This window comes from Argopecten irradians, chromosome 9 (assembly GCF_041381155.1).
Source record: "Argopecten irradians isolate NY chromosome 9, Ai_NY, whole genome shotgun sequence".
In the NCBI taxonomy this organism is placed as follows: Eukaryota; Metazoa; Mollusca; class Bivalvia; order Pectinida; family Pectinidae; genus Argopecten; species Argopecten irradians.
In genome coordinates this window covers 14,663,670-14,780,809 of record NC_091142.1, presented here as the reverse complement: position 1 = coordinate 14,780,809, position 117,140 = coordinate 14,663,670, and the positions used below count along the sequence as shown (strand labels likewise).

At 33.3% G+C, this 117,140-nt stretch overlaps 5 protein-coding genes across 5 annotated transcripts; 4 read left to right on the top strand and 1 right to left on the bottom strand.

The window, feature by feature from the left end:
• Nucleotides 1–14,712: 14,712 nt before the first annotated feature.
• Nucleotides 14,713–32,757, top strand: LOC138331583 (uncharacterized). The gene is made up of 9 exons (XM_069279285.1): nt 14,713–14,936; nt 21,640–25,383; nt 25,774–25,965; nt 26,352–26,588; nt 29,166–29,303; nt 29,561–29,931; nt 30,449–30,539; nt 30,953–31,038; nt 31,354–32,757. The coding sequence occupies exons 1-9, from the start codon at nt 14,855–14,857 to the stop codon at nt 31,417–31,419; spliced, it is 5,007 nt and encodes a 1,668-aa protein (XP_069135386.1). The 5' UTR covers nt 14,713–14,854; the 3' UTR covers nt 31,420–32,757.
• A 2,956-nt stretch (nt 32,758–35,713) lies between these two features.
• On the top strand, nt 35,714–49,959 carry LOC138330842 (shell matrix protein-like). The gene is made up of 9 exons (XM_069278347.1): nt 35,714–35,864; nt 41,718–41,876; nt 42,317–42,466; nt 44,718–44,843; nt 45,328–45,474; nt 45,989–46,347; nt 47,446–47,536; nt 48,169–48,245; nt 48,473–49,959. Exons 2-9 carry the CDS (start codon nt 41,723–41,725, stop codon nt 48,551–48,553), a joined length of 1,185 nt encoding a protein of 394 aa, XP_069134448.1. The 5' UTR covers nt 35,714–35,864; nt 41,718–41,722; the 3' UTR covers nt 48,554–49,959.
• Nucleotides 49,960–54,279: 4,320 nt separating this feature from the next.
• Nucleotides 54,280–59,819, top strand: LOC138330841 (shell matrix protein-like). Its single transcript, XM_069278346.1, has 6 exons — nt 54,280–54,454; nt 54,968–55,123; nt 57,028–57,401; nt 57,719–57,812; nt 58,597–58,673; nt 59,409–59,819. Exons 2-6 carry the CDS (start codon nt 55,003–55,005, stop codon nt 59,451–59,453), a joined length of 711 nt encoding a protein of 236 aa, XP_069134447.1. The 5' UTR covers nt 54,280–54,454; nt 54,968–55,002; the 3' UTR covers nt 59,454–59,819.
• A 355-nt stretch (nt 59,820–60,174) lies between these two features.
• On the bottom strand, nt 60,175–84,938 carry LOC138330550 (uncharacterized). Its single transcript, XM_069278112.1, has 24 exons — nt 84,857–84,938; nt 84,354–84,488; nt 82,859–83,281; nt 80,784–80,825; nt 79,988–80,290; nt 78,783–79,013; nt 78,353–78,430; nt 76,846–77,406; nt 75,886–76,227; nt 74,736–74,786; nt 73,493–74,032; nt 72,481–73,023; nt 69,764–69,919; nt 67,566–68,060; nt 66,932–66,961; nt 66,010–66,234; nt 65,565–65,618; nt 64,816–65,052; nt 64,387–64,557; nt 63,159–63,314; nt 61,722–62,026; nt 61,091–61,169; nt 60,668–60,750; nt 60,175–60,311 (listed from the first exon to the last, which is right to left on the bottom strand). Exons 1-24 carry the CDS (start codon nt 84,936–84,938, stop codon nt 60,261–60,263), a joined length of 5,373 nt encoding a protein of 1,790 aa, XP_069134213.1. The 3' UTR covers nt 60,175–60,260.
• Nucleotides 84,939–96,149: 11,211 nt separating this feature from the next.
• Nucleotides 96,150–114,780, top strand: LOC138331582 (uncharacterized). Its single transcript, XM_069279283.1, has 3 exons — nt 96,150–96,815; nt 101,229–101,374; nt 112,256–114,780. The coding sequence occupies exon 3, from the start codon at nt 112,258–112,260 to the stop codon at nt 113,413–113,415; it is 1,158 nt and encodes a 385-aa protein (XP_069135384.1). The 5' UTR covers nt 96,150–96,815; nt 101,229–101,374; nt 112,256–112,257; the 3' UTR covers nt 113,416–114,780.
• Nucleotides 114,781–117,140: the final 2,360 nt, after the last annotated feature.

Below are 117,140 nucleotides of genomic sequence, written 5' to 3'. Positions count from 1 at the left end.
AATGCAGAGTCCGAAGGAACAGCAAGAAAATCAACATGGTACGACAGACCTTTCTACTGTCCAATGCCCGATGTTGGACTCGAACCCTGGTCGTCTTGGTGAAATGTAAGAGTGTGTCGTCTATCACAGAAATGGGCAAAACTTATCAACTATATAATGGTATTTTTTCAATTGTATTAACTTCTCTATTTTGAAAGACTCGAACCACGGTCGCTTTGATGAAAGGTAAGTGTAAAAACACTGCCATCTATCATATGAAGAGATATAGTCATTTACAACGGTGATATTTGCAATGCTAGTAATTTCTCTAAATTGAACTACTTGACAAATGCATTAATTCACACTCTAAGTTGATCGAATTAAAGCTTTATATCGTCATAATATTTATTTAACCAAAGACAAATATTAAAGTACGTGCAAAAACCTACATGAAAGATAAAGGCACATAAAAGGATGATATATGTGGGCGGGTTCGATCCTTTATCACAGTTCAATAACTCAAAATTCTGAAGAGCAAGAATGATATCAATGTTTGATTAAACTATGTATGTCAATATGTACCTGGTCCCGATCTAAATGCCAAGTGTAATCTTATTTTACATGATCGCCATCGTGTATGTCCTATATGTATAATTAGGTGAAAGATCAAATGTTTTTGTTATGATCTAGGATTCAACCTGGCCGATGGTTAATGTAGTACATTTGTTCCTATTATAAAGTCATCAATATGAGAATCGAGCTCCGCAATATAGCGAGGATAAGCTTCATTTCGAATAATTTAAATGTAACTTATAAACTTGAAGTGAAACTGTGCCTTTCGAACTAGCAGACATTTTCTGGTACCTTTTCAGTGGTATTTAAAAACTATTTATTCCGTTCAATATTCTAGTACACGACATTCATTTATATTCATCGTATATGTTTATGTGTCTGATCAAATCGTAAAAAGGTATCTAAAACTCGTTTGAATCTTCTAATCTCTATCTAAAAGAAAATTTATATAAGGGTCAAATTATCGATCAATCTTGAACATCAATAAAAGTTAATCCCTAAACTATGCAGGTCAAACAACTTTCAGATAAATTTAGGGAAAAGTTTTACAGGTAAATGTATTTGTATAAGGTATTTCCACCACACCTGTATTTAGTGTATACCTGATATGTTCCATTTCATTTATAATCCCATTCAGATATTTCCATAAACTCTGTACTTCAACGTATAAAACCTAAATAGGCAGAAATAACCAAAAGTCGTTAGGGCAATACTTTAAACCAACTTATTTTCGGGGAGAATTATTTTTGTGGTTTTAGACCTAACGGACTTTTCACACGAATTTGGTCCGTGACTTACAGTTTAAAAAGCTCTTTTTTATTTGCACCTGGCACTTTTTTCGCGGCAATTCATTTTCGCGAATTCCAATTGCTGTAAAATACGCGAAAATGAATCGCACGCGTAAATTTATTGGTTATAAGTATTTCATGTTGCATGAAATAGCACCATAGAATTGTACCATAGAATATTAAAGAGGTAATTGTTAAAGAATAGATAATGCTCAATGCCACCTTTTAACCTGTTGAAAGAATGTGCATTATCACAGTATTATAGGTTTGCAGGGAGATGAAACAAGGAGTTATCTAAACAAAATTATGACATTTAGAGCAACCTTGCATCCCTACCCTTTCTCCTTCACTTGAATGTAATCTCCCAGGTATTGCTTTTATCCGAATTTATCTGTAAAACGCTGACTAAATATGATAACTATACTATAGAGTAGCATTTTAGCATTGTTTTGGCTTCTTTACAATTTCTATCTGTCGATACAACTTTATCCCTAATGGATGATATGATCCTCTTTGTAGGATGATGATTTTGGTTGCCACAAAGGCAAAGACACCAACGACATTTAATCCAATACAATGTAGTTAAAATTCAATATTGACAATGTTTCTATTAAAAAATTACTCCAAAGATGCATAGTGATAGATATTTTCAGACATTCCCAAAAATCTCCCATTAAAACTAATTAGTTTTATCTACAACTCGAAGACAGTTTAACAGTGCAACATTTTATTGTAATATATTTCTTTTTTTTTTAATAATCTTATAAAAGAGACATATACATGTTTCCGCTAAATAATATATATCTAAAATTTATTCTACGAAAATGTACTGTATTTATGTAAATCAAACCACCAGTAATATTTTAATCTAATCATTCGTAAGAAAAAAGTTTACATTATTGAAATTCTGCTTATCTATGAATGTGTTTATCTCCGAATTTATATATTTCTATTTATTTGGTTATTTATTTTCATTAATTTATCCTTTGTATCTTTTTGTCTTGGCCTGACTTGTTATTAGAGCACCAATGACCAGATTTATGGTACAATCTGTATTTGGATTATCCCCCTTTGGCATTCACAGTAGATAATCACGACTTATCTCCCTTACTTCACGTTAATATTAGAAAACCATATATAGTTCATAAAATAGCTGGTTTTTCAATTACATTTGCAGTTCTTCCGGCATCATTAATCTTTTTAATTGGATCATCAATTATTTGTCATTTTAATTATGTCGTTTGTAATTCGTCTTCTAAATTCATTTTTAGATGTACACGTGCACACGTCATAAAATTGAGGTGTATATAATCGTGTTACTATGTTAAGCTATTTGGCTCCTGTCCAGCCCTAGCCGTTAAAGATCTACATTTCGATGTTGTTTACGTAGATTCAAACATTTTATAAACCAAATTTCTTTCATACTCCAATGAAGATAAAAACTAGTGACATCAATGCTTAAATAAGGTTATGAAAATATAATAACAGCAACTATATATCATTAGTTAAAGCGTCATAAATCACAACTTATGTACAAGATACGTATTTTGATAATAAAAAATAACGAACATATTTTCATTTAGATTAAAATCGTTGACTTTTAGTACAGTAAAACAACGTAATTCAAACATTGGAACATTCTCTCAATGCAGATAGTGTAGCGTATTCCAATAGTCCAAATTGTTATTTTAACACAAACTGTATGTAAAACTTTACCTGTTGTATGTTAAGCTAACAAAAATGTGAAAGCTAAAAATAATCTTTAACAATGTAATAAGTTAAGTTCTATGACCTCGTTTTATGAAAGGACAGACACGTGGTATGATACCGGCATGTTTTAAAGCTATATTGGCTGTACATCTTATGTATTACCGACATATCTATTCTTGGGAGGTCACTCTTTTGCATCGGAATATATCAATACCGTTTCTTTCTCTCAAAGTAGATGCAGACTTCTCCAAATCGCTTGCCATCATGTTCACTGATTGCGCAATCCTGTTATAATTATATAAATAATTACTACTACATATTTTCTTTAAAACAAAGGAAAAAACCCAACAAGAATTTAAAAAAAAACTCAATGGATTGTGCAATCCTATTATATTTAAATAAATAGTAGATAATTACTACTCAATATATTCCTTTAAAACAAAAGAAAAACACAACAAAAATTTAAATAAAATTAGAAAAAAAAATGTCATAAAAAGTCATCTTGATACAAGAATGATACGTTTCATTTGCATTATGTTTAAAGTACATACATTGGTATATGTGATATCATATTTTCTGTTATCATTCATAAGAATATTCATTACATGATAATGCTATATAGATCCATACACAAGTGGAATACGTCTTACAATGAATACACATTATTTCCTCGTTAGTTCCACTCATCACACGCTTTCGTCCGTTTCATCGATCTCGTCTTCTAGCTATGTATATGAATACGCCAAATATTTACCATCCTCTCAGAAGTTTTAGGCATAGTTTCTTTTCATACTTTCACATGAGCGCACATATTTAGAAAGATTTGCCTTTCTCCCAACCAAGACATCCTAATAAATATTTGGTGTTCCCTTCCGGACTTCTAAACACATTACTGTTTTTTCTGACCCTAATTACACATTACATTTGTCAGTGTCATCATCAAGTGACGTAAGAATTTTGTATTTTGTAATTTTACTGACACAGTGGAACAGGTTATTTAACGAAAATGTTTACCTAGACAATGTTACCCTGTACAATCACAAGGAAAATACCAGATTTATTTCTCTGAATCTTACTATTAGAACTATTTTCTCATTAGTTATTCCTCCTTATCTTAAATTATCCATATGAAAACCATCACAGGAGTTAAGGAATGCATACGTGTTAACAAACTTAAGAGACTCCTCATAACTAAAGCAATTATTTCCTCTATAAGTTTAAGGATTTTACTAAATAAAGCTAGGGAATGCTCGTGAAACGTATTAGCACGTGGCACCTTATATATCTATCCACTGAGCAGCTAATTTAGGTAAACCAGAGTTGCCGTTCCTGACTTTTTTCAGACTGTCAAACAATAGCCAAAGTGCAGATTGAAATTCAACAGATGTGACAAAGATTCAAACATGCGAATACCAACAGCGTTAAAGTAGCAGAAAACAAATAATGTAATTTTACACGCATTATCAACTTATCTTGTCGATCTTGTCAGTTGACACCGAAAACGAATCTTATAACCCCGGAAGTTTTTGAGAAATACTAGTCTGAGACAAATTTTCCGGTTGTTATGCGTTAACTGATCTAGACATGCTAAAGTTAGTGCAATTATTTGAACTTACTTGAAATAACTGTATGCATTATTTAAAACCTGATTATATTTTGATGGTGTAATCTTGAACGAAGGCGCAACAAACCGCCATTTTGTCTATGATGAAAACATCTGTTTGATTAATCTACTTTCTCTGCTATAAAAATCATATGTACAGTCGTAATAAATATTTATTTAGCACCCAGAACTTGCTTTAAACTTAAAATGGTTTTCATATATCACGGTATAAACAATTTGAATAAAATAAAAAAAAAATATTGTAAAGAAAGAAAGTCAATATCGAGTGTAGACTATAGACTTAATATTTCAAGTATGCAGTATATCGCATGTTAAGATATAATATATGTATATATTATTATTATTTGTAATCAATTTATCTTTTAACTACACGTACCAACAAGAACATTGGTCACCAATGCAACTTACCTTAAAAAATCCCCGATGTATGCAAATGACATCTGCAAAACAATTAAAAGAAATCAAATATTTATTTTTATCCCGCATCGAATGTTTTTAACTTGCATTGTCAGTTTGAACAACTACAAAATGGTCATTTTATCAAGGATAACATTGTACTGATATGACTGCCAAATAGTGACCTAATTAAAAATAGGGATGCAATTAAAATTCAACAGAGATGATCGCGATCCCAGCATGGGGACACCAACAGCGTTAGCTCATCAGAAAACAAATACGATTATGTTACATTTATGATCAAAGGCATAATTAAATCCCTACTATCTGTCTTCTTAATTGACAAATAGGCGTTGATAATCCTATAAAAATAACCGAGTAAAGACACCTGTTGTTTCATGAAAAAGTACATCAAATGTCCCCTTGGTGCTCACTATGTGTCTCGTAGATATATATTAAACCGTTAATGAAAAGGTCATATCCGTTTGTGACGGTTACACTATTACGAGGAAATGTCCTTGTCATCAAACTAACATGGATTTTTTGTTTGATCATTGCTTTTTGTTTTACGTTATATTGTGTTTGTATGCTTTCTCTGTTAATTTTGTTTATTATTCTTAAATTTAATTTTTTTTGATTAATATTATATTTTGCTTATTTGTTATTATTTAATTTTTTGTTGATTTTACGCGAAGAATGGAAGTTGTATTTGAGCTTTATCGTGTCATCATTACATAAATGTCTAGCGCGTGTGAACTGCCTTAAATATATACCCTCTGTATAAGATAGACTGAGCTGTATTTTCCCAAACAACCATGTGAACGGGCTATCCCTGTATAATATGGGAACATTATATTCTTATAATCACGAACTATTCAGTGATGCTGTCGTATTTTCGTTGCTTTGTGACTCTTTGGCTACCATATACCTTCTTATCATTATTGTCATGTGAAATATATCTGACTGTTAAATTATAAAATAAAGCTCTATTCGGAGCCTAGCGTTCCGCTGCTACGGTAAATTAATTAATATATATGAATGAATAAAACGATTTACATAATGGATCCACAAATACATCATATCAATATAGATAGGTGTTTATTTATATTTTCTGAACACGAAAACCACAGTTCACAAATAAGCAATTGTTTCTATCTATAATAAAAAATGGGCGTTATCAAATATATCCATCACATATCGAAAATATAATAATCAATGACAAAAGCGAATTTGTTCGTTCATATTTCTTTTGATGAAAAATGTAAATAGTTATCGTAAGAACAAAAAGATATTGTAATTTTAAACGAGAATATAAGACGTTCAAAGCAGTTTTTAGAATAAATATATATAACATGAAGTTTCAATTATTATCTGTAATGATTAATGATATATCCATTGAAATTTTCCATTTCACATCAGGTGTCTATCTTAGTTTTTCTAAACTTTCATATTTTTCATAAAGTGATTAATTACATATTTTAGAAGGATGAAAAAACCGAGCTAGTCCATCATTCTCATGCAGTGCATTTAAAACTTCAAAGATTATATTAGTTTTATTGTCACGGAAATCGTCAAATTTTATTTTGGCTTTAGTTTTTTATTCATTAAAACGGTGATGTGTCAAATACCATCAAATCAGCATCATTTGTCAAATTAAATGTATTTGTTCAATTATCAATTTGACCTTACACGGATGATTGACTTTCCTCTTGATTGACATGGATGATTGACTTTCTTTTTGATCGGCATGGATGATTGACTTTCTTTTTGATCGACATGGTTGATTGAATTTCTCTTTGATCGACATCGAATCAGATTCCTGCCAATCACGTATAATCAATCTCCATGTATTTATCCAGTAACTGGCTAGATTAAATCTTCCGTTGCATGTCCCTTTTGAACATACGATATATACACGTGACGTATGTCTGATATTAGCAATGTTGCCTTTATGAATACCAAACCTGTGATGCATAGAAACTTACGAAAAATTCGTGAATGAACTACAGATAATTATTTCCATTTCTCAGTGACCCTGACGTCACAAAATAAGCTCCAAATATGACGTCACAATCACTGGAAAGAGGGACTCATCTACGGTAAATCGTACTTTATTAAGTATTGAATCATGCTTTGGTCGATATCATGGGGTGATGAATTGAGTTGTTCTTGAAACAAATTGAATGAAATCGACCAAAGCAGGATTCAATCCTTATATTTCAATTCAATCCTAATAGAGTTTTGTTAATGTTTTTTCGAGTTTTTGGGCTTGTGCAAGTCTACAACGAGAGACGTAAGAAAATAGTGCGTCATTAGAATAAAACTAATAAAAAATAAATAGCGCAAATATTACAATTTGATATATATTTATTTAGAAACAAGTTTATTATCAATATAATCCAAAACCTTTTCAATAGGTTGGAAGTGATTGCAAAAATGGTCCGCCGAACATGCGGAAGAATAATGTCTAGACTGTGTGATACGGTTGTCTCCCGCTTCGATTCAAAATGGAGTCACTGTAACGTGGTGGGAACGGAAAGGTTCTAGTGGTTTAGCCTTGATACAATTTAAACAACTGATTAAAGGTAAAATAACACTCAATGTCTTTTATATAGTTTTTTATCGCCATTTAGGCTTCATCATTTGTTTGTAACTGAGACGTTCTAACGTAGACTAGTTTCGACACACATCACACAGGGACATGGCACATTTTTTTTCTTCGGTAGGCAATGTTTCTTATTCGAACGATACAAAAGAGTCAGCAAAACGAGAGTTCACAAAAATGCTTTTAAAATGGTAGAAATCTGTGCATGATATTTGCACTTTTAAAAAAACATTGTTTAGATAAACGCTTGGCCTTATAGGAAACTAGGCCTACATGTACGCTTCTTAGGCAAACGTAGGTCTAGGTAAATCATTTTCTTGCACGAAAACCGATGTTAAGATACCCACGTTCATACCCAAGTTCATGAACAAATGAAACCGGAATATTTGAGTAGTTACATTGAGTACAACTTCAGTGAAAATTGCAATATTCCACATTGTTTTGGTATCTCAAAATCGACGTATTGGACAATCTGCACTTGTTCTCTAATGTTAAATCATTATTTTGTTAGTTTGAATAACTCGATATATCCCGACTACATTTCTTCGCTTCATATAGGGATTGGATTTCGTTTTTATGTTAACCATGCTTGTATGGAGCAATTCCTCTAAGAATATATTCTTTGGGGCGCCATATTGAATATATTCTTAGAGGAATTGCTCCATACAAGCATGGTTAACATAAAAACGAAATCCAATCCCTATATTTACACTCACACGACTTTTTATTTATATTTCATGCAATAAAATCGACATTTGAAAGTGACGTAATTATTCAATAAAAGTCGGTCAAAAGTGGGAGGAGCTTACTCAATTGAACAGCGAATGATGACGCTTCAGGTAAGGTAGAATTATTCATCCGCGACGAAAAAAAAGTTTTAGTGTACAATTTTACAATATTTTAGTGTAAAATAAACATGACAAACAAAGTAAATTTCAGAGATAATTTTATTTAATCAGATCAGAACTTTAAATATATATTCAATTTTGCTAAAAGTTAATATATAGCGTAATAACATAAAGAATTTGTACACGTCCACATGTGTGAACTCGGTGACCGTTATTGTGCAGCGAGGCGAAGCTGACGCACGCTTACACACTTGAGTTTGCCGAAGTTGTCAAAACACCGATTTTCAAGTAGCTCAATGTGTTTGAGATGTCGTCTGACTTGACGATATTACATCCTTGGGAGCCATGTGATTATATAATCTACGCTTAGATCCATATCGCCATCGATAGATGAAACAAATTCACTTGTGTTCGATGGATACAATGTATTTGTGGTGACGCGTAACTGTCAACACGTGGATTATTAGCGGTGCATGTTTTATAATACACATGATTAAATTCTCAAAGAACAAAGACAAGAGGATATGTTTATAACTGACCTCTATCAGAGGGTCTCACGCCCGTCCACCCCAAAGGCTCGATCGTAGGACGAACATAGGCACAGAGGTAATGTTTACATTTGACACCCATCATTTTTAACAAAAATGAAAGCACGTCGCCCCGGTCGGGATATTTTTCCGTTTCTTTATACAATTGTTAATTTAAAAATTGTTTGAATCATATATAAATATAAAACATGTATATATATTGTTTACATTTTTCCAAAATTCTATGAAAAACAACAATACACACGTAATGTTGCGTCAAAATGTAAACAAAGCCATGTGTTTCTTTTTAAAAAAAAGTAGTCCTTTTACGTTGCACAGAACATTTTCATACGCAAGTTCAAAGTTCAATGTTACCATGCAGTTATGGTAAACAAAATCGGCTAGTATTAGCGTATAGTGACCAAGCCTAGCAAGTGTAAATATATTCATGTAAGTTAAGATCAAAATCTCGGATAACTCCAATGTGTACGTTTACTTCTCGCCGACTTCGTGAAGTTTCAAACTTTAGTTCATTAAAACAATGTTACTTAAAATAAATTACAAAAGGGACCTTGTATCACCTCATACACATTGTATCTCACTTTCAAGATTAACAAATGTCAGATGAAAAAATATATTTGGCAACGAATATATATTGCTTTTACCTTGCAAACCTCCACAACTTTCGACTAAATAAGAATCATGCAAATCCTGTAAAATATTTATGTACTTCCGAAATTTACTTAAGGTCAAAATTATTGTCGGGGAAATGATATGATTTTAACTCAACCCTCGTTTAAAATTAACTTATAATGAAAAGATAATGTTAATTAAAAAAAAAAAAAATCACAATTTTACCATGTTGAACATTCGGCTCAACACACTGTGTAATAAATCCTGTTTGTGAATTTGGTGTGTCACATGCTCTATAGTTCAGTAGGATATTTATAAGACGCCAGAATTACATTAATCTGTGGCAACACCTTCCTTTTTGCTTAACAAGTATAATGATGTCTAGATACATGAGTAAGCCATTACCGATAGCATATATTAACTTCTATCACTTTCCAGACGACCTGCGTGAAAGGACACTGACCCAGTTTATACAACATTAGTACTTGTCAAAGTGTAAATTATATTATTGTTTATCAACACACGTATTTGTTAGCTTTAACCAAGAAAATATAATTATTAGGATGAAAGCTGTAAACCAACCTTTTTTCGCGGCTACTAAATTTCGCGATTTCCATATAAACAGTTTCGTGGATTTTAAAATGAATGGAGATATCTTTGAATTCAATGGTGCAAACATTATCTAAAATATCAATTTGCGGAGATAGAGTTTCGCGTATTTATATTAATCCCAAAATTAGCGAAAATAAACTGTCCGCAAAAGACGGGTTAACAGTAATCAAATGATAATTTCTTAGTCTCATTTTTCTCTGGTACCAAGAAGAAAATAAGTAAGATATGCTGTGATTCTTTGGCCCGTATTTCTGTTATTTAACTAGACAACTAGCTGTCAAAATGTACAAGGCTATCATGCGAACAGACAAGACGCTAGTTAACAATGCATGTGACAATTTTAAATAAAAAAATCGAAATTAATTTTATCTAGAAAGCACCTATGTCTACTACCTCTCGTTATTAACAAACAAAGTTGAACAAAGTTAACATTTTGACATAAAATGACTTCTTTTTAAGGGATAAACAATCTCGCCTTAGAATTAATGAACAATGTATTCATTCGTAACATATTACATTTATCATCCTTTTGTGTGAAGAATTAAATGGTTTACACTAGTTTTTTTAATCACTAATTGCTCATATAAGCTTATATTCCTACTTGTAATACAGAAATTATGCTTAACCGTTAATTACTTTCGAAATACGGTATAAGAAGGCCTAGTCGCAGTGCGCATGCTTTCAGTCGAAGGGAAATAATATGAAATACTGGATATACTTGTACAGTGTTTATATCCTAAATAACAAATTGATATACTTCTATCGAAGTGAAAATTTGCATCCAGATGCATTCATTTTTTACGAAACACAAATGAAATATAAATAATGACTTAATAAAAAAAACCATACCTTATATGTAATTTGAATTTGTTTCTCTTCTAAAATTCTATCATGATACTCATTAAAGCAATGTATTCAGAAAGCTGAGAATTTGTTACGACTTAAAGACATTATTACAGTATAAAAATACCTGGGACTAATTTAGAAAGACATTTGGAATGGTATCAAAACTACACAATTTGTCGTACGTAGCAATAACAATATCTTGGCTACGTCAAAACATTATATAATTATGAGAAATTCATGCAGAGGTGACACTATTATCACAGGTGTTGATGTGCTTATGAATGTTTTAATATACAAAGTTAACATTTTGGCAGTCGTGAGATTTCAACATAGCACTTCTAGACAGTTATGTGAGCAATATCATATAAATTACCCCCACACCCAACGCTGTCAAAAGAATATGAAATGCAATATTTGAAAAAAAAATCTCCTGATGTAGATATTTAGTCGACATTTAGAAAGAAAAAAAAGATGCAAAGAATATCGGATGTTAAAGTTGAATGTTTACAAATATCTAATGACACTTACATGTCAGATGTTACAAAATGTTTGTATGAATTGCCTAATGTCTATGTGTCAAAATATTTTAATTTGAGGTGCTTTAAGATACATCCTTACGAATAACGCGACATACATGTTAATACATAGTTTATAGAACATTTTTTTCAACGCGATATTACATATCGGGGTTTGTTTATAGTAAAACATGAAGAGTTTGAGAAATGTAAAATCATAATCTATATGTAAGGGGTTACTATCACTGTCGTTATATCCACCCCTAGACCATGTTATAGCAAAGCAAAACTAAAGGCATTTGAGGAGAAAAAACTTACCAATCAAAGGCCTACACAGACTTTCTTTGAAGATTACTGAGAACAACGCATAACTTCAAAGCCATACAATATACCGTTATGATTATTCGAGTATATCGATTGTATCATTATTAATAATATGTATCAAAGTACAATACTATCGTCGCATCTGTTGTTGTACACAATCCCTTCAGTGTTTCTATGACACATACATATGGTGGATATAATGGTAGTAACCCCGTGATATTAAAAAAACGAATGTATAAAAATGAATTATAACTAAAATGAAAGACTCAATGTAAGAAAATCCAGCAGTTACTAATTCTTCTAGTATGCAATAGTTCATAGCAAACAGAAGAAGACTATACTTTTAGAATGAACGTTGAATACCTGCGGACAGTGTGCCGTGACACTCAATAAATGTCATTAACAGCTTGACGAACTAACGGTAAGCCAAATAATGCTTTATCGCATGACGAAAAGAAAAATTCTGATCTAGAATAACCGTTGCGATACATTTTAGAATTATATTATCCTTTCTGCAAGTGCTAGTTTTTTTTGTAAAAGTTTGTTGGAATAAATCGTTCATATTGTCGATACTAATAAGACTTTTTCAAGCATCTAGGAACAGTTAAGCCACAGCAAACAATACAAATGTAATTACAATGTTTTACAATTACATGTAGTTTGACTAGAATATCATTACTTGTATTCTAGGCATATGGGTTGCTGACTATCCTGAACTCATCCAGTTTTATCGCGGTACTTCTCCGAGGAGTTTCTTGTGAGCTAATTACAAGACTAATACAGTTTTGTATCGGCTACATCTGATGTTACAATCACTTGTCATATGTAGTTCACAAATCAAAAAGCCGTAAATAGCACAGATAAAATTCAAATAGTGGCAAAAAATGTCCGATAACTTTTCAACTTATTGAATTAGCATATTGTTAAAATTGAAATTGAGAATAGTAGAATTCGATATAGAAACATTACTATAAAGATAGTTCCATCGTTAAGAAATCCGGATATCACTAAAAAAATAACATGATGTACAAAGAATGCTAGGAATGTTATGTTACAGGAATACATTTATCGTAAATAGACGTATAAACAGTTTGTGGTTTTGCTTTGACCGTTAACGTTGGATTTTGCTAATTTGTTTGTTTCCTATTAACAGCCGGGGTCATGCGAGTACAGCCTCTCATGTATGTGGTGTGTTGTGTGTATGGGGTGTCTTCTAATATCTTGTATAGTGAATATCTTGCCCTTTTACAGTAATATATCACTGAAGCATGTTGTCGAAGACACTAAGCAACACACCCAACCCGGTCACATTATACAGTAAACCGAGCGAACCAGTCGTCCCACTCCCGTGATAATGAAAATTCGTGTCAATATGAAAACAAATAATCATATAACTGATAAAGTGTTCGGTAGTATAGTATATATTTGTATATTTGACTGGGGTTTTAAATTTCCACAAACTACATCTTCTTTGTCTTGCGCAATGATAGCATTTATAGGTCAAAAATACTATAGATTGATAATCCATGACTAAAGGTCAGAAGCAAAACACAAAAAGTGTATTAATGACGATCAGAATATCAAAACATTTATGTCAAAAGCGTATGATAAAGTTACAACACCAAACAATTTGGAGATTGCCTGTGTAAATGTGTGTTAATAATGCAGATTCATTGGTGTTTTGCAGTGCGGCGTAGTGATAATCAGATACTGTGTGGTAATTAGGACGACGACCCGCGTTATTGGAATTAACCTTTATTACGATTTATTCAGTAAGGTACGAACATTGTGGTATTAACGGTAAGCTTGCAACTTTCAGAACTGCGCAAAATTAAAAAAAAAAAAATAGAAGTCGTTTCGGTTAATTAAGGTATGTGCCTTGAATGATCAATTTGATCAAAGTGATTTTTATACGTTAGTTCATAATAAATTATGGTCATACAGCGATACGTCTTACACTCAATAAAATGTATATTGATAAATCATGTTGATATCGTTATTCCTAGACTCTAAACAAGACAATTTTTTACTTATAATTAAGTAAATACATTCCAAATTACCACCTGCACCGATTGACTGTATGAAATTGTTTTACTTATAGGTGTTACCAAAACAAACTGCAATACAGTAAATAATAATTTATTTGTTTTTGATGAACAACAAAATAATTTGACTTTTACGTCACTGATAATAATTGTGAATCGTTTAATCATATGTGGTTTCTTTGAAAATCCATAAAATGTTTACTGTTTACAGGAAAATAATTTAAAACAAAATGAAACATACATCATGTAATGTACCACGTGTTTCCCCCGTACATGGCGGATCACCTCTCCATCTGTAAACACTTTGTTATCAACAAATAATAAATAGGTTTCTCATTAAGCGCGTGTCGTAATAATCAACACTCATTTAGTCATAATAACCTTTTTACGTTTTAATATGACGTTACCGTGTATGTTGTAACGATTCAACACACCCAATGATTAATGGAATCCAAGAATTATACGGTATTTCGGTTTTACGAAGGCTTTTCTAGATAGTTGAGGATGTCAGTAGTATGGACACATAATGACGCGGGAGACAAGTGATGCTACATTAACACGCTAGATCGTGACAGCGGGCTTGCATATTAATTAGACAGAAATTATATATTTAATATTAATGAGACTTACCTTAAGACAGGTATATATAATACCACCAATTCCTTTTGTGAAGCACGTGAACCAGACTCTCAAGCAATTCGGTCTTGTCAAAATATGGGAGCATTTATTCAACAAAGATGACTTGACAACGTTAGAAAAAAAATCATTTTCGGGAGATTTTATTTTTTCGTGAAGTATCCATGTGAGCTGATTATACTCAACAAAAACAATGGCAAAAATTAACTTATTATCAATTTTTATATCTGTTCTCACTGTTTGGATTATATTCACACCTTCATTATGCCAGGAAGGTAAGTAATCATAACACAATATTTATATCATATTGTAATATTACAATAATATCATTTATATCGTATTATGATATTATCATCTACCTGACAATTCACTTAATAAACCAACATTTAATACATGTATATATATAGGCATTACATCCTGTTCACTTCACCGAGTTCCTGGACTTCAGTTTGAATAATTCTGCTGCGGGACAAATACAAATTGATTCGATAATAGATAGGATAGATAATGATATTTTAGACATTATCAAGTTTTTGTCCCTGTTTATCAGAAACATTGGTTTTCTCCGACCACAAAACTCTTTTTACCACGATTTAACAGAAAAAGAAAAGTCAAATGGGATTAAGTTATGCATTTTACTTAAGCTACATAACTGAACGACTTTCTTTTGTTTCCATAAATCCGAGCCAGGTCACCAAATGCTTATAGTTGCATTAACAGCAGGAGAGCATAACGTTTTTTTCCTCGTGTTTAAAAATGTTTTCCCTATTGTATCATAATAGTTACGAATAAGTTAAAGACATCACCACCAACTTAAACTTAATATCAAATTTTTCATCCGTGGAATAACGCTTACTTTTGCCGAACGCATAGTCATACATATATTTACTGTCATCATTATGTGAAATAACACTATTATATATTAGCTGGGATGTATGATGTAGTGTAAAATTTTAAAAGAAAACTCTTTGGTATCAGTCTAGATTTCTTTATCATCATCAGCAGGAATACATATTAGTGTGGTGGGAATTACACTTATGGTCACGTGACCAAACACATGGATAAACTTGGCGCTTTGATGTTAATATTTCCTATTTTAGTATTTCAAAGTTTTCTCTTTAATGATTATGAATTCATGGAATTGTGAAATCAATTTATGCATGCGTGTAATAATGTTAATCATGTGGTTTCGCTAAGGAAATGTTTCCATTTTCACGTCCTTCGTTACATACATGGCTATGATTAATATAGTTTGCGTGTATTTCGAGAATAGTATACTTATCATTCCATGCTCGGACAAAATATAATTTATTTTGATATGGCTGTTATATATAAAAGATACGAAATACACTAATTGAGACAGACAAGGTAATAACGATACACACCAAGTATAGTATGCATATTCATATCTTTCAAGAAATCATAATCGCAAAATAAAAATATACGTCATGATAAAAGTCAACAAAAAGGCATCTATAGAGTAAAAAAAAGTATAAACATATAAACAATCAAACATCAACAAAAACAACAACATCAATATCAAATTTCGGGTGATTTTATGCTTGATTGGTTTCGTGATTATTTATCATAAAATTGCAAGCCACACACGTGGTAAACATGGTACTAAAGCTACCGGCCTATGATAGTAACAATAGAGGTTATATTTACACATCAATTGAAAATAAATCTAGACATTTGTTTGTTAATGTGAGAACTATCAATCTTCTGGATCATTTATTTTATTATGATCAAAAAGAAAAACTTAACAAGATTGCAAAATCTACACATAAATATAAGTATTTTGTCAAACGTTCAATATTCCGATTGACTTTATTTGCAACAGTACTTCTTGATAGATAAACTTATTTTGTATCACAATCAACAATTTCTATTTCTTCGTTTTTTTTTATCTTACACTCTGTTAGGTTTATCTGTAGTTATGATCAATGGGCTACGTATTGATATCATGATGTTGTAAACCAATGCACGAGCTCAAAATAAAAAAGTCACTAATTCAAAACTGACATTTTGAAATACGAAATGGTATTAATATTAATTTTTTTCTTTATATCAGTCTTTCATTAAAAGAAACATTCGATGAAATAGTCGATGGTGAAAATGACCCCTGCTTACACGAGTGCAATTATTTTTAATGATATTACGCAACACCAACTCTTCCATGAGCTGTCTGCATATAGCCTTGATAGATTTGCAGATGGTGTTCGATTTTGAACTTAATTGAACACGACATGTATGTTCACATTTCATGTCCTTAAATTAGCATAAATGATGCATTTGTTGAATTCTCTTTTAACCTATACACGGAATTTGCCGTCTTACCATCAAATATATTAAATATAAATGACAGATTAACGGAAGTGCAACATTAATTTTGTGAGATTTAAACACGTATTTGTCGTTACAATGATTCGTTTCCCTGACTTCATTGGTGATATAACGTAACATCTGTCATTATTATAACATTTATTTCTTTGCGAACATCTTGATTTATATTATCCAATTAATTAAGTTTTGAGGTTTATGCACCGATAATAACAAAGGTCAACCACGAAAATTTAATACACAGGTGATAGATCCTAATTTTTTCTGTCGTGAACTGAAATTTATAATTTCATTGAAACCGCAGACAAATCAATGCTATACAAGATAAGCACCGATACGTAAAACTTGAGCTTTTATCAAATAGATCAACACTTATATTATTTTCTTAATAAATAAATGTTTGTTTAGTTTAATGTCCTAATAAAAGGCAGGACCATTTAAAGGCCCACTATCTTTTCGGAGCCAAAACATAAAGGCTTCTTAAATAACATTTATAACATCAGAAAATATATACCGATGGCCTAAGATGAGGTAACATCACCAAACATATGTAGGATTTCCTGCGTAATATATAATAACAGTGGGGAGTCATATCGCTGTTTAGTCGTCTGGAGCAGTGATAGTCAACTACCAAGCGGTATTTAGGAAGACGACTGGAAATGTAAGACGACCCGCGTTATGAAAATTAACACTTTACGGTACGTTAATAACTTTTGCGACTCTACAAAGTTATCGATCTCGTTTTACATTCCCATTTAAACAAGCAGAATCCGTTTCGGAAAGGTAGTGGGCCTTGAAGGCTAGATCTAGGAGTTGACGTGAAGTACCCAGAAAAAACCCCCGACCAGTTGTCAGAACTGTACATATGGGATTCGAACTCGTGACCAGGAAGGTGGGAGGCTTGTAAAATTATGCAAGGATAAATGTTTGGTTTACCAATCAATTTCTTCAAATCGACACATAATGTAAACATCGATTATGTGAGTTAGTTGTGTGAAATGACAATGATTGTCTCCCTTTGCATGGCCAAGTGTTATCACAATAGTATAAAAAATGATGTATGAAAACATTTTCTGTTCACAATGAAATACGAGTATAGGTCGCAATACAGTAAATTTTAGACTGTAACTTTTACAGTTATTTAATACCATCGATACTCCCCATAAACATCTATATACCGTAAGCCTTTTTTATTTTTGCAAGATACCAGTTTTCTCGAAAAACACCAATTTCGAATTCGAATGTTCCGCGAGTAAATGTTTAAAATGTAGAAAGAATAATACTTAACAGTTCTTATCCTAAATCTATGTAATTGCGAATGTTGAATTATACGAAAGCGTGACAATAAAATGATTTACATTACTCAAAGTAATTCTTAAGTTAAAGTCATTGGCGATGCTGGTTTAAGAAAAATCTTGGACAGAGTTAGACTATTAATTCCATTTTCCTTAAGGGGAAACCACGATGTTGGCAATACAACGGACATAAACCTTAACGTCAAATATGATTATGCCAGAACTGTTCAGTGAATGTACATTTAAATTATTTTAGAACTTAATTCACCAGTTAAATATTTTATTATGAAGGGAAAAATATACCGTTAATTTTAGATGGTTCTATACACTCATTAAAAACCTGAACAATCTGTCATACGGTTAAAATTATGAACGAAAATATATCTTTATGTCAAAATTTATTTAATCCAATGTCAGATAATTATGTCTTTTTCTCATTATCTATTCGACATTTTGATATGTTTATGTTAATTGAGGATAGAACATAGCTGTGAGATACACTCTCCGTCTATATCCTTAGGGCCATACGCCATCGAGAATATATTACAAATGCAAAGTAGCCTAGTTAATATTTCTGATCATGTGCAAATCAGCTCCATTCACATTTATTTATTTATAAAAAAAACCATGAAATCGCACCTACTGACATATCCATCGATCAGATTGACTCCCACGACCATCCCACGTGAGCATGCCAGAATTATCAATTATAAATAATCTTATTCGAATTGCAAAACTAATGCACGCCCTGTAGTGAGCATTCAGGTGTTGTACCTCATGTTCTTCCAAAATTTTGAATATTTTTCTCATTTTCAGAATAATGGGATTGGGCTAGGTGTGTAAAAGTAGCTAGCACTATAAAATATACTACAGCCTCTCAAATTATACACGCAACACATTTGTATACAGGAAGGTCGTCTATAAATAACCCTAGCTTTTCATTTGACGTCGTTATATATTCTAAATTGTCTTTCCACTTGAAACACTTATTCGTAGACTTCAATAGTGTTTGGTGGATAGAGGATGTTTTGTATCGTATCTAAGTCATCGTAACTTAAAAAATATAAGATGGCAATATTTACTTCAGTATAGAATGATAACGCAATGTACTAGTTCTGATCACAGTTGATTTCCGAATGGTATTCCCTTACGACCTTTGTACGTTTTTATCCAGTCGACACTGATGACACACTATGAAAATTGACTGACTGCCGAAATAGGAGGACTGATATGCATTCTTATTGTCTTTAGCCGTTTGCAAAAAAATTCTTAGAGATCAATCTTATTTTGCTTTCTGTAATCAATGATTAAAATGATTCAAATCTGGTTGGATTTCATAAACATCTGCCTTGACACTCTAAATGCGTTATATAATGGACTCGGACTCGAGCAACGTTATAAGATAGAAAAAAACTTCCGCATACAAGTAAACTTCGCTAAGACAATAACAAAACGAGATATCCCATAATATACAAACTATAAATCATGGGGGAGTGGGCGATCACTTGTGCATTCGATGCCTCATTTTTCCCGCCCTGCTCCGTCTCGTGTGGCCAACTGATGTCTGCTTCCGGCATTCCGCGGTCAAGTTCATGTATTTATTTACGTTGACAAATGTTACTACTACAATATTACAACCAGGCACATCTATCTATGTCTGATTTTTAATGAATATGAACATGTTAGGAATTTATATACGGATATCTAGGGAATATATGGTTGTTGTTTTACAATACAATGTTTGTGTTGTTGCGAGAAAAGGAAGTCATGTGTTGACCATTAAATTATTCTTGTCTTGTAAGATGCTACGCACTCATTTTCTAACGTTATTGTATTTATTACAGTCATATGTATTAAATTTTCCAGAATATTGTATGGTATACCTTTCCAAAGAGCTAAGCATCTCTATAAGTAAAACGCCAAAAACAACTTATGCATATATCTATTTTTCACGATTCATGATTATTTTTTCTCGGCGATTTCATATAACTAATCTATATTAATCAATTAAGTTAATTCAAATGACTGTTGTGTAGATATATTTGACTAATTTTTTGTTCGGATATAAATTTTAGCGATTTATCTTATTCCACAAATATCCTTACATTGTATCGCATGCGAGAATTAGTTGGTTGAAAATACTGACTTCCACTGATTCTCTCTCAGATGACATAAAATACAAGAATACCAGTTTATCTTTTGAATTATAGTCACAGATTGATGTATGTAAAATGGTGTAGAATATAGAAGATAGTTGTATTACTGCAAACCTCTTCATTTACGCGAATAAAATATTTACTTACTGAAATATTCGCGGATAAATAAATTTGCGATAATAATATTCTTTATTACGTTTTTTCGAGATATATTTGAATTAGCATGCGACCTATCTAGCGAAATTACGCAAAAAATATGTATCTCGTGTATGTAAAGTAATTTACACTAAGTAAGGGTCCATCACATGTATGGTTTGCATATGATTATTGTTTCAGTGCTATATAACTTCCCATTGATCACCATTTGTATCGATCACACGGTTTATTATAGATGTGTCGTGTCACGATCAGATCCATCATTTTCATATCCTACACACAGCAAGGTGTGCCCCCGCGATCTATCAATACACACACCAAATATTCATTCTGCTCTTCCGATACAACTGTCATAATATAGGTCTTATATCGTTGGTAGTAGCTTATCACAGTATGTTGAAAAATGCTTCGTGATAATATATCAATCTACTGTTAAGTTTGAAAATTTAATGTATTTCGTAATAAACCGCGTTTATCTTTTTCATTTGTTGTTTCCCGTGAGTTCTGACTGAGCCAGGTTGATTAAAAAAGTGATTAACTTAATCACGTGATTAGTGAGGTTTCATTTCAATGATGCGAAACCCATTATTATATCTTCTCTAAAGTTGGAAAGTAGACTAGGAATGGAGTACTTCTGAAATTCAGGAAGTCTTGCCACGTAAGATATTAAAACATATTATTTGCAAATTGATGGTAAACCGTGATTCCCTTTCGAACAATTGGGTCCAAATTGTTCAATGATGATCAAAAACGCCTCAAATGATACAAAAATAATAAAACGCGTTTTATATTTTGCTATTTTATATGGAAATGTTCTTACATCATAAAAAATTGATTCTTCCATAGTATTGTAAGATTTGGGATAAAACACCATAAACAACTATTTTGTAGACCGACTGTTGATAAGGTTACGATCTGCTACAATTTAAAGTGTAACGGAGCGTAACGGCGATCAAGAGTGGGTCTACAAACCGTGGAAAAGAAAGATTTATCAACAAGTTAACATGCCCAATACTTTCATTTTTCAGAAGCTGGTGGGCCGGCCGATACAGGAATTGTTCCCGCTGTTGAATCTGAAAATAACATAACAAACTCAAACATTTCTGAAACATCAAATAGTAATTCATCTTCAACTATTTCTGAGTCATCAACTAACGTCACGGTCGGAGAGGAGAGCAGTGACATCAATTCCACTAGTCCCATTAACTCTACTGATACCTTTATGTCTAGTGATGTTACGTCAGAGAGCAGTAATTCTAATTCTTCAACCTATACCAACAGTACGAGTGTCACCATCACACGCTCAGATAGTGTTACAGACACAAACACAACAATTTCTGATAATTCTAACATAACGTTATCAGATGGTAACGCTACGTTTTCAGAAGACAACGCAACTATGGATGATAACAATACGCTTTCAAATGACAACGTAACAGTTTCTGGAAATATAACAATACTTGAGAGCAATACAACGGTTTTGGAGTTGAATGTTTCGGATTCAATGATCACAACAACATTAGAGAATATGACAATGACAAGCACAGATACTTCAGACAACACGACAACTGCAGATAATATGACGTCATCAGATAGAACACTAACGGCTGATAACGTAAGCATTTCGACGAATATGACAGAAGGCGTTGGTGATGATTCTTTCGCAGTGAATGTTACAACGAGCAATGAAACAGAAATAGTTATAGGAGATTCTACAAACACTACAGTTTCGAAAGTTTCAAAAACTATTTTCTCCTCTAATATTGAATCTAAAACGGCACATACCAGTACTATCACTACTCAAGAATTACCGGAACTCAGTCCTGAAGAAACAACCACTGAAGGACAATCGCCTTTCGACACTATGGGCGAAGGACCAGATCCTTTCGATGATCCATTCGGAAATCCGTTCGGCGATGGTCCTGAAGGTGGTGATCCCTTCGGGGAAGATGTATTTGGTCCTGAACCTCCAGCGATTGATTTGTGTACTGAGCCCCCTTGTGAACCTCCCGCTGAACCTGTGACTACCCAGAGACCCGTAACAGCCCCTCCACCGCCTCCCCCTCCACCACCACCTGCAGCGGCATCACATGTGTTCGACACGTTATTTAATGATCAAGAACAGTTTGAACTGAAGCGATTACCTCAGTTGTCTTTGCCTGCAGATAAGCCAAGCGTTCCTACACAAAGCGGACAAGCTGCTTATGAAAGGAATAGGAAACGAAAAATTGAAAGGCTGCAAAGTTTAATCAAAACATTTAATGCTGGTATACCAGCGTTTGGTGGAGTGAACTTTTTTAATCCAACAAAAGAATTTTCATCGATTACTGAAAATAACGCAAATCAGATAGGTGTTCCTCAGATTGACAATTCCAATCAAATACTTGACTTTAATCGACCGCCGCCTAGAGAACAAATGTTTATAAACAATGTACGATCAAACACTGTTAATCCGAACGTTAACATTGACAGTTTTGACGTTAATACAAACATAGTTAAAACCAATACGAGAACAACGTCCCAAAATCTAATTGAAAAACCTACAAGTCCTAGTGTTCGGTTCGATTCTCCTCCTTTGCCGAACCCAGACATTTCTCCGCCAGTTCGGGAAACGTTTGGCAGTGCACCACTGCCAGATGGAGTCGTTCCTCCTCCCCCGCCTCCTCCCCAACTTGACAAGTCTATTACGAAGGATTCTACATTCACAAAGTTTTTCGGAGATATAGAGAAAAAGGAACCAAAACGAGATGGTCAAGGATCTTCAAATACTGTTGAGAAAATCAGACGACCATCTGTTGTTAATAGTATTAACAGAGATAATAGTAAAACGACTAATTCCGGATCTGGGTCGTTTGCATGGCCATATCGAGTACCAAGTTCTTCTTCGGCAACATCCACCCAGACGTCATCTGCTCGGAGAGTTGTAAATAGTGTTGTGAATGACGCGGTGTCATCTAAATGGCTGGATACAACTCCGTTCTTGAGTGACTCTGCCGGAGGCCGAATTGTTGACACTTCTTTCATGTCTAGGTCAAGTTCGTCGTCAAATTCACTAGACAAACAACTGGACCAAGCGGCATCGCGCATAGGAATACCATTTGTTGGGTTGGGAGATATATCTGAAACCCTAATCCGTAAAGAGCCACCGAAAAATATCCGAACCAAAGTGCAGTTATCACCATCATTATCATCATCGGCAAGAGGTTCTGCAGCTTCAACTGTAAAAACTTCAGCACCGGGTGTACCGACATTCCCAGATAATTTCCAAGCACCACCAATGAACGTGAATACTAATCAATTTTCTGCTAGGCGTCCAGGTGTCCCCGCTTGGGATAACGCTGATCCAGCACTCAAAGAGTTTGGAGTACCAAGTCGAGTGTCGAGCTCATCCAGGCGTCGAAACATTGCTGACATATGGAACAGCGTTGCATTAAACCCCGAGCCAGTAAAAACTCGACCCTCCGGATCCACGACTCAGCAGAAACCGCCAACTAGAGTTCCTCCATTTATCTTTGCACCAAAGCCTTCATCCAACATTGGAAATAACTTCATCAACATCCCAACCCCGTCCCGTCAATCAACACCTAACATTGAACAACCTCCTCCTCCTTCTTTACCACCGAAACAAGAAGCTCCGTCATTCCAGGTACCGCAGTTTGAGCGGCCTGCCCCTCCGCAAAATCTACCATTCTCAGATTTCAACGCTGAGTCCGGAGGAATACCACCCCCTCCTCCTCCACCTGGTAGGATTGGCTTTGATGCGTCTGAAATATTTGCAAAAATCACCGCAGGGTCACTTGGAAGATCGGGAACAGGAGAAAGTGTTATAACCACAAAACGGTCACCTAGGTTCGTTGAGGATAAACTTTCGGCTATGAATAATGAACCTGTTTGGGAGAACACGTTCTTTAACCAACCTTCTTTTAATTCCAACCCAGCTACTGGATTTAACACTTTCTTGCAGCCATCTAATTCTAGAAATACATTCCATCAATCGGATATTAGCCAACCTTCTTTTAATTCCAACCCAGCTAATGGATTTAACACTTTCTCGCAGCCATCTAATTCTAGAAATACGTTCCCTAGATCGGATATTAGCCAACCTTCTTTTAATTCCAACCCAGCTACTGGATTTAACACTTTCTTGCAGCCATCTAATTCTAGAAATACGTTCCCTAGATCGGATATCAACCAACCCTCTTTTAATTCAAATCCATCCATTGGATTAAACGCTTTCACACCGCCATCTAATCCTATGAATATGTTCCCCAATTCGGATAACCATATACCATCATTCCAAGATCCCAATATTCCTTGGATTCCAGCTAAAGATACAAGGTCTGCTTCGAAGTTAAATAAGTTTGCTATGCCTATTGCCCCAGTCGCGCCTGTAGTCGAAGAGCTACCAGAAACAACAACAGTTATAGATGAAAAGACGACAACCACTTTTCCATTAACTGAGAGCACTATTGGTGATATCAGCAAAACTACTGATTCGATAGATTTATCAACTGATCAAACAACAACTGCTCCTGTAGAAAGTTCGACTGCATCTACTGTTGTTGATGGAAACACGCTATCCACAACTCAAACTGTCGAAGGACTGGAGACAACTACCATGAACGAGTTAGAAACAACAACAGCAGATGCTAGAACGACTATGTCAAATTTGATGATGAATGCTGATCCAACAAATGCCAAACCCGTTCACACTAACGAGGCGTTCCCTGCTGCCAGTCTGGCACAGCTTCGAGAGTTTCCAAATGCCGCAGGTAACATTTGTTATTAATACACCGGAGACGAATGGTTTTCATTATCATTTAAAGCATGAGCTTTTAAGCATTAACATATAGATAATTGCTGTGAAACGTATTGCATACCTACATATTTCAAAGATTGGCATCGACCAGAATTATCATTTTTATATAACTAAATTCTTTGATATACATATATTACTTTGTTATTTCAAAATCAGACATATATTGAAGAAACATAATTATAATATTGATATTGATAGAAAACAAAATGGTGTATCTTACAACCAAGATATAATCCGAAATCAAGAATGTTCTAGAGATATTTTAAGTAATGAACATTTCTATATTATTTTTTTTCGGAAATTTATTTTAGATATAACTTTCTTTCCTTTTTTACATTTGAAGAAATCTGCCGAAACTGTAACTTCATCAATGGCTATTGTCGGCTTGAATTACCTGGCAACTGTAACCGCTTTATAGAATGTTCTAAGCATGACACCAAGGTTCGAGCTTTCGAGAAGGAGTGTTCACATGGTCTGTTTTGGCATCAAGGCAACCTCACGTGCGAAAGGCCGCTTCGTGTTAAATGCGAATACGGTAGGTACATTTAAAATATTTAGACATTATGTTGACAGGATACTAAATTTGTACGTTGTGGAATGCATAAAGCAACAGAAAATAATGAAATATTCCCGTATCACCTTTAAATACAAAACGTAGGTTACTGTATTTTTAGACAGGTGTAATGCACGCTTTTGCCCCTTTAATATAGATTTGCAATAATGCAATCGGTCAAGTAAGCTGACGTTAAAATATCACAGGAAAAACAAAATTCCTATTGATATGTATATTTTAGCAACGCACAATCAAAAACTGAATATAAGAAAAAACTTAATATCACAAGAACAACGTTTTTCTATCATGAATAGAAATATTGTCTTTTTGTCTATGGAAATCATATGAAGAACTTTCGTTTTTTGTAGATCCATGCTTACAGCGTGGTGTATCAAATCACACCTATATCGGGAAATGTCGGGCTTACTGGAGCTGTAAAAGGAGCTACTCCAGCGCCCGGTGTTGTGCTAAGGGATATGGTTACGGACTTCATCAGGACGGCAGATATGGTTGTATAGCTATGCCAGACTGCAAGGATGATGGCCACTGCATGTCTAAGGAAGAGAAAGCCAACCTGACTCTTATCAACGCCAATAAACCGAAAGGTAATATTTTTACTGTCTCATTTTCAGTAACATATCTGTGTTGCGTATGACTGATGTATGTCAGTTAGATATCTGTTCAGAGACTGTTTTCTGGCAGTACAATGTAGGATTTTTAATGTCATGATATTCACGTCATGTACTGGACACAAACATGTAACACCATAACGTGAACACCCGAGTATAAAGTAACATGGAGTATAAAAGGATATGAGAAAATGTAGCGGTTCTCGAACCTGAGATCGCCCAACACTAGCCGGGTACTCCTCGGTGCCAACGATGATTGATCCAGTCAAATCCACTATGTATTTTCATAGCTATTGGAGCTATTGAGATACTGATTATAATTGGATTTATGCACAGCATAAAGTAATTTATATAAACTATTTTTTCATCTATTATTATGTTTCTCCGGTTCATCAGTATAAAATTATGTTCCGTATCTGGGATTTATATCCCTTACTTAGTAGTCACGTGACGTTGATTTATCACGTGACTCTCGATGAAGAAATTTTCACACACTTTGAAACGACCTGGGAAAGAAATTGGAAATACTACAGATATTTTACTACCAAAAGGCAATCCAGAATAGCCGTAACATCTGGTGAGATCCCAGGGGTGTGTTTAAAGGGAAATTTCCCTTATATTGCCGATGTAAGTAGCATTATTTCCAAATTTTTGGATTGTCGCTTCGAGGAGCGAGCTATATTTAGCACAGCCCTTTGTTTGTAAACAAACTGTTGAGTGAACACTTTTACAGAGCTCTGCTTAATCATGGTAGTGACGGCAATGTTGTTAGGACATTCTTTTATACGAAGGATCAATGATTTTGTTCAAAGTTCGACAGACATTCGAGTAAATAGGAATTTTAATTTGAGTCCAAGTGAAGTGACGGTTCAGTGTCTGGGCTACGGGGGGGGGGGGGGGGGGGGGGGGCTCGTATTGATAGTATTCGGAGGAGGACTCTGCCGTTAGTGGAATCTCGTCGACCGGATATAGTAATTCTACAAACGGCATCGAATGATTTATGTGATCAATCTAAGTCAGTCGAGGACATTTTCCGGCAAATGATTGATCTATTGTTAGTCCTTAGGTATAAATTCGCAGTGCGCCATGTTATAGTGATGCAGGTGTTACATCGCCTCCCCCCTTCCAGACCCATTCGATATGCTGTCGACACAGTGTCGTTTAACGCGAGAGCAGAAGAACTTAACCGTCGACTGGATAGTTATGTGAAAGGCATGGACGGGGTTAAGTTTTATAAACTGACAGGTTTTTGGTCAAAAGATAGTCAAATGAAAGTGTATGACTCGGATGGTGTCCACCTCAACTCAGAAGGGAATAAGAAGTATTACAATAATCTGAGAGGTGCCTTGGTATCAGCATTGAAACAGCTGTAGCCTAGTAGTAATTAAGGTGGGTTATGGTCGCATATATATATAAAGTTTTATACATTAGTATGTCACTCACTCACCGTAATTGACTTATATGGATATAATATGTCAGGTGGGTCAGTTTATATCTTGACCGGTACCCCATTATTATTTATGTGATACAAATGCATTACGTAATTAATTGCTTTTGTTACCAAACTGAAAATAGATGTTATTATAAGCCGCCATTTCAAGCCGGTGGCTGGGGGGGCACTTGATATTAAATACTCATTATTTAATTTCAAGTTTATGGCGTTTTTTATTTGTAAGCTACCCCCATCTTTTTTGGCATGTAAAACAAGTTTATCACTGGCATTTAATAAATGCTCAATTTCGACATATACACAGTCTTTGTTGTTTTGTGACCAAAAAACATAGCAGTGAATTTTGTGGGTAAAGTTATTCAGCTGGTAAAACAAAATACGATGATATAATTGGATTTATGCACAGCATAAAGTAATTTATATCAACTATTTTTTCATCTATTATTATGTTTCTCCGGTTCATCAGTATAAAATTATGTTCCGTATCTGGGATTTATCTCCCTTACTTAGTAGTCACGTGACGTTGATTTATCACGTGACTCTCGATGAAAAATTTTTCACACACTTTGAAACGACCTGGGAAAGAAATTGGAAATACCCACCTCCTCCCCTTCTGTAACGACCTGGGAAAGAAATTGGAAATACCCACCTCCTCCCCTTCTGTAATTTCCTCCAGACAAGTGTGATAGAAGATTTTATATAATTTGTTTGCATCAGAATTAAAATTTGATACTATTCTTTCTGTTGATATAATGAGGGGATGGCGTTTTTTATTTGTAAGCTACCCCCATCTTTTTTGGCATGTACAACAAGTTTTTATCACTGGCATTTAATAAATGCTCAATTTCGACATATACACAGTCTTTGTTGTTTTGTGACCAAAAAACATAGCAGTGAATTTTGTGGGTAAAGTTATCCAGCTGGTAAAACAAAATACGATGATATAACTGATAAAACTAGAGATAACAAGTAACATATTTGTATGAAAGCATCTTAAAATAAACAATAAGTTAAATTTAGATGAAGATTTCTGAAAAAAATGAATAAATGAAAAACAAAACCTAATAATAAATGAACCAATATTTATATTATTTTCTTCTCAGAATGTGACCTATTGGCAAATCCGTCCGATCTATTCAGCTACAAACGTGGTTCCTTAGTACTGCCGTGCGCTCCAGGGACACGTTTTGACCAAGAAGAATGTACTTGTATCACGAGTCAAGCTGCACCTATTTCCAGAGGTATTTTGTGTTTCTAAGTTTACCTTTCTGAATCGAGATATATATACAATCATTTCGTAGAAATATTTTTTCGCTGAAGTATATGACGTTTTTACAGAGAAATGCGTTAAAATAAGATACATCATATTTGTTCTGTCCTTGCATTATCAATTATGAGCATAGATTGTGTCACTTGTATAAACTATATTTAGTTACCAGCTTGTTTTTGTAACAGTGTTAATGGGAGTACTTAATGTGATATGAAATTTCATTTCTAGTTTGCAAAAAGGATATGTACCTGGATTTCGAAGGATATATGTCAGACGCCTTCCGGGACAAGTCAGGACATGGAAACCAGGTACAGGACAAGAACGTATGGACAGACAACCAGGGCATCGCAAAATTCAACAAGGACAGCTCAATCACACTGTGGAAGTATTCAAACCAGAACATTGGAGCCTCTATAGCTATCACTTTCCGCTTCCTCTCATATCGCTACACCTCCCGGATGCAGACCTTACTTTCTAATTGTGATCCGAAATCCGGAATAGCTGCTATCGATATAACGCTCGATACACAGAAAAGTGTTGTCGATTTTAAAATTGAAACTACACAAAGCCCTGGCAACAAAATTAGTCTTCCTTATAATGTAAGTAAAATTTAATACATAATTGAATGATGATCAATATCATTTGATTTCAGATTTATTTATGTAAATGAAAATATTTCAAATTTGTGTTTACTTTTACATTACGAACCATGAATAATAAGTAATATTATAACGAATTAACATATGTTGATATTTGTTAACATATTATACATTACAGTATGGCTTAACCGTTTGTTCACATTTTCATTATTTTCAACATATCCCCGATTTTTTTCACATTTTAATTTCGTTTTCAACATATTCCCGATTTTTCCCCCGAATACATGAATTCGCGATCAAAGGATCCTACTGTCAATCACACATCCATATATACTAAACAATAATAATTATTTGCGAAAACCTTAATTTGCGTTTGAGCTCTCTCGTGAATTTCAGCAGAGATATGTATATCGCAAGAATAAATCATTTACAGCTGTATTTTACCATGATGGCCGGAAACTGAATGTAACCTGGATAAATAGAAGAAACCTGACCATTCGTCTTTTCTGTTTTCTAGGCCCTTCAGTGGAACAATGTTACACTGATTTATGACGGGGGAAGTTTCGTGGCTGCTGTAGACGATGCGTATAAACTCTTGTTTATTCAAGGTATACCTAGCTTTATATGCTGATGGTGATTGATTTAACATAACATTGGAATTACTAATTGTTTCAATGCCTGAGATTAGAACTTAATCATTAAGAAATAAAATTTGAAAAAAAACCCACTTCGGCAAATAGTGTTACATCTAATTGTATTTGAATTAATATTGTCGCTTAGTCTATGAATTTCTTCTTAGGGCTAATACAATTTAATTTTATTGTTACCTTGGTTATCTATATATTCTTTGATATTTATTGTTGAATGCAAATTTGCTATCAACATTGTATATGCTACAGAGCGATGAAATCGAGATTAATTGAAAGCGAATACGAAAATAATTTTTTTCGCCAAAGTAAAGAAAATTTGACTTAAATAATAATTGTGGATTTGATATTTATTTCTATTTTGTATTTAACAGGTGAAATCCCAAGCAAACACCCACCCATCGTCATAGGGGGTTGCTCAGCAAAATCACGAGAGGGTCTGTTCGGGCTTGTCGATGACGTAAGTTATTATCTTCTGTGTAACTCTCATGTATCTTTGTTCAAGTGATCAAATTTGTTCGCATTTTATTTCAAACAATTATATCAACACGTAAATGCTTCAATTACATATATGATAAAACTATATGACACCAAATCGCAGGAAAATAGGTATGAACACGCGGAAATTGCCTTGGTATCCCTATCATATAAAGTATAATGTATTATTATAATGGCATTATTGTTTTAAAATCATCTCAGGAAAAAGGATAGCAACAATATGCAAAAAAGTATCTTCGTACCTTTTTTTCCTGTATTATTCATTTTTATCTTGCAGGTTGCTATATACAATGGATGTGTACCGGAAGATTTGAAAAATATGTATCTCTTCGCAAGGAAATAATCTTATAAATCAAAGACATGAACAGTTAAGCACACTGTGACTACATGTTGGTAAAGACATTTAACATTACCAATGCAGTAACTTGGTTCAACTGTAAAATAAGGTCATCATTTCCAACTGATGAATCAGTTGACTGTGGCCTAAAGACAAGCGAAACTATGAACGTAGCGATACATACCACGTGATGGCGTTTGACTATGAAACACAGTGGAACAACTATCAAAAACTACTTGCTTTATATGCACAATTATATATATTCCAATTTAACAATACAAATGAACAGGTGTGAAAATTAATCTGGTGTATATATCGTGTGAAAATGGCAAATTTTGAGTGTTCATGAAATGGCGTGTCTATATACAATAGACGGATTTAACGTGACTTTGGAAAACATTTTTATTCACTTTGACTAAAATATTACGCATATGTCAAACATTCATCCTACCTCGGACCAATATGAAAACGTCGATGTTACAATGACATTTAACGATACTGATGACAATTCAGATTGCATGCAAGCAGGCAATCATATGTATGTTTAAGATGTAAAAAAAAACAAATTGATGATTGCTAGTTGCATGCATATGTAATACACCTCGAGTAGTTCACATATTACTCTCATCCAATTCATATCGATAAAGGATCATGATTGTAACTGTAGATATTTGTAAATAGACTTAATAAAAATTCCAGTCGACACAAAACAGAAAACACGTTATAGCAATGAGACCCAAACAAAGTGGTCTCATTAAGCAGGTAGTCTCTATACATAGGAGATCGCTATGGTAGATTGTGCTCTCCCTCTACATATATATATATATGATATTGACACTTAACGTTGTTTATATTATTATTTAGAATAAAATAGATGAAAACCCACAATAATATGTCTTAGAAATATGGTTTATAGTTATTGTCAAATTTTATAGATATATTTATATGTGCTAGACCATCATTAATACAATCTATGGTATATGTATATATATATGTATCAAAAACATTATGAAGTTGTGTCTATAACCGGTGCAATAATTTTATGAAAGAAAAAAAAATGGAATATTGTTGATAGTCTGTCATTGTATTATGTAGACTTGAAACTAATCATACTATGATATTCAGTCATAAATTTATCTGCGACTTTCCAGATAACTTCTTATGACGTTGATCTTTCTCTGAATTATATGTGATATACAAGTACATTAAATTGAATAATTATTTATTTTGTCGGTAGAATAAGCTGTATATTTGTTTTCTAATCATTATTACATTCTATCATCGATATGATTTTATTTATTCACAATATTTACATTTTTTTCAAATTTTATTCCTTGAATTCAATACGTTGTGACTGTACGAATGAAATAAAATTGATATTGATTACATCTTTATGTTCCATGTGTTATATCTTCAGTAATACACCAAAAGACAAAAACAGTATGTGATAAATGTAATCGTGGTTAGCATTTGACCTTCAAATCATTTAAGTGTCGTATAAGAATTGGAAAACGTGAAATTGTTTGAGATAGCAGATGACACATTTTCTGATGTGTATGACTGGTTTAAATGAAAGGTCCGGCGTTTTCAAACATACTTGAGTCAAAATTATTAAGATATATAAAACTTATTGTCAACAATGCCTTACATTTAACCACCAATCTTATCTATACTGCAATGTACTTTGATAGTAGGAAAGTTTCCTTTATCCCTGCAATAACTGCATTAGGTTATTAATACCGCTAATGTAATTGAATATTTAAAGTTGCTTATAAATGTTGGGTACGTCTTTGATATATTTTGTCGGAAAAAACCCCATCTACACTCGACCAGCATGTTCCATCAATATTTTGGATAGGCATACAACGAGTTAATGTTAATATATCATCCTACATCAAAATATTTGAAGTAACGCGATTTTAAATTTGGTTTTACTGAGATATGTATCAGCCATATTTTGTGATACAAAGATTTCAATAAATATATACATAACCAGTATTTTGACTTCTAGCCCCCTATTAGTTATATATAAATTAGTTTCATACATGCAAATGATGGTACTGGCTTGACTTCACAAACTACCAGAACGGTCATCTGCATGCTTCAGGGAGATAGCACTATAAATAAAAAAAAGTTCCAAAATCACACCATTAATATACTTTAAACTTGCAAAACATACAGACGTTCAAGATATCGTTCTTGAATTAATACTACAGTTGATAGAACGTTAAACTTAATAAATTAAACTTTTAAATAAGCCTTTACCAACGGCATTAAGCTTAATTATTCTGGATCATAATAGACTGTAAAAATATACAAACGTATATTTAATTTATATCTTCTTCAAATTAGCATGACGAGCACTAACAGCTCCATTCGATTACCAGAAAAGAAGCCATTTTTGCAAAAGAAAAAAAAAATCAGTAAAGGATGATTAATATACACTAATAGTATGTACATTTTTAATTTGGATATACACATAATTTACCAACTGAACCATTTCATAGGTGTTTTTATTAACACCTCCAGTTTTAGACCAATACGAAACAAGATTGAATTATTAAATTGGTTTTCAGAAAAATCATTTTCGAAAACCGCCATAAAAACCTGGTAATTTATTGTTAGAATTGAAAATTATCAAAAACAAAACCTTACTCAAATATTGAAATATTTATCATTATCATCAGGAATTAAAATGAGTCAGTATTGTATGTCGGGATTCTCCATGATTCAAACATGCCATTTAAAATGGATTTTAAAAAAATCGAATTTCGCTTTATACGACCATCTATAAAAAAAAATTCTGACCCATATTCGATTAAAAAGTAGATTAAACCTAGCTATAAATAACTAATGATACATTGTCTTTCTATATATATGTATATCTATATAAATGAATGATTTGTATAGATGGGTAGAGCAAGTGCTAGGTGAATACGGTCGTAAATCCTGCCATTACGTATAAAGACAGTATGATGACAATATATGCTTATTAGTCAGGTCATATACCGATATGCCTAGAAATTGATCCTATATCAAAAGCATTGTCAACTGAACGGAGCAATTACGACTTGGGCCTCCACAAATTTTCATCTTCAATGTAAAAATATGCAATTTCATCCTTACAGTATCCGATGAGGTCAATCAACGGGTATCAAGGGCAATGGACCACGTACCTTTTTCTCTAATTGACGTAAAGCAATAAGATATAATATTGGGATATCATACGTATTTCAAATGCAATACATTTTTAATGTAACGTGTACGATATGAGAATGATCTCTCGTCCATACCTATTACCCTTGCTGAACATGAGAAGAATACTGAGGATATTTCTTTAGACGATAGAGGTGATTGATGGTAGGTATATGAAACAGGAAATTTCAAAATTAGCTTTCCTTTGATCGATACTTGCTGTTGCTTTTGCACTTTAAAATGGAATGTAAAAAAACTCTGTTTTGAGATTAATGGAGGTTGAACAATTAGCTCGGCGATATAATTTGTAATACATATTTGAGATTTGGAAAACTCAGAAAAACGCCACATTGTATAATAATGTATCAATACAATGTCTGCAAGGTTCCTTGGGAAATGTATATATTTTCCTTTTTAAGCTTCAATTTCCTGTTTGATAAAAATGTCACTATTGAAAAAACGAATGAAAGAAATAAATAAAACAATTTAATATATATGTTGTTTTGTGGTATTTGATACAAATATGTCAACTATATGCTAATTACGGTATTTATGCAAACAACAACTGTATTCAACAATGTCACTGTTGGTCTGATAAACGCATTTTTTATTAAATACATTTTCCTCAAAGATACCAGCAAAATCATCAAAACTTGTGTATATTTAGTATTTTTGATAATTTGAACAAATAATAAAACTTGTAAATATGTTACATGTGGATTGTCATATTTTCCTATTGAGAGAGTTGACGCTCTGTAATTTAAAGAATCAATCCTCAAAAAACATGTTATAGAAAAATATACACACTAACTTGTGAACCTGATGACATACAGAAAAACATGTGTAACTGTCCAGATACGGAATCAACGCAGGAAATAATATTACTCGGAACGACTTATGTATGCTATAAAAGTCACGCAATGCTGTTGTTGTTGGAATGGCGCTTTCTGTGTGTTTTATATCATTAGCCCAATGTGGCCGAGATATTATGTACCTGTCCCTATCTTTATTGCCCGTCATTTGTCACAGATTCTCGAGCAATACGCTCGACTGACCATTAGCCCTTGTCCACCTTCGGTTGGTCAATTGGTCAATATAACACCAAAAGAAGCCAGTAATCAGAAGTTCGAAGTTGACTTACGCCAGTGGAATGTGGAATAACGTTCATTAAGAAAAACATCATTTGTGTTAATCAATTCCTGGAATACTGAATTTACACCTTTTAGAAAAGAACAGAGAGGTTGAAATTTATACAGGTGAGTATATCCAACATAAATGTCTTTATTCAATTACTCATATCATTACTTAATAATTCATTACCCATACTATTTCTTATTAACCATTTTTGAACCCCAATGTATGTTGGTAAACAATTGTTTTCCCATCAAAAATCTTGATTTAACATTCATTTTTTTCTTATTTATTATTACTTACAACTGTTCTCATTTTGCTGACTAAATGCAACATCAGTTTTATTTAAGTCGTATTTTTTCCTTAAGATAAAATTTGGTCCTCGGCGATAAGCTTACCATGATTCAACTTAACACAGAGTCACGAACATTGAAATCTATAATCTAGCGGACGTAAAACACTTTATTTCGGTAAATTCATGGACAATTTAATGGATTTTTTTCTTTGTTTATGGCCTGTTATGTTACCGTTTATTATGTTACCGTTTATCAATAAATAATAATGTAGAGATGTGCTTAAATACTCAATTAAGCGCTACATTTGACCTTGGGTTTCTTAACGTTGTATAACTTTTCCTTAGACCTTTATCTATGAAATAATAACAAAGTTCAATTTTCTCTGATAGAACTATGGTATATGTTTTATTTGGTCAAAGGCTGTTCTACCACAACCTTTGACCAAATATATTTTTGCATTCTGTATTTCGCCAAGACAAATTGGCACTGCGTGCACGACCCATTTACATCTTGTTAACACCAAGCGGTTAACAACGACATAATGATCGCACCTTAATAAGGAGTATACACTTTATCTAGCGCTAGCACAGTATCTATCGCGCGTCAACTTGGATGACATGTATTTGCAAACATCTTTGCCTTGCCAAATAATACAATTCTATTTGAATGGCGGTATAATCTCACCCATTATTGTTTAAGGAAATAACTTTATAAGCTATATGTCATAGAGTATTTATTGCTAAAAGTTTCCATTTGGATACTGATGATCGCTTTTTAGTATTTCTGAATGATGAATGTGGCATCAATGTTAACTACATATGACAGCTCATAACTCGTTGTACATAGCATATCAGTAATATACAACATCTGAAGGTTACGCTTTTACATTTTGTGTGTTAACGTCTGACCAGAAAATTCTCTTAAAAGAGTTTTAATTCCATATTTCCGGTTATTTTCGCGGGGATAATACCTTCGCGATTTCTCGGGCAATTACCTTAGTGTCGAATTGTGATCAGTGAAATGCTAATAATAAGTTGAATAATGATGCAACTGATTTAGATAATCAGTTTAGTAACTATTTTGGTGACTAGTATATATTTGGGCAACTATCTTAAACCATGAAATTGCTTATTCAAAGATGCCCCGCCGCCGATACAGTATAAAGAATACACATCATTTGAACAATAACTGGTGTTAAATCATTACATATTTGTCTAATTAACGCAATTCAGATAGGGCACAGTGTCATGAAGTTTTTTTCGGGACGCAAATAATTATTTTTGATATTTTTGATATTTATAAAATAAGAAGCGAAAACTTTTCAATGTTGGTAATGGTGTAAAGTAAGGAACTTTTGTAAGGAAAGACAAATACTAATTTGTCAGCTCCTGTTTTGAAAAAAAAACCGTCAATTGGATTGCATCTACAAGTAACCTATTATGCGAGTTTTGTTTTCATTTTTTTTTTTTTTTTTTTTTGCATTTAGAAGCCAATGTCAGTTTCTCCCTCAATATCAGTAAGCAATAAATCGTCATATGTGACTCATTAGAGTAACATTAGAACGCATAGACAGGTGTTGGTGTCATTAATCAATGAATATGAATGAAGGAAATATAGGATTGGAATACGTTATGATTGAAGAGTGGAGAAGATCGTTTGATCAATTATAATATATTTATGATGACATATTTTACAGGAAATAGTTTAAAATAATTAAGATATAACTTGAAACGTGTAATACAACATGCATTTGATTTTAAAAGATACTAATGCATCTATGTTGAAAGTGAGAGATTCGGAAATAAACTTTCTATTATGACCGTGTACAGATTATATACCTATTATATATTAATTAACACGGCCGGAAAAGTCTGATTTTTTTTTTAAATTACTATTGTTGCCCAATGATTTAGTAGAAAAACATGTATAATCATATTACTCTATTGTTTTTGTTTGTGTTTTTTAGTTGTTTTTTAACGTCTTCAATCAATGTTATGACACTTAAAGTGAATAGTCGGGCAAAGAAAACCAGTCTAAATGCGTTCATTGGCCTTCCAAAAGTTCTCACATATTAATACGACGGCCAAGTTCTGCTTAATTTCCCAGTTCTGACCATTGAAATAAGGAAAAGTTGAAAGCATTGAAAGCGAGACTGCGTGGAATTGTAACCACGCACATAGTGAGCCGGGAGGACGTTTTAGAATTTCCATACTTTAAATTAATGTCTTCGTACGCAGACAGATTTTGACGAGAGATTTTATTTTTCCATTTCATAAGAAATTATACTGGATACATTCACACCATTTTTACCGACTTTAGCCATCCTTGCCCGACTGTTCAGTTTAACGTCATATACGTTTCCGAAATGAGCAGCCGTACGGAACAACCAAATCATTGTTGCATTCTTATGTGAATATTCAAATAATATTATTCTGAAATAGATTTAAAAAAAAGAAAAAGTCAAAATGGAAAATAAGCGGGATATGATAATATCTATTACCATAGGACGCATATTCCGTCTTTGAAAATTATAGTGTTAGCTCCCTTGCGGGTAGGTATCGATTGTTAAGTCATTATTTTGTGAGCTCGATTCACATCGTTTTCTCCGACACGTATGACTTTACGCTCGCAAACACATGACGTCACAATCAATACCTACCCGCAAGTGCAGATAACTCTGTAATATGCAAATTTGGAATATCGCTTTAGCATTCAATATTGATAGACCTCCATCAACACTCCAAAGTTTTTTTTTTTTCGCAAAAGCTGACCTCATTATGTATACGAGGCATGATTAGAAAATATTTTGTTAATAAGTTACAAACTATGATTAATGGCAATAAATGGTAACATTAAATTTATGTATCGTATTGAATTCACATTAAGATCAAATTAATGTTGACAATAATGTTTCTGTACATCGATGAATACAAGTCTTCGTGATATATACAGTTAAATTTATCAAACGCACTTTTCATGGAGATGGAATATAACAATGATTACAATGAAATGTAATGAGCCATATTTGAAATAGCCTGTATGGTAAATATAGGTAAAATATATAAAAAGTCATATCTATATCAGATGGAATATGCTGTAAAAGTGATTACAAGGAAATGGATTGAATCATTGCTGAATTAATCTGTATGATATTTATAATGATATAAAAAGTAATATCTAAATCAGATAGAATATAACAGTAACTATAAGGAAATACGATTAACCTTATTTGAATTAAACTGAATGTGAGAGATTATATGACTCTTTCATATGTACATATGTAGGATAGAACTATTCCACCCGAGGGTACAGAATTTTGGGTCAGAACCGAGGCTTGCCGAGGTTTCTGACCCAAAATTCTGTACCCGAGGGTGGAATAGTTCTATCCTACATAATTTACATATGAAAGAGTTATTTTCTCACATTGCTTGTCGAATTACTTGCACGAAAGGTGAGGCAGCCATTTTGTGACAAAATCTTAACTTCTTAAATAATCGATCGATTTTAAAAATAAGAACGCCATTCGAAAGAGCTCATCAAAGTTTGGTTTATATTGAAAATATAAACAAGAAATCTTAGGTAAAACGGTTTGAAATGCAAATTAAACAAATGAAATGGTAAATAAATCCGACAAATCAATCGAAATAGAAGAAAAATGACGTCAACTTTGGCTGACATGACGTCATCTCATTATTTTTTCAATTGTGACGTCACAGCTATGTAAGATAGATCTATCTTACATAGCTGTCTTTCATGGGACAACTCTATCTTACATGGCTATCCATGTGAGAAAAAGATATAACAAACTTATACCCATATATGATGAAATATAAATATGATGACATAGGAATGTTTTGAACCATATTCGAATTAGTTTGTATGTTAGAGATAAAGATATTATATACAAACCTATGCCTATATCAGATGGAATATATCTATATATGCATAACACCTTAGCACTACATTTACACGTCACCATTATATTAGACGACATCAAGTACTGACATCCACGCGGATGTTCACATCATCTGCCACATATAACTTACATACGCATACCTATTCATCCATTCAGTGAATACACCTAATTCTATTGAAGTCGCCTCGGTTATATCTCGTAGAGCACGTTTATGAAGATATGACAATTGTTCGGCCATAACTTGTCAGTCTCTGGATATGTCTAATACCATGTAATGTAACATGTAACATAAATATATAATAATAATGGTAATTACATGGTACTCGTCTCACAATATCCGTGTTATAAAACATATTTATGAATGCATATAGTTCATTACATTAACAGGGGGAATAACGGAACTGTCACCTTCAAAATTCTGCTCACGGTCAATTAGTATGTCTTATTTGAACGAAGCGGTTGTAGTGTGATATTTCAATTGTTAGTATCGAAACGTCAATTGAGTAATTTTCACACATTACCACAAAAAAAACAAATTGAAATAGTGTTGTATATCTCTTCTTGGTACTCCCATCTAAATGTCACTACAATATATGCGATTTGATTAAGTCTACCATTTAAAAATGTATACTACAGAGAGTGAGCTATATTTAGAATTGTATGATTTGATCGCAGTGATACAAACAACTCCGACGTTTTGGATTAACCAATAGGTTCCAATGATAACTGATATATACTTAAAATGAGAAGCTCCCCCTCCCTTTTTTTTTTTACTGTAGAATTAATTTGAAAACAAATACTTGATATAGCCTACAATGGGTTTTGGTAATTCGATATCAATTCGTCGGACTAAAGTTCTTTTTGATTAAAACTAGCCGTGTCATCAGTTTGCTGTCTGGCATATATTCATATGAGATATGCTATTGATATTTACATTCGTTTATGATTCCCACATTTGCTAATAAATACACACAACATGCGTAAATGATTGACACGTGACAGTGTTACATGTGTGCATCGTCGATGTTTGACACGTTTATTGCACACCATAGATAGAACCCGAATTACCTATACAAATAATATACAATTGCACATCATTTACAACCTGCGTTCATAGACAAATAATGTACACCTATTTGATTGCAATGAACTGATAACGCCTAATTTGGCAATTAAATCCTATGCCTTGATTGATGAATGCCACTTTAGAATATTCAGATGACTTGTTGGGATATTTTTTTATATTTGATTTTGATTCATTTCTAAGTTGTACTAACACTCGATTTCTTCCACCAATAAGTTCATTGTTTTAGAAGCCTTAATGAATAATCGCGTGAACTGTACTTACAATATAAGTTGTACATAGTGAAGGAGCTAATCAACAAGGGAATTAAAAAAGAAGAAATTTCAATCAAATGTCACTTTGATCGTCTATGAATTATCGGAGTTATGAATAAGAATTACTTAATGCCGAGCTTATTTTTTTATACTTTATTTTGAATGGACCATATCTATGTACGGTCAGCCTTTTAAATTGTTTTAAGAAGAACATTTTGCAAAAATGCACAAGTTAGTACTAAACCTGTTTAATCCGAATACCTGGCTATGCCGACCAAATGTGCTGGTCCGATGACATCCGTTTTAAACAAGTTACATTGTACCCAAGAACTTATTTTATTATATGCTTCTTTTATTCAGTTTCATTACATAAAATTGATGACGTTCCTTCAATGTATATATATTAACCTGAAAGATATTTTTCTTAGGTGATATGGCCATGGTATCATTTCTGACGCTTGCTACGTTCCTCGGAGTCGCCTTCACATCGGTCAGCTCACAACTAATATCGTCTGTTCCTAGAAGTGTAATATCTACAGCAAACATCAGAGGTCCACAAAATATCCAAGGAGCCGACAGAAAAAGACGTATGGCCTTACTGAATTGTAGTTAAATAGGAAATTCTATTGATATAGTACTCAAAATGAATATAGGCTATGATTCTTGTACCATATTTATATATTTCATATTTTATAGATAGGGACTCTTATAAATTGGACAACTTGTGCCCAATCCAACTACATATACAAATTATAATAAAATGTGATGGCATCAAAGTATTGAAATGCAGGACAAAAAAAATCGAAATAATATGGACGTTTCCTTTATAAATTCGTTTTTCAGCTTTAATTATATTTCGCGATTTGCCAAACTTTTGATTTCGTAAAAAACTTTCACATTTGAAAAAATCATTGAATTATTTGAAACGATATTATACTTGAGAACAAGTAAGTGTATGGTTGATAAAAGTATTCAGCATTTTCTACATTTCCACTTTCCTAATAGATGTGCTTTAATCTCTTTTCAGTTGGATGTGTGTTACAACCTGTACCGAACGCCATACATAAGTACCGAGTACACTTATTCTCACTTGGAACATCACTAGATTTCTACTGTGCACAAGGAACTATATTTTACCCAGACAAATGTGCCTGCGATTGGCCCAAAGATCGAAACAGTAAGAGAGATATGAATATTATATACAATATGGTTTTGCGGTTGTTGTAAGCCTCACGCCAGTGTGTCACACCTCTCTGTATACCGACCTGGAGAACCGTCCTGCGGTAATGTTGAGACGCGATTTATAGATAGATTATGCATTAAAAGTGAACGCCCATACCATAACACTACTGTACATACCTTGTTAATAACTTATTCAAATATGGACGATTTTTCATGTGACATAAATTTGCTGGCATGCTTTGTTGAGCTATTATCATAGATGTAAATTTTCTTTCATTAATGTATTCTCATGGCAGTGGTCTTTACTGTTTTTATAATCACTTTATTTTCTTACGACCAATGGTAATTGGACAGGCACAGGATAGCTATCTAATGTCTGTTCTTTTTTCCGATATCATCACAGTTATCGTATATTGACCTCATCTTCCTTTTGGATTACAATTTAGTCAATTATACCGATAACATAACAAAGGTTGAGTTTGAAACATGGAACATTACAGTCAGTGTCCTATTAAATATTAATAAGTAATCATCTGTGACATAATTAAGTAAGCGCTGCTGCATTTAAGTTTCCCAAATATCGGTCACGCATGTACGAAGATGTTTCTTAATTTCCTTTAATGAGAATCATATTGCTTTGAGTCTTGGTAATAATAACAATTAAAGTTATTTAAGATTAATTAGTACCAATACACAATTACTATCAAGAATAATTCAAATCCGGTTTAAACAACTGATTTCCCTAATCCCATACGTAGGAATCCACAGTCATCATTTTTGTGTGGAAATACTAAAGCATACATTGAGAAAACAGGGATTACTCTAAATACTGCAAAAAAAAAAAAAAAAAAAATGGTGCGTTTCCAATATCTATTTGATATGTTTTTATTGTAAGGTATAATTTTCCGCCATTTATCCGTCATAAAACTAGAATTACTTCTATGATATGTATGGATACAACTTTATTTTGTTTCATTGTTTGGTTATTTTTTAAAATGAAAACTTACATCCTTATGCCATGAACGAATGGCACGACAATATGTCACGTTTAATTTTGCATGACCTAAACTTTCAAAATACCTTTTATTATGGTGGAAATAAATGACATCAGAAATCGCTTCGTGTGTGGAGGTTCAGTATCAGCCCATTACGCCTCCCGCTTTCTCATATATGATTATCACCTGTATATAATGTGTGTATTTGCATCATACTTACCACTTGTCAGAGCAAACGAGTGTGAACGTCCACTCGCGTAATGCAAGCTGACATTTTTACGCCCAGATACGCGATGGTTTTATTAATATATCTCTACTCCGGTCAGTGGCGTCTCGCGTGACTGAACACAGACAAACACTACAAAACATGTCATTAGGGAAATACAAAGAGTTACCATGCAGAAAGACATGTGTGTCAATATATTATTCACTTACATACCTAATTATCTATGGAGATCACATGGAATGATAATGCATTTTATTTTTTTATTTACATGCAGACCGAAAAAATATTTCTTCATAGTTATGATTGTGTATAAGAACAAAACGCACACGCGTATGCCTATTCCGTCTTTGCACATTGCAGAGTTGCCTCCCCGTCGGGTAGATATTCATTGTGACGTCATTAATTTGTGAGCGCAACTCATGTCGTTTTCTCTAAAAAATATGACGCTGTGTTCTGAAACACATGACGTTACAATAAATACGGAGCTGCGATGGCAGATAACTCTTTAATATGCAAATACGGACTATACACATCAATGACCTTCTCTTTGAATAGTCACGAATGCAACAATCGTCCTGATGCTAAAATATCGGGGATAGCATTTGATACTTTTTATTCAAAATCAGACAAAATTGAAAAATATTTTTTTTCCATCTTCATTAGTAACCTTTCAGATATTTTACCGTCGTGTGTAAATTGTCATTTCTGGTTGTTTATAATTACGTTGACTATAATGATTATCCCAGTAGCAATCATTATATCAATAATGTCTGATATAACAATTTTACGTTACCAGTTAAACTTTTGTCAGCTTTCATAGCGTCTTTAGTGTACCAATTGTAGCCCCCTCTGAATATGTCCAAATCTAGGCTGTCATTTGTATTGCCACTTATGAAAATAAAGCGTTCACTCACTGTATTAAGACATGATATCAAATTGGAAAAGTGATTCAGAACCATATTGATAAACTTGTATGAAACTTTACATGGCAAGGGAGATAACTCTAGTTGATCTTATGCTTCCAGTGGTATTACCCGTCGTTCCCACGACCATCCGTCCCCAGACGAGACCTTTCCCAGACCGGACAGTACGTCCAGGCAGACGACCGGTCATTGACAATGTCCGTCCTCTGATGACTACCACACCTGAACGTAAGTCTACTGTCTCTTGTCTTTTGATCAGTTCAAGGAACATTCCTCGACACAAGCTGTCTCAAGCATCTTACATCAAGATTATTTCCTTAACTTCTCTAACACTTTCCTTTTTGAACATTTTAGGTTAAAAAATAATCTTTTAAATTTAGGATTGTTCGTGAAAGTGGGCCGTTTTTGTGTCTTTGTTTAACTTTGTTGTTAGAAAATTGTATTGTGTTTTATTCGATCTTTACCTGCTTATTTTCCCGTATTTTGTACACAATCTCGCTGATAATGACACATGTTTAGAAACGTATGTTCTTTTCAATACTTTGTTTCTTTCATATCTTAATCTTATTGCTTAATGTAATGCAATCTTATGATTCGTTATATAAAAGAAATTACATCAACCGAATTTGATAATAGAACTAGAGGAAAAATCGACACATTACATGTTGGAGAGATTTCAATAATGTGATAAATCATTTCAATACCATTTCAGCGTGCAGATTTCGGGCCGACCCTGACAGGAATTTCTACCAGGAGTTTGTGATCGGGTTCGGCTGGAGTAAGCGGCCCTGTCCTATCGGTACACTGTACAGGGAGGAGACATGCAAATGTGACGACATCGCTCCAGTGTCAAGTCTACGTAAGTAAATATCGTATAGCCGACTATATTATGTCTAAATATTGATATAGTGTCAAAAGTTTGATTCGCGAAAATATTGAAAAATGCATGAAATGTATATTATACTTAACACAAAGAAATAAACGGTTTAAAATTTAATCTACTCATTTTTTATTAAAAATCGCGTTAATGTGGACTTGATTTAACATGTATGTCGTCAAACATCCGCCTATTTGATAAAAAAAATGTCAAATTTTAAACTATTTTGAAAACTAAAGAATGAATTTCACCAAGTGGATACCAATTTAACTGTTCGAACAGAACTAATACATTTGAATAGTTATTATCATATATATTTCAGAGAAATTATATTTTTGTTTAAAGAGATAATCCTTTACTATTTCATTAAATGTACGCTTTGCATTCATCGAGTGATTTATTGATCATGATATTCGTTTCAAATAATACAGTATGTACTATATTTTCTCTTTAGATTGTTGTCAAGTCTTTAACATAATCTTAACCTGTTTTACAGGATGCCGAGCAGAGCTTTACGTTCCGTTTGATGTCATGCCAATAGCTGACGGTGCCGGAACGAGCATTCCTATTGGCAACAACGGAAACGTTGATTCTGTAGCAAATGCTGGTCGTTTTGATGGAAGTGGGCGACTTACAATTTGGATGTACTCAAACATGGATTTCGGTGAACAGCTTACGATAAATCTGCGATTCTACGACTTCCCTGGGGGTCAGGAAGAGCAGGTTTTAGTATCAAATTGCTTTGATAAGGAACTTGGGTCCATTGAGATCGCCACACGTCCTCGTAAGAAGGAAGTTGTTTTCAGAGGCAATACAGCACAATCTGGACCAGTAGAAATTACACTTCCATATCAGGTATGACTAAACATAGAGAGAGGGCGTGTAGAGGCATGTGGCCTGCTGCCCATCTTCGATACTTGGGGTTACTATCACAGACGTAATATCCACCCCTGGACTATTCTATAGTAAACTATAGTAACAGTTCAGGAGAAAAAAACTGACCAATCATGGTTAGGCCTGTAGAGACTTCCTTTGAAGATTATAAAGATAGGGGGACACCAAACTTCCTCGCATCACAATAACACAGTGTGCTGTTCCTGTGATGTGCATCAACAATCAAATCACATGTGTCTTCTGAACTACCTTCAGTTTTACTATGAGATAGTCCAGAGGTGGATATAAAGCCATTGATAATAACCCCTTGAGTATCAAGGATGGATGTTGCACAATTCCCATTGATCAACAATAATCTGAAACGAAAATGAAGTCTTAACGTAAAATAGGCCTAGACATATTTGGAATATAAGGTAGTGACTTTTAATAAAAGTTCTTAGAACAAATGGCGTAATATCACGTATTACTTACATCCGGGTTCAAAAATGCACTTGCAAATTATAGGAACTGTAATATTTCTAACACAGAATTAAAATTTGATTAATTTCTTTCATACATACAACAAACCAAATTGTACAAATTGCTTCAGACATAAGTTATTTGATATTTCATCAGCTTATACCCAGGGCGTCCACCTATATTAGTCAACAAATATTTATATAACTGTTAAAAGTATCAAGTGCGATTCATAAAGAATTTCTTCGAGTGTATTTATTGTAATTATAATGAACGTACGAAAACTCATTATGTAATGTAACCTGTGTTTTGAAGCAAAATAATCTTAATATTCCTTAGAATAATTGATGGTTTTGATAAACCACTTTTAAATATGATTATCTAATCTGAGATGAACTGTTCAAAGCTAGTCACATAAAATGACTCTGGATTTATCCTTTAGCATATAGTTCTAATAATTAAACATTACAATTGCCCACACTCAAGCAAATCGTTCTTTTAGAGATAATTATTTCATCGCATGACATCAAATAAAATCCTACTGACATTGTAAATGATATATTTGCAAGCTCAGGAAAATCACAATTTTATTCATGCCTTCAGGAGAAGATGTGGAAGAATGTCACCTATTCATACGATGGATCCACGTTAACCGGAAAGGTTAATGGTGAAGAGAAATCTATTCCACTGAGAGGTAAGTCAAAGAGAGAGGTCATGTCGTCCATGAGTTATAGGTGGTATGTAAATCAATCAATGCTGTCATGTATGCATTATTGAATTATATATATACACGCTGGATTATGTAAATCATTATGCGGTTTCAAACAATAGTGTTATTTTATGATAAACGTCAATATGATCCATGTAAATAATAAATTGTTCTTTTTTTCGGTTATATGACATTAACGTAAGTTTTAATTAAATAATTGTGAATTGCATACCTATGATTATAAATTTCTTTTAAGTATGTAAAATTCTTAACATGTTTTATTGTCTTCTTTTTTGAAGAAATTTTGATATTTTGAAATATGAATGTGCATTGAACGTTTGGTAAATGGCATTAACTTTCATTTTTATTTCAAGCTTTTGAACTGCACATATTTAATAAAAGATTTTTAGATTATGGAAAATTCTTAACATATTTTACTATTTTTTTAAAGACAATTTAATATACGCTTTGTTGGCTTTGAATTAAGAATGTATAATGAACTTTGTTTAATGACATAAACTTCACATTTAATTTCATACTTTTGAACTTCATACATATAATTATAGTTTTTGTTAATTATTTAAAAAAATTAAATAGTTTACTATTTTCTTTTCTAGGAAATCTTGATATCCGGTTTAGTGGATTTGAAATAGGAATGTGTAATGGACGTGGTTATGTTGGTTACGTCGATGAGGTAGGTGATATGAATACCTTTACACTATTACTGTTCTAGTCAAATACAAAACAGAGTCCTAAATATAATATAATTATCAATTAAAATTAATAAAACCTTTTTGTTAATTAATCAATAGTAATGTTATATTTTCAATAGAAATTGTGAAAAAAATACCTACCCTTTCTATCAATGATTTAATGTTTAGACATTTTGTCTGATTATTTACTTTTTTATTTTTTCTTCAGTTACGAGTATACCGATGCGTGAATCACTTTGGACTAACACGACCAAATAACAATTTTGGATTCACAAGACGAGTGAAATAGTGAACAAAACGATGGAACACTTTTAAAGTATTAAGTTGCTTATGGTGGAAAAAATAGATTTGGACAACAAGTGAAACTGCAGCTGAAACATAAGTCGATAAATGAAATGAGAGTTTACTTACGAAAGTTAATGTATAATCTCTATACTTTGTACTGTTTAACGTTTTTTACCACATGTCTGCTTTGTGATTTTGATTGGAAGTAACTGATTTGGTATAGTAAACAAACCATTCTTTTGATTTAAATTTAGAAATCGGTCCATAGCGATATTTACTTAATATTCATGCAGTGCTATCTAATATAGTTAAGTATACTTATCTTTTAAATATTACGATAACAAAATGCTTTTATTACAGTACAGTTTTTCTGGTTTTTCAAAACATAAGCTCTGACAGTTAAGATAAAAAGTGAAAACAGTGAATGTTTGAATAGTCCCATGTTCCAATCGTCTCATTTTATATTGTAGCTCATCAACTAGTAAGCGACTGTGCGTGGGTTTCAATAAATGTCAACTTGATGATTGATATAATATACAATATATCCTTGGTCGTATATTAAAAAGCAAAGAATTCCTAAAAGGAAGACTCATTTTCATAAATGATAAATAATCACTGTACTTATTAACGTTTTATTTTATCTGCGAAATGTCGAATGCAACATAATATATATGAGAAGTGACAGATTATCTCTACATAATAAAGGGTAAAATTAACTTCTTAAAGTGAATTAACAGTTGGATGCAAGTTGACGTTTTGATGTGATATTAAATATTGAAAATATCAAAAGTTTCATATTAATTGAGGACTCCTGAAACTTATAAAGGTGTATTTCAGCCTTATTACTTCCAACATTATATTAGATGTAAGAGTGTATCTTCGTTGATTATTGCATGCATGAGATCTTAATGTATATAGTTGTAGCAGTATATATAGGTATTATGTATATAGCATAGATGTTTAGTGTGTATATTGAATGTAAATATGACCCCAGCTAAAAGTGACAAAAAATGTTGAATACATACTTATATACGCAATGTATAGTGTTACAAAGTTTATGTGATGGTGTATTTCACCGTGGAAATAATCATCTAAATAACTAAATTATATCTTTAAATTTGAACATTTTCTCGACTTTAATAAACGTGTCGTGAGTCTATTCACAACTTATAAGATCTTTTTAAAAAAAAATTGGTTTCGGATTTTTTGTTGTCGAATGTCTTACAACATTATACATCTAAATCATGTGATTTATTTAGTAAGAATGTTTACCAAGGTTTATAACTACGCATATTTCTTTCGTATTGTAACAAATGAATGTGGTGTTGATATAAATAAAGAATGTTTATATCGAATATATCGTTGAAGTTTTTGAAGGATCAACCATCATAAAAATGATTTTATTTTATATTTCATTTTTTATTTATTTTTTGAACTTGTGTATTTTGGGGGAAAATTAAATATTGCAATTAGGTTCTAGATTATACGGTCCCATTGATCTATCACACTTATACGCATATATTGACGTTATTCAAATTTCACGAAAGTAACATTCCTGTTATTTGTGACACTATATAGTAGAAAGAAAGATATTTCGAAAGGAAAAGAAACGACGCTACATCACATCGGTACATAATTTCACTGGATATACAGTAAAACCTCGATGACTCGAAGTTGCATGAATCATCGTGAGAGGTTCGATTCACTTGGACTTCGACTTACGAACATTTCGTCGATTTAGTAACCTGCTGAGTCTAGATAGTGAACATAATTAATGTTTAGTTTATCTTGCCATATAAACGTTTTTTTCATTTGATTTGAACCAATTTCCAAGTGTGAACTTTAAACTTTACCCCGACGTGAATGTAAACTGCACATCGTCATCATCATCATACACATGACAACTTAATAAACATCATCAATCAGTTATCATCATCATCATCACAACCAAGGTGACAAACCTCATCATTCCATAAACATCATGATCAAATGACCTGCATTGTCATCAACACTTAATCCCGTGGTTATCGTAATTATCATCGCTCGAAAGACTTTATCATTCAGTAAACCGCAAATTTTATTTAAATATCATCATCACCATGGTCATCATCACTGTGTCAAAATTATCACTTCCTCACATTTTCACACGCTCACTTTCACTCACTCACACATACTCAGACTCTCACTCTCACTCAATCATATATGGCACATTAAGAAATTATTTAGGTGTTTAATTGATACTGCACAGATTAAAGTTTAATTTCATTTCATTTTATTTTCTTAAAATACATGGAAGGTTACTCTGAAAGACATCTCTATATGACATGAGCATGTTTAACAGGTAGATAGACCAATTATCTGAAAATATACTTCCAAATATGTTAAACATCCTACTTTATTTCGGAATAGAATGGAAAAGTAAATGCTTCCAAATATGTTAAACATCCTTTGGGGAAAGGGAATAGAATTTGCATAAATATTGGCTCTAACTTCTGAGCAGAAATAGTAGAGTCCAATAAGGGAAATAAAGTTGATTCTTTAAAATCTTTCAGAGAAGAATCAATGGTGATGTTTTCAGAATATTACTTGAAATTACAACCACCTGAGCGATAAGGCCCTATGGGCCTCTTGTTAGTCATCTGACCCGAAGGGCGGCATAATATTAACGCAGGACGACCTAAATATGTATGCGGTGTGTAGCGTGTGTGACGTGCACAGTGCATGATGTGGGAGACTGTTGTATATAAGTGTTGTGTATTTCTGTATAAACTACCGCTTTTATAGACTTTAATGTGTCTCGGCCGGGAACAGAACCCAGATTATTTCACAGGGGCAAACGCTCAACAGAAGACCAAATGTGAGGTGGTGTCGAAGGAGACGTTAGGAAGAACAAAGTTAGTTAGGAAGAGGAAAAAGAGGATAAAATCCTAAATTAAGTCGCCCTTTACGATCATGAAATAGGTCAAGAGGCATAACTGCTGGGCTACCTACTACTCATAAGGATAATGACTTATAAGATGACAGGATTAATAACATTCTATAAAATTGCGTTGGTGAGACGTAAAAGCCAAATTTTGAAATTATTTTAATAAAAACTTTCACTCCACAAACTGAGACATAACATTTCTTACATGAAAATATGTGTTAGAGCACGCCTAAATTAGTATATACAGGTTTCGTCTCTATAGATAAAATGTATAGATTATATTTGATGGACATTAAATGACAAAGGCTGACAAAACATCAACACTATTTAGCTTTAGGTCGTGACAGTTGTACAGAATATTAATCAGATTTAGAAACAATTATTAATATTTATGAGGTGTTTTATTTGGTATAGAACATCTTAACGAACTATGAGATCAACCGATAAAATATATTAACTCTTGTAATTCTAAATTAATTCTTTAACATTCAGAGAACATGGTGCCTTTTAAACAGCTGAAAAGTTAGTATTCTATTTGTGGTTGATAGTGTTCGTAATCCAAGGTGTCAAAAATGTATATCGACAATTCCAAATCAAGAGTACTCATATGGATCTTAATCACCAAGTTACGTAAGTACAATAAAATATCAATTCATATTAAATATAAATAGTCCTTGCTGTAAAAGGCCCACTACCTTTCCGAAACGACTTTAAGTTTTTAAAATGGGAAAACGAGATAATTTTGTAGTGTCGCATAAGTTTTCAACTTAATGTTGATACTACACATTAAGATTCTAATAAAACAAATGTTAATTTTTATAACGCGGGTCGTCTTATGTCTTATATCGTCCTAATTACCGCACGTTAGTTAAGTATCACTGCACTAGACGGCTAAATAGCGAAATGAATCCTCACTGTTAATTTATAGAATGAGCAGGAAATTTGGAGTTTTTTAGTGGTGTAACTTTTTATCGATATATTTTCCTTAAGTTATTTTCGTTAAAGAAACTTTAATTTTTGTTTCGGAAAGGAAGTGGGCCTTTAAGCAATCTAGAAATACTGGACAGTTCCGTTTTCACATTTTGCAGTTCATTGTTTAATTAAATTATTTTGTAATTAAATTTATGAAAATGTAAATCAACTTATTTTTGCGGCGATCTATGTTTCTTTTCTTGTCGACTTTTCTAGACTTAGACTTAATTTTGCTATGTAGACTATAAGGTTCTACTTAGCCCGTGTTAACCTCGGTGTACTATTTAAATGCGATAATAAATTAATAATATCTTACACAGGTCTGTCAAGTAGACATAGATATCTCAATCCGAGTGAATGATTTTGTCTGGTCAACTCCGTTCAACTCCGAGGCTACCCAAAGGTTGCCGGCCTAAAATCTTTCGTTAAAATGTGGAAATTGAACAAAAACGTTTTATGATAATGCTGATAATATGCATGCTAAACCACAGTGTTCAATTATATGTTTTCATCTAGAATAGGATTTGTAGAAATGTAACATTCCATTCAGATTAATCCTAGGAACGTTTCATAATTATATTCGCATTGCTACACAGACTGTTTCCAAATCAAATGGCAAAATTAAAAATAGACAACAGGTTTTTAGTAGGCCTAGTCGAGACGAAGTTTTTTTTTCTCTTAGATTGAGATCCAGTATACTGTAAGCCACGTGTATTTCGCGACCACTTATTCTCGCGTTATCTTACTTAGAGACTTCCCCAAGGTGATTTTGTTTGGGATCTAAATTCCATGGATCTATTTAATCTGTATTTGAAACCTGTGCGTTGTGGTTCATTTGCGTAAATTCTCAACTCCCACAATATATGCAAAAATAATTGTACGGGGAAACAAGTTTGTTTACAGTAATTACGAGAAAAAAATGCTGTTTACTAGACAAGCGTAACTGTTTTCATTACACATTGAGGTGTCTTAATTATGCAAATTAAGCATTGTTTTACCTTGTCTTAACAAACTACAAATGTCTCTCAAGAATATGAACTGCATTACAACGATGTTACAAAATGTCAATAAAATCTTCATTTGCATGCATCAAATTCGTTTTAGGTCGCATAAATGACTCGTTTTACGGTGTTGCCACAATGAAAGCGCCGACTTCCACATCAATGACAGAGTAACATCGTAAAGGAGCACTTAAATAATAAACAATGGAAGTAAAATATGATGTTAAAATGATCAATGGTGTATTAATATTCTATCGCCGCGTCAGTGCTGCCTCAACTTCTTGTGGTTTATTCAAAAGTTCACTTCGGTATTAGGCATTAGGTGTATGAATTATATTACTCAATAGGCCAATGGGTTAAACAGAATACTTTCGTGTCAACTCATTTTTACGATTTTTCTTAAAACAAACAAGGAGAAAAAGTGGCCACATTTCCTATAAGCATTTGACCATGATTTCTCTCTACATTCTATGTTTAAAAGTGTCTTAGCGTAATACTGAATCACAAGATCTTCGTGAGAATGTTGTTCTATGCAATGTCAGTTACATCCTGTTTAATTAATTGAATTGAATGAATGCAGTTTGTGTTTTGCTTTTCTTACATTGTTTTTGTCCACATCAATTCAGAAAAAACAAAGCACCTCCAAATTCGACTTGAAATGTGTTTTTAAGGTCTTTTAAACGAAATTTAAACAATTTGAACAATTTGTTTTTTTAAGAAATATGCATTGATTTCATTTGAATACGGGCGCAACCTGGGTTTAATATGGATTAATTCATCGCCCATGGTAGAGGTGACGCTTACACTGCCGGAAACTATGGTTTTATGTATTTGTGTATCCTTGTCAATTGAATTTAATGTATTATTTGGTTACAATATTAACATTTCTTGATTTGGTCCGTTTTCTGTTTCATTTCAAAAGTGGCTGTGTCAGCCGATTTTAGCTTTTTCGACAGACGAAGAACATTTAGAGATACTGGAAAAGCACGCGCTACTACAGTAAAACGTAAGTGTTTAATATCGATACCAAAGGTTTTGCTAAAGCAAGCAGTTTGATATAGGGATCATGTAGTCAGTGCAAAAATATTCAATTAGCAAGCAGGAAACTTGTATTTTATTAAAAAACCCATTTCTTTTCCGTAATATTGTCTTCAACAGAAGATTTCTATGAATTATTTTAATAAGCATATTAATATTGTTTGACTTTCCCAATGCTATATGAATAACGTCGCTTCTTTTTGCAAATATATGGAATCAGACACCTCGTAAAAAGTAATAAGTCAACAAGTCCCGGGATATGTTACGGCAAAATAACGAAATGAAACTTTAGAACATATATGTTTAATTGTGTTGTTGCTATAATTTAACGTGTATGTAATGCTTAACACAGCATTTCATCTACGTGTCCACTCCTGTAACAAACAACTATTTCCGATGTATGTTAACGGAGTTGGTTTGTTGTTGTAAGTATGTATATTTTTGTTGCTATATCTCATCCTAAATGTATTATGTGATGCAGCCTGTAATCTACGTGCCCACTCAAGTGACAAACGGATGTTTCTGATGTATGTCAATGGAGAATGGCGTGAGCGGCCCTGTGCTATGGGAACACTTTACAATCAGAAGACATGTGATTGCTCTATACATGATCCTAAGGCCGACCTTAATGGCCGTCGTAAGTTTTTTTCCCAAAATGATATGGAACGAATTGGTGTATCACTTAACTACACATCATTTCATAATGTATAATTGTTAATATTCACAGGAGTTTTAATTTCGCTAAATTCGTGTATTTATTCAAATTCGCGACAATCAACATCTCACGAAATTTATCAAACTCGTGGTTTTGAATATCAGAGCCTGCCACGTGAATAGCTATACTGTAAACATTATATGCGAAAATAAGTCCCCACGAAAAAGTTCCATACAGTAAATTGTGTAATGATACAAGAGATCCCAGAGGGATCCTGGCGCCCACCAAAGAATGACCTATGTTTGACAAAGAGGGATCTTTTTGCTGCTTTTCAAACTCTTTCAAACACTCTACATATAAAATTTGAGACAGATCGTTAAGTTCTTTCTCAGAAATAGTGGTAACCAACTTCACTAATGAAATCCAAGATGGCGGCCGGTTGACAATCTTGCTGACGATCAGTCACAAAAAGCATTATGCACAACTATGGTACAAGGGGAACCTACGTATGGAATTTGAGAGAGATCCCTTCAGTAATTTCTGAGAAATAGCGGTAACAAACTTTAACTATCAAAATGCAAGACGGCTGCCTGTCGGCCATCTTGTTAACCGATCGGTCCCAAAATGCAATATGCACAACTAGTGTATGTAATTTGAGAAAGATCTCTTCAGGTCTTTCTGAGAAATAGCGGTAACAAACTTTAACTATCAAAATCCAAAATGGCTTCCCGGAGGACATCTTGTTGACCAATCGGTACAAAAATGCAATTTGCACAACTAGGGTCCTAGGGGAACCTACATATGAAATATGAGAAAGATCCCTTCAGGACTTTCTGTGAAATACCGATCAGTCTCAAAATGCAATATGCATAACTAGGGCCCTAGGGGAACCTGCATATGAAATTTGAAAAAGATTCCTTTTGTAATTTCCGAGAAATAGTGGTAACAAGAATTGTTAACGGACGGACGGACCACGGACCACGGACGAAAAGCGATTTGAATATCCCACCATCTGATGATGGTGGGCTAAAAAGGTTACCTTTTCGAAGCGGCTTTTGATTTTGTTAAAATTGGAAAGTAAAACGAGATTAGTTTTAAGTTAAACTTATCATCACTGTCTCAACAATTTAGTTTAAACAAATTAATGTTGACTTTCATAACGCGGGTTATCTTTTGTCTCGCCGTAGTCCTAATTGCCGTCCGTCAGATATTTATCACTGCGCCATACGGCAACAAACAAAATGTTTCACTGTTAACATTGACAACGCATTTGTTTTGGTAGTGTAACCTCGTCTGAGGCCATCGTTATAGTTTTAGTTCTTATATTATTGTGGTTTTTCAGAAATTGGTATTTTTTGTTTCGGAACGAAATTGGACTTTTTAATATCTGGGTGATACGTTCGAAATATATATCATATAAATATCATTTTACTACACTCATAAAGCACTGGGAATTTCCCCCATAGGAGTGCCTAGAACTAAAGCTTTTTTCATCAACACAAAAACTGTTCGTGTTTTTTTCTTTTTCTCAATCATTTGTTTTATGTATCATATCATGTTGATGTCGCATATTCTTACATTAGATTTAGAGAGTAAATCACGTTTATAACAAAAATGATATCAATAAATCTATGGTTATAACGTAGCAATTTTCATTCCCATCATTGTTCTAACAAGATGTTTGTACAATGTGTACAACGAATAATGCTTTTAAGTGATTTGTTGGTCTTCAGAAATAAGTTATAACTTTGTTTTAATGTATATCATTACAAATGCTATTGATTGTGCTATATTAAGAATTACTTTTAATAGAAAAAAAGTTATTGTTAATTTGATTCCTACAAGAATTGTTGTAAATATTAATTCCCTCCTAACTTCAATTTTAGGATGTCGAGCCCCACTTTACATACCATTCCACTCTGAACCAATTAATGACCACGGCGGCACAAGTATCTCATTGGGAAACAACGGCAGGGTCAGAGTTCATCAAAGTGTCGGAGAATTCGATGGTAGTGCAGCACTGACTATCTGGATGTATGCTGACATTGACTTCGGGGAGTATCTTGGAATTACATTAAGCTTTCAACATACAGGGGGCGCGGCTAACTCAGAACAAGTGCTGGTTTCAAATTGTTTTTACAATGGTCGGGGGAGCATCGAAATAGTCATACAACCTTTGCGAAAACAGGTTATTTTCAGAGGAACAACTAGCCAAGACAATAGTCAGCTCACCACAGCGGAGGTTGAAATTCCGTATAAGGTAGAGATTCAGTCAGGATGTTGTGACCATAACTACCTAATTTGACCCAATAAGCGCCAAGGGCGCTTAAAATTAAAAGAATTACGGATGTGCTTAATAGAACTATGTTTGAAGAAATCAATTAAGAAACCTACACAGTTTTCATATTTTAGTCTACATTTAATTCAATGTAAAAGTGGAATTAATGAATAAAACGAGGACACGCTTGATTAGGGATGGTGACGCTTATTGGGTCAAATTCGGTAAATAATGTATATATAACATATCAGAATAGATGTATCATGATATTAAATACAATATATAATTGATTTGTTTAGTCCGGAGGAGCCTGGAATACTGTGACATATTCATATGACGGCACATCACTTACCGGAAATGTGAACGGCCAGACTAAATCAAAGCCTTTAACTGGTACGTACGATCTGTTACAAGTGATGGGTCATACTAGACCATTATCGAACGGTGTCGGAATGCTGACCGCCACCAGTCTTAAATAGCTACGCACTGTTATATGCCCATTTGTTACAAAATCCCAATTTGAAACAACATTATTCTATGTTATAAAACGGGTTTGCAAGTACTAAGGCTGATTGTTGTTAATTCAACAATTTATTCCAAATTAGCGCGTAACAAAGCTCTAGAATTGGAATCGTTTGCTTTCGAAGTATTCCAAAATCCTTAACATGTATGTCCGATAAACATAAAGTTAACTGGTTAGAGATATAAACGCGATGATATTTTTTATGTTACACACTTTTATAGAATTTGTCCCGGATCAAGCAAACGCGGTAAAATTGAAGAAATCTGATCCGGATTTGAACTACCTCCCAAGTATTATCAGAAAATCATGAAATATCAACACGGTGTTTTCTTTCTTCCTTGATGTATTTCTTAATAATTACATTTTACTCTATATGCTTACTTGTCCCGTTCGATATATTCCGAAATTTGAAATATGGCTCGCTCATCTGGGTTGAATGATGCATTTTTGTATCAACTACATCGTACAAGCAATGTTGCAGAATTATCTGCCCTTGTATGTAGGTATTGATTGTGGCGCAATCTGTTTGTGAGCAAAGACGCCAAACGTTTCAGGGATGTTTTCCCATAAAGTAATGACGTCACAGAGGATAACTGTAAGGGAGGTAATTCTATAACATGCAGAATAGGAATGTGTGACATTTATATTACTCAGGGAGACTGGCTGTGAGTCCAGGAAGTCTACGGATAGGAATGTGTAATAGTCGTGGATTTGTTGGACGTATGGATGACGTAAGTACAGTATATGTTTAGGATTTTAAAGATATTCAATATTACAACAGTGTCCACATAACATTAGACATATTTTAAATATCGTATATCCGGTTACCTTAAGGTAAAAATTGCCATAATTTGAACAAAAATGTGAAAAGTTAATTTTAGCGATTTAACATTTCGCGGTACATGTCTATGGTTCTATCATTTCTCAACAATTCGCGGATCAAGTTATGATCAATAATGTCCAGCGAAATTAAGAAATATGAAGCTGACAAAATGTAACCGGTCATAGAGAATGTTGTTCGTTCGGGCCATTGCAGACTAATTTTAGTTATTTCGCATGTAGTTAACAGGTGTACTATTGGTTTGATATATTGACATTTATGTACCAAGCAAATGTGTTTAGAAGCTAAATGACTTCATCCATAATGATTGGTTATACATTTTTAATTATGTTTCTATACTGTATAGCTGTTAAAATTCGCGAATGGAAAATTTCGCGATTTACTTGTAGGGATATATTGGCGTGGTTTTATTTTCGAGATTCTCCATTAAAAGCGACATTAAAGTGATATGTGGTATGATTCTTTAAAAAATTGCAAGAAATAACAAATCGAGCTTATGAATAAATTCGAGAATCTAAATTAAATGTTCGCCAATATTAACAACTATGCAGTATTTGATAAACTAGGAAAAAACACACAACGTAAAATATATGACCAAGGCTCATACATGATTCTCTTGTTTCAGGTTCGACTGTGTCAACCTATTTTGGCAACTATCAATCAGGGTTAAGCTTTACGGACAGCGAGCGATATTCATTTAAATTAATTGGTCAGTTTGGTAGGGTTTAAGACAAACAAAAATATGACATGTTTTTACATGCATGTTTTTACAATTAGGATTTTTATATACATTATTTATTTCATTAAGGGAGCATTTTGCTTTGAAGGTTGATACATAACTACAGACTATCTTAGTTGGAAAATTGACATATATTGTGAAATTGTACTGTGATAGTTAAACAATATTGTCTTAATGTTGTGTCGATGTGAATGTCCAATTGTACACTATTATAACAACGTAATGTACAGACGAACAAAAGCAGGACAATGTGTAAAGCAAAGTAAAATATCATGCTACTTAATGATATGCAAAAATATGTTTATTTGGATTCAAATAAGTATAGATAATATTATAAATTATTCACAAACAAATAAAATGTCATATTAGACCTACAGTATTTCTCGGACTTGGATTTCATTCCGCAATTCTCACTAGGGGCATTGCTGCCTTTTTCAAAGTGACCTTTCTATGATTATCTAGTATCAAGCAAACATTACCAAAGAATGAAAATAATAACAAATTATTATTTACAACACATATTTAGAACAAAACTAGTATAATATAAATCACAATATATAAAAAAACGTCGTTTTTGAAAATGTTCAAGGATACACGTTTTAACATCTCGCAGTATTACATTGCGAACCTGCAATATTATGTATGGCACATGTGACACTCAGAGCTAGCAAGTACTAGAAAGAACTTGGAAGACATGCATATAATAAATGTATAAGCAATTCAAACGACGATGATTGGTTAATTGAATATAGATATGTACTTGTCTGGGATGCAGTCATAGACTTGAATCTGAAAAAAATTGATAAATACATTTTCAAAAGGATTCATTATGTTCATGTATCAAATACCAATGGACAGTCAAACATGGCAGACAAAATAATTTGCGTATCATTAAAATAACACAGTCAAATGGTACATGTAACCTTAAGCTTCTGACGGGAAATAACGTTTTAGTAATCTTGAATTCGCGCACGTTGTTAGATTTATCATGTAAAAGACGGTTTGGTTTAAATCTATAACCGTTTGTTCCTTTCAGTCTTATCAAACTTGATCACTGTTACTCTCAAATAAGTTGAATAGAAGCTCAACATGGACAATCTCAATACAATATAATGTTACTACAAAGGGAGTTAATATGTGCTTACCTCGTCTATTTCCCCGAAGAATGAGTTATCGGACCCGAGAACAAAAGAATCCTGACAACCCTTAATTGGACCAGTGACTTGTGCTGCAAAAATGAATACAGTGAGTTATCGATATCACCATTACAACAGGCATATCTGAATACAGTTGTGCAGTGATCCCCCGATAATCCGAACACTTGCGTCCACAGTCCAAACCGTCCGGATCGAAATTCTCAGACTGTTGAATTCCATTTACTTAGTGAGTGCTTAAATCCTATCCTGGTATTTCCGTTTGGATGTTGACTTTTCCGGACTATCGGCGTCCGGACTAACGCAGGTCCATTGCATATAAAGTTGTGATATCAATTTTGTTGACAGAATTTAAAAACTGACATGAAGTTAAGAGATTGGCCGTTACTCTACAATTTGATTCAATGTATTTACCTTGATCTTTTTGGGAGCCTTGAGCTAGTACAAGCTTTTGTCCTTTGAGTCCAATTTTAACATGATTCCATTCGTCAAACTGTTGAATAAAATTGTAAAGTTAGAGATGTATTACGCTTAAATGACAACTTTTAGGGCTCTACGTGAGACATTGAATTATTAGTGTAATCTTAAATTCGCGCAACCACTACATGTCGTTATTTACATGAATACAGAGTGACATTTTTCGCAAATTAGAGCTCTGTAACCACAATAACATGATGCGAAAGGCGCTTAACCTATATTACCGTTAAATTGAGTACAGGCTCATTATATGAAGGCGGTCGATGCGATGCTAACATGACATCTTAGCATAATCTACAACTAAATATGATACCGAGTTTGGATTCCCAAATACAATATTTGCATTCTAACCTATGCCATCTGGTAATCAAAAAGTACTATCCAGGTTAAATAACAAAAATATATATACAAACTAAAGAAAATGGACAGGCATTATATTTCCTTGCAAATCAAGCAGTATTTCAATATATCCGTATTCAAATAAAGTAAGTTGATTGATTGATTGGGCTTAACGTTCTTGTCCGGTTATAACCGAACCTAGGCCACCATTAAGCAAGTGATACTGTACCTGTATTTTCACAGACAGAGTAAACACTCCGTTCGTCAGTTTCACAGTAGCAATGATTTTGTCATCTGCCAGACGAAGAGTAAAGGCCGAAGCGGCTGTGTCCGGACAACTTCTCAATATCACGGTATCTTGGTTCGACTTGGACACACTGATGTTCAGATGGACGAGGAAAGTATCTGTGAGGGGAGATGGCTGAGGCATCGACAGTAATCCAGGTCCGTAGAATGCCGCCACGCCATAACGCATATAGACGTTGTTAATTGTCATCGTCTGATCCATTGTCTTCGACAAAACGGGCTGACATGCTATTACAGATGAAACAATTTCATAAATGGGAAACGGATAGTTTTTAAAGATGATGCATAGGTAACATTCATTCCGTCAAAAGATGTCCCGATAAACACTTATAAAAATTATTTTCTTCAACAACACAGCTAGCATGCCAATACAGGAGATATATTCTTTTAATGGAAACATATGTCAGATGTTTTGAAACCACAACATGGACCTTTTTTCAGAATTCCTTCAATCTAAAGATGTGTAAATACACACTAAACAAAATTAGTTAAAAATTAAACCAAGCAGTAAACGGCAACGAAACAAAATTTAATTATTTTTAAATGATCGATTTGAATTCAATATTTCATTGATATTGATTGCTATTCCTCTTGAGTTGAGATATATTACATAACACATGCATATGTATTGATTGTTACGTACGTCCTGTTATTTATGAGGGTTACGTCATACATTCAAAGGGAATGATTTTTTTGCTTACAGAATGAAACATAAGGGACGATAACTCTTTGAATATAGACAAAAAGGAGTAACAGATTAACTCTTAAAATAATTTTGACATGTTTAAGTATGTATAATTATATACTTATATGAAACCGATGACAAGATGATATTATAAGACTCTTTAATATGTGGATATGAAGGATAGGGATATTCTACCCGAGGGTCACAAAATGTAGTAAAACCCGAGGGTTGCCGAGGGTTTTGCAACATTTTCTAATCCCGAGTCTAGAATATCCCTATCTTTCATATCCACTTGTGAAAGAGTATTTTTCTTTCATACCTCGATGTTTATTGCAATTTAACTATAATATCCCGCCATTTTGAAATAAATTCGAAAAAATCGACAACTTGAAGTCGATTTTCCATACATGAAAAATAACGTGATATTTTCCATACAAATTCCGTTGCTTGCATCTTTTAAAACCAGTCATTTTTTGTGAAAAAAAATGTTAAAATTTTACCGAGAAAATAGAGATTTTGTTGACGCCATGACGTCACGAGGCTTTATTGCGTGGGTAGCCATGCAATACGCCTCAGGCGACATGAGTGTATGACCCTAGACCAGCCAGTATTACACGTGCAGGTATGAAAGAAAAATGATTATTTACCCGAATATGAGGTATACTTATATCTTACCTCCAACGATGTAATCCCTGCTACAGGAACATGTGTGATGTTCATACTGTTTTCCGGAAGGACACGTCTTCAGTTCACCGTTGGCACCAATGGTGCGGTCAATGTACATGGTGGCGTCAGTCCATGGAAGGTTGTAGCATGGTTGTCTTGGTGTAACTGTTAACATAACATAAAAGAATGAAAAAAATAGGACATTAATTGAATTATGTTTGTACGATATTTTAATTTTGTCCACAAAAAAAGAAGTTATATTTGTACATTATGGTTGCAGCTACAATTCGATTATCTGACACAAAATTATCTAACCTCCTTTTGACTACCTTCATATCATCGAAGGCAAAGTGTAACTAAGTGTGCATAGAAGATCGGTTATAATCAGAATGAATTAGTCTAACTACGCTTGAAAAAACATTATCGAATAGTCTTTCTTTTGCATGCATACTGTGTACTACAAAGGTCGGTGAATAGAACATTAGCATTTTTGTGTTAAAAAATCAGTAAAAAATTAACAATTATTTTATCCTTAATTCGCGATCTAACAGTATGTAATTATACATGACTTGTCATATTAGGGAATGAAATCTTCGTAACCACGTCAATTCCTGGACAATTGTAAAATTATCATAATTTCCCAGTTATAATCTTCTAACCGGTATTTAATTTGATTGTAGAAATATGATATAAAAACCCGATGTTAATCGACTAATATTAATTGAACCATTTAACCTTCTTGTATAACAATAAACAACATAGTATTATTTACAGTAATTACATACTTAATTTTAAACATGTACTTTATTTCTCATCTTTAGTTAATTTCAACATTTACGCAAATACATATATTTTTCATCAATAGATATATTTACAGTTTTAGATATGACTAAATATATGTTATAAAATTATTCACAAAACATTTTAATTTACATCTAATGTTTCCTGAAAATCAATATCTCGCGAAATTTTTTTTTGCAATATGCCACTATATCTATGCATACTATCAGTTGATATTGGCTAGGTTGATATTACAAAGAGTGTTTAAAACTTATTTTTTCAACAAATTTAGATACCGATCAGCCGATTATCGTTGGTATACCATAGTTTCAAGATTTTGCATGACATTACCATGTTCGCAAAAATGTGATTTCCAAAAATATGATATATATATATATAATAAATGCAAAATAATATTGATATTTCCGCCCGGTATCGTATATATAGACTGAATCACCTATAGGGTCCGTGCACGTCCTGAGGGGGTCATCTACGCAGAGACCGTTAGCCTGAAGCTTCTTTCCTAGGGCACAATTTCCTAGGCGAGAAATTCCCCTATTACACGAGTAGAAATGTCGGCAGCTCTGCACGTTCCAAAAGGAAAACATACTCTTCATCTTGCACATGTCTGAAATATAAAATACATAATGACTTGATATGTAATGTGATATTTGAATAAAGCTACATTTAAGAAGTATAGCAAAAGAAAATTCGTAACACGTTCTTCTTAATAGCACGATTGCATATGATAGATTATTACAAACCAATAAATAAGTATATTTTTTAAAATAAAGTTGTGATATTTCTTTCTAAAGTCAAGTCATTAGAGCAATAGATAATGCATTTTAAAATCAAAACATATAAATAATCAATTTTTGAAATATACCTGCGGCACAGTTTGCAAGATGTGAAGGTGAACAGATTTTCGTTTGTGCGTCCCAGAACTGGCCTAAGGGACATTCCGCTTCCGCTGTGGTATATGTATACCCGGGGATAACGAAACCCTGTCGACGACAGACAATGAATTTAGAACAGTTGGTTGGATGATAGGTGTAACCGTAACTGTCAAGGAGTTCATCTGACGGGAAACAGTTGTTGATGCATTCCTCTGTGAAATTGACCACTGAAACACAAAATGCTGACAATCACGACCAGGATTTTTGGAATTAACAGGGTTATTTCCCCTTCATTTCAAAATAATGGAAAAATCTAGAAACAAAGAGCGGCTTTTGGGAGTTCAAATTATTAAATCGATACAATGATGTACAATGTTTAATATTTAAACATTTTAACGACATACTCACATATTAATATAATTTGTTAATTTTGTTAACATTTGTGAAGTATAAATACAAATAAATTATTGTCTGCATTGAGGATAATTGCTTTGTCGATCAATAAGTATCTAATACGTATATAAGTATATATATGTCAAAACAATTGGTGGATAAACAATGTCAGTTTGCGAAGCAAAGAAAAATTAAAGCCAGAACAATTGAGATAACAAGATTTTAAAAAAAATTATCATACTCGATATCAAAAGATATCTTCATCTAGCTACAATGAACTCAGAACTAAGCAAATACAATCTACTTTGATTTTATGACTTAGTCTAAAAAGAAAATAATTTGTTACCTTTAGGAACCGGCGGATCAATTATTTTCCCGACATCTAGAGCATATTCTTCAGCTGCAACGGATTGGTCGTTGAAAATATCAATGCATCTATATATATGTTATATATCTATTTTATGCTCTGAAACGACTGTTGCGTTACAAAATCTTAAACAGTTGTACAAGCAGTTTTAAATTAGATATATAACAACTACAAAGTGGAAAATGGTATTTTGTAATAATGCTAGCATGACATAAGCACCATACCATAACTAAAAACGCACTTTTGTATCCGAAGTTTCAGAAAAAGTGCTCTAAATAACAGTATAGCAGTCGCATGTTGATTTGTAGCCTTTGTAGTCGAATGCTCGCTGAATAAGGTATATTTTCTAGAAAAATAATGTCAGCATCAGCAACAAACTATTTAATTCTTTAAGAAAACTAAACCAAGGAAAAGCGCACTATACCTGTGACTTCCTTGCATACGACATCTGTGCTCATGTCACATTTCCGTGTGACTGTGTTGAACTTAGCGGTACTGGGGCACGGGATCACATTGGCTCTTACGGTCTTATCATTACGGTAACAGTTGATGAACTTTTTGCAATCGAAGGGATACCATACATTCTGGGTGTCAACTCCGAATCTGTCATCCGAAGGCAAATCAGCACAGATCCTGGTAATGTTGGTACCTAATTGAAATATCCCAATATTACATGACATTTGTATGTATACTGCGGCTGCTAAATTTCGCGGTTTCAACTTCAAAACAGGTAAGCGAAGATGAACATTAGCGGTTTAGAAAAGATGATTGGAAATTCCTATCAGTATCATCGAGTTCACACCGATAAACTATCGCGAATTCACTTGGATCGCAAAATTCGCAATATTAAGTGCACGCGAAAGAAGGTTGGTTTACAGTATGTAAATACCATGGATACCATTTTAAGTAGAATGCTTCATCTTAAAAACAGTACATATATGCCAAAAATACTAAAATAAAGACATGTTTAGACACCGTTGTATTTTCCTAAAATGCTTAGCAAAGACACGTGATTACTATATTTTACATTCTATTTTAAGAAAAATCTAGGTCACGATCACTAACGTGAAGTCACAACTTGGTCAATATTGCACTGTTGGACTCATATAATCACCCAACGTTCATTCCTTATGATGATACCATCAACATTTTAAAGCTTGTATCATAGCTAATATAATGCATTAAAGATACCCTTGACTCCCTCCATATGGTGTTATAGTGGATGATAAAATCTAAAATAATAGCATTAGGTTATGTCCTTGGTCAGTATTAAATTATACAATATTGATCTAAACAAAGATTTCTAATTGACAATCACAGGTATATACTCGTAATGCAATACTTACGAATGTCAAGCAGAGGTATTTTGGTTACAGCTGAAAATAGATATGAATATTAGTTTTTAAAATGTTCGCTGTAGACTTCATGCTTCACTCGAGAAATGTCTTAGAGGGCAACAATGTACCTCATCAGTGATGAAGAACAATATTTTTTTGGAATGAATGTTATTAATAAAAACATTATCGAGTTCAATCGTTACCATTACCATACATACGGATCGTTTCTTTTGCAGTTTACTTTAAAGGAAATGCATGCGCTTCAAACTGGCAATTGGAAAATTTCCACGGTGATTATGTCAACATATCAAATCGGCTATCAATTCACCATTGAAACGTCCTTTTTGGGGACGTGGATGTGGCGCGGTGGTAACAGGCGTAGGTATGTTTGGCTAGGCGATTGGATGGCGAAGATTGTGAGTTAGCAGAGCGAATAGGGCATGGGTCAGTAAATTGTCATCCTTTGTTAAATTGTTCATACAAGTCACTTGAAATATTACTTTTAAATGAGTTGCTACGTACATGTATAATAATCTCGTTTATAATTATCATCAGTTGTTAATCATTAAAGTTCGTACGTTTAGCAAAATATGATCCGATTATTCTGAATAACATGAGGTGTTTAGAACACATTTTGACTTACCGTCGCATACCGCTTTACCCAGGTATTGTATGCTCTGGTCATAGTTAAGAGAATTAATCCCATCGACCATGATCAAACTTCCTGGCTTGTTTCGTGTCAGCTTCATCATGTCAGCAACGGCTGCTGAACTAAACTGTCCAATTCCAAACACGACAAATTCAATATATGTACTGAGGCTGTTGAAAACATCAAACGATATCCCACCAGCTGCAGATTTGGCATCTGTCAAGATCAAAGCGATCAGGTTTGACCGCCCGGTATATAGATTGGTCAGTCTCGAATTGACCTCCACTACCACGCTCTGGAAAGCAGTCGGGTCAGTGTTTTTCAACTCGGTGGTGGCTTCAAAAAGTTGAGCATCGTAGAAAAACAGGAACTTGAACTTTACGTCGTCCCCGACAGACTGGGTAATGTTATCTTGGAATGCTTCGAACACATCACGAACCTGCAAGCTTGACGTCACTCCGATTCCGACTTGGGCATCTGCATTGCACACTGCGAATTACAAGGAAACTATATACATATAGGCGTATTTTCAATTAATTCTCAATTTAAAGTATGCAAATATCACTTCTTTTGTATCATATTTAAGTATAAAGTTTTTTCCCCATTTCTGTGAGCATAGCCAGTGTTTCGACAACGTGAAAAGAAAATAATTCGTATCGTTTAAAACGGTATATATTTAAGGGATAATTTGACAATACCTAAATGCTACCACTTTATGTATTCGGCTATAAATCTAAAGATATTAATATATCAACCTTTATAAATTAACAAATCTTTAATACTGATTCAATCCTTCGGTGTATATTATATGTAGGTAAAACATTTTGCTATTATGATAATAACTCATTTAGAATAAAATAATTTTATCTTTGATATAATCATAAAATATCCAGCATTATATATATCAAAAGAAAATCTAATTATCTGCAGTACCACAACCTGAAATGAAATAAAACCTTAAAAGAAGGCAATACATTGGTTAAACAAAATCATTTGTCTTCTTCGCTCAAGCGGGAATGTTTGTGTTATTGACAAATCAGTGGATGCATGTATGAATATTGCTTAAACAATTTTTAAATCAAACTTCTTCACTTCTAATATGTGTATGGAGAACCACTTTAAAGACGTATACCTTATTTTGCGTCGTCCTTATTTTCAACATTTATATTCGCGCTTTATGCAATTATTTGCGAAATATCTAAATTCGAGTTATCTCGCGACATTACGCGAAAAATATATCAAATGAAAATAATGCTGTATGCAGTACTTTATTTCTACCACATCATTTTTCAAAGTAAATTATTTTTTCGAAGTAAAATTACTAAGTGGATTTGCAACCCACATTTTCGGTCCATTTCTTACTGCAAATTGTACTGAATATTTTCTCATTATGCAGGATGAAAAATATTCAGCAAAAATAGGACAATCGGAACGCAAATTTGCTCAGCAATTTTACTTTGAAAGGAAGACTCACTGTATCTATATATTCTTAATATCTTATACCGTGTATTGCTTAAAATTAAGCTTTTCTAAACTCCCTGAGTTCCGGGCAAATCATCGATGATATCTTAGAAGCAAAGTGATGACAGAAACAATACAGATGATTGTATGTTTTGAAGTTGCATGCATTGAAAATAACTCTAATTCCCTCAGAACCTTTAGATATGTATAGCCGTTTATGCAAATGTGGCACGAATATTTTCTTTGGATTAAAAGATGACGACTTGATACACTTATCCATACATATATGCTTATATGAATTCGCAAGCAAACGAAAACTAAAGCTTATTCTAAAATACCTTGCAATAAGCATGTGTAAGCTTCGAAGCATTATCTGAAGCTCAGAGTAAGCACAAAAAACCCAGAAAATGACAATTGGATTGGCAACAGTGAGTATCAAGTGATAAATCGTTACCGAGATTTCAAACAAAATAACTAATGATAAAATACTAAATTCGATTTTTAAGCTGAACATAAATATTATCGACTGAGGAACATAATTTTCATTTACATTGCAAGGCAATACAGCAAAGCATTTTATCCCCTTTTATGATTTCCTACTAATTATATTCCAATAAGAGTAGTCTTGCTGTAGCAAAGCAGACACAAAAGTCAGTCAATTTGAGTAATATGTCAGCACGCGCTTGAAGAGAAAGTAAAATGCATAAAGCCTGAACAAAATATCGACTTACCATATGGGATTGGTGTTTGCGTACTTAAAGACGGTGATACTGATGTTGTACTTTCTGTTGTTACAGTTGTCAAAATTGTTGTTGTTGTTGTTGCTGTTGTTGTTGTAGTATCGACTGTTGTAGATGCTTTAGAGTTTGTAGTAGATGTTGTAGTAGCTATGAATGTTGTTTTAACAGCAAGAATATTTCATTTAATTTAGTAGATTTAAAATATTTAATTTGTTAAAACCTATAACGGTCTGAAATGTAAAGTACAGATTTCTATATTTTGTATTGCATATAGTGCTGCTCAAAAGAAACTTTTTAAACCATTTATCGTGTACTTGATCAAATATGATGTAATTTTCTCGAACCACACGTTTATTGTCTTGTGTATGTTACGGTTTAGTTATTTCCTCGAGTTGTCTTCATTTGTACATTCTGTGTTGTGTAATTTATTCAACAGTCCCACCTCAACCCTTTATAATTATGAACGATCATCTTATTACTTTGTCAATTATAAAAATACAAGAAATCGATCCAGATTAAGAAGTTTTTTACAATTCCAGACTGATTTTCGATGTAATAATAGTTATTTTATCTCTGGCGTAAAATATGCTAGCCATTATTTAAGGTTCATAGTTGACTGCAGAGATCATCAGCGTTTGGTTTATTGATTAATATTAATGAATCAAGTTTCTGATATGTATTTGTTTTAAAATATATGATCGACATCATTAATATGATGTAATTGTTGCTCTTAATGTGTATCTATTACTCGTCATGTGTAAGCATATTCAAATCACAAATTATTTCTTAGATTATTCCTAAACTAATATGTCTTAAAATTTTGCTTTGCAATCATTGCTGTTATAATGTTATTTAAATGTGGATTGAAAAGTATCCTGTTCTGTATATTTCGATGTCACATGAACAATAAAATAGTCTTAATCGAGTATTATCATGGGTTTTTCACCAGCTCTATTTTTACGAGCACTCCTTAACCTGCGGAACGTCCTCAACTTATAATTCACGAAAAGAAAACACCATTGCAAGTTCAGGAAATTTCCTGAAAATACGATTTATCTCGACTTCCTAATGCTTCCTTTTTGGAGAATTTGAAGTTTTAGGAGATTCATTAAATTAAGGAATGTTGTAAAACAGGTGACAGAATAATGTTTGATGTTGTATTTAAATAAACGTCCCTGAACAAATTTATATATTGTGCAATATATATCAATATACTTACAAATTGGAGAGGGGGTACTAGATGTTACTGATTGTGAACTTGCTGCAATAACAACGCCAACAAAAAGACTTCTAATAAAACATCTAAATGAACTAAAGGAAAATAGAAATACCGTCGCATAACCTTCACGTCATGTATATATGTCTGAACGAACCCTTGATTAGATATAGAATGTGCTTCTGTGTTAGAAGACTGATAAAACTGTACGTCAATACATAACCACATATTAGAGCTGTGATTCCCACTAGGATCCATGTACGTGAGTGTGTGATTTCTTTTCGCTTCAACGAAAAAGTTTTCTAGGAAACAATTTTAGAATCGTATTTTTGGTGTATGTGAAATCAGACGCAAATACATTGTACTGTAATACTCCGCAGAGGAACAAACGTACGCATAAACTTACATGTTTATCGCTACGGAAGCTTACAACCTCTTCAGGTAACCCTTAATCCATTGTCATATAGGATTAATTTCCATTTATAGTTATCGTTTTACTAATAAGTACACAAATTATATAGATTATACATACATGGCCCATGTGTGGTGGTTGTGGCAGGCTCAGCTGTTGTCGCTGGGAAACAAAACAAAAAGTTGAAAAACGACGAGGTAGTAATTTGTGTTGCTTCGTCGCTATTTTATGTGCACATATTACGATGTATATACGGACCTTATTTGAACCGACTGCTGATATTAAGCTCAAATGCATAAATATGCTAGTGAATTTTGTCAAGCAACCACCAGGAACACATGGAGTAATCACAGCGCTTAGACTTGACCTAAATTAATGTTTACACCTCTGAATGTTATGATATATAACAGTCTCTTCAATGGCAAATCAAGCAAATATTGTGTAATTGAAAATGTGATGTTTGTATTTGCAGATAAGACATTAAATGCCTATGTATATTCCGTCCTTGCGTATTACAGAGTTAGCTCCATTGCGGGTAGGTATCCATTGTCACGTCATTATTGTGTGGGCGCAATTCGCGTCGTTTTCTCCGAAAGATATGACGTTTCGCCTGCAAACGCATGACGTCACAATGAATACCTACCCACAAGGGCAGATAACTGTGTAATATGCAAATACAGGATAGCTGTTCTCAAATAGAAAGCCTGATAACTTATTTAATTTGGAAGTTTCCATTATAGTTATAAAGCGTTAACTTCATTGTGAATAGATTTTTAAATAGATAGCATACTTACAGGGGACGATGGGAGTCAGAGTCGTCACTGAAATATGATTTAGATATGTATTAAAATTCATTGCGGTTTAATATGAAGATTTTTAATATCTAGTTACTATCTGTTTTGAGATCACTTGTCATATTTTTCTTTATAAACATTGCATTGCAACTAATATTTTCTGTGCCATATGCATATATGATATAAACATGAAAAATATATGTATTGGTTGGATATGTTATGGTCACTTGTTTGAATTCAAAAGAAACTATTAATAAAATGGGGGAAAGTATTACCTAATACTTACACTTTGGTAACTTGTTGACTAACCATCCGACACACGTATCTGGCAGTGCTGAACCATTTGAAGCCATGCATAGATCGCCGTCTCCAAGGTTACTTATAGAGAGCAGACTTGAATTGTCTAGATTTTCTCCTACACTCACCACAAGGATATGATTGGCGTCTTCAGTTCTTGCTCTAGAAGACTTAATAGCAACCTGATCAGGAAATTTCGGATTTTCATTAGTGATTACAACGCTGACACCTTGCTTCTTTGTGAGAGCCTTTCTGTGTGTCAGAATCTCTGATGAATATTCTATAGCTGTTTCTGACCCTCTATCACTGACTTTCATCAAACGTCGAAGAATCATTATTATAAACCTCATGTCAATGTTGAAGTAATCAAACACGGCATTGTTTTCCATGGTGATGAGGCCAAAATCTGTGTTGAACGTGTAGTTGCTGGAGGCTTGTGCAAATTCCTCGAGCATACTTTCAAAAAAGTTGAATTTTTGTTCGAGTGAAATTATTTGTCCAACAGTGAAAACAATTTGATACTTTGAATATCCTAGGAAAAAAATGAAAACAAAATTACATAAAAAAAAAGATATTTTGAGTTGAAACACAATTTGTTAAATATGCCACACACTAAGTATTCAAGGATAATTAGGGACAACAAAACGTTCAAATAAATTTAAATCTAAATATAAAATAAAAGGAAAAGTAAATAATCCTTTAAACGTAGTATATAGTTCAAACCAATATTAAGAAAATATAAAAAATATAACTCTGTAATATTGCAAAAAAAATACCTTAGCATTTGTAGCCTTAGCGATGATAAGATAAGGTATTGTGTGTTTGCAAATTACAGAGTTATATATGCACTTATGGGAGAGTGTTAATTGTGACGTCATACGTGACTTCATAGTAATTTGCGTTCAAAAAATAATGACGTAACAATAGATATAGGCCTGCATGGGAGTTAACTCTGATATATGTAAATACGGAATAAATTAGTATGGGAAATAAAAGCATACCTAATGAGTCCAAGTGTTCGAAAATCTCCTTGGAAAGGTTACTGAAATCCAAATTTCTGATGCGAATAATATACAAAGGAGATCCTGTTGTATCTTCCAAGCCTTCTATATCTCCATCAGGAGAAATGTCCACCACTATAAGCGTTGAAAGATTACGATGTATGACGTTTCGGTTTACGTTGAAGAGATGCATATATCTTGGCTTGTCTGCAATAAACATGACTCCAACAGTCCGGACATCTGGGTCTTCAGACGTATGCGCGAGTCTCTCAATGGCTTTATAGAGTGGCGGTTTCGTCATCAGGTGGGTTATTTTGCTGAGTTCACTGACGAATAATTTCCTTTGATCTATTACTGTTGTGAATTGCGTCTGTGGTATTTCTACGTGGACATTGACATCAAATGTGCTCACTTCAACACTGACAGTGTTTTTAAGTCGCCACAATAGAATCGCAGAGGCTTTGTAAGCTTCAGTTATATCGTCTCGTGTCACACTTTCAGAAGAGTCTATCAGTATATCAATGTCTGCGTTGCTTTGGTCTGTAATTTCAAAGAAAAATGTGTTATTAACAGCAATCTAGATGAATATTTGTATAATGGTCGGGCATAATTAAATCAAATATAAATCTGACAAAAATTACTAAAGGTATTTTTATACTTTCAGGATTAATATTCAAAATCAGAATTAATTTATTAAAGATAATTTCTTCGAAATTCAGAATTCATTTCGGAAACTCTTTTGTTCTATTAAATCCTTACGCTGTTATTTCAGCCAATCAAAATCGACTTCCCTTATGGGCTGACAAAGTAAAAACAAATATGCAAATGCAAATGCTCATTTCAAATAACATTGACTTATATGATTATACTACATAACTTTTCCTCACTTAGTTTAGCAATTTTTCCGTTGTCATGTTAATTAATGTATCGGTTTCGAAACATTAACTGGTTATAAATTAAAGAACAGAAGTCCAAAAACGTTTTATTCGCTGACAAAATGAGCATAATTTGTATGCTGAAAACAAACTTTCTATTTCGAGAGGTTTACCTTCGCAAATTTCGTGAAAGTTTGTCACCCCAAATTAATAACTATATCACCTAAATGAGGGAATTAAATCCGAAAATGTCAGTCTTGCAAACTTGTTTTTAAAATGGAAATCGCCGGAAGAAAGTTGATTAACAGCAGACAGGAAAAAAACTAATGATTCTATGACTTAAGATTGAGTACAATATAGAAACAAACCTATTTCCGCTGATATTGTCTCTACAGGTGTACTTAAGTTTCCCGTATAACCTAAAAGTAAAATAGAAACAGCATAATATTACAATGTTTATAAGCTATAAGCTACAACAATTTGTTGTTTATATCAATAAGTCATCTATAACGAACACTTAACGAAATCGTGGTTATAACATCGCAATGTTCATTTCCGTTAAGGTTCAGTGTGTAATACGCATATAACGAGTTATTTATAACGAAATACCTGTTGTTGGTCGCCAGAGTTTCGTTATTACCTTACCTAACACATAATAATACTTCAAACTTTTTCAAACAGTTGACGAATATATCAAATTGGTAATACAATAAGCTGGACCCTCAATAATCCGGACACCGATAGTCCCGAAAGCTCACACTCCGGATGTAAATGTCGGGAAACAGATATGAGTAGTATCTAACTAAGCAAATATCGTCAGTTCGGAAAACTCGCAATCCGGACAATTTGAAAGCAAATATCCGGAATATCAAAGTTTCACTGTAGTGATTTAAAGTATAATAATTAACACAAACGGCATTTTCTCCAATGCTAACTCTATCATCAATTAATAATTCACATGTGATTTTGCTCGTTTTGTTTTACATGCCAATTAAGTTAAATGACATTTAAAGAGGCTCCACCGCCGACAGAGCATAAATGGTATCCCTCATTTGAACAATAATTGGTGTTTAATCGTTAATATATATATCTAATTAACTCAAAAATTAATATAAATAATTTATTTAGTTTTTGGTGAATGTGCAATCAGTACTACATTCCAAATAGAACATAATGCCACGGATTTTTTTTCGGAATGCAATTAATTATTTTTAATATTTTTATCGTGAAGTAAAATCAGAAGCTCAGCCTTTTCAACGATGGTAATGGTGTAAACTTAGTGACTTTTGTAACTGACGAAAAATACTAAATCGTCTGCTTCTATTTTTGAAAGAGAAAAATTATCATTTGTCAGCGGTAGAGCATCTTTAACTCCAAAGATGAATCCATAAGCAATTAATAATTTACATGCGAGAAAAACCTTTATTTTTTCTTGAATGTTTCGTTTTGTTTTACATGTCAAATTACTTAAATGAAATTTAACTCCAAAGATTACTCTATCAGCAATAAATAATTTACCTGTGAGAAAAACTTTCAAGCCGGCACTTAATGATCTGTTGATTGCGGCACTGATCTCTGTTTCATCAAGAGGAGGCTTATTAGTTATTATGATGACGTAATCCGGGACGCTACTTCCGGGTTGACTGTAGAAATCTATCCTGCGACTAATGTCAGCCATTCGTGTAGCTATTAGGCTTTGAAACAGGTCACGCTTAAACGATAGAGTATAGACTGGGTCTTTGACGTTAGAGTTGATCATTTTTCTGAGATTCATCAAAACATAGTCGACGCCTGCGAATTGTGGTGACGATATTGTTCCATCGGATGTTATTCCTATCATAGCTTGGATAGGTTCCTTAACTGCACAAAGAGATATTCACATTATCAAAAAGTAGAATATTTTAATATTCAAGTTAAAATTATGTTCCTAAAACATGCATGCTTACTTAAAATAGATACTTTTATCATTTATCTATACCATAGTATGGTTAGAAATGTTTGCAATTTTAATGACGAAAAGTCTAGGAAATCATAATATTGTATTCGACCTTATACGCACCCGTGTCCCTTTAAGCGTCCCTCTCACTTTTAGGCCTCAATTTCAATTGATCGGACATAAACAAACACCAAAACTGTATAGGTTGGTATTATTTTGTCTTATAAAGCACCTTTTCAATTTTTATCAATTTTTTTAAACACCCTGGGCGCTAACCTGGTCGTATACGGTACCCGATATTTGTCTGTATTTAAATAAGAGCAAGAGTATTGTATATATTATATGGTACGTAATAATATAAAGAATACATTTCTAGTGGTAATTATGTCTTTTCACATCAGACATTCTGCGTTTTTATGCATGGTTGCGATAAATATATTGTTTACACAGCATTAGCTTAGCAATTAAGACTAATTCACGACTTTAATAATCACTTATGGTTTGATTCGTTTTAAAGTAATGGAGTTATTATTCATACATACATAAGCTTGGTATGCGTTGCATGATGAAAGCGATCAAGCCGGGCATAGTGTAGAGTTCAGAATATGTCATTTGAACGTAGTTTTCATCAATAATGGCTGCTTTCTGTAGCATTGCTGGACTAGGCGTTCCATCAGAGGTCAGAACCACGGCCATCAAGGTTATACCGTATAATTTTGCTTTGTTCACAAAACTCTGCAATTCCATCTCGCCGTTACCTTCCGTTATGAAAATAATTCCGACATTTTCTAACTTGCTGTCCCGCCTTAGGATGACGTCATTAACAATTGTTTTAGCGTCGACAATTTCTGAAGACCCCTCCTTGGCCAAACGGAGAGAATAGTGACTCTCGAAGATAAACTCACGAGATTCGGCAATCACTTCAGCCCCGGAGCAATAGGTAAGACTCGCTGTCAGGGAAGCGTTGGAAGGTCCAAAGACCAGTTTGTCTGCTAAATGTTGAGCGAAATTTCCGTAGGCTTCGAGATAAACCTCATTTTGCGCAGTAGCTTGGCAGACGTCGAGAGTAATATGAACATCCACAGGACCATCGTAAGAAAGAACTGATAAAGAATAAAATCAATTTTTAATATTTTGATGAAACTTAAAATAACTCGATATAGATCTAGTAGTTGTCATTATTCAAAGGAAGTATATTTTTAACGAACATATTGGTTTTTATGTTTGGAAGCCGTTGTTGGAGCAATATGTCGCACTTTAAGAAGAATAGTCAAGAAAAACGCATACCACAACAAAACATAAATCAAATTTAGTGAAAATGAAGAGAATCTTTTTTTCTATTTAATGCTTTAAAAATCCCATGTAATCAAAGAATTCTAAAAGGTAAATTCCAGTTGTAAGGAAAAATATCAAACATTGTTCCCCATATTCGATCTGCTCTAAGCATCCCCTTCATAACAATTCTACGCAAACATTTCATATTTCTTGCAAATGAAGAGAGCTAAAGGATTCCATCTTTAAATATTACAGTTATCTCCCTTGCAGAATAGTTTCGATTGTGACGTGATCATTTTGTGAGCGAAATTCACGTTGCTTTCTCTGACAAATATGACGTAGCGCTCACAAATACATGACGTCACAATCAATTTCTACCCGCAAGGGAAGATAACCCATCAATGTGCAAAGAAGGAATAATCTTGGGAAAAAGATACATAAATATTCATAGTCATTAGTCTAAATTATGAGTTTTAAATATTAATAGTATCACAACTATTAAGATCAATAATTCAGATAATCAACAGGGAGTTGTCCCTTATAAATATTTACAGTGGAACCTCGATGACCCGGACATTCCCAGTCTGGCCTATCTGGATAAGGAATTTCTAGGACTAATCAATTCAGACCGCTTAGTCAATGATAAAATCCATTACACTACTTCCGTCCAGACTTAAAGCTTTAACGTACGGGTCCAGTATATAATATTGCAACCGACATAAAGTCCAGGAACACCTGCTCGATTCATTAAATATGAAATATCATGAAACTCACGTGGAGGTGGTGTTGTCGCGGCTGTGGTTTGTTCGGTGGTACTGGTTGTCGAAGTTACGGCATCGTATGTCGAATACACTAAAAAAATAAAGACAGAAATGATTGTTTCTTCATCACCACTTTTGCAAAAAAAAAAAAAAAAAAAAAAAAAAAAAGCTGAACAACATTGATAAAATCAGATAAACTTGGTATTGATATATATTCATTAAATAGCATTGTCAGATTGTCAGAAACATTTTATTTAATATCCTAAACTGAGTCATTACACTCATAATTCTAATTTATACTTAAAAAACATGTTAACCAGATCGTAACGAGTTGATGTTCCTAATGTTTGTGATTTAGCTTACAAATGATACAATATTATTGTAAAGTCGAATATGTTGTTTTATTATCATAATATAAAGGAAGATATAGTAAACTCACACACCTGTGCACATGCGCCTTAACAGTTGATTAAAACCGGATGTGACGATGTAATTCATGTCTTTAGAATTAACTGACAGCGTGTTGACGGTTCCGAATACTGTGGTCAAGACTTTATCGATGCCAACTGGCTGGCGGTCCAGGATGAGGGCAATCACTGTAATACCTAGTTGGTTTGCTTTATCCACCTCGGCCTTTGTACGGACAAGGATATTCGGGTTACTCCAGAACGTATCTGAAAAGACAGGCATTCAATAATACATTTAATTATTTTGTGTCAGAAAAATAATATGAATTCCTTACATAAGAACGTTTCGGAAAAGACAGGTTTTTAGTAGTATAATTAAATATTTTGTGTCAAAAACAATATGATGCCCTTACATTTAAAAACATATCTGAAAAGACAGGTATACAATAACATAATTAATGATTTTGTGCCAGAAACATAATATAATTTTCTTACATTTAAAAAAGCACTTAATCTCCTCTACTAATACATTCAATATTGGTGTTCCCTTATTGGTTACAACAGTAAGCTGTGTTTCGCGATATTAATTTTCAAAAGGCTATGATCTAGTCATTTAGAAGACAATAAAGATCACTATCTCTGAATACAAATATATTTCACTATCTAATACGTTTGAAATCAGACATGTTGTTTTCGGTTTTTTGTTGTTTTTTTTTTTTTTTTTTTTTTTTTGTTGTTGTTGTTTTTTTTAATGATGAAAACAATGTTAATAACGCGATTAACATTCGTTTTGGTATATTTTTTTTTGACTTGCAAATGTCATGGTTGTATACTAACGAGTTGAAGACAGACATGCCAAGCGAACATTACGATCAGTGCCTGGCAACTGTACAACCTCGTGATGCGGTGCTGACTAGGGTATATCTGGATATCTTACCGTGAAACCACGTAACCACTATTAATGTATGATTGCTGATATTCGCAGGCGTTTTAATTCCGCTAAATTCGCGGATCCATCCTAATTCGCGAAAATTAATACCTCGTGAAATTTATCCGTCATGGTTTCAGGTATAATAGTCTGTCGTAAGGAAGACGCTTGAAAAGGCTACAAAGATAATCCGCGAAAATAGCCCCACGTCAATAAGTACCAAACTGTAAATCGCGAATTTACACCCGCGAAACTTAAAAACTATACAGTATCTACAAGAGGATTATAACACAACTCAAATCTCTAATCTCACCGTCTATGATAACCACTGCAAATCTTGGCATATTTGGTGCATCCTTCAGTTGATCGACCATGGTATTTAGCATTGTATTATTTGTCGCTATGTCTGTTGTACTTATCCCTCTCCACGATCCGGTGGTAAACCTTGAGACTGGATAGAAGTCCGAGATAATGGCATCGTCGGACACAGACGCAATGACGCCGGAACTTGATGTCGCCATCATGGCTAGTAGGTACTGTAGCTGTTGTTGTTCTAGCACCTGAAGAGCAGGTGTCACATGGACACCGATGGATACAGTCCCGCCAACCTGACATTCTGCATAGAAATGTACTTTATAGTTATTTTTATTCGTGGAAGATTGTTTTCCATTTATTTTAGGTCACATTTTATTTCTGCGAAAGCTTAATAAGATTGTTATCATTTGTATAAAACTGAGCTTAATTCATTATATCACAGCGACATTTATTTTTCTCTGCCGCTTTCTTTCACTCTATCACTTAATTTATTTGTTACAATGCTTCCTTACATTTTTTCGCCATCACTTCCTTTCTCTCTATCATCAGATTTACATAATAATTAAATAAATTCCCGCGAATACAATGACAGCCTAAGATATTTCGGGATATTTCAAGACCTCTAAAAAAACAACTAGAAAGACGGTCCTTCGTCTTGTTAAGATTTTCATAAAGATGCAAGATGCTATTTTTTATTTTCTCTTTTTTTATGCATACAGTCAAAATTGTCTACAAATTACACATTGGATAAAGAAAACATGTCATTTATAAACATGTCTCTATCATATACTTACTCGGTCTTTCTATGGCTGGGTCTGTAGGGTCCGTCGCAGATACTGTTTAAATCAATATATCAGTTAATGTCTATTGTCATGACCAATAATACGTTAAACATAGTGTGTTTAAGTGGGCATAAAGCACAAAAAATTGTTATCTAAGCCTTTAAAGCGACTAATAATTTACATTTCACCGATTTGAAAACAGGAGTCAATCGTTATGCAACATACTATACATTTGTACATTTAAAAATTTTAAAGTACCGACAAGCACTATATCAAACGTTTTAAGTCGGTTATATGTTAGCCAATAACGTAGAAAACCTAGGACATTACATGTGAACAGAGATCTGGAGCCTACGCTAATACGTTCACATAATTCTGTAGGACAGAAAATGAATTTGCAAGCCTTGGGCGTGTAGCGCTAGAACGGGGACGTGGCAAGAGGAAAGAGTCAAGCCACAATGCAGTTTATAATTTTTAATCGCAAATTACCCAAATGGGCCCCCACCACGTCTTCCACTCGTAAACTAAATTTGTACAGAACTCCGAGGCATGTTTTAACAAAGAGCACTTTAAAAGAAGCAAAAATATGAGAATATGGTGATATCACACTCTACAACTTGGGTAGATACCTATAGATCTCCCGTTGACGTTTACTACCACGGCTTCATTTAAAGCTATATTGCATGCTAATTTCCTTGTAACGATATGTTACATGTACGTAAACATTTGAAATTTGAACATTGACAAGTAACTTGATGATTTAGCTCCCAAAAACATATGTCGGTCTAAAAGAGACCGAAACCTAGGGATAATATATTCCTGGTTTTGAATAAAGCCCCTTCAATCACCGCCATGTTCAGTGACTTCGGACTTTGTCGGATTCCAAATCATATCACGTGACTGAGGTTCGACAGGACCTGCACGTGGTGAGACAGGTAACTAACGTAAGCGGACATGTGTTTGTTTACGTTCTCCGTCTGGCTAATATGAAAAAATCATGCTTGTATGTCCAGAGAATGTACAATTCACACATTGCCGTAAAATAGTGTGTGTATCAAATATTGTAATGTGCGAGCATTATTTCCTTTTTAGATCCTTTCTGCTGAGGTCGACCACATGTTTTGTTTATGAAAATATGTTGACATTTTCTCTTGGTTTCACAACTCTCGTGTTACTTCGAGATTGTTACGACAATAATGGGAAAAATTCGAAATTATTCATGTGTATACGTTAAAACGATTTATTTACTTTCCTAATTAAAAATACTTCCAATGCTGCAACTTTATAAAAAGTGGTAAAAGTAGAAAGAAAACTCCGATGGAGAAAAATATATATAATTCTTAAACAGGTTCTCACTATAACAAAAAAGCGAAAGTTGTAGACCATACATCTTTAATGTATATCACACGTTTGCGTAGCCTATCAACTCAGAGTTTTAAGAAACTACATGTTGTTTTATTTTTTGTTTACATGCACGCACACATCACTACTAACGGACGGTAATTTATGCATTTGAGCATGATCCACACAACACGTTTTGCAGTTTTTATCTATTGTTGCGGGTACTGTTAGTTGAGAGAATGTGTAAGTTCCAGGATATATGATACGCTGTTAACGTTGTATATTGTTTGACAGATGTTTTTAACGGTGAAAAAGAATTATCAGTTATAATAACAATGTAAAAATTTGTAAATATTCGCTTTTGTTTTTTAATTTCGCTGAATTTGTAAAATCACCCTTAATTGACATATTTGATACCACGTAAAAGGATATTCATTTTGGTTTTACTTATCACAACATGACGCTTCGTATTCCCACTGAGATGAAAAACCGCAAACATGTTATTAAAAAGCAGTAAATTGTACACTCTTGAAATGTAATCACTGTATACTGGTCTGTCTGATAGTTATAAAACATGTGTTATGATGGTAAACAACATAAAAATATGAACAAAAACATATTTGCATGATAAATGTAAAATAAAACCCAAGAGGATTTCATTTTTTATGAACACGAGAGAATATTACAATATTACCGCATATAAAGATCGAATTAGCCAAGTCATGTTTTTTTCTTTCTATACTCACAATGACAAATGGTTTCCAATGTTTCTTTCAACACTTCATTGTTCAGGTTTGCGAAGGTTCCATTGAGAACGTGTTCCTTCCTCCCGGCAGTAATAGACAATAATTCCTCGTAGGCGAAGTCGTTACCAACTCCTACTGCAATCAAAATATTGCGAGCTTCGGCAGCTTTTTCGGCTGACTCTTTCACAACCTGAAGGCCGCTAGTCGCACGACCATCCGTTACAATGAAGATAACGCTCGGTTTGTCACCGTCACCTTTCTGTTGAAGAATGTCTGAAGATTTGTCAATGGCGAGGTTTGTATTAGTTTCCGGGATCAACTTTTTGTCGAAGGCGTCAATCGCTGCTATGGTGTCTGTCACATTCATCTTCTCTCCGACAATCACATCTACGTCTCTAGCAAAGGCGACCGCAAAAACATTCGCTGGAAATTCAATGTATGGAATTATCTAGTGTGGGTAATGACAATAGTATGTCATTTAATCTAGCTTGTAAGGAACATTTGCAATGGCTTAAAACACTTTCTCAGCTCACAAAGGAAAACAATAAGGTTGTCAACGATTTTATTTCTAATGCAATAGTGTATAATTATGTTATAGTTCTTCAACGAATTTTGAATGTTGAAGTGACTATGCATATTAAAATTATATTGATTAACTTTGATATATTTTTTCAGTTTCTTCTCGTCATAAATCGCCGCTTGGTAAATTTATTAGATTATCTCCAGATCTGTGTGCTATGTCCCCATAACATAAAATATATTTCAGTAGATGCTCCACCACTGACAAATAGTATTTGTTTCTCTATCAAAAACAGGAGCAAACGATATTGTATTTTTCTTCAGTTACAAAAGTTACTTAGTTTACACCATTACAATGTACCACCATTGAAAAGTTTGAGCTTCTAATTTTACTTGAAGTTGAAAATATAAAAAATCATTTATTGCATCCCGACAAAATTCCGTGGTACTTTATCATGTATGGAATGAAGGACTGATTACGCATGCACCAAAGGCAAAATAAATTATTTTATATTATGTTTTGTGTTAATTAGGTATATTCATACACGATTAATCACCAATTATTGTTCTAATGATGAATATAATGTATGCTCTGTCGGCGGTGGAGCATCTTTACACAACAGTAAAATATAGATAGATTTTACATATTTGTATATTTCTTTAATAATAATTAATTGTAAAATGCTATAGCATTTTAAAATCACCTTGTTACTTATAAATGTAAGTCACATCTTACATTATTATTTGTTACAAATATCTACTATTTACTGCTTTATACATCAATTGTCTATTTTATGTACTTGTATGTTACAGAGTTATCTGCCCTTACTGGTAGGTATTGATTGTGACGTCATGTGTTTGTATAACGTCATACGTTTCAGAGGAAATGACGTGAATATCGTTCACAAACTAAAGACGACTCAATCGATACATACCCTCAAGGGAGGTGACTCTGTAATACGCAGAGACAAGATACCTTCTCCTTCATTTTCTTTGAGTAGATGTTCAGCTATCGCCTTGCCAAATGCTTTCACATGAAGAAAGTTCAGCTTTCCCAGACTCTGCGATGCGTCCATAGCAATAGCTACATTTATCTTGCCTTGGCAGCTACCTATAAAAACGTAGGTATATAACACATAATGAACAGAAATACAGATACTTTAGGTTCATATCTATGGTTATTTCCGTAACGTTAGTATTAATGCTATATGTCGAATCTCACGTGACCATGTATCAACCAATAAAAATAGAGGAAAATCAGAGCATATATTTTTTAACGTTTAAGGAATTTTTAATTTAAGTTTTCATTCAAATCATTTCATTAGTTAAGAAAAAGAATCGCAACGTTTAAGACTTCTGTAATGCTTTTCTATGGAGAATTTTAAGTTAAATAATTCTTTAAAGTTATGAAATATTGATGAAACTTTGCCCCAATGAAGTATTGAAATAGGAACTTCAATATAATGCTTCATTACCTACCCGAAACATGGTGCCATGTTGTGCAGAAAACACAGAGTAGAAGAACAAGCGGAAAGATCCGCGATAGTGCTTTCTCCTTCATACTTAAACCGAAACCAGCGAGTAATCTAAAATAAAGAGTTACATAATGTGTATTCGTTTGTTAAAAGCAATAAATGTCAATATACAGGGTGCCCCATAAATTATATTACACTTTTAAAATTCAATGCTTTGTTGAATTCAGCACGTGAATCTCCAAAAGCCTTCAATCATACATTTCATATTTTGATTAACAAACAGCTTATGTCGTCAATGGTTCTTAGCAGAATCCTTTTTATTTTTATATTATGTATACAACAAAAGTTTGATTGCATGCCTTCATATATCAAAAGATCTTTTTGTAGTTCATGTATGTCAAAATTAATAACAGTTTGAAAGTGTAACCTGTACTTGATAAATAAAAATAATCTGTTTTCACGATATATTATAAATCAGTTTAACATAAAGGAATATGTAAAGTTATATATCAAAAACAAATATCGAATTTAAGTGCACATAAAGCAGTGATTATATAAAATTCGAAAATTATGACATTTCTATAGAAATAACATTAACGATTATTGTTAATCAGAATAAAATAAATTAAAAAAACCAGTATGTATAGCTGTTTTTTAGGCATAACATATCTCCTTGCATTTATAACCTATTACCGCTGATAGTGTTCACATTTTTTATAAATCAAAAAAAATGTAATAAGAATAAAGTAAGTATGTGTTGTTTTTTTTCTATTCCGTAATGCAATTAGCGTATTATCGTCAAACCTTTCTTTGATAATCTATTAATCCAAAAGTCAGTCTGCCTCCGTGCGCTTCCGTAATGAAAGTGACATAGATAATAAATTCAAACAGTCCTAAAATCCTCGACTGAGTGAATATATGCATTTGTAACACATACATATATATATAAGACTGCTCAGATTTTCGGGGATGGACCTAATATACCATAATATAATCAGATCCCTGCTTTACGTATCAGCTCCTAAGGCATTGAGGTAGCACATGTAACATTTTTTTTCGCTTTGCCTCAAGTGAAAATAACTTAAAACATTAGTCACCAATGAATATTTATTTCATGTTACTCTGATAAAGCATAAGTACGTGGTTTATCTCAAAAGAATCTAGCTATCTTTACTAATAAGATGCAGTGTTCTCTTGTTCTCTAAACTCTACGCATTTATTTGTATCTACTGTTGTACATGTAGTTGTTTTACATTCAAAGACAGTTAATGGCCATAAAGTACGCAAGTAAAAATTTACTATATATTAGTGTAAATTTACGTATTTTAAATTGTTATTCCTTAAGTCATTTTGCATTCAATCGTAACAAGATTGTATGTACTGACTAAAAACCATTTTGGCATCCTTTATAAATTATCTGAATTATTTTTCGTGCAATATTTATCGATAAATCAAAATTAACTGTATTTTTTATGACGCCATTTTACTCAAGACAAAGAAGAAAATGGCGGCGTCATCAAACGTTGTTTGAATATAATCGTTCACAACTCATACATATTTCAACCAACGGAAGAACATGTTCATGTACATTTTTTCAAAATAAGCTCTAGATAACTAGCATATATGCTGTCAATTTTGAAGACTTTACGTTCGTCATTGTTTTCTAAAGGTTTTGAAAAATGTACAATTACTAAGAATATATAGTAGTAACGAATCGTTTGCGTACTGTATTATGGCCACTGACTGTAGCTTTGCGATGCTTAGAATTCTGACTACTGTAAACCACTTTATTTTTGCGTGATTGACATTTTCGCGTGATTTTGCGAGAAAGTTGGAACGTGAAGTTAAACGTTTCGCGAATGTACGCTTGTCGATAATACTATTAATCGCGAAGATAAGTTTCGCAAATGTGTACTTATATTGTAGGTACTATTTATGAATGGATGAATGAGCTCATAAACATTTGATTTATTTACGCGAATTCGCAAAAATAGATCCGCGAAATATTGAGTCATAGAATTACTGCAATTTGGTATAAATCATAAAAGATTGTACGATATTGAATATAGGTACAATTTTGAGGAAACAAAATAATGTATTTCATACCTTGCTTTAGAGTAAATTGTAGCAGGGAATATAGTGAAAAATACACATGTACATTGGTCATACAGAAATACATTTTTCATACTAGATTGTTCAGGACAGGTATTTATGTTGAATTTAAAGATAAATCTACAGCACGATAAAAGAGGTCACATGTCAAAGAAGTCTTATTATTCTTATTATTGTCTTAATAGAGGGGTTTATGTTGAAAGTACTAATTCTCTGTATATCGCATCTAGAACTCTTTTGTCAATCTTTACACACATATATTGTGTACAAAATGCTATGGCCGATATATTTAGTTGAATTATACCTGCATACCCACATAAGAAATATACCTCCGGCAATTCCTATACTGTTATCAGCAAGCTTGATTACACATGCTACGAACAAATATCTCGATCGTTAATGTAAGCATGCATAATGTATATGTTTTATTTATCCTTATCGAATTCTTGTACCTGTCTGTTTTTTGTCATTTTTGTGGTGATCGAGTGCGGCGGAAACAGTTAATAGGTCAAAGGGCACTTTGATATTTTAACAAAGCAAATAATTATAATACTAAAACGACCACTAAAAAACAACTAAACAAATACTACTTAGTACTTATGATTTTCGATTTTGTCAATTTTAACAAATTTTATTTAAAAAAAGATATTTGAAAAAGGATAGAACAACAGTCATAACCTCTATGAGTTATCTCCCTAAGTAAAAACAAGTGCATATCAATATATAGCATATTATCTTATTATTCCGGGATGTATGCATTTAAACGTATATTAACGCTCCAAAAAGAACATTTATTTCGTTTTAACCCCTTTAGTATACTTTACAGCCAAACTTTATACATGTATTGAGACTTGACCGCGGTAAACCAGGCGTATAAGTGAATACATTGGCGGTTATGGAGTGATTGGCATTCCTATTTTTCATGTATGAAAAAAATTGTAGGTGATTTTTTACTATATTGAATTTCAAAATTGAATTATTTAAAGATATAGATTTAAAAACAGCAGGCGCCTTTATTGGTTCAATTGACAATTTTGAATACCATGAAAACTTGTATTTAGCAAACAAAATTAGCCTTTAAATATAGTCGCATGTGAATTGTCCGGTGACATACTGTTTTAAAAAGCTACTCGGTATTTAACAGCAGCTAAATTGTAAGTATTTGCCATAGATTTTTCCTATAATGAATCTCAATTTCTGCTTATCTCCGTGTGGTATTCACCGCACTTAGGGAATAATGCTGGTTACTCCCCGCTATATCTTCCTTCAAATGACAACGTGTTGAACGGAGCATATCAAGAAGATAATGTAATGCTATGTTAACCACTATGATTATGTATTTCCATATCAAATAGTTATAAATCCTTGCAGTTAGGTAGGTACTGCTTGTTATATTTCTGATAAAAAAACTCAGTAATGACGTCACATATACATTGGATACATACCCGCAAAAGAGATAACTGATATATGAAAAAAATACACAAAGAATATGAACACAATGCATACTGTAGACGTGAATATTTTCGGGGATGATGTTAGTTTCGCGGTTAACAGTATAAACCTTAGATTTAGAAACACGATTCATACAATATTACGCGTAGGAGATATGTACATGGTAAAACGGTCTTCGCGTAAATTCCACCACCAACAGCACCACCACAACCGTATATCGTACATTGTCTAAGGTTTGAAGTATTTTAACGATACTTTCTACTATGTTTCAAGTTTTCATTTTATCTGTGGCCCGTCAAAAAGACTTATGGTGATGTAGATACAGACATCAATAGTGCCAACATTGTGCTCCTGGTCTTTTCGTCACATCTTTCCGTTTTTCGGGTTTTTTGTGTTCTTTTTTAAATTGTTTGTTTGTTTTTTTTTCTTTTTTTATGCATTGCTTTTTGTTTTGCTATTGTTTCATTTGTTAGTTTGCTTCTTTTGCTTCTAGTTTGTTTCTTTTTTTCTGTATTTCAGAGGAGAAATATAATGTAACCTCTTATACCTACATGTATCCCCTCGAGTTTGATAAGTATTTTGAAATATCTCAGTCTGTTTTCAGACAATACTTAAACACATTTGTATTTCAGGTTGCGATAAATCTTTCATAAACATGCATTGGTTTTGGAAGTTTCCATTTAAATATGAACATTAATGTCCGTCAACAGTACGAATTTTCTGAACAACCTAAATACACTCGCATCCATTATTTATAAATAATAGAAATATGCTGGCGCCAGCGTATGGAATTTCACAATATCCTTAGACAGCACTTCATAAACAATAAAATAAATCTTGAATCACCAGTCTTTTAAATAATGACTAATGCATCATGGTCTATACATTGCAAGCACATTGGTACACAGACAGGAGATAAAAACATATATTCATTAAGTTCCAAATGTCCATTCGAGTCCAGCTGTCATGTTCATGTGTTGTACCATCCCAGTCTATAGATATTGCTTGTAATATTGTACTGGAATACCAAAAATAGGGCCGCGGTGGCTGAGTGGTTAAGATGTCCCGACATATTACCACAAGCCCTCCACTTCTGGGTCGGGAGTTCGAATCCCATGTGGGGCAATTGCAGGTACTGACCGCTCGTCGGTGGTCCTTCTCCGGGTGACATCGACAGTTAGACCTAGCACATACAGCATCAAATCTGGCACGTCCTTACATGACCCTTGCTGTTAATAGGATGTAAAACTAAACAAATAAACAAACCATTCAAAAATTCGAACACCAAATAGGACACAGACATGTTTTTACCAAAGAAAACGTTTAAACAATAGAACTGAGACTATACATGATAATGGAATGGAAAATCCGATTAAAATTGAATACAATCGTCAGGATACGAACACAAGCGGTGAGTATTATATATTAGGTTATATATTAGGTCAGTTATTATATATGGAGATTGCATTTTGTCGTTTTCATCGATATTTAGCTAAATATACATTTTGTTGTATATTTCATTTGCTTGACCGAATTTCAATTTCGATTGTCTTCCATCTTATATAATTTGTTGTCTATATTCATGAACATCAAGTGTAAAGTCGATATCCTATTTGTATCAGCTCTACTATAACGGAAATTAACGTGTCCTTATATAGAACAAAAGGTGGCATTCCAAGGGATATGATGACATTTATTCATCCATAACGTCAACAAGAAACTATTTAAGACCCGCCAGCTTTTCGAAACAAAAACCAAAAATGTCTTTAAAACATTACCAACATTAGAAAAATGTATATTGGTAGTCTAAGGTAAGGTACAAAACCAAACTAGTTTCCCATTGTGATATATGTGAACCGTGAAGATTTGACATTCGTTTTTTGCCATCTGGCGCAGTGATAGTCAATTAATGCGTAGTAAATAGGCCGACGGCGGGAAACATAATACGATCCACTTTATAAGAAATTAACACGAAATTTATTTTAATTAAATAGGTCAGAGTGTGATATGAAATGTTGTGTTAAAGTTGAGCTAATAACCTGTCCGACTCTGCAAAATTAGCAATCTCGTTTTACATTCCCATTTTAAACATTCAAAGTCGTTTTAGAAGGTAGTGGACACCTAATAACACTGGGTGTTCATATGGAGGTAAGAATTTTTATTAGTAGCATCACAATTGCTATTACCAAGAATGAGGATTATAAATTACCTTTGGGGGTAGTATAAGTAACATTTTTCGGTGTATCATTTCTGAGTTTTGTATATTTTGGAGCAATAAGTTTTCAGTACAACTTTCTTTTCAGAATAAATACGTTCAATCAAGTTTACAACGCTCTCAGTAAAAGCTAACATTTTTGTGTAGGTCTAATGAAAACTACTCTTTTTCAGTTATATCCGAGAAATGACAGATACATGTACCTATTTTCATTAACTCGAATTTTAGTGAAATTCTTTTTTAATCTAAAAACTATTTTTAGATTCCTGATTTAATTACACATTTAATTACACATAAATTATTTACTTTCTTCGCTGAATGTTAAAGGATACTTTCGTTGTCTATACCGTTTGGCATACTCCTTGTCTACCTTGTGAGCAGGTATCAGTTGCTATGTCATTTTTTTGTGAGCAAAATCGCGTCCTTTGATCTATAAAACATGACGTTACGCTCTAAAACCTATGATGTCACAAAACGATACCTATACTATACAAAGATGCATCGGGAGTATCAAACAAGAAGAAAATTACGTGGCCATGTCCAAAATGATACAATACAACTTTATTGCTTCCTTGTATCCATCCAAAAGGATCGAGAGCAAAACATACATAACACACAGTAGATTATATCAACAACTTATAAATTGATCAATCCACCTTGTCCTCAGTTCAAAGGATTTTTTTTAATAAAAAAAGCCTGATAACAAATGTGTATTCAAAGATATATTTACATTGCCGGTGTACTTTAGATTAATTAATCTAATTACTTAAATATATTAGATTGTAATTAATTATGTGAAACTGATTGACGTGTTGTATCTATCTTTCTATCTCCAACCTATCGATATAATTATGTGATCTACTATTATTGTTTAATCGGTTCTCCTTGGCGACGACTGGAATCACTTTAAATCCAAGCAAAATCATCGGCCGTTCTACCAAGTTATATAGATAATGCTTTTTGTTTTATGTTTTATTGCATATCAATTTTCTCTTTGTAACGAAACTAACTGATTAAATCCAAATATAAACATTCAATGTAACATTTTGAACATGAAATTGAGTGTAAAATACATTGGGTGATCTAGCATATTAATCATTAGAATTGTAGAACACCAAATTTAATGTATGACACACACCGATACATGTTAAAACATTGTTTGGGATTGTTGTTAACAATTAACTGCATGAATAATGATAGCAAGATACATTCCCAACACAACGAACATTTTGTGATATCCAATATATCAAACTTTTACATTTTACCCCGTCCATTATGTAAATAGACACACAATTCACTATCTGTCTATGTACTGTGGCAGTTTTCTATAAAGCGAATTGCTTTTCACGTCATGTATAGGCTAGTCACTCTATAATTCATTTATGTAACGCTAAAAGGAATCTGGACAAGTCTAGTCGGGTCATAATTCAATCATGTCTGCCTTTTGTTAACCGAGATTCTTTTCTAAATGTAAATGTCGTCGCTAGTGAATAGAAAACTCTGTCCCCAGTAGCCTCATCACAATTTTGAAGCAGTAGATTGTTTTTCTTTTTTTTATTCATACTTGGAGGAGGCATGTTTTAAGTGGTGGTTAGTTGTTATCACTATTTGTAGTTAATATACATTTTATGAATCCAATTATCGTATAATGATCGCTAAATTTGATCCACAAAAACATTTTATCGTTTAAGTCCAAATAAAGAAAAACCTTTGACCCATCGAAAATATCCTGTTATACGGTATGTTAATCGAAATTATTGATTTAGTTAAAAGTTTGTAATTATATTACACTTATAGATGTATTTTACTGCATCTCCCTCATCATAACCCGCACCCCAATTTCAACACTTACCCCTCTACAAAATCCCCTACTCCACGCCAACCTCCTCCCCTATCCCCATAAACCCCAGCCCTCCCCCCTAACCGATAACCCCCACGCTCAACCCCTCCCAATAACCCCCAACCCACACCAAACTCCCTATCCATAACCCTCACCTCACCCGAACCACCTAATGTTCTATAAATCTTTCAAAAGTGTTGGTTATAATGATAATTCGTACTATGATCTTTAGAATAAGATTTAAGTGAACATTCCCCTTTTCACGTTTACGGTATCAATATATTTTTCTTAAATGTTAATTATAACATTAACATTCAAACCCTGTCAACACAGTGAAACGATAAGCAAGACCATCAACTCAACAATAGCCTGATATTGAGGTCAATTCCTTATCGCATTTCGTTATACTCCATTCGTGTGCGTAAACATTCGTCTTTGCCATTAGATTCCAAAGCTTCATGAACAGAAAACAGAGCAGAAGTCAATGTATTGACAGTGTTTTCTTACTGAAAAAAAAATAAAAACAGGTTCAATTAATGGTTGAATTCATTACAATTTATTTTTTGTTGTTCAAACAGTCAGCCGTATCAGTAAGATACGAAAAATAACGATTGTTTAGTTACATTGTATGTTGGCAATAAATGATCTTTAACATCAAAATGCATTACTCGCATATCGCATTGATCCACCTTTCCTAATATTGTACACATGGTTCCTGTCGAACCCGGGTCGCCGGCTTAGAAATGTAAGACTCTATCGACGCATGCTCGGTTAGATGAGTGAAAGAGACTTATTTCTAAAACATTGTACAAATCACATTGACTCACTTCTCTTACAGTTTGATCCTACAGCATCAGTTACATTAATAGGAAGCTAGAGATTAGACACGACGTAATTCTTCAAATGTGGATGGTCATATTTGACATCGTTGAATGATGACAAACGTCAACAAGGAGGATTAATGCTTACAAAGTCGCTTCAAAATTTGTTCCACGTTCTATAAACCGACTTACTTCGCATGCAAATTAATTCCGCGTATTTCGCAACCAAATACTAATTTGCGAGATTAAATTGCACATTTAAATAACGGTCAAATAATCCTTTTAAATAAATGTTAATCACGAAAATAAGTTGCCGCGAATATTTGTTTCTTTATAGTATCGTACTCTTTATTTAGAAATCCTAAGCTAACGTCAATATGCATGCATTTTACATACTTCCCATCCAGTAACGTCCAAGGATGAAGTAAAACGTACATACACAAAAATCAATGAAACCCATTGACAGTATCAGTTGTTCACAAAGAACTTGTTCAATACCCCAGGGCCCTTTTGACTACAGAGTCATTGTAGATACAAATAAACGATATGCCCAAGCTTATTATATCTTGATTTGTTATTGATTAAGGGCGATAAATTTTGAAATACCTTGGGGCCTTTAGTTTTGACCCTGACTGTAAGGCTGTTTAACTAAAGGTATACAGTAGGCCCTCGATAATCTTCAGCCTAAACCGTCCGGACTGCGATTTTTTCCAGACCATCGGCCTCCGAATTAGCGCGTGCCCACTGCATTTGTTTATATGACGCAATAGGCGGATATATTAATTTTCAAGCATCACAAAATATACAAACTTAAATAATATTTGAGATAATACAAATATGTATTTAATTCTATAAAATTCTATATTAACTAAGTCAAAATTATCTGATTCATTTCTCTCATTCAATAATCCGCAGCCAGATTAAGACGACACTTTAAGGTAATGTCTTCTAAGTGCTTTACAAGACATTTTTTTAAATATTAGGATAAAAAGAATGTACGTGCATGCCTCTGGGGTTTTATGAAAGAACCTTTTTTTATTTTATGAATATTGCGAGCAAAGATAAAAGCTGTGAGAGTGGTGTATGCGATGTTGCTTTTGAATGTACCCTGAGGCTGAATATTCAGGTTGTGTCTGTTTGTAATTATTGTCTTTTTATAGTGCTATCGCACCGAAACATATCAACAAAGACATCGAACAACACACCAAACTCGGTCATATTATACTGATTACTGGCCAGCATGTCACCCATCCCTCTCCCTTTATGGTGAGAGCTACGCAGGAGCAGAAAGTACCACTAAATATTAACTATGTTGTGTTACGGCCAGGGAACGAAACCCAAAGTTTCATCCACAGTAATGCACACCTAACTCATGGAAAACGTCCGACTTACATTTCAAATACAATCTCCATACCAGGAAGCCAGGAAGGAACAAGGCATCCAAATCAAAAGAGTAATTGTCTTAGTGATAAATAAGAATATTGTGTGAAGGAAAACTATTTTATATTACCCTTGCATAAAAGGCATCGGGCTACTGAATTAGAAAAGCCATTTTTTGTCAGTGTTGAGTAATTAATTTTAGTATTGATTCGTGTGTTGAATCTATTTCCGACGGGTTTCTGCAAATGTCGTGTAATTGGCAGCCAAAAGGTCATCAGTGTCATTCCAATAATGCATTTCTCAGAATTTTCTCACGAGAACACCCTTACGGTATTCCGTAACCTTTAATTCCTTACCTCTTATTGCGTACAACTGTACCAAAAGCGGGTCGATGTCACTTGTATAAGCTGTAATATACGGCAACTTTTAACTCTGTTGACAGGTCATGTGTCTTTGACTCAGTCTGTAGAGTCATACGTTTATCACGATGGACTCGTGTTCGATTCCTGTCGGTGCACTTGGCAGAGGTGCGTTTTCATTCCTCCTTATTCTATTTTGGTACATTTGACTGGCATAACGTTCTAACGTGAAAGTATCATTGTTAGGTCTATCGAACGCTACCAAATACAGCTGATGTCCGTCCGTAAAAATTAGCACGTTTGAAGAATTATTTGTTCTCTATTCAAAGTGCAAAAAACACATTAGAAGTTCGAAAGGCTAAAACCCAAAGCATCACCTATACTACCACAGCACACCTCAAAGTAAACGAAATATCTCTCAAGATGAATGTTTAAATCGATACGCGTAAATATCGACCATGTTCTGTGGCAATGGAAAGTGTATTCCGCCAAATTTGGAAGTGATTATAGGTTTGATGGCTGAAGGCTTATACAGATATGTTTAGCAGGCGGTTAGAGTATTATGTCTACAGCGGAGGTGTCAGTGGATTCAACAAGACGGGTACACAGCTATATATTGCAGTCTGCTTAATGCCATAAGGTCAGGAACCCCACGCGTTACGATAGCGTTTGTGGCAGCAGTCTGTGGTTTTGCTATCGGATTTAGCCTGTGCATTGCTGAACTGGCTTGGTGTTTATCTATACGGATATACTCACATGAAAAAGGACACATCTCAGCATTGATTTCAAGAATTATTCCAGTTGTTCTTCACGAAATTAGTTTTAATTTTATTTAATTTTGACGTATTCGACATACACAACTACGTTTTATCGCGTAATATTTTGAGACGATTCGTCCAGTGAGTTTACCCATTCAATACAATTGAAATTGCTATACAATCGGGTGTGATGTGGAACTGTACACGCTGATATATAAATTGATATTGATTGATTCCAATTACTGACACATGTAAGTACTATGTTCAGAATTGCTATTAACTAGTGTGAAGTTAAGATACTCTTGAATGCCATTCATTATTCAACTGTAACCTTATGCGTATCATTTTTTGATGCTTGTCTGGAAGGTTGTGGTGGATGTTGATTTACATGTTTCATACAAATGTTTATAATTGCAAATGTTCATCGCATACAAAGTGAGACTATCAACGACACACGGTACCAGAAAGCAAATCTCAATCAAATTGTGTAAACATTGTCAATGAAACTGAATCCACGACAGTAATTAAGCTATCTCAGAACATTACACATCGGTTGAAGCATGGAGGAAATTACTAATAGTTCCTATCACAATATAGTGAGTACGAACCACTCAAGAATGGGATGTAATTTATAATTTCGTGGAGCAAAGTGAACATATTTACCACATAGGAATATATTGCAGCATCAAGGAAGGTTTATGTCATTGCATTAACATGTTTCCAGTTCATTCTCAGAACGAAGCTGGAATTGATATAGTATTACAAGTGATGTTGCGTTCATACTGTGATAATGACAAGGATCGAATAATGGTGTGATTGTTTCCGTTGCCAAGGGAAACCATTCCACGGGTCATTTGGTAACGCACGACAAACCAATGTACATTGAATTGTGGACAGAGCATGTGTTCTTGATATTGACATGCTTTACACTCACTTTGACCACAGCGAAGCAGGCTTAAACCATTGGCGTCATGTTTGTGTATATATCTCAATCTTACCCAAAGATTCAGACCGCACAGAACTGAGGTAAGCAGGTTACATATATTGCATTATGTGTTCATTGTGGTATAAACAAATTGTTTTGGTTGGTGATGGGTTCAGGTAAGGACATACTAGAATTCCCAAAAAGCTACTGCGTTTATTTGCTTTGATCCTTTGCGTCTAATTCATTAAATCACAGAACTTCCATCCTGAACTTAACAGTGACCCATTCACAACAAAACACATGTATTTATTTCATCTTGATTTTATTTGTATTTCATAGCAGATTCTATTGCTTTTATTAGTAGCAAATTTTCACATTGTTCTGCATCGTTGATCAAATGTAAGAAAACTGATAATTTTGTTTAACTTACTACTGTAAACAACATTTTCTTCTGTCAATGTTTATCTCCGCGATTAATATATATGTCTTACTTATGTTGTAAACTATTGCCATTATTTATTTATTTATTTATTTGTAATCCGCGAAAGTAAATATTTGCGAACATGTTTAGAAATTGAAAATGCGAAAATGAATAGGGCCGTGAAAAGTTGGCTTACAGTAGATTAGAGCCACAATGACTCCAAAATCGAAAACAAGGTCTTGCTGGATTTTCGTTTTGGCCCTATTTGAGCATACATATATGGTAGGCTGTCATAGAAAGTTGTTGAACGGTAAATTGTAACACAATTTTGATCAGGTTTCCATAGGAACAATGCAATTGATGCTTCACTGCGGTTCGTAGTATTGACAAATCGTTATAAACTTTTAGAAAACAATACACGTTAAGATGTAATTTCAGTGTATTCTGTATCTTTACTGAAGCAGCAATCACTTCCCACCCTACACTCCGAAACATGGCTTTTCCACCATGTGTATATTCGGAATAAATAGCCACATTACAATAATTTCAATACTACGGCACACGATCTGTCCTATCTTGAATACACTATGAATATAATCATACACTATCATTCTGGTTTAAGTAGAAATACAACTGCTTTACATGTATATACGTAAACATTTTTATATCGATGGTCAAGTCCTTTTAATATTTCAATTATAATCCTAAAATTACAATGATCTATATATTCCATCAGTAAATCTTTGTATTATAGAATAACTGCCCACGAAATTTGCAGACACGATTTACAATTTACCGTCGATTAGTTTCTCTTTCCGGTTAGTATGACGTCACAAAAATAACGTCAATTATGACATCACAATCACCGGAATATAAAACTATTCGATGGTAAATCGTATTTCACCCTCGTCGTTTTGATATCGCCATCAACAAATTGCCAATGCACCATGTATATTTAGTACTGAAGTGCTCTTTTTTCTGGTGTTCTGGCTAATGGGTTGTTTTTACGCGTCATCTATCCAACATACATTTATTTCCTATCCTGCTCAAAAAAATGCAATTTCCTGTCGAAAGCATCTATGCATCATTGCATCTTCAATAAGCTTTAATTCATCAAACATTGATTTACGTACGTCGCGTATCTATGAAATACCAAAATGTTTAAATTATATGTGAATCATAAAATAAATGAACAGCGAGTGTCACTTCTTTTCCCAAGTGGCAAGATCAATAGTTTTCGCCGTTTATGGCCGGACAGACCACGATGTACGTAATTCGATGTTTGATCAATATGTGATCGATTGATGTTAAATGCTGCAGGTGGATATGTGTATCCCAAGGGGCTATCGTTGATATCCATGCCAATTACTTTAATTCATCCCTAATAGACGGAAATGATTTGAATAATTAACGCATATTTCCGTGATTTATAACTAATCATTGAATGGATATTCGCTGTATAGTGATACCTGCCTTAAGCGACAATCTCCCCAATGACCTATTTCAACACCATTCAACCTGCGTATAATGACCACCTCACCCGGAGGATCTACAACCCTCCAAATGTTCTGTCATATACTAGTCGAAGAGTAAAACCAATTAAATTATATACATGTCACTACCTCTGTCTAACGAACACCTGCTAAAATACAATTCAACCTGTTTATAAAGACCACCTTGCTATAAAGGCCATCGTTTCTCTATCCATTTAGCGGTATTTATAGATAAATGTGACTGTAACAATCAGACTGAAATAATTACTGGTGTTCTCCTGATAATAACATTATTAACTAAGTAAATATTTATATTATAAAATGTCACAAGCTTAGTAGGTTCATATATCATTTCACGTTTTTTTATTGATCTAAGAACAATTACAATTATTATAGTGTTCGTTTTCACAATGTCACTCAGACAGTCCATTACGTTCATATATGATCTCTCTTAGCGTCTTGGAAATCTTACAAATTTAAGATTATATAAACTCCCGGCTTTTCATCTTAGATTATCTTTACCTAAACAATGAAAAACTAGTCAATAGCATTGACATGTCATTGAACGAACGCAGCCCTCACTTCTTGTCATTAACAGAAATTAACGCATCAGAATTTACTCACGAACGATTATTAATAACAAATCAATAAATTATTTTTCTTATACAAACTATTGATTTGGTCAAGATGTTTACATATATTGTTCATATGGAATATCTACCTTAAGTTAAATAACGACTTGAATACATAAAGCCTGTTTGTGTTTGAAATATTGCCATTCACAATACAAGGGTCATGTTCATTGGTCAACTGATATTATAAGGCTGATTGCTTTTAGAACACACAGAGAAAACGTTCTTGTTAAACTGATATTTTTGTGGATTTAAAAGGCAATTTAAATTTTCGATATTAGCATTGGGACATCTGTGTTTTCAAGCGTTTCCATTATACGGAATTGATTATATGTGACTGTCCACTGCCCCCTGAAACAACTTCAGTTGGCAGATTGCTTAAAAGCATAAAACGCCAATGACAGAGCTATGATGATATGATATTCCGGTGGGATGCAATGTGAGAGGTCGACAAAATCGTTAAGGAAATATCATTCACAATTGAAATAGATAGGGAATTATGTTTACAAGTGTAACAATAAGGTTAAAACAAGTCTCTGAAAGAAATCTATGAAATCATTTAAAATACAATTTAAGAAGGTTTTAAAAACACGTCTTTGAAGGAATCTGTGTATCATTCCTGCATGTATGTCATTAATGACGCCATAATGTTTTATTATGAATCCTAGCTATAAATGTAGATGTATTCCATCAAATGGTGGTATCCTTTGGTTTCCATAATGTCTTATATCGTGCAATTCTGATTTTTCGTGAAGAATTAAAGATAGTTTAAAGTCGTGCCATATTTTCTGAAGCACCCTGTATAAGAAGAAAATAAATCATGGAAAATGTTCATGCTTTTTATGATACACTTGGGACACCACAAGGTTGTATATATATCATAAATCCGACCATTAACCCATCATCCCAGGGGTACATGACGTATACAAAATCAATATGATACCAAACAAATACTACGTATGCATGTCTCATTCACAACATAGTCAGATAAATACAAGTTCAAAAGGTGACTTTCCACAAATATGTCAAAACAGCAATACTGACTCATAAGGTCACGTGACATACACGCAGTTATCACATGCAGTCAATATCAATGCCATACTGGTAGCTTACTAATAACTCAAATTGGTATACATAAGTGTGAAATTTCATTTTGAGACAATATATCTGGATTTATGGTTTATTTGTATAACTGAACATATTGTGGCAATTCTGTGGATAAGCATGGGTTTATATGAAAGGTACTGTAAATAAAATGACAACGATTCTTTAATCCTAAATCTGCCTCATTTTGAAATTGGTGGAACATATTATGAGAGATAAATTACATGACAACACCGTTCTTTGACATAATGTGTGTTAATTAAAATGTTCATAATCACACAAAAAGTGGGCTTATTTTGTTGGTATTTCATTTAAACTGCGAGTTTATTTCTAGCAAATTGCTGAAAAATCTAAAATAATTTGCATCATTGTTCTTTCTTTAAAAAAATTAATATAGATTATATGCTGGCTGTTGTTATAAGTAAGTGTGAAATTTCTTGATTGCACAATATATCTGGATTTATGGTTATATTTATTTCAGACTAGCTTCCGAAATATTGTGGACAATTTTGTGGATAAATATGAAAGGTATGTAAATAAAATGACAACGATTCTGGAATCCTCGAATCTGCCTACATTTTGAAATTGGTCAGGAACATATTATGAGCAGATAAAGCTACATGACAACACCGTTCTTTGACATAATGTGTGTTAGTTAAAATGTTCAGTAATCACACAAAAAGTGGGCTTATTTTGTTGGTATTTCATTTAAACTGCGAGTTTATTTCTAGCAAATTGCTGAAAAATCTAAAATAATTTGCATCATTGTTCTTTCTTTAAAAAAATTAATATAGATTATACGCTAGCTGTTGTTATAACAACAATACTTGATTGCACTACTTAATTCACTTATATTTATTTCAGACTAGCTTCCGAAACATCTGTTTGACAATTTTGAAAATCATATAGAAATGAATTCCTGGACTTCGTCGAGTTCCTACAATGTTGATGTTATCTCAGATGAACCGGGGGATCTATTGCAGACTCAGCTCACACCATAGCATCTCCAGGTATGTATTTACACCACAAGCTTAAGTAGCAACGTGTTGAATCGATTCACTAAATATTTGATAAATTTTCAGAGTAGTTACTCTATCCAAAACATAAAATTATCATTTGAAATATATTGATAATTAATTTGTGAGATTATGGGAAAATTCTGTAACTATTATAACTTAACTACCGACGATAAGATAATATTATTCATATTAACACCTCAACGATAAAAGCTGCGCATGAAACGGCATTTTTCCATTTTATCGATCTAATTTGTAATTATATTCAAACAACAAGTAGTTCCAAGGAAGGTGCATTTCGATAAATACATTCGATGTACCATGAATGATTGCATTATATTTGGGTTTTTTTTATCAAACTTGATAATACACTTAAAGCTGGCAATGCAAGATACATTACATACATTTGATAATTACAATTATGAAGAAGTGCGTTTCAAATCGTTTCTGAGACACCACCTAGTTATGACTATGCCCTGTCCAAGGCAGCAATTAAGCATTTACTTTTGCTCAGCTGCTTGGATACCTTAAGACTATGTTTGACAGAAGAATACCTCAGAAACGATTTTTGAAATATTTTTAAAATCTCGATTTAATGTTTCAAAGCTTGCATTGTAAGCTTTAATTTAGAACAAAATGAGTGCAAATGAGACTTTATTACGATTCTAAGTTTTTTTATCATTATTATTTTGCATTATTCTCATAGGGTAGGGTAATTCATAGTCAAGTGGATTTCAATGTTTTCTTTTTAGAAACACCGAGTTCATATTGTCCTTGTAGACTCGCATTGCCCAAATGCTGAGATTATCAGGGTGATGTCATAAGATCATATTTCTTCTTAAGTATCATTATATATCAAATACAGATATACATGTATATATACTTATAAATGAATTCTTTATCTAATATGAGAATTATGAACCTTCGATTCAGTCAATATGGTATTATATCACCCTGGTAGCAATTACTCGGTCTTTATGAACAAGGGTCCATGATTAATAATAAAAATGGTCTGTTATTTTTTAATATAAGAATATTTTGGGGGAATCGTCTTTCAATAATTGTGCTCCTGTACTTGTACAAAGAGTTGTTTCTTAAATACATCATTTCAGCTATTTATATTACTTAATTTTATGTTTGTGAAATTGACCTTGCTCTCATAATGAGACAAAACCCAACTGACGTGATAGTTACCGTCGTATAATTTAACTACAGTGCCTACAGTCAACAAAAACAGAACATATACAGGTTTTATGTCTGGTTATCAGTCCAACTATACCGCGTTTGATATCGCGTTAAACGAAGAACGCAAATAAGCTTTGTCATTTATTATTTATAAAAGCGCGGGTGAACCTCTCACCAAAAGGCCAGAGAGTCCATCAATTTAGACTAATCAAGTGTTAAGTACCAGCTGGTAAGCGTAATTGACCATTGTTGCCTAGAGACCGATCAAGATATCGTCAAATCTGTAATTGAGCGTTTAAGTACGTTTTCGCTGTCATGATCATCTTAATAACTGCTGATAAGTAATTGACATGCGAGTTAGCATGCAATGGTATTACATCTCAGACAATATATTGATTCTTACAAATAATTCGTATTAGGAGATTTCCGTGTTGGGAATTATATTAAGGAATTGCCCATGCGTAAACCATGCATTACGTGGCTTACCATTGTATATATTGTGAAATTACACAAAAATGAAAACATATGCAAATTTATTTGATGACATTCGTGAGAAAGTTTTCAACGATTTCAGTTGTTGTAGACTGCTTGTCCGTATCTAATTTAGCTAGTATAAGACGCCTTGTTGTTACAGACATTGTAAGTGTTGGTTTTGTTTGCATGTGAAGAAGTTCTCAATTTTGAACTTGGCTAGTCGCCCGATATAAATATTTATATCCGCTCTACTTAACGTACCGCACTGGGGTATTCCTAATGGTTAACTAGGTTAGTTGCCCTAAACTTTGATTAAGTAGTCATGTGATATGATAATTAATTAATCCTCAAAATATCGGTAAGTAATTTGTGTACATCACGTTAAGGAGAAACGACATATTTTATATGGACTTAAAAGAGTTTAGTGACATGGAATTATAAACAATGTTTGAGAAGTTCATACGAACATATAACATGAATAGTGGAAGTAGTCCTTCGGTGTCTTTACCTTTTTACCATTACCTGACGGAGTGATATCACATTAACTTTGTTGTTTCTTTAAATATGATTAAATCTAAATTGCTGAATTTAGTTAAGTCTTGAACAATTTTAGACGGCTAAACCAATCGCATTGTATTGTCTGTCTGTGTAAAGAGTTTGTGTATTCACTTCCTTTGGCATTGTAATTTTGTAAGTCTTGTTATAACGACTCCCGAATTATTAGATTATTCAGTTTATGAAGTAATATACATAAAAATAATACAGAAATACAGGTTTGGATGAAACGACTAAACATTGCGGTTTATGACAACGTGAAGTAAGCACCGTATTCGGGATTCGGGATACGGGATTCGAATAACGAATCCGGTGCCAGGACTTTATTTTGGATTTAAAAATGTAAATTCAGTATTAGATTTCGGTGTACTAGTATATATGTCAATAGAACAAATTATTACCTCGATTTTCATGTGCTACATAAAGCGTCGTTAAAGTTGCTGGGTTTTTCGTCAAAAAATGACATGTATATTCAAAACAAAATGTCTTTTTAAATGCATTGTATTATAGTGGCACGCACTAAGCTAGCCTTATTGAGGGTCTGTCCCACTACGATGACAGGCAAGAGGTACTGGGTGTTCTGTGTTAAAGGTTTCTAGTCCTGAACAGCCGACTGTCATGCACCAAGTAATATAATGCATGTTGACACTTCGTCGTATTAACATACGAATGTAGTATCTGGGATGTTATATTTGGTCTCTTAAATTCTTTTAGATGCAAATTATCAGGAAAAATCAATCTAAGATATTGAGCTAAGGAACATTTTACAATAAAAGTGAAAATTGTACTCTACAAAGTTCTCTTGAAACACCTGCGTCACCAGTTATGTACTTTGCTAAAATAAGGGCAGTGCTTTTATGGTTAACCTGTAAATACTCATTTCAAAGCTACATTCTTAATTAGCTTCTTGCATCAAATTCACTTATTCGTCACTTTAAGATTGGGTTGGTGTTCAAATGATAGTATCGTAATTACAATCATTATCTAAGATTGTGTGCCTTAATTAGTACCAAAATAGACGAATTGTATTTCTGCAAATGTGATATCATATATTGAGTAATGCATTACACTTGTACTCTTGATTAATACCAATATTTCGGATTTTAAATCATTTATCAACGAAAGAAATATGTGATCTTCTCTAGATTGTATATTAGCTTATCGATGATTAACCGATCGCTACACGGTAAATATGTAGCTACGCCACTTGCTAGCACAGCCACGTGTTCCACTCAGTATTGGTACAAACGTCGTATGCAGCATACAGAATGAAAAGCTATGAACGGTATCAGGGCAGTTTTGATGACAGCTGACGATTTGTTAATTACACTTTTCATCAAACTGACAATGATATTTAATTAAAACTTATCTTATCTAAATATAAAAATTTCGAGTAATTTCACGGTTTCGATAATAATAATAATAAAAAACGTGATTGCAAAATGTAAATATATCACAAGAATATTTACAGACTACGCGAAAACATGAAGTATATTTAAGTACCGATTGAAATGCACTAAAATTCAACTATGTGAAATGGTTAGGTTAATTCTAAAAAATATTACTTTGTATTAGCAGATTTAAAAAAAAAAGTTACTTTGCTGTACTATAAACAACAGATAAGAATTTCTAAAGCGTTGTGCGTTATTGCACCCTCTTGTGTAATTTGTATCTTTTATTGGGCAATGTTTGTGTAGAATTTCGCTGGTGACGGTTAATAATGCAGCAAGCTAGCAATCCGACTAGCTACCCATGGCTACACATACGTCACTACCTGTTGATTCACCTGTTGATTTGAATCATTTAGCATAGGACTACAAAGTCCAAATTGCTTCACGTGAACTTCACGTGATTTTGCAGGTGGAATTCATGTCACATTCACAAAAAATAAGAATTTAACAGAAATGTCAACAGTGTATACTCAGTTACTTTTGTAATGGTGTAGCATCACTAATATCGATAATGCGACCAATTGAACCTCGTTTGATGAGCTACAAAAATTTCAATGATGTATTTTGAGTGTTTCAACTGTCTTCAAATAATGGGGTAAGCCAAACAATTGTTGTGTTTTGTTTTGTTTCGTCTATCAAATTATTCCTTTAATTTAATTTACATCCATTGCGAGACAGGTCATATATTCTGTACAAATCACCATCGATGGTGCGGATATAAGCGCGAGATGAACCTTTGACTTGGAAAAATCAGGTTGTTCAGATAAAGCCCACATGATAGGACATGTGACCCTTGAACATTTCTTTTTCGTGCTGCGAATCGAACCGCGACCGAATAGGTAATAGAAAAGTGGCCTTAACCACTACACCACCATATTGTTTCGTCTTTATTACACACTTCAGTTCTTCAGTATTTGTATCCTGGTGTATAAGAATAGGTAACACAATAATGCAATATAAGATACAGTATATATTGCCCTATGAATCCAGTTTTTCTGGTAAGACATTGTTTTATTGATTTAATCATGCAATATATGACCTGATATTATATACTAAAATAATCTCTGCAATATTGATGCCAACGTGTACTTTTTGATTGATAACAGTTTCTATTGTTGTGATATTTACAGATTTATAGATACTTTATACCTCATGTCATCACTACCCAGGCGATTGTTTATATCATTTGATCAAATTTCCCGACAACATATTATTCTCCCTAGGGTGTCTTTCTTTTGTATTAATTTCCTTGATTAATCATTTACATAACCTTTTTATTGGTTATAAACCATACCAGTATCTTAGCAACATAGAGATGACTTTTAAATTAGAAGCAAATTTATATTGGATACGATCTCTAGATTCAAGGCATCACCATCTGTTCGTCTGCTGCTCTTTGAAAACTCAAATACTGTTTGTAAACCAACTTTTTCGAGAGCGATTTAAGTTTGTTTGCTTGTTTTTTCGTTGTTTTTTTTTTTTTTTTTTTTTTTAATTAGCGGAAGATTTAAAAATACCTTCCAAAAGATAGCTTAAAATATATTTACAAATTTAACCGCCGTTAAATATATTTCTTTAGAATTAAAAATGGCGTCGTCGCAAAAATAACTTTAGAACTTTAGCTTTATAAAGCGTTTGTTTCATTATATCGGCAAACCTGGCATAAATATAAAGGCCACTTGTTTATAAAGGATAAATTCGCCAACTTCATTTGTTGCATTTTACTATATAGTTGAACTTTGTCAAAGAACACTGTGTGAAATAATATTTTTGGAACGTCCGTTTAGTATTTATAAACTGGAATCGATAAACTAAATCCGTCTAGACTGTTTTACTAAAATATTGATCCAATGTCGAGTAGTTATTTTACTTATACCAAATCGTGAATATTTTTCTAAAGATGATTGATTCTTAAATATTGATTATCTCTGAATTAGCTTATGTGTATCGATCTTTATAGTAATGCATTGTTAGACAACTGGTATAATTACATATTTGTAACGTCCGTTTGATAAAACCGAATATTAAGTTTAAATAAACGAAATTTTGAATAGTATTCTTAAGATAAAATGTTTTTAAGACATTAGGGGCAGTGAATATGCTGACTCTTTTGCAAGTGCAAGATTGACAGCATTTTCACTTTGTGGCGTAATTCTGACGAATCCCCACAATAGGGAAAATATTTTGTAATAATTTGTAAATTTTAATTTTTTATCTTTATTGTTCTCTATTTGTAAGAGAACAGCTATGTTTATTGGAATGGTCATTTTTAGAGTCTCCAGTTACAATGTATGTGTTAATTGGATATGGAGTACTAATTATTATGATGTTATGACCATTCCATTATTTTGTATGTGTTAATTGATAACTTTCATGTGATTTTTACACATATAACATGGTTTAGTTTTAATAAACCGTCATCTTATATAAGATGTTATCATCTTTATAAGATGGCCATTTTCAATTCACACATTTGTGTCGAGTTTTATGTGGAGCATGCATAAAATGTTTTTAAGACATTAGCTATTTCTGAATCAGCTCATCTGTGTTCTGTACAGTATGACATTGTAAGCCATATGGAATAATGACATATTTTTAGTCCGGCGTTAAAAACCTACGTCCAAAACGGTGATAACTTTTTGGAAATGGGAAATAGTTCATTCAGTTCCCGACGCTATTTTTGTAATTGCCGCACGTTGTTTTGGTTAAATAGAAGTAACCATTGTACTTTCAAGACGTTTTAGCATCATAATTTAAAGGTCGCTATAGACGTTTATGGGCCTAAAAATACACACCGCGCTACATAGCTTTCCTAGAGAATGATAAACAATGCGCAGTAGTTCAAAGAAAGTACCATAAAAGTATAAAAGATCATGCACAGGGGAGCTGGGTAGATTCGTGATAATCTAATTGTCTGTTTTCTCCTTTGACCAAACATGAATAATTCATTGCCGTTATAACCACATGGCAAAAACTGTTAGATCAATTGCATGGAGCGAGGCAGATTCGCTCTGATGTGTGTCGTATTAATGTTTATGAAGTGTGGGAGGTCGGTTAGCTAGAGTGTAGGAGGTCGGAAGGGCCGCCATAGCTATGCGTTAAGATGCCGGTCAATCACCCTCGTGTTCATATTTTTTGGTGTATCAAATATGGCACATGGCTCACCACAGTACTAAATCTGCCTTGGAAATCTGTAAATTTTCTGCGTTTTTTTCAGCATGTGCAAACTATGATAACTGTATCAAAGTAAATGCAAAGCAAAATATTTTTGAGTTTTGGCCTAAAAAAGCAAAAGATAATCATTATCGTACACAATTCATTTTTAAACCTACTTATTGAGTATTTCTATCACAATGGCAAATTGGTCTAATTTATTGCATTGGTAAATCTTGTAGATTTCCTGAATCCGCGCTATGGATTTGTGTCAAGTAAAGCAGGCATATCCGGTCAATATATACCTCCGGGGATCCAAACATTGTAATCTCCTACCCATTTTTGTTATGTTTATTTCTTTAAAATTTTAAAACTAAAATAAATTCCCGTATTGGATGTACTAATTTAAGAATATATCTGCTTTTTATTTTTTATGCATGGTTTAAAACAGATGTTTCCCAGGGTTAGACCGTTCTTTTTTTGTTATACCATATGTATAAAATGAATAGTCACAACATCTTGCAACAGCCAATCCCCTCCACTTCTTGGACCCGAGTTTGAATCACATGTTGGGCAGTGACAAGTACTGACCGTTGATGTTTAATTATAATCATTATTATTTTCTTTATATGAGGGGGACGAGGTACTCTGACTTTCCTCAAATTTTTTGACCTACCACGACCTTGAATGACCAAAGTTGCAATAGAACGTTAATCCACACAAACCAAACCAAGTACAATTAAGTCGAACCTTTGGTTGCGTGCATCTTTCAAATACATGTTCGCGTGTTAATTGAAAGCATAACTGGTGTGTCAATACACGCTTTGTGATCATGTATGTCGTCCCTCAAGAGTTTTGCAATTTGTTTGATGATGAATTGTATGTCAATTCGTGTAAAGGTGAAATAGATATCAATAGTGTAATCACACAGGACAATCATCATTTTCATTACAAAACTAAATTAGTTTTTTTTTTGAAAAAATAACACCATTATTGTAATACATGTTTAAAGACAAGAGTAACGTCTAACATTTATGTTTGATGGGTTGTTAATTATGAGCATGCTGCCTACTCCAAAATTGTACTTGTATAAGTTTGTCTAGACTGGTTACAAGTCTCTAGAATATCAAACAAATCACTAAAAATTGGCTTGATTATTTTTGTCTCTACTACATGCCTGATTCTAAGTTTTAAACTAGGGGGAGATAATCTAGTAAAGAACTCTGCTGAGAAAGTCTTATCAGCAACTTAGGGTCTGGTGGCCAGTCTAAAGTTTGTCGTGCAAGTATAAATACCCAAATTGATTATTTACAGTAAACACACTTATACGCAAATTTAATTTTGAATAGGTTATCGCAATGGCGAATTTGCGCAATCACAATGGTTACTTTACAAACAATACACAAAAATGCAATAAGTGCAATAAACGCTACAATGTCAAGGCCGAAAGCGCAAAATTAATATCACCGCTAAATATGCATGTTTACAGTATTTCAGTTAATAAGATATATTTATTTAATATCAGTTGGAAAATGCTGGTCGTCATCTTATGAATTCGTTGGTCTTGTATAGCCAAGCAATTTGTATATTCTACAATGTTTTTGATTCGTTTCATATCTTGAAACTACGATGTCAGGATACAGGTATACGCTGTTGTTCATTGCATTGATTACCCCTATACATATATATCAAAGAGATGGGACGTATTGTTTTATAGCTAAGATGAGAAAAAGTGAATCACAACTGCATAAAATGATTCGGTATACGATCCGGTTGTTATGTAATTTTGCGAATTGTTAAAGTGACTAGACAGAGTACGTAGTTATCTTTTTACTAGTTATAAAATTTAATTCTCTTTGTTACCATGTAGCCGGTTATTTTTGTGGGGATAACATTATCCGGATTTTTCATACATTGCTATAATTGCGATTCTGTAATCCGTTAAATGCTGAGAAGTGTTTCAGTCATATCGATACACTAAAAGTCAAATTGCGAACAAAAAACGACTATACGGTATAATACCATTTCAAAATTTCCTAACGTCATGCTAACGTCATGCAACCATGTTAAAATATACAATTTTGAATACTAAATATTTTTATTTCCACAAAAATAAAATGTAATATAATTAACATGATATGATGAGCAATATAAGCGCGCGGAACTATGATTAGTAAACTTGAAGTACATTAAGAATTTTCAATTAATGTTCATTTCATAAAAGGTTTTATTTGCGAGAGAAATTGAAAATTCGAGACGAGGTTCATGAAATAAACTATATACGAATATTTATTTAATTCAACTTACTTCTTTTTAAGATTGTCTCCCTCGGATGGACACCTTCGTTTTAATGGATGCATTTGAACTATGGATATGCTCGACTTCAAGAATAACAATTGTTATTAAACAAATTCATTCCTTTTTTTCTCTATGATATAAAACCCATATAGTATTGCTTATTTAGAAATATTGAAATTAACTCTACCACAATTTTTTACTGGCGTTGTAATGATATCGGAGATGAAATATCGAAGACAAATGTAACAAATGTCTATGGCTTAATTCCAAATGATCTCAGTAATACCAGATGGACACGAATATCATACCACTATTCCTCAACACAAGGGTACGGCTCTGGGGAATAGGAAATAAATAAGTCATTTCTGACCTACAATAGGTCTGTAAACTAATCGTTAAAACGTAAAATAATCATAGGGTAAATTCATATAGCTTACATTACATAACTAATCTCAGGAAAAGTGCAGGTGTACTTGATAAGGAATGATGATTTTATTACTAAACAGTTTGACTGAAGACATTTAATTAGCATATATCCTAATTACATATTTCTTCTTATTCATTCCCTCTCTGCAACCGGTGTCACTGGTGACCTTGTTTACTTGCATATGAGAGGGAGTCATTTGCATTGATTTATTTATCCATTTTCTATTATCATTATAATTTTTATTTTTTCTGGTATCATCTGTTACATACAAGAGAATACAAATGGTTGGGCTGAGTGGGTTCTGCATGAATGCTTCGAGGACTATTGTAAAATATGTATGTTGAAATTTGTCAAGTGTTGTAATTTTACTGCTGCTCAGGATATGCGAATGTGTGTTGGTAATACAGAAGTGTATTTCAATATGAATTTAGTAACATATATGTGTCTTTATGTTACCTTAGTGAATGTGCGTGACTAATTCCCCGCTCTACTCTCCAGTATGTTTAGCATTGCATGGTGTTAACAACGGCTTGTTTGTGTATGCATCAAGGTTCTCTCACTGGCAGTTTTATGATGATGAAAGTCAAATAGAGTAAGAAAGGATGTGAAATATATACACATGTATTGGAAATGTTATCGGCAATTGTATATTTCTTACCGTTTGTTCCAAACATTGACAATTAGCTTCTTCTAGTTTTGTTTGTTATTGTTTGTTTATTTGTTTATTGTTTGTTTGGGTTTTTTTTTCCATTTTCTTTTACTTTTTTTTCTGGACATTATGGCAAGTGAGGCCAATAATAAATAATCAATTATACAACTTCCAGCACTGTTAATAGAAAATAGAAATAGCAGAACCATTGTAAACCACTGGAATGCTGAGAACTTCTCGCCCACTTTTCATGAAAATAAAAACAATTTCCAGCAGAGGTACTTCATCCAATATTTTTGGTATTAAAGTGTACTAGCCTTTATCACAGTATTGTAACGATTTAGCGATTTAAAGGATTTACCTCTATATCCCCCGATTGAGCCCCGCTCTTCCTGCCTACGAGGTGTCAAAGCCAAAAATTATACAAGCTCTGTTCCCATATTCCAAGAGGATGTTTCGGGCCAAAGTTTGTTACAATTCATATAGACCTGTATGACTAGTAGCGATTTAAATGATTCTATTGGTGTTTATGTGTGTTTCAGATATGGTTGAGAAACAGAATTCAACAAACTCTGTTCTCATTCCCAAGAGGATGTTTCGGACCAAATTTGGTTACAATTCATACAGACCTTTATGACTAGTAGCGATTTAAGCAATTTAATTGGTGTTTTTGTTTGTTTCAGACATGGTTGAGAAGATATTGCTTGTAGCACTCATCACGGGTTTCACAGCTACCATCGTCACTGTCTGGATCACAGTTGACTTTTGTTTGTACCGTCGTAAAAAGGCTGCCATTCGCGCTGCCAAAGCCGATACATTTGCTCGGAGGCCTCATTCAGAGAGAATCGTGCAACCCTTCCAGAAGAAAAATGGAAAGGAGAAAAAGGCCCCGCCGAACCCTAACACTAAAAATAAGAGATCGAACGTGAAAAAGTTTGTCAATTTTATCACGAGAAAAAAAGCACCAAATGAAAGTGACAATAAAGATCCAGCTACTGATAAAAATGCTGACAAAAGCATATCAGGTACAGTGAATAGGGAATCTGCATTCACAGCAGTTAAAGTAGACGCTGGTGGCAGTAAGCCATCTTCTAGCAAATCAGACGAGAAGGAAATAAAAAAGAATGGTATATCTAATGGACATATGTCAGAGAAAGGGGGTCAGGAACCTGACATTCGAAACCACGCATCTACAAATGGATCGGCACTTAGTGATTTGCAATCAGCGCCGAATATCGGTGGGAAATGGACAAATGCTCTCCCTTCAGGGAAAAAAGGGCTTCCACCTATTAAAGGTCAGACAGCCACTAAATCGAATAAGGAAGAGAAACCTTCTTTCCACGGAGATCATGTAAAGCAGGAGAAAACTGGTGATAATGGAATAGGACAAAATGAGACAAACATAGAACTAGCCGAATTAAAGTTTGACAAAGTGAACTCAAAACCTCCTTTTAAGCAAAGGCCCTCGAAAACAAAACTTAGAACGGAGGGTGACGTTTCTTCACCGGGCATCGAACAAAAGTCTGAGCATAAAGTAAATGCTAAAGAACTTCCGAAGAAGCCACCTTTATTAAAAAGAATTTCACGGAATAGAGTTGACTCTGTGAATGACGGTAGCGCATCGAGCACTGACACAAGAGAAACATTCGTAGATGACAGGGGTACGTCCTCAACCTCTTCGTCCTGGACATGTGATGAAACAAGTAGAAAACGAACGGGAAGTTTGTCGGACTCGACGACATCTTCCGGAAGTATCGAGTTAGAGAAACGAAAATTTCGGTTAAAACCTTTAAAACGAAACCAGTCGAACATGAGTGTATCAGATACAACACCACTGACGTAGGATGTGACGCGTTGTGTTTCGTTTGTTTTTCCACTCCTAAAATTATATTTGAGCTGTGATATATCGTGAGGTATTTTTGGTCTGTGATAAGCGTTTTATTTCCTGTTGAAGTCGCAAAAGAGGATATGCATTCAATTTTGTAAATACCATAGTTCCATATATATGCAAACGTTTATTTCATTCTTGATTTTCTATTTGGGAGCCATTTCAGTGTTCAAGTAGAAAGTGCGAGTATTGCTAGTATTGTATAATGCAATACATATATATTTTAGATTAAGGAATGAAAACAGTAAACCTACATATCCAATACACAATAAAAATGCATGTTTAAAACAAAATGTTTTGTTACAGTTCCGATGCAATCTTCCATTGACGTAGAGAAACAGTGGTTGACACTTTTACATCGAAAAAAAGTCATACATCTTCATATTATTGTTGCTCGAATGAATCGATAGAGACTTCACAGAAGAGAGAAAGAGCATTACACTTTAGACAAATGTTATCACTTAGAAGGGCAGTGCTGTTTTAGTATATAAATAATTCACTTATTTTCTGCGCCAAGTATCCCATGAGAAATACTTGTTAGAATTCTAAACGCGTTTCCGACGAAAGGGTTTTACAGCTATTTTATTTGTGATTTAGGTTCCCTCAAAGCCAAACATCACGCTATGAATATATTTTTTTCTGATGTCTGACACAATAATTTTCTACATCCCCTGCTGTGTGTGACCAATTACCCTGTTCTCTTACAGATGTTTAGATATTTACTAAAACGCGAATTGAAATTTTGGAAAGTTTAAATTGTGAAATCGTGACAAAGTAATTGATTGTAAATGTTCGAATGTTTAGATGTTGAACGATGGAATAACGTAATTGTACAATATACATATTTTCACGTTGTCAACATTCTAACATTATTCACAGTGATTAGATTCTAGTTAGGGTATAACAGTATTTGGATTGATACAAGATATCTGACTGGAAAAATTCAATCATATCGCCTGTCAAGGTGTGTGAATACATAAAACTATTTCTCATGCCCATGTAACATTTTTCTTTTGTTCATGCTCAATTCATACTAAATGCATTTCCATAGTGTACGCTGGGACGTTTGATTCTTCGTCTTTAAAGTGTACATTTTCATTCAGAAATTAATACAAACGCTGCAATAGAAAACAATTTTATTTAGTATATAATGCATTAAAAGTGCTGATTTTTACATAAGTGTATATATTGGTCATAATATTTATAGGATATATGTTTGCATAATATTCAATGACTACATCATTTTATATATATTTTGTCCCATATTTTATATTTTAGAAAAATACACAAACTTAACAGGTATATTGAAATTATCTAAATGTTCTAATAAAATCAATAAATCAGTTAATTTCTATCGGATATAATTTTTAAAATGGTCGAATTTTTTTTGAATTTTTAAAAATATGTTTAATGACCAGGTTATCTCAAAAGAAAGATCTATAACTATGTCCCCATAGGCTTCTTTATATCAATAATTGACGACATAATTGATCTATTGAGCATTTTGTTTAAAATGTATTTGATTAAACCGAGGCACCTCGGAGAATCGAGGATCATACTAGACGCTGTCAAATAATTTTAAAAAGAAAGCATTTCAAATATTATAACAACATTCCATGACTTTATAGAGGCTCTTCCCCTATTGATGTTATACATTACATATATCAGTTTGAAAGTTATGTAACAGTTTCATCGATAGAGTCTTTTACGAGATGTATATGATTCAACACATAATGTCAAACTTGTGCTGGAGTGATGCTATGGAAATAAAGTATTGCACTCAGTGCATCGCAATTGTTGTTATTATTTTTATGTTTATTCTCATTTTATTTTAATTATTTTTACTTCATTCTTTGCTAAAAAGACTGTATTGCTTCTATATAAAACGGTGTACGTCTTTGAAAAGTGTTAACCAAATAAGCTATTATAGATCGACAATTGTTGAATGATTGATAATGAAATACAACACAGAAAAAACCGCATTTCATAAGCAAGTTTATCTTTCTAATAATTTGAATATAGTGAAATGCGTCCAATTTTCAATAAAACAAGGACATACTGACATACAAGAGATAGTTATATATATTCTGTATTGGATAAAACTACATTATGTGTTGACTTTATACACAAAATGAAACAGAAATATGGGATTGAATTGATCACATTTCAAAATCTGAAATAATATAACAGAGGGGAGGCAACCGCAATTCTACTTACAAAAGCTATTGTTAAAATGTAGGAAGCCGATAAATATAACAATATAAGGTCTATTTTATAATAGTTCATAACAATTCTTGAGCCCTATAACAATATTGATTTCAGCTAGTTTCGTTATTATGTAATATAGTAAAAATCAAAGCATAGCATACCGTGTGGCGTAGATATTGATTATCGTATAAAACAAATAGTTTTTCCAACTACGTCATAGATTACTTATTAGATCAATAGTTACACGAATTACACGATATACTTGTATTTATAACATATTTCGTTGTTTACTTTCAATTAACCGAACATCGACAAGAACTTATTAACGTAGACACATGTTAATCCTCGGTCATTTGAACTGAACAATATATTGTTTGGGTTTTAAAGATTTAACAAATACTTCATGGAAATCTATATCGATTTTAATTCAGCTAAAATATTATGCAATATCAATACGTTTACCAAACAAATATGAACAGAAAATATTAAATTGACCTATTAAAATTATCCAAGGGGACATATTTGTTAGTTTAATAATAGTGTTTATATTTACCCCGCTAACATCAGCATGATACCATTGTGTATTCATACCAAGCATATACGTTTATATAGCCTTAAATCTCCCCCATGGGGACGGATTAACATAAGTTATAACTCCTAAGTTTTAACTCCTGTTGATTTAATTGTGTACCGTCCATATAGGGATTGAATGTATTTTTCTAATTTCCAAAGCGGCTATGAAAAATAGAAAAATAGACTCAATCCATATATTATATTAGAAATATCTTTAAAAATGAAAATCATTGAAAGGTTATTATATTGTATATAAAATTATGACACCAATATACAATGAGTAGCGAGATTAATAGAACTGCTGGATGACAAAGTCGTTCAACAACGTCGCGTTTGTTAGGTTCCGCCTTCCGGTCGACCATTGTTTTCCAAATGACAAACGATAAACAAGTGATATAGTTAAAATAAGACTATGACATATCATAGAAAATCTTAGTTGATATATACCAAGCAAAACATTAAAGATTATACATTAAAATGTTGTGGGGGACATTCTTTTTATTGATAAAAAACTGGCGTGATGTTTGAAATCAGCTGATCGATACACGAGAATCGTTGTGTTCATAGTATTTTCGTAGGTAAATGTTTGTTTTCGACAGTTTGTTTATTCATATAGTGACGAAACACTTAGATGTAAATATATGTATCAATTTAGCCTTATTCGGGTTTACTTGTATATTGTTGTAGCATTTTCCTGGTGACTTATTTTAGCGATTTCTCTCTATCTGCAAAGCACGCGTAGGTTTATAGTAAAAGGGATGATAATACCTGCGCTTTATTCATATTGAGTGATACCATATACTAAGTCACTGTCGTACATCTCCAATTTAAAACATATTTTCTTAAGAATAGGTATACCCAAATGTTTCATCCGATCAGTTGTCATCAATCATTTCTCA

What these genes read in the sequence shown, in the direction of transcription:
- LOC138331583 (XM_069279285.1), top strand. Translation starts at nt 14,855, where the DNA reads ATGGCAAAAATTAACTTATTATCAATTTTTATATCTGTTCTCACTGTT. An exon ending in AGAGTTTCCAAATGCCGCAG is followed by an intron (nt 25,384 to 25,773) that starts GTAACATTTGTT and finishes TTACATTTGAAG; the next exon opens with AAATCTGCCGAAACTGTAAC. An exon ending in CAACGCCAATAAACCGAAAG is followed by an intron (nt 26,589 to 29,165) that starts GTAATATTTTTA and finishes TTTTCTTCTCAG; the next exon opens with AATGTGACCTATTGGCAAAT.
- LOC138330842 (XM_069278347.1), top strand. Translation starts at nt 41,723, where the DNA reads ATGGCCATGGTATCATTTCTGACGCTTGCTACGTTCCTCGGAGTCGCC. An exon ending in CGCTCCAGTGTCAAGTCTAC is followed by an intron (nt 45,475 to 45,988) that starts GTAAGTAAATAT and finishes CCTGTTTTACAG; the next exon opens with GATGCCGAGCAGAGCTTTAC. An exon ending in AAATTACACTTCCATATCAG is followed by an intron (nt 46,348 to 47,445) that starts GTATGACTAAAC and finishes TCATGCCTTCAG; the next exon opens with GAGAAGATGTGGAAGAATGT.
- LOC138330841 (XM_069278346.1), top strand. Translation starts at nt 55,003, where the DNA reads ATGTTTCTGATGTATGTCAATGGAGAATGGCGTGAGCGGCCCTGTGCT. An exon ending in GGCCGACCTTAATGGCCGTC is followed by an intron (nt 55,124 to 57,027) that starts GTAAGTTTTTTT and finishes CTTCAATTTTAG; the next exon opens with GATGTCGAGCCCCACTTTAC. An exon ending in TTGTTGGACGTATGGATGAC is followed by an intron (nt 58,674 to 59,408) that starts GTAAGTACAGTA and finishes CTCTTGTTTCAG; the next exon opens with GTTCGACTGTGTCAACCTAT.
- LOC138330550 (XM_069278112.1), bottom strand. Translation starts at nt 84,938, where the DNA reads ATGAAGGAGAAAGCACTATCGCGGATCTTTCCGCTTGTTCTTCTACTC. An exon ending in CGCGACAACACCACCTCCAC is followed by an intron (nt 77,407 to 78,352) that starts GTGAGTTTCATG and finishes ATTCTTTATCAG; the next exon opens with TTCTTTCTTACGATGGTCCT. An exon ending in CTTGAAAGTTTTTCTCACAG is followed by an intron (nt 74,787 to 75,885) that starts GTAAATTATTTA and finishes TTTTACTTTTAG; the next exon opens with GTTATACGGGAAACTTAAGT.
- LOC138331582 (XM_069279283.1), top strand. Translation starts at nt 112,258, where the DNA reads ATGGTTGAGAAGATATTGCTTGTAGCACTCATCACGGGTTTCACAGCT.